Consider the following 144,179-nt stretch of genomic DNA (forward strand, 5'->3'; position numbering starts at 1 on the left):
GGCCCAAATGTTCAATCGTAAAAAAAAAGATAACGCCGGATAACCCTCTTGCCCAACGGTTGACCGCTGGCTTGTCGGAACTGATAGCCCGCCAACTACTGCCATATAAACTAGTGGAGTCGGAGGCCTTTCGAAAATTTGTGGCCATTGGAACACCACAATGGAAGGTCCCAGGAAGGAATTTTTTTTCACAGAAGGGCATCCCAGAGCTATATGGCCATGTTCAGCGGCAAGTGATTGTGTCTCTGGCACACAGTGTCGGTGCCAAGATACATCTGACCACAGACACGTGGTCTAGCAAAGGAAGGTATAAAACTTTCACTGCCCACTGGGTGAACCTTCTGATGGCCGTCAAGCATGTAACCCGTGGCACCCATGTAGATTTGGTTTTACCGCCACGGATTACATGCAGGCCTGCCTCTTCTTCTTCTTCTCCTCCTCCTCCTACTCCATCCTCCCTCTCCTCCTCGGCTGACTCCCCATTTTCTGAAGCTACTGTCTCTTCCGCTGCGCTGCCCAAGATCCCCAGAACCTATTCGACATGCCAGGTAAAACATTGCCATGCTGTGCTGCGTCTGTTGTTCCTGGAAGACAAGAGCCACACTGGTCCTGCACTCCTTTCTGCTTTGCGTTCACAGGTAGATCAGTGGCTAACACCGCTCAATTTGACAGTTGGTAAAGTGGTGTGCGACAACGGTGCCAATCTGCTGAGTGCGTTGAAACAGGGTAAAATTACACACGTGCCATGCATGGCACACGTCCTGAACTTGGTCGTGCAGCGATTCGTTGCCAAATACCCTGGGCTCCAGGACGTCTTGCGGCAGGCCAGGAAAATCTCGGGCCATTTCAGAAGATCTTACATGGCCATGGCTCGCCTTGCTGACATTCAGTGGCGACACAACCTGCCCGTCAGATGTCTTATTTGTGACTGCCCGACGCAATGGAACTTAACATTATATATGCTTGATAGGCTGCTCCAACAGAAACGTGCAGTTAACGACTACCTGTACGAACTCTGCGGCAGGACAGGTTCTAGGGAGCTTGTTTTTTTTGCACAGCGCCAGTGGCTGCTCATGCGCGACTCATGCAGACTTCTGTGGCCATTTGATTAGATCACCAAACTGGTCAGTCGCAGCCAGGGCGCCATTAGTGACATCGTACCTTATGCCTTCTTTCTGGAGTGTGCATTAGGTTGTGTCATTGATCAAGCCGCCGAGGAGCAGGAGCAGGAAGATGAGGAAGTCGCAATGCTGGATGAATTCCCAGGGGGGCTACTCCACCTGAGACAAGTCAACAACGGGAGTCTGAAGAGGAGTCAGAAGAGGATGGTGCCGGGGCGGAGGAGGAGGAGCAAGAATAGCATGCTTTAAACCTTTCTGGGATCCCTGGTGTTGTCCGTGGATGGGGGGATGAGAACGAGGATGACATTATCCTGGATGATGAGCAGGAACCAGGCCAGTACAGCGCTTCCAGTTTAGTGCGAATTGGGCCTTCATGCTCCGGTATTTTAAGATGGACCCCTGTATAAAAAGCATAAAGGGCAAGGACCAGTACTGAGTGGCAACGTACTTAGACCCCCGGTACAAACAAAACATGGCAGAAATGTTACCACCATCACAGAGGGCTATCAGAATGCAGCACTTCCAGGCCTTTCTTCGAGAAATGCTGCATTCTGCTTTTGCGTCCACTGGCAGAGGAATTTCCACTCACAGAGAAACAGTTTCGGGTACCAATCCAACAGCGCCTGCAATAAGAGGGCGGTTTGAAAATGTCTTAGTCACTAATGATATGAGATCATTCTTTCAGCTGACCCATCGACAGCTGTCCTCCGGATCCAGCATCAGGGAACGCCTAGACCGACAGGTGTCCAAATACATCGGGTTAACGGCCGATGTGGATTCACTGAGAAGTGATGAACCCCTGGACTACTGGGTGGGCAGGCTTGACCTCTGGCCAGAGCTTTCACAATTTGAAATGGAACTGTTGGCTTGCCCCTCAACCAGTGTCCTGTCCGAAAGGACGTTCAGCGCAGCAGGGGGGGTCGTGACCGATAAGCGTACTCGCCTAGGTCACAACAGTGTTGACTACCTCACATTTATAAAAATGAATGAAGCATGGATCTCGGAGGAATTCAAAACATGTGACCAGTAAACCATGTTTCATTCAAATTCTGGTGAACGGCTGTGGGCTAATTTTTTGGGCCTGTACTGGCCGACACTTTATTCTGTATCCGGTGAATGCCTAATGTACCACTAGCCACAGAATACAAAGTTGTTTGCTGTCCGGTGAACGCCTGTGGCCGCAGGCTAATTTTTGGGGCCTGTAATGGCCGACACTTACTTCTGTATCCGTTGAATTCCTAATGTACCACCAGCCACAGAATTCAAAGTTGTTTGCTGTCCAGGGAACGCCTGTGGCCGTGGGATAATTTTTGGGGCCTGTAATGGCCGATACTTACTTCTGTACCCGTTGAATGTCTAATGTACCACCAGCCACAGAATACAAAGTTGTTTGCTGTCCGGTGAGCGCCTGTGGCTGTGGGCTAATACAGGTTTAAGGCTGTTTGTTCATTTACTTGATGTAAGTGTGTTGTTTTTTTTTTATAAAATCCAATACGGTTTTACACTATGGGAGCTATCTATGTTTTTTTGGCATGATATCTGTTATTGGATACCATTGAGTCTGTGAGTGTGCTGATCTGGACCATCGTCATTGGATTTGGCTGGAGCAGACTGAGTTGCTTTATCTCAAGGCTGTCTTTGATCCTCTGTAATAGGGGGTCATTGAAATCTGGTAAGCAAGCATTTCCCTCGGTGGTGGATCTTATCAAACAACTTTAATTTTGAAGGAATCACAGCATATGGAGGAAGGGATTAGAGACTGTTTTCACACAGGTGTTTCAAGTCTTGTTTGTTTCACCATTTTTACACAGACTTTTGTATTGCTTTGTGTTTCTTTTGGACTCATTTTGTTCACCAAATACCAATTTGTTTCACGTTATGATACACTGCTCAGTTCACTGGATTATCATAGTTTTTTGTGTTTTTACACATTTATGTGCACCAAGTGGTAATAATTATTATTTTTGCCTATATTTTGTGCAGACATATTGCAGTTAGCGCAACCTATATTTTTATCACCTGAGCTATATTGCCTCTCAAATGCAATTAATACTTGTTACTACTAATACTATATGTACTCTCAAAGTACCTGAGCTATATTGCCTCTTATACGCAATTAATAATTGTTACTATAAATACTATATGTACTCTCAAAGTACCTGAGCTATATTGCCTCTCATACGCAATTAATACTTGTTACTATAAAAACTATAAGTACTCTCAAAGTACCTGAGATATATTGGAAAAAATGGGGAAAGAAACTGCGCTAAAACATACTATAGAAATTGAATCCCAATGTAAATAATGAACAAATGTATCTGTGAAAATAAGAAAGCTGCAAACCTGCTGATAAACAAAACAGTGAACAAAAGTGATAAAAATATAGGTTGCGCTAACTGCAAAAAAGTATGATAATCCAGTGAACTGAGCAGTATATCATAACGTGAAACAAATTGGTATTTGGTGAACAAAATGAGTCCAAAAGAAACACAAAGCAATACAAAAATCTGTGTAAAAATGGTGAAATAAACGAGACTTGAAACACCTGTGTGAAAACAGTCTCTAATCTCTTCCTCCATATGCTGTGATTCCTTCACAATGAAAGTTGTTTAATAAGATCCACCACCGAGGAAAATGCTTGCTTACCAGATTTCAATGACCCCCTATTACAGAGGATCAAAGACAGCCTTGAGATAAAGCAACTCAGTCTGCTCCAGCCAAATCCAATGACGATGGTCCAGATCAGCACACTCACAGACTCGATGACTTCAGAGCCAAACGAACGGTTAACACCGAGGGAGTTTTTGACTTTACCCCCCTGTCTGTGGAATCTGATGTAAGATTATGAGAATATGAGACTCAAAAATCTCACAACTTCAGAGATCCACACACACAGTGGGATATTGCATTCCTAGTACATTAAGGGTGCTATAGTACCCAGGAGTTTAAGGTGGGAGATCAGTCCTCAAAGAGGTGAACCAGACTTAGAGGGTCGGTTTAAATTCTTCAATGATTCTGGTGCTGACCTCCTGCGCTTCCTTGTCAAAAGGAAGAGTGCTAAACTAGAGAGACTTGATTTGGAGATCAAGGGTATCAAAGAACAACTGATCCCCTACAGGAATAGTGAAGAATACAAGGAACGTTCAACTAACCTACTAAAAACTCTAGATAAAGAGGAAAAGGATCAGAAGATAAAGAAGAAAAAGAAATTCATTAGAGATATGGAGGACTATCAGACCAGCTCTGTTTTTGTATGGCAGAAAAAACTAGAGAGATGGAGGGTACCACTGGAATGGATACTTCAACTCAAGGAGCGGTGGGAACCGCCCCGGGAGTAATTTTGAACCTTTCCCAAGCAAGGAACAATCACTATAGCTCACCTAAACCAGGGACTTCCTTTAATCACAACAAAAATAAGGGTAAACCTGGTAAAAATGGTCCAGTCTATGTGGGAACCCCTAAAAAAAGATCGCAGAAACCAAAAGGTTTAAGACAGGATGGCCACAATCAGCACCCTGGAGGAGTACCCCAAAGACCCAGAGAATATCCCCCAACCAGACAGGTTCCTCTCCCCTATTCTCTGGGGTACGATCGGGTTAATTCCATTTACCATAATGGATGGAATAGGAATCAGGGTTTTAATATCCCTACTCAGAATAGATTCCACCCTTTATCTGACTCTGGAGCCCCTGTAGGTTATGAATTTCAGGACGGTAGATTTGGTTATGGGAACCATGGGAGCAATTCCCAGAATTGGCAACCAGGTAATTACCAACATGGATCCAGCCAATTCAGGCCAGACCAATTTGCAAGTGACTGGGGTCACCAGAGTTGGGATTTTCCCAGGGACAGTCAGGGATTTCGGGGTCCTATAGAACGAAGAGAGGAACTAGAGGGGGGAGGCGGGCACAGTCGGCCAAAGAGAAAAGGGACATAGGGGTTGGGGTTTTTAATTTGAGTAAACAGATCTTGACTGACTCTGAGAAAAATAGCTTGACAAAGGTTTGAAGTTTGCTCCACCCAGGACCCTGAGAAAATTTCAAACTTGTATGGATGTCCATAAATATGTGAGGAAACTCAATATTAAACGGTACATGCTATCCAATACCATTTCTGATCGTTCCATCACGAATTCTGAGTTTCATCACTCTAATTTGTCCAATGCATCACTCTTCAACCTGTTTTATGTTGATGTTGAGATGTTGTTTTAAGGGACATTAAGAAAATCAAAATGCAGAAGGATTTAGAACTGGGTTTGGAGTCCCTCTGTACCAACAAATCACTGATCATCAGACCAGCTGATAAAGGGGGGGGGGGGGTAGTGATATTAGATCAATGCGATTATTTGGCTGAACTGCATAGGATTGTGGATGATACGGAAACATACACTCCACTTACCAGGGATCCGCGGACTAGTGCGCACGCGTGCCGTGTCCGAGGGCGGGGTCTGGCCACTTTGTCATGTATATAGGGTGTGACGTGATGCGGCGCCCGTGCCCCTGGAAGATGCAATCTCATTGCGAAACGGCGTAGGGCGGAACAGAACAACGCAGAAACGTCACTCCCCATTTCACCTACCAACAGGAACGGGTTTACCTGCAGGCGACCGGACGGCACTGCAGGTTTAAGGCTGTTTGTTCATTTACTTGATGTAAGTGTGTTTTTATTTCTTTTTTAATAAAATCCAATACGGTTTTACACTATGGGAACTATCTATGTTTTTTTGGCGTTTTCAGTTTTGCAGAAACACACTACAGTCCATTTAACATGGTTTCCTAAGGATGTAGGGCCAGATCCACAAAAACCTGGCGTAACTTAAAAAATCCCATTTAAGTTACACTGCCTTAAAGTTTCTACCTAAGTGCCCGATCCACAAAGCACTTATCTAGAAATTTCAGGCTGTGTAACTAAAATTCCGCCGGCGCAAGGCGTTCCTATTCAAATGGGGCGAGTCCCATTTAAATGAGGCGCGCTCCCGCGCCGGCCGTACTGCGCATGCGCAAATTTACGTTACGCCAAGTTTTGAGGATAGCGACGGCTTAAAAAAGTTGCGTCGGGAAAAAAAAAAAAATGACAGCGTCGCTCGGCATGCATTCCTGAGGGAGAACTCCATGCCAATTTTCAAAGAAAAAACCGGCATGGGTTCACCCCCCAGGAGCATACCAGGCCCTTAGGTCTGGTATGGGTTGTAAGGAGACCCCCCTACGCCGAAAAATTGACGTAGGGGTCCCCCTACAATCCATACCAGACCCGTATCCAAAGCACGCTACCCGGCCGGTCAGGAAGGGAGTGGGGACGAGCGAGCGCCCCCCCCTCCTGAGCCGTGCCAGGCCGCATGCCCTCAACATGGGGGGGTTGGGTGCTCTGGGGCAGGGGGGCGCACTGCGGGCCCCCCCACCTCAGAGCACCCTGTCCCCATGTTGATGAGGACAGGACCTCTTCCCGACAACCCTTGCCATTGGTTGTCGGGGTCTGCGGGCGGGGGCTTATCGGAATCTGGGAGTCCCCTCAAATAAGGGGGCCCCCAGATACCGGCCCCCCACCCTAAGTGAATGGATATGGGGTACATCGTACCCCTATCCATTCACCTGTAGGCAAAAAGTTAGTTAGTAAACACACAACACAAGGCTTTTTAAAATAATTTATTATTCTGCTCCGGATGCCCCCCCTGTCTTCTTTATTAGCTCTATTAGCAGGGGGGGCTTCTTCTTCCACTCTCCGGGGGTCTTCCGCTCTCCGGGGGTCTTCTCCGCTCTCCGGGGGGGGCTTCTCCGGACTCCGGGGGGCTTCTTCCATCTTCTCCCCTCTTCCGCTGTTGACTCGGCGAACCCCGGTTCTTCTGCAGATGTCCGGTGCCTTCTTCCTGGCTGCCTGCTATGTTTGTGTGTTAGCTCGATTTCAAACAGGCAGCCGGCGCGGTCTTCTGTGACGTCAGGGTCTTCTGTTCTTCTCCCCTCTTCCGATGTTGCCTCGTCGCCTGTTGTCGCTGTAATGATGGAAGCGCGCCTTGCATCCCATTTATATAGGCATCACCGTCCCATCATGCTCCGGCAGGTACCCACGTGGTGGGTGCACGTGGGTAGGCACCCACCACGTGGGTACCTGCCGGAGCATGATGGGACGGTGATGAAGAGGGGAGAAGATGGAAGAAGCCCCCCGGAGTCCGGAGAAGCCCCCCCCGGAGAGCGGAGAAGACCCCCGGAGAGCGGAAGACCCCCGGAGAGTGGAAGAAGAAGCCCCCCCTGCTAATAGAGCTAATAAAGAAGACAGGGGGGGCATCCGGAGCAGAATAATAAATTATTTTAAAAAGCCTTGTGTTGTGTGTTTACTAACTAACTTTTTGCCTACAGGTGAATGGATAGGGGTACGATGTACCCCATATCCATTCACTTAGGGTGGGGGGCCGGTATCTGGGGGCCCCCTTATTTGAGGGGACTCCCAGATTCCGATAAGCCCCCGCCCGCAGACCCCGACAACCAATGGCAAGGGTTGTCGGGAAGAGGTCCTGTCCTCATCAACATGGGGACAGGGTGCTCTGAGGTGGGGGGGCCCGCAGTGCGCCCCCCTGCCCCAGAGCACCCAACCCCCCCATGTTGAGGGCATGCGGCCTGGCACGGCTCAGGAGGGGGGGGCGCTCGCTCGTCCCCACTCCCATTCCTGACCGGCCGGGTAGCGTGCTTTGGATACGGGTCTGGTATGGATTGTAGGGGGACCCCCTACGTCGATTTTTCGGCGTAGGGGGGTCCCCTTACAACCCATACCAGACCTAAGGGCCTGGTATGCTCCTGGGGGGGAACCCATGCCGTTTTGTTTTTACAAATTGCCGTGGAGTTCTCCCTCGGGAATGCATACCAAATGCCGTCGCTGGAATGGGCTTTTACATGGTGTGACTAGTTTACACTTTGTAACATCAGCCCTAGTTTTACACTTGCAAAATAACACTTACGGCGAAAAAACGAAGCTGGAAAGCTTTGTGGATCGCCTTAAGTGCTAATTTGCATACTAGCAACGGCATTTCGACTCGAAATGCCCCCAGCGGCGGATGCGGTACTGCATCCTAAGATTCGGCAGTGTAATTCAATTACACATGCCTGATCTTCTGCCTAACTTTGGAAAAAGCCTTTTGAGGATCGTTTCCAAAGTTAGACACAGACTGAACAGCAGTTAAGTCTGCGTATCTCTTTTGAGGATCTGGCCCGTAGTTCACATCTGTGCATTTTATGGAAAGGGCCAGGGAATTTTTTCTGGTTTATAGTTCCATAGACTTCAATGGATCAAAAAACGCGTATTGAAAAAAGCAAAATGCACCTGCAAAATGCAAACTGCAACCTGCACAAGTGTGAATGCAATGTCTACCATTACACTAAACACCACAACTAATACGCGTTATTAACCACTTGGGATCCGCGCTATGGATGAAAGACGTCCACAGCACGGCTCTCAAGTGCCAGGTGGACGTCTTTGGACGTCCTGCTGTTGTCATTCCCCATCAGAGAGAGAGGAGGCCGATGCTGTGTCCCTTGTACATAGGGACACAGCATCGGTCACCTCCCCCAGTCAGTCCCCTCCCCCCACACAGATAGAACACACCCAGGATACACATTTAACCCCTTCCTCACCCCCTAGTGTTAACCCCTTCACTGCCAGTCACATTTATACAGTAATTAGTGCATTTTTATAGCACTGATCGCTGTATAAATGTGAATGGTCTCAAAATTGTGTCAAAAGTGTCCGATATGTCCGCCGCAATATTGCAGGCCTGACAAAAAATCGCAGATCGCCGCCATTACTAGTAAAAAAAAAAAAAAAAACATAAATCTATCCCCTATTTTGTAGGCGCTATAACTTTTGCGCAAACCAATCAATATACGCTTATTGCGATTTTTTTTTTAATTTGGATATTATTATAACAAAAAGTAAAAAATATTGTGGTTTTTTTTCAAAATTTTCTGTCTTTTTATGTTTATAGTGCAAAAAATAAAAATTGCAGAGATGATCAATGACCACCAAAAGAAAGCTCTGTTTGTGAGGAAAAAATGATAAAAATATAATTTGGGTACAGTGTTGTATGACCGAGCAGTTGTCATTCAAAATGCGTCAGCTCTGAAAGCTGAAAATTGGTCTGGGCATGAAGGGGGTTTAAGTGCCCAGTAATGAAGTGGTTAAAGATGACTGAAATAAAAGGCAGCTACCAAATTCCAATATGGCCACCAAAGCCTCCTGCTTCTACCCTGGCTTACTAGAATGGCTTTGTTTAGTCAAGGTTTATTGACAGCATAGCTGCCTCCCAACTGTCCCTTATTTGAAACAAAGTCCCTCTGTCCCTCATTTTGGTCTGATCTGTATAGTTGTATTAAAAATGCACAATTTCTCTCTCAAAAAGTGTTTTCCAGTGCTAAACCTTTCATCATAATTCTAAATTGCTTCATTTGTAAATTTCAAAATCCAGTATAATGGATTAGTAGTGGTAAAAAAATCACTTGCGGGTTTAACTAATATTTTAGTATATTTCCCCTTAAGGGGGCATGGTAGGATGTCTTATGCCTACATACTTTTGCCAATAGGTGTCCCTGATTCTCAAAATCTCAAAAAGTTTGGAGGTATGTTAATAGTGGAAGTTAAAGAGTTACTAAAGAGTAAACTGTGTTAAAGTTAAAGAGTTACAATAACAGTGTTCAGAAGAAGACTTTACCTTGAACTCGGACAAACATATATAATTTAAGCACACAGAGTGAATAACCTATGCAAGGCCAATCCAATAGTCTTTTTAAATAGTTCAAGGGTTCAATGTCCTTGGTTGTATGAAGAGTTCTCCAGGAAGTGGGCTTAAGGGAAAGTCTAAAATACTGAAGCACTTAGGGCAGAAGCTTTTTTCAGGAATAAAGTCAACTCTGTGAGGCTGATGCATGGGAAAAAACAGAAAAGCACCTCTAATGCCACGTACACACGATTGGAATTGCCGACAACAAATGTTCAATGTGAACCTTTGGTCGGAAATTCCAACCGTGTGTATGCTCCATCGGACATTTGCTGTTGGAATTTCTGACAACAAATGTTTGAGAGCTGGTTCTCTATTTTTCCAACGGCAAAAGTTCCTGTCGGATATTCCGATCATCTGTATGCAATTCCGACGCACAAAAATCCTACGCATGCTAGGAATCAATTTGACGCATGCTCGAAATCATTGAACTTCATTTTTCTTGGCTTGTCGTAGTGATGTACGTCACAGCGTTCTTGACGTTCGGAATATCAGACAACATTTGTGGGACCGTGTTTATGCAACACAAGTTTGAGCCAACATTCCGTCAGAAAAAAAAATCCACGTTTTTGTACGCGGCATAAGTGTAATTTTTAATGGGATATAAAGTTGGCACAATGGCAATTTAACACTCACATGATAGACATGCTAATAGGCTCGCCTGTGCAAAAAAGTTGCCGATAAAGGGGTAGATTCAGAAAGCAATTGCGTCTGCGTATCCATAGATACGCAGCGTAATTGCTTAGTTGCGCCGGCGTATCGACTTCTCCTGATTCAGAAAGCTCGATACGCCGACTGCAGCCTAAGATATGACTGGCATAAGGCTCTTATGCCTTCGTATCGTAGGCTGCATTCTTACGCTGGCCGCTAGGTGGCGTTCCCGTAGTGGTCAGCGTAGAGTATACAAATTGCATACTCACGCTGATTCACAACCGTACGCGCACCCGGGGTTCGCATTTTATGTCGTTTGTGTTCGTCGGTTTCTGCGTAAGGCTGCTCATGCTATTAGCAGGAGCAGCCAATGCTAAGTATACCCGTCGTTCCCGCATCGCGATTTTTGAAAATTACGTCGTTTGCGTAAGTGAATCGTGAATGGCACTGGACGCCATTTACGTTCACGTTGAAGCAAATGACGTCCTTGCGACGTCATTTACCGCAATGCACATCGGGAAAGTTTCCCGACGGAGCATGCGCAGTACGTTCGGCGCGAGAACCCGCCTAATTTAAATGATCCACGCCCCCTACGGGATCATTTAAATTACGCACGCTTACGCCGGCCAGTTTTACGGAGCGCCCGTGCAAATTACGGAGCTACTGCTTCGTGAATGAAGTGTAGCGCAAGTAATTTACGGAGGCGTAGCGTTAAAACGGTACGCTGCGCCTCCGTAAGAGTGCGCAGCCCTACCTGAATCTACCCCAAAGTTGATAACAAACACGTCCGTCCAGGTCTGCAGGGAGTCTTGAGAAAGGAGCGTGCAAGCTCAGTACGAGCCTCGCACATGCTCTGAAACGTGTTGTGTGCCCTGCTTCTCTGTGACATCACACACCATCTACAGCACTGTGCTCCATGCTGTCTTCCACCACCTACATCGAAAATGACACAGAGCTGGCTGACCCAGTCATACCGCAGTCCCTGCTCACCTGGATGGACGTGTTTGACACCAACTCCATCAGGAACATTTTACACAGACGAGCCTATTACCATGTCTATCATGTAAGTGTTAAATTGTCGTGCAAACTTTATAGCCTATTAAATAATACACTTAGGCCCCGTACACACGACCGAACATGTCTGCTGAAACTGGTCCGCGGACCAGTTTCAGCAGACATGTTCGGTCGTGTGTACGGCCGACCGGACAGGTTTCCAGCGGACATTTGTCCAGCCGACCGTTTACCAGCGGACAAATGTTTCTTAGCATGCTAAGAAACATGTTCGCTGGAAGCCTGTCCGTCGGACATGTTCGGTCGTCTGTACAGACTCACCGTACATGTCCGCTCGGCCGCCATCCCTCGCATGCGTCGAAGTGATTCGACGCATGCGTGGAAGCATTGACCTTCCAGGGCCGGGCACTTCGCTGCGTAATCGTCGCGGCAACGGCGCGGCCACGTCACCGCGTATCGTGTATGCGCGGATTTCTGTCTGATGGTGTGTACAACCATCAGACAGAAATCGCCGGGCGGACATGTCCGCTAAAACCGGTCCGGCGGACCGATTTCAGCGGACAGTCCGTCCATGTGTACGAGGCCTTTGAGGCACTTTTCTGTTTTTTTCCCGAAGCATTTACCTTATACTTAGTTGAGGAGTGAGATGGTGGAGCTGGAGGATGACACCAGTGAAGTGAGAGCTACACACAGGTTCGATGAGCAGAGATTGGATGGATACCTGAGCACCCACTTGCCAGGCTTCAGCTCCAGACCAGGGGAAGCCCTCATTGTCAGGCAGTACAGGTAAGGAAGAGGGGAGGTGTAAAGACCTGCTCCTTGTACCCGAGGACTGACCAGTCTGTCATAGAATGCGGAAAATTCTGCACATGTGTGAAAGTTCATTAAAAGAGAGGCTGGAGGTTACCAGAATGCATTTTTTTTTCCTGCACTAAAAAGTCCTTCAAGAACTCTTAATCAAACACACCCTGGATCTTCCAGCCATTCTTTATGTTCACTTTCAGTCCTCCAGCAATTCTTCATCCCCCTTATGCTGCCCTCCAGCAATTCTTCATCCCCCTCATGCTGCCCTCCAGCATACAGTATCTCACAAAAGTGAGTACACCACTCACATTTTTGTAAATATTTTATTATATCTTTTCATGTGACAACACTGAAGAAATTACACTTGTATAACAAGCTTGTATAACAGTGCAAATTTGCTGTCCACTCAAAATAATTCAACACACAGCTATTAATGTCTAAACTGCTGGCAACAAAAGTGAGTACACCCCTAAGTGAAAATGTCCAAATTAGGTCCAATTAGCCATTTTTCCTTTAGCCATGTGACTTGTTAGTGTTACAAGGTCTCAGGTGTGAATGGGGAGAAGGTGTGTTAAATTTACTGTTATCGCTCTCACCCTCTCATACTGGTCACTGGACCCACCTCATGGCAAAGAGCTCTGAGGGTCTGAAAAAAAGAATTGTTGCTCTACATAAAAATGGCCTAGGCTATAAGAAGATTGCCAAGACTCTGAAACTGAGCTGCAGCATGGCGGCCAAGACCATACAGCGGTTCCACTCAGAACAGGCCTCACCTTGGTCAACCAAAGAAGTTGAGTGCACATTCTCAGCGTCATATCCAGAGATTGAAATAGATGTATGAGTGCTGCTCATACATGGGGGGGGAGTCTGTCAGTACTCAGACCATACTCTGCACACTGCATCAAATTGGTCTGCATGGTTGTCATCCCAGAAGGAAGCCTCTTCTAAGGATGATGCACAAGAAAGCCCATAGTTTGCTGAAAACAAGCAGACTAAGGCCACTTTCACACTGAAGTGGTGGGTCCATTAGGCCTTGTACACACGGTCGGACCAAACTGATGAGACTGGTCCGTCGGACCGTTTTCATCGGTTCACCTCTGAAGTGGCCGTACGGCCTGATATGTGTACACACCATCAGTCCAAAATCTGATCGGGTCAGAACGCGGTGACGTCAAACACACAACGTGCTGAATAAAACGAAGTTCAATGCTTCCAAGCATGAGTCGACTTGATTCTGAGCATGCGCGGGGTTTTGAACCGATGCTTTTCTGTACTAACCATCGGTTTGGTCCGATGTGGCAGCGGTCCATCGGTTCGGTTTTGAAGCATGTTTAGAATTTTTGGACCGAAGGAAACCAGACCGCAACTTGTGGCAAAATATAAAATATTTCATGGACTGAACATGCCTATCAGCAAATAGCTTGGGGTGTCTTTTTTCCAAAAAGGGGTAATTTGGGGGGGTTTTGAACTGTCCTGGCATTTTATGCACAACATTTGGAAGCTTATGTCACACATCACCCACTTCTAACCACTTAAAGACAAAGCCGTTTCTGACACTTTTTGTTAAAATTACTTTGAACCCCCAAACATTATATATGTTTTTAACGCAAAAGCCCTACAGATTAAAATGGTATTTGCGCAGGGAAAAAACACACTTTTTTAAATTTGAATGCACTAAAACACACTATATTGCCCAAATGTTTGATGAAATAAAAAAATTATCGTAGGCTGTGTACATGGATACCAAACACGACATGCTTTAAAATTGCGCACAAAGGTGCAGTGGCAACAAACTACATACATTTTTAAAATTTTACAGGTTACCACTTTAGATTTACAGAGGAGGTCTACTGCTAAAATTACTGCCCTTTACTGTAATACCTCACATGCATGGTGCAATTGCTGCTTACATATGACGCCAGACCGGCGCGTGTGTTCGCCTTTGCGCTTGAAACAGGGGTGCTTTTTTTGTTATTATGATTTATTTTGCTTATTTATTTTATTTTTAAACTGTTCCTTTCATTTTTTTTATCATTTTTATTGTTATCTCGGGGTGAATGTAAATATCCCCTATGATAGCAATAGGTAGTGACAAGTACTCTTCTTTGAAAAAATTGGGGTCTATTAGACCCTAGATCTCTCCTCTGCCCTCAAAGCATTTGACCACACCAAGATCGGTGTGGTAAAATGCTTTCCCGTCCTTTCCCAATGGCGCTGTTTATATCCGGCGAAACCTAAGTCATGAAATGCCCGTAGCTTCCGGTTTCTTAGGCCATAGAGATGATTGGAGTCAGTCTGGTCTCTGATCAGCTCTATGGTCACCTGGCTGCATTCTCAGGTTCCCTGTTGGGACAGGAGAGCCAGAGAAAACCATGGAAGATGGTGGGAGGGGGGACGTTCCCTCCCACTGCTTTTAAAAGCAGTCTAGAGGCTAATTAGCCACTAGGATTGCTTTTACATGAAAGCTGACCGCTGGCTGAAAACAATGATACCAAGATGATACCTAAATCATTCTGGTATAACCACTCAAAGTCCAGAAAAATATAAGAAAGTTGCTGGTCCTTGTTCAGCCTGTGGGCTGAATGTAAAAAAGAGATTGATCGGTGGGTATGCCCACCATTAGAATACCACCCTTCATCCACCCACTTCTAATGATGGGCATACATGCACCATTTTTTTTTAACTGTGGTGGTGAAATCACCTCCTACAGCACTGGAGTCACGGCTTTATGTATCATGGGAGCAAACAATGTTGCTGTCAGAATAAATAAACACATGCTGCAGCTGAATGGCATACTTGCTAAGCAAATGATGGTTAACAATAAAACAAAGTAACATTACAGTATAACAGTAACACATACCATACTTGCAAAGCAAATACAACAAAACATAGTAAAAATAAATCATTGTTTAACACAATCTGTGCCTAAAAAATATATGCCGAAACATGGGGGCAATCTGACTCTAATGTTAGGAGCAAATTGCTCCTCCACCGCTGCCCCCATGTTTCCTCATATATGCTCTTTTTTTTTTAACTGTAGTGGTGAAAACGCCTCCTACAGCGCTGCAGTCACGGCTTTACATATCGTGAGAGCAAACGCTGTTTCTGTCAGAATAAATAAAACCTGTGCTGCAGCTGAATGGCGTACCTACTAAGCAAACAATGGTTAACAATAAAACAAAGTAACATTACACTATAACAGTAATACATACCATACCTGCAAAGCAAATACAATAAAACATAGTATTTTCAGCAAATTTCAATTTAGTTTTAATCTCAGTCTCAGGACTAAAATGGCATTTTAGTCTTCTGCAATTGTTTTAGTTTTAGTCGTATTTAGTCAACTGAATCTCTAGTACAATTTAGGTGACTAAAACTCATTTTAGTCATTTAAAATCTAATGGGTGTAATTAAATTGTAGTGCATTTGTTAACATTTCTCTACAATTTACAAACTCATTATATACTGCTGGAGTGAAAAATTCGGGGCATTGAGCACATAAGCACAGCTCTCCCCCTGTGTAACCCCCTAATGGAACCCCTGTGTAATCCCCCTAATTGAACCCCTGTGTAATCCCCCTAATGTAACCCCCCTCTCTGTACAATCCCCTTAATGTAACCCCCTTCTCTGTACAATCCTCCTAATGTAACCTCCCTCTGTACAATCCCCCTAATGTAACCCCCCTCTCTGTACAATACCCTAATGTAACCACCCCTCTCTGTACACTCCCCCTAATGTAACCCCCCTCTCTGTGTAACCCCCCTCTCTGTACAACCCCCCTAATGTAACCCCCCTCTCTGTACAACCCCCCCTAATGTAACCCCCCTCTGTACAATCCCCCTAATGTAACCCCCCTCTGTATAATCCCCCTAATGTAACCCTTCTCTGTACAATCCCCCATAATGCAACCCCCCCTCTCTGTACAATCCCCTTAACGTAACCCCCTCTGTACAATCCCCCTAATGTAACCTCCTCTCTGTAAAATCCCCCTAATGTAACCACCCCTCTCTGTACAATCCCCCTAATGTAACCCCCCTCTCTGTACAATACCCTAATGTAACCACCCCTCTCTGTACACTCCCCCTAATGTAATTCCCCTCTTTGCTATCCCCCTAATGTAACCCCCCTAATGTAACCCCCCTCTCTGTACAACCCCCCCTAATGTAACCCCCCTCTGTACAATCCCCTAATGTAACCCCCCTCTGTATAATCCCCCTAATGTAACCCTTCTCTGTACAATCCCCCATAATGCAACCCCCCCTCTCTGTACAATCCCCTTAACGTAACCCCCTCTGTACAATCCCCCTAATGTAACCTCCTCTCTGTAAAATCCCCCTAATGTAACCACCCCTCTCTGTACAATCCCCCTAATGTAACCCCCCTCTCTGTACAATTCCCCTAATGTAACCCCCCTCTCTGTACATTCTCCCTAATGTAACCCCCCTCTCTGTACAATCCCCCTAATGTAACCCCCCTCTCTGTACAATCCCCCTAAAGTAACCCCCCTCTCTGTACAATCCCCTAATTTAATTTAACGCATACTGAGTTTTAGTCGTATTTTAGTCTACTAAAATAGTATTCATTTAGTTGACTAAAATGTTTTAGTCAGCTAAATTAACACTGCTTCCCATGGCGTCCTCTGTCCTCTTCCCAGGTGAGAGTCCGCAGGTGATGCAGGGCCCACTTATTCCTTCTGTATTGTAATCATACTGTCCCCCTTTATATTGTAAAGTGCTGCCTCAACTGTTGCATCTATTTACTGTAAATACTATAGAGTAAGAATAAGAATAATAAGAATACTATAAATAATAAGAAAAATATCATAGGCAACCAGCTGTCACACACTCTGGCAGTAAAATACTCAAAAAAATCTGGTGAGGGGGTCAGTGATGCCGATGAGATTGTTTCTGATGGGGGCTCAGTAATGCCGGCGAGATTCTTTCTGGTCAGATTCCTCCATCCATGGTGCAGCTTTGTTCTGGTGGTGGTGACTCCAATGGTTGAGGTGATGTTTTCATTCTCAATCTTTCACTGACAAATGTAAAGTTGCTGAAGAGCTGTTGCTCCTATGGTGATATGGGAATACTTCGGTATTCCGCGGACATAATATCGGCCATATCGAGTTTCTGATGTAGTGGGGCCTTTGGGTGCTGCAAAGAAGAAATTAGGAAACATTAATCTCACTAGTTTAGACAGAAATTGATCATAAATGTTAAGCGTACATCATTTACCCGCTCACATTCCTGTGCCAGTGCATTTTAATCCCATTCACTTGAATGGGCTGAAATCTCACTGGACTGCAACAAAAGTAGTACATGCTCTGTTTTAAAAAAACACAATGCAATCGGATCAGAGTACCTCTGTACCACACAATCCGGTGCAGGCACGTTTTTTTTCTACCTACATTTGGGGTGTCATTAGCATTGTATTGACACCTCTGCAGTTCTCAAGTGCAACGCATTTTTTTTAAAGCGTGGCAGGAAACCCATGTTCTGGTGTGAACGAGCCCTAAACCTCCACCCCCCACCCCCAAATGAGCCCAAAAATCCTTTCTAAATAATATACTTACAGGTAAATAATTGATTAATCAGGGTGACCGTTCTAATTCCACCTCACCCCAGTTTATCTTGTTGAAAAATGGATGCTCTTTGATATCTCTCAGCTCCATTCGCCTGCGCTCTTTTTTCTGACTGAGCTATAAAGAGAGAAACAGAATGTTAAACATGAACAAGCAATAAGTGGACAATATAATACATTTTTAAAATTCCCATTTCTTTTTCCTTCGGTGTTCTATATTCCCAGTATAAAGGTCTGTTTATACTTACCCTTCCAATGAGGTCCTTAAAGGGGTTGTAAAGTTAAATTATTATTTTTTTAAATAACAAACATTTTATACTTACCTCCACTATGCAGCTCGTTTTACACAGAGTGTCCCCGAACCTGGACTTCTGGGGTCCATCGGCGCCTGTCTCGGCTCCTCCCCGCAAGAACTTAACACATTCATGCGAGCTCGGTGTTGAGTTCCCGCGGGTGCACTCCTGTGATACAGCTGGTGGCTATTGCCGCTCACTGTATCACTCGGCCACGCCCCCAGCGCGCTGCATCATTGGATGTGATTGACAGCACCGCGAGCCTATGGGTGCGCTGCTTTCAATCCATCCAGTGTAGCCAATCAATGTCCAGGCTCAGAAAAATGAGGAGGATGGCAGGGGCGAGCGCGGGACTTTCGAGGGGTCAGGTCAGGGCTCGGGGGGGGGGGGGGGGGTTTGGGCTGCGGTATTATCGGATGTTTTTTCACCTTAATGCATTAAGGTGAAAAAACATTTACCTTTACAACCCCTTTAAGGTCAAAATCCATCTCTGGGGGATACACAGGATCCTTTTTAGTCACTGCAAACGTCAGCATTCCTGGTTTTGTGAAAAGTGCACAGAATGGGTGAGCACCAGTCGCCATTTCGTATAGTGTAATCCCCAGTACAAAATAGTCGATCATGGCATCATGGAAGAATGATCAGAACGTTGTCATGCCAGGCAACGGACAGAGATGGTTCTATGCCAGGATAAGTGATGTAATAATCCTCCCAAGTGTCCTGATCTCTCCGGGTTATTTTTGGTTTTTCATTAAAGTTTTGAAGCCAACTGAGGTGCAGTTTTTGAAAATGGATCTTAAAGTGTATGTAAATCCTAAACTAGAAAAGGGCCTGTCAGCTTTTTTTTTTTTTATCTATCAGGAATATTTACCTTTACCTCCTGTCTTACGGACACAACAGGAAGTATAAGAATATCTCTCCAAAGGGAGTGCCTATCTTATCTTGGACAACTGTCACCAGAACAGGTTTAATTATTGGAAGACTTTCCGTCACCTCCTGTGTCATCAGGACAGATGGAGAGGAATAATCCCCCCAAGTGGGGGGAAACAGAGAGCAATAAAAACCTGAAAGGGGTTCTAATCCTTTCCCACTTAATACAATCCAAACTCAATCAATGGTCTCACTATGTTATAATAAGCAATGGCTGCAGTGAGAAACCTCCACCTTATTTGTATCTCTAACTTGGGTCATTATCTGGCAAAGTGGATAATGATGGAGCTGATGTTGGGTTCCAATTAATGGCTGGATGAAGGTCACCATGTACATGCAGCCACGGAGGAACTCTGAAAATTTCTTTAGGATTCAACACTGCCCACTTTTTATTAGTTATTTAGTCCCAGCCTGGAAAACCAATGACATGGAACACCCAGGAAATGAGAGGAGGATTTTTTCACTAAGTGAAAGTGGATGTGTTAGCAGTTCTTCAGCCTCAGGGCCTGTTGGCCCAAGGTTCCGTTTACTGAGAGTAGGCCCAGGAGTTTCTGGGGCCTACTGGTCCAGGGGTGGTCCTGTGCTGTCTTGCCTCCGGGAAGGAGCCGAACAATTTGGGACTCAATTGGAGGACACATCCTGGCCAATCTACCTCACAGTGCTGCCGGCTGGCTGAAAGATCCTGGTACTGTATAGCTGTGTCTTTGGAACTTTGCAAAGTGTGTGTGTGGTTACACAGTCTTGTGGCAGAGGACTGTGCAACGACTCGACTGCATTTGTCAAGTCTGTGGCAGAGACTTTTGAACAAGCTTTGCACCGGCTGCTAGGTCAGTGAGAGAGGCCTATCCGATGGTGGCTGAATCCAGTGTGGAAACGGTTTGTCCTCTGGATCCAAGAACGTACCCGTGACCCGCAAAGTAAGATACCTGAATTTCCCCTAACCCTCTATCCCTCTGTTTGTATGTAAACAGCAGGCGCCATGCTGGGCATTCGCTGTTCACTCAGCTGTGTGTTAGCAAAGCGATGGAATTTGTTTTGCTAACATTGAATATGCTAATGAGCTAGATACGCCGATTCACGAACGTACGTGCGCCCGGCGTAGCAAGATACGTCGTTTACGTAAGACATACGCTGGTGTAAAGGTACCCCTCATAAAGCAGGGGTAAGTCATGTTAGGTATGGATGTCGGAAACGTACGAACAGCGTCGTGTTTTACGTCGTTTGCGTAAGTCGTGAATGGGGCTGGACGTAAGTTACGTTCACGTCGACTAGGCATTGAGCGGGCGTAATTTAATTTGTATCGGGTCACGATACATTAACATAAAACACGCCCACACTAGCCTACTTTGAATTACGCAGGCTTACGCCGGCACAGTTACACTACGCCGCCGTAACTTTGGCCGCAAGTTCTGTGAGAATACGGGACCTGCCTCACAAAGTTACAGTGGCGTAGTGTATCTGAGATACGCTACGCCCGCCTATAGATAGGCGCTTTTTTGAGAATCTGGCCCTGTGTGTTTATTCATGTGATTAACTAAACATATTTATATATCTGAGTACGTAATTTATTATCCTCCATTGATCTGAACATCTGATAATTCATACAATTAATTACTAATAATTTCCCTATATACATATACATAAAGAACATAATACTACCAGTATATACTGTACATACCCTACAATAAGTTATAAAACTAATGTTTCATAAGTGTACTTTAAATTCATGTATATAAACACCAACTGTGCAAAAACTTAAGTCCATTCATGTGAAAAAATATTAAAAGGGTTGTAAAGGTACAATTTTTCCCCTAAATAGCTTTCTTTACCTTAGTGCAGTCCCCCTTCACTTACCTCATCCTTCCATTTTGCTTTTAAATATCCTTATTTCTTCTGAGAAATGCTCACTTCCTGTTCTTCTGTATGTACACAGTAATGCAAGGCTTTCTCCCTGGTGTGGAGTGTCGTGCTCGCCCCTTCCCTTGGACTACAGGAGAGTCAGGACGCTCTCTACATTGCAGATAGAGAAAGGAGCTGCGTGTTAGTGGGCATCCTGACTCTCCTGTAGTCCAAGGGAGGGGGCGAGCACGACACTCCACACCAGGGAGAAAGCCTTGCATTACTGTGTGGAGTTACAGACAGAAGAACAGGAAGTGAGGATTTCTCAGAAGAAATAAGGACATTTAAAAGCAAAATGGAGGGATGAGGTAAGTGAAGGAGGACTGCACTAAGGTAAAGGAAGCTATTTAGGAAACAAAAATTGTATCTTTACAACCCCTTTAAAGTTGATCAATTCTTCTTTCATGCCTCACACCTAAAGACAGCGGCTCCCCCATAATTTTGACCCCCCAGATCAGAATGTAATACAGCGCTTCAGCATCTATCCATGGGGCAACTGCCATACGAAGCATCACAGACCGTGCAAGCAGATCTCACAGATAAAAATCCATATAAGCACTTCAAGGAGAAACAGAACTCGCAATGGTGAAATATCATCAGGAGTTTTTATTTACATTTTTTTTATTTTTTTTAGCTGACTGACATAAAAGCAAACAGACCGTCCCATCCTTCCCATCCCTCAAAGTCTGTTGGTGTACATCCCACTACCCCCGTCCACTCCTCTTTTACAATTCTATTGTCTATAGTGTATACTAAAAAAAATGCCCTGTGCCAGTAAAGTGTTGGGTTTTGGCTTGAAGAAAGGGTGGCAACCCTACTTCCTGTCTGAGGGGTTACACATGCCAGTCATTCATATGTATTACCATTTTTTTTTTTTTTAGTGTATTTTGTGCGTGTACTCGAGAGAGTAGCCAGACTGCAGGAGTTGGAAGTAGGCAGGCCTCCCCCAGAGGCAATCTGCCACCTTTCTCCATGCCCCGGGTGGCAATGGTGGGGGTCCTCCCACACAGCCCGTCCTACCTGCTCCGCTTTGAAGCCCAACAGGGCAGAGGGACTCCCTACAAGGGAGTGAGATGATCTAGCCCGCTAAACCAGCCCCGTTAGTCCTTCGCCTCTCTTTTTAGAGACTGCGTGGTCAAAGTGCGTGCATGTTAACTCAATTTCGAGTGCGTGTAAGTGTGGTGGTTTTTGTGGGAGGGGGGTGACGCCCACCCCCCTCCCACAAAAACCACCACACTTACACGCACTCGAAATTGAGTTAACATGCACGCACAGGCTTACCTCGAATAGCACACCCACCGGGAGCCGGGCTGAGACCACCAAACTCAATTCACATGTAGCCGAGACCGGGATCCGAACCCCTGGCTGCAGAGGTGAAAGGCTTATCAGCATAGTGCCAATTGCGTTGAGCCACCGCAGCTCCTATATGTATTACCATTTAATGCAACTTCTACAATTACACTAAACACCACAACTAATACGTGTTATTAAAGATGACTGAAATAAAAGGCAGCTGCCAGCTTCCAATATGGCCGCCAAAGCCTCCTCCCTCTGCACTGGTGTACTAGACTGGCTTTGTTTAGTCAAGGTTTATTATCAGTATAGCTCCCAACTGTCCCTGATTTTGGAACAAAGTCCTTCTTTCCTCCTCATTTGTCCCTCATTTTGGTCTGATCGATATATTGTATATAAAATGCACTAATTATATCCAAAAAAGTGTTTTCCAGTGCTAAACCTTTTATCCGAATTCTAAATGGCTGCATTTGTAATTTTTCAAAGACAGTACAACGGAATAGTAGTGGTAAAAAAAGCACTTGTACGTTTAAAGCGAAGTTCCACCCAAAAATATAACTTCCGCTTTAAGTGATGGTGACGCCCCGACATGCCACACTTGGCATGTCATTTTTTGGAGGGGTGGGGGGGCGGGTACCCAGTTTTTACGGGCACCTATCTCCCACTTCCTCCTCTGGCTCCGCGGCGCCAGAAAGAAGTTCACCTCTCCCACCTCCCTCCCTACAATCTTCTGGGACACATCACAGGTCCCAGAAGATTGCCCGGCCATTCACAGCGTGAGTGGGAGAAGGGTGAGACTTTGTTCGCCCGCATCACTGGACCGTGGGACAGGTGAGTGTTCGATTATTAAAAGTTAGCAGCCACACTTTTTGTATATCTTCTTTAAGGAGGAGTGGCAGGAGGGGTGTCCTATGCCTACATACTTTCGTTACAGGTTTCTCTGTTTCCCATCTCAAAGAGTTGGGAGGTATGTGAATAGCCCTAGTAAAGTTCAGTCGAAGTTAAAAAATTACAAGAGAGTAAACTGTGTCGAAGTTAGAGTTACAATAACCGTGATCAGAAGAGGACATTACCTTGAACTTGGTTGAGGAGTGAGATGGCGAAGCTGGAGACTGACACCAGTGAAGTGAGGGCTACACACAGGTTTGATGAGCAGAGATTGGATGGATACCTGAGCACCCACCTGCCAGACTTCAGCTCCAGACCAGGGGAAGTCCTCACTGTCAGGCAGTACAGGTAAGGAAGAGGGGAGGTGTAAGGACCAGTTACTTGTACCCGAGGACTGACCAGTCTGTCATAGAATGGGGCAAATTCTGCACATAAGAGTGGCAGTTCATTAATAGAGAGGCTGGAGGTCACCAGAATACAGTATTCATCCCCACAATGAAGTCCTTCAAGAACTCTTAGGGCTGGTTCACACCACAAAAATGCACTCCAGATCTTTTCCGGATGCGTTTTTGCATGCACGTTTTTGATGCGTTTCCGGATTCATTCCAGATGCTTTTTTTCTTATTTTTTTCCTTTTTTTTTTTTTTTACTGTACTGGGTTCTGGTGTGTTTTTGATGTGTTCCCATGCATCCTGGTGTGTTTTTGATGTGTTCCCATGCATCCTGGTGTGTTTTTGGTTAATTTTACTGCTTTACAGTACAGTCCAGTGCAGGAAAAAGGCAGCATGTTCTACTTTTTTTTTAAATGGAACAGGAAAGCCCTGGAGCAGACTGCACTGGTGTGAACTATGCCATTGGAAACCATATAACCTACTTTTCATGCGTTTTTGATGCAGAAAAAAAAACGCACTGGACTGCATGTGGTGTGAACTGGCCTTGAATCATACACACCCTTTGTCTTCCAGACCTTCTTTATGTTCACATTCTGCCCTCCAGTAACTCTTCATCCCCCTCATTCTGTCCTCCAGTTACTCTTCATCCTCCACATTCTGTCCTCTAGCAACTCTTTATCCCCCTCATTCTGTCCTCCAGCAACTCTTCATCCCCCTCATTCTGTCCTCCAGCAACACTTCATCCCCACATTCTGTCCTCCAGCAATTTTTCATATCTCTTATTCTGCCCTCTGGCAATTCTTCTTCCCCCTTATTCTGTCCTGCAGCAACTCTTTACCCCCCCTCATTCTGTCCTCCAGCAACTCTTCATTCCCCTCATTCTGTCCTCCAGCAATTTTTCATCTCTCTTATTCTGCCCTCCAGCAATTGTTCATTCCCCTCATTCTGTCCTCCAGCAATTCTTCATCCCCCTCATTCTGTCCTCCAGCATATATTCACCCCCCTCCCCATCATTCTGTCCTCCAGCAATTATTCATCCCCCTCTTTTTGCTCTCCAGCAATTCTTTATCCCTCTCATTATGTCCTCCACTCCTCCAGCAATTCTTTATCCCCCTCTTTTTACTTTCCAGGAATTATTTATCCCTCTCATTCTGTCCTCCAGCATATCTTTAACCCCCTCATTCTGTCCTCCAGCAATTCTTCATCCCCCACATTCTGTCCTCCAGCAATTCTTCATCCCCCTCATTCTGTCCTCCAGCAATTCCTCACCCCCCTCATTCTGTCCTCCAGCAATTTTTCACCCCCCTCATTCTGTCCTCCAGCAATTTTTCACCCCCTCATTCTGCCCTCCAGCAATTCTTCATCCCTGCATTCTGCCCTCCAGCATATATTCACCCCCCTCATTCTACCCTCCAGCTATTCTTTATACCCCCTCATTCTGTCCTCCAGCAATTCTTCACCCCCCTCATTCTGTCCTCCAGCAATTCTTCATTTCCCTCATTCTGTCCTCCAGCAACTCTTCATCCCTCTCATTCTGTCCTCCAGCAACTCTTCATCCCTCTCATTCTGTCCTGAGGCAATTCTTCACCCCTCCTTCTGTTCTGAGGCAATTCTTCATCCCCCTCATTCTGTCCTCCAGCAATTCTTCATCCCCCTCATTCTGTCCTCTAGCAATTATTCACCCCCCCTCATTCTGTCCTCCAGAAATTCTTCATCCCTTCATTCTGCCCTCCAGCATATATTCACCTCCCCCCCCTAATTCTGCCCTCCAGCTATTCTTTATCCCCCTCATTCTGTCCTCCAGCATATCTTCAACTCCCTCATTCTGTCCTCCAGCAATTCTTTATCCCCCTCATTCTGTCCTCCAGCAACTTTTCATCCCCCTCATTCTGTCCTCCAGCATATAATATCCCCCCCCCCCCATTCTGCCCTCCAGCATATATTCACCCCTACCCCCCTCATTCTGCCCTCCAGCTATTCTTTATCCCCCTCATTATGTCCCCCTGCAATCCTTCATCCCCCTCATAGGTGTGCGCACAGGGTGTGCCATGTATGCCTGGGCACACACTAATCACCCTATGTGGCACAAAGTCTCCCTGTTTAGAACCCTGATATTTCACTAAAGCCCCCTAACAGGGATCCTAAAAATGTATAGAATGATAAAAATAAATACTACTGACACCGCCCACTGCCCTACTGATACCGTCATTATAAATACATATGCACACACATATGTGTTTGAGCTTTGAGGTGCACACCCTAATGCAGTAGGCTGTGCACACATATTATCCCCCTCATTCTGTCCTCCTGCAATCCCTCATCCCCCTCATCATGTCCTCCAGCAATCCTTCATCCACCTCATCATTCTGTCCTCCAGCAATCCTTTTTCTGTGTGTCCAGAAAGCCACTGTAGGCGAAGCACGTACTTTGGGGGGGAGGGCATTCCTTTAAAATAGGTGGGGTTTCACAAGAAGCAATATTAATTTATTTATATCAGGCATATACAGTATATAGCGCCTACAATTTTTGAAGGGCTTTATTTACTAGGGTTTGGTTCTATGAATATCCCAGGTCATAAATGATGTACAGTTCAGAATTCAGGGAGTCAATTCAATCTGCAATTCATTCTTCCTCCACTGAAACATGCACACCTCCACCCTTAACTGAAATCCAGGGATCCTCAGCGTCTCCACCACCATAGAATGGTCAGAATTACTCCTCCACTGAAGTATAGTGCATGCTTCAGTGCAGGGGAGGGAGGGCAGGGTGGAAATCTCCCCCCGGGCTGGTGACACTATGCACAGCCACCGGCCGCCACTACCAAATGCTGTTTTTGCAGAGCAGGAATATGCCTGCTGGAGCTCTGTTAACACAGGTCACGGCTGCTGCTCACCTCCCACTGTGCAGCTGTGCCTGTGTCAGCTCCGAGGTAGATGGCTACAGAGCTGAGCTATGTCTCATCTCACACATAGCTCAGCCTCAGCGCACACCAGCGCTGACATCCCCTTCTCTCTCTGCACAGACACAAGGAGAGATAGAGCTCATCCGCTCCTCCTCCTTCTGAGTCTGCCCTGCCCACACTCCCTGGGCATGTGTGGGCACTGGACAGGAAGTTTGAACCCAAAAAAGCATCAGACAGTCTGCCTGCGCCTCAGCCTCCATCCTGGTAAGCTCACCCTCTCTAGTCTCTCTTGCCTCCCAGTGTATAAAAAGGGGTGCTCTGTGGACTTTGTTAAAAGGGAGGGGGCCAGGCTTTGGTGAGCAGAGACCCTCTTCACACAATAGTCCACAGCATGCACCCTCATGTTGATGGGGACAAGGGTCTCTTCCCGACAACCCTGGCCGTTGGTTGTCGGGGTCTGCGGGCGAGGGGCTCATCGGAATCTGGGAGCCCCCTTTAATAAGGGGGCACCCAGATCCCGGCCTCCCACCCTACGTGAATGAGTATGGGGTACATCGTACCCCTACCCATTCACCGGGAGAAAAAGTGTCAATAAAATAAAAACACAACACAGGTTTTTAAAATAATTTATTAGCCAGCTCCGGGGGTCTTCTCCGCTCTCCGGGGGTCTTCTTCTGCCTTCGGGGTTCTTTTCCCGCTCCCAGTGTATAAAAAGGGGTGCTCTGTGGACTTTGTTAAAGGGGAGGGGGGCAGGCTTTGGTGAGCAGAGACCCTCTTCACACAATAGTCCACAGCATGTACTCTTAAATCAAGTTTCCCAGAACACCCCCTACATCAGATCTGATGTACAGTAGGGATTGAAAGTTTGGGCACCCCAGGTAAAAATTTGTATTAATGTGCATAACGAAGCCAAGGAAAGATGGACAAATCCCCAAAAGGCATCAAATTACAGATTAGACATTCTTATAAGTAGGGTTGTCCCGATACCACTTTTTTAGGACCGAGTACGAGTACCAATACTTTTTTTCAAGTAGTCGCCGAAACCGAATACCGATACTTTTTTTAAATGTGTCCCCAAATGCAGCCATGTCCCCCCCATATGTTGCCATGTCCCTCACATATGCAGCCATGTCCCTCACATATGCAGCCATGTCCCTCACATATGCAGCCATGTCCCTCACATATGCAGCCATGTCCCTCACAAATGCAGCCATGTCCCTCTAGCCATGTCCCTCACATATGCAGCAATGTCCCTCTAGCCATGTCCCTCACATATGCAGCAATGTCCCTCACATATGCAGCCATGTCCCTCTAGCCATGTCCCTCACATATGCAGCCATGTCCCTCTAGCCATGTCCCTCACATATGCAGCCATGTCCCTCACATATGCAGCCATGTCCCTCTAGCCATGTCCCTCTAGCCATGTCCCTCACATATGCAGCCATGTCCCTCTAGCCATGTCCCTCACATATGCAGCCATGTCCCTCTAGCCATGTTCCTCACATATGCAGCCATGTCCCTCTAGCCATGTCCCTCACATATGCAGCCATGTCCCTCACATATGAAGCCATGTCCCTCCAGCCATTTCCCCCATACCTTTGCCGCCGAAAGCCGCCGCCGCCGCATGGAGAAAATCACAGCATTCATTTGAATAGCTGTTTTGCCCGCGCGTATAGACACTCCCCCTTGCTCGGAATTGGACAGATCACGATCACCCATCCAATCCCAAGCAAGGGGGAGTGTCTATACGCGCGGGAACACTACAACTATTCAAATGAAAGCTGTGATGTTCCCGCATGCCGTTTAACCCATGCGGCGGCTTTCGATGCGGTGGCGGGGGTGGGGGGGGGCGAAAGTATTCTATTTAGGTATCGGGGGTATTTGCCCGAGTACGAGTACTCCCGCAAATACTCGGTATCGGTCCCGATACCGATACTGGTATCGGTATCTGGACAACCCTACTTATAAGGCCCCGTACACACGACCGGATCTGTCCGCTGATATTTGTCCGACGGACAGTTTCAGCGGACAGATCCGGTCGTGTGTACAGCCGACCGGATTCCCGGCCGAGCGGACTTTTTCCAGCGGACTAAAATTTCCTAGCATGCTAAGAAATCTGTCCGCTGGAAACCTGTTCGTCGGACGTGTTCGGTCGTCTGTACAGACTCACCGGACATGTCCGACCGACCGCCATCCCTCGCATGCGTCTTACTGATTCGACGCATGCGTGGAAGCTTTGAACTTCAAGGCCGCCCACGTCGCCGCGTCATCGTCGCGGCCACGTCCCCGCGTATTGTTTACGCGCGGATTTCTGTCTGATGGTGTGTATAACCATCAGACAGAAATCTCTGGGCGGACATGTCCGCTGAAAACGGTCCGGCGCACCATTTTCAGCGGACTGTCCGTCCGTGTGTACGAGGCCTTATATGTAAAAAAAGTTAGATTTTTTTTCCATCATTTACACTTTACAAACTACAGAAAACAAAAAAATGGCGTCTGCAAAATTTATGGCACCCTGCAGAGTTAATATCTTGTACTGCCCCCTTTGGCAAGTATCACAGCGTGTAAATGCTTTTTGTAGCCAGCCAAGAGTCTTTCAATTCTTGTTTGAGGTATCTTTGCCCATTCTTCCTTACAAAGCCTTCCAGTTCTTTGAGATTTCTGGGCTGTCTGTCACGCACTGCTTTTTTATGGTCTATCCATAGATTTTCAATTATGTTGAGGTAAGGAGATTGTGAAGGCCATGGCAAAACCTTCAGTTTACGCCTCTTGATGTAATCCCCCGTGGATTTTGAGGTGTGTTTAGGATCATTATCCATTTGTAGAAGCCATCCTCTCTTTAACTTTTTCACAGATGGCATCAAGTTACCATCCAAAATTTGCTGAAATGGTATTGAATCCATTTTTCCTTCTACTCGTGAAATGTTCCCTGTGCCACTGGCTGCAATACAACCCCAAAGCATGATTGATCCACCCCCATGCTTAACAGTTGGACAGAGGTTCTTTTCATTAAATTCTGTGCCCTTTCTTCTCCAAACGTACCTTTGCTCAATCCTGCCAAAAAGTTCTCTTTTAACCTCATCGGTCCACAGAACATGTTTCCAAAATGCATCATGGACTTTTTAAAAAACGGGCTGTAAAGCTAGTACAGACGCCAGAAAAAATGTGGCGTTTTTACCACGATTTTCCCCGCGTTTTGCATTGAATTCAATGCACGTTTTGCCACGCTAGTTTTCAACTGTGTTTTTCTGTTTCTATTCAAAATCAATTGTTCCCTATGGGAGCCCATTGATTTAAATAGAGGTCGCACCAGAAGTCGGATCAGGATGATCCGACTTGCGGGCGACTGGTGTGCAGAGAATCTTGAAGGGGGACCCCGCGCTAATTAAAAAAAGATTTGCGTGAGGTTCCCCCCCAGGATGATAACAGACCTTTCGGTCTGGTATGAATTTTAAGGGGAACACCTACGCCGAAAAAAACTGCGTTGGGGTTCCCCCAAAATCCATACCAGACCCTTATCCGAGCATGCCGCCCGGCCGGTCAGGAATGGGGGTGGGGACGAGCGAGCGCCCCCCCCTCCTGAGCCGTACCGGGCCGCATGCCCTCAAAATGGGCGTGTGGGTGCACTGCGCCCCCCACCCCAAAGCACCTTGTCCCCATGTTGATGGGGACAAGGGTCTCTTCCCGACAACCCTGGCCGTTGGTTGTCGGGGTCTGCAGGCGGGGGGCTCATCGGAATCTGGGAGCCCCCTTTAATAAGGGGGCACCCAGATCCCGGCCCCCTACCCTACGTGAATGAGTATGGGGTACATCGTACCCTTACCCATTCATCGGGAGGAAAAGTGTCAATAAAATAAAAACACAACACAGGTTTTTAAAATAATTTATTAGCCAGCTCCGGGGGTCTTCTCCGCTCTCCGGGGGTCTTCTTCTGCCTTCTGGGTTCTTCTCTAGCTCTCCGGTGCTGTCTTCGGGGCTGGCCGCTGCTATCTTCTTGCAGCTCTTTTACTAGCAGCGGCCAGCCTCTTCCTTCTTCTTCCGATGTTGCCTCGTCGCTCCCTCCCGCTGTAATGCCGGGTGTGCGGTGCGGGATGATTTATATAGGCCTCTTATGCCGTCACAGTCCCAGCATGTGACCACCCGGAGCATGCTGGGACTGTGACGTCATAAGAGGCCTATATAAATCATCACGCACCACACATTCGGCATTACAGCAAGAGGGAGCGACGAGGCAACATTGGAAGAAGAAGGAAGAAGGCAGAAGGCAGTAGGCGACGAGGAAGAGCGGGCTGGCCGCTGCTAGTAAAAGAGCTGCAAGTAGATAGCAGCGGCCAGCTCCGAAGACGGCACTGGAGAGCTGGAGAAGAACCCCGAAGGCAAAAGAAGACCCCCGGAGAGCGGAGAAGACCCCTGGAGCTGGCTAATAAATTATTTTAAAAACCTGTGTCGTGTTTTTATTTTATTGACACTTTTCCTTCCGGTGAATGGGTAGGGGTACGATGTACCCCATACTTATTCACGTAGGGTGGGGGGGCCAGGATCTGGGGGCCCCTTATTAAAGGGGGCTCCCAGATTCCGATGAGCCCCCCGCTCGCAGACCCCGACAACCAACGGCCAGGGTTGTTGGCAAGAGACCCTTGTCCCCATCAACATGGGGACAAGCACCCACCCCCCCATGTTGAGGGCATGCGGCCTGGTACGGCTCAGGAGGGGGGGGCGCTTGCTCGTCCCCACCCCCATTCCTAACCGGCCGTGCGGCATGCTCGGATAATGGTCTGGTATGGATTTTGGGGGAACCCCCACGTCATTTTTTTTTGGCGTAGGTGTTCCCCTTAAAATCCATACCAGACCGAAGGGTCTGTTATCATCCTGGGAGGGAACTTCACACAATTTTTTTTTAATTTGCGCAGAGTTCCCCTTTAAGATTCTCTGCACACCAGTCGCCCAGCAAGTCGGATCATCTTGATCCGACTTCTGGTGGGACCTCTATTCAAATCAATGGGCTCCCATAGTGAACCATTGATTTTGAATAGAGAAAGAAACGCAGGACGAGGCTTACAGCTCTAATGCTGGAGCTTTAAAACGCACTGGTCCTGGTTTTTTTTTTTCTTGGTCTTCCAGATCTTGCTTAAACTTCCACTGTTCCTGATGACTGCCATTTCTTAATTACATTCCAAACAGAGGATATTGACATCTGAAAACGCTTTGCTATCTTCTTATAGCCTTCTCCAGCTTTGTGAGCGTCAACTATTTTCAGTTTTAGTTTTCTAGACAACTGCTCAGAGGAACCCATGGTGCTGATTGTTGGGGCAAGGTCAGATGAGTCTGGGCATTTAAAATCTTTGAGATTGACATCACCTGGTCTTCCCAGACGATGATTGAGAACAATCCATGACACTGGCAGGTCTCAGCTTTGCAAAGGGGGCAGTGCATGCTAAAAATTCTGCAGGGTGCCCAAACTTTTGCAGACGCCATTTTTTTTGTTTTCTGTAATTTTGAAAGTGTAAATGATGGAAATAAAATCTAACTTTTTTTGACATATTATAAGAATGTCTAATCTGTAATTTGATGCATTTTGGAGATTTGTCCATCTTTAATTGGCTTTGTTATGCACATTAATACAAATTTTTACCTGGGGTGCCCAAACTTTCGATTCCCACTGTATATGGGGTCTGTCTGGACTCTGATGTAATGGAAGGCTCTGTGCGGACTCTGATGTAAGGGGAGGCTGTGTGCGGACTCTGATGTAAGGGGAGGCTCTGTGCGGACTCTGATGTAAGGGGGGCCTCTGTGCGGATTCTGATGTAAGGGGGGGCCTCTGTGTGGACTCTGATGTAAGGGGGGCCTCTGTGCAGACTCTGATGTAAGGGGAGCCTCTGCGCGGACTCTTGTGATCATGAAAAATCTTAGACTGTGTAGCATTACCCCCGAAAGAGCTGCTGGTTGTTTGGGTGGCACATTTACCTCATGGCTCCCCGGAATTCCTAGGGGTGAATGATGCGTATTGCATTAAGTAGAAGTAAAGGAATGTCCGCAACAGGTAGGGTTGCCACCTCATCCCTTTAAAACAGAACACATAGTAATTACACAGGTTATGGGGCTAATTTAATGTCGATAAGGCACCAAGTGAGTTTAATTAGCAGCGCCTTAATCAGTCAGAGAACCTGTGTAATTAATATGTGTTCTGTTTTAAAGGGATGAGGTGGCAACCCTAGCAACAGGTGCTCTTTGCTGTGCTCTTTATTACCCAGCCGGGTAAAAACAATAAACTTGTGGTGAGGAAAGTAAAGTTGAAGAAGAGGAGACACAGCAGATTCAGGCGTAATGATAGGGAAACAGTCCTGCTCCCAAGAGTAACACTTCTTTGCGCCACTCCTGCTTGAGTAGGTTTAGTGTACCCGGACAGGCCTCTCTCACTGACCTGGCAGCCGGAGTATCGCTCGGACAATTGTAGGAAAAGTCTCTGCCACACACCCTCCTTGGTGAACTTGAACTTGAGGAAAAGTCTCTGCCACAGACCCTCCTTGGTGAGCCTCAGAAAGATACCTCTGCCACAGGCCCTCTCTGGATTGTAATCACAGAAGTATATCCCTCCTTAGATGAGTTACGCCTGGATCTCCTTCAACTTGTCGCCCAGATAACGACTGACAGGTGATCAATCCCTCAGTGTCCGGCTACCTTGATCCCCGGTGGCTTTGTCAAGGCCCTTTTGGATCTCCAGCCTCTCAATGGCGCTCCTCAGACGGACTCCCCACCGAACAGCAGTACAGCTTGGGATCCTTAAAGGTGGGAACCCAGTCACTCACTGGATCCCCGTCGCTGTTAAGATGCTATGGGCCAACATGGCCCCAGGACCAGGAACACCGCGTGGCACACATGCCCCAGCCAGGTAGGCCATAACGCCGGGGCGCCGTGATGTGGTCACCCTAAAGGTGGGTGCCACACTCGAAGAAGAAGACCCAGAACTAATGGCGTCTGTCTCATAAATACCCCTCCCCAGCACAGCGAGGTCAAACCCTCCTGATTGGCTGCTGGGAAAGAGCACCCAAACCTTGACTCCACTGCTGCCACCTTCAGCACAGGGGTTGGAAGAACACCCCAGTGCAACAGAATAGCCCACAGCACAGCCCAACTGAGACAGAGACCCTGTTTTGCACTTAACAATCTGGATCAGAGTTCAACTACACTCTGATCTACCCTTAAATTTAGCTAGCACCGGTACCATAAAGTACACAGGCGCTACAACTGTTTTCCTCGATCCATCACTTTTCCACGCTCTATGGGCCACTTGACTTGACTTGCCCCCCAGGCCTAAGGCTGCCAGCCCTCCCCTGCTTCAGTGAATGAGGAATGAAGTGTGACCAGTGTATGGTGCTGGATATGCTGAGGTTCCTGGATTTTAGTTAAGGGTGGATGCATTTATCTGGGGTAAAGGGAGATCAGCATGCGTTTGTGTCTTAATTTTCTATCCATATTTATGCTTTGTTTACATATTCCTTTGTGAAATACACATGTAGCAGCACTCTAATTCACTTGTCCCCATACACCTTTTGTTCTGCTAAATACCTTCTGGTATTGTCAGCTTCCAGCTTCCTATTGCTGCTATTGTATAAATCCTTGCCTTTCCCTGTATTGGGCAGCTTGAGAAAGGGGGCAGAGCCCCATAAACGTGTTGAGGCCTGTGTAGAGGTTTGCCTTGTCCCCATCCTATTGGCTGGTGTTTGACAGCAACTCCGGTCCCGCCCACCCCTAATATCATGGCTCAGTTTTGACAGCTGGCGTTCACCCCATGCAAGCCCCTACTCTGCCGGCCAGTTACACACTGAGTAGTTCTTGCAAGCCTCACCATCTGCTGTGGAACTGTTTCATCTGGCTGTGGTGTTCTCACTCCTGAGTGAGTCCCTGAGTGCCTTGGTCAGTTACCGGGGGAGGATCTCTGTCCCCAGCATGTGTGCCCTGATGTGAAACACTGTGCCATTCTGTACCTGTGGCATTGAGTGATTCCCTGAGCTTTGCCTTATCAGCTGCTGGGGGAGGGGTAGGGTTCTCTTACCCGCATGTGTAACAGGTTGTGAAACACATTGTCTGTCATTTGCAGGCACCCGCTGTCACTGTCTGTGATTGGCCTTAATTTCTGGGATGTAGCCCAGAACAGAGTTTTTGAAACTCGGGAACTGTCCGGGCCAAATCAGGACAGTTGGCAAATATGTAATGTGTGTTAAAGGCCCCCCACGAGAACATTGTGGTGACAACTGTCTAAGATTTTGGAAATATTTCCTTTCACTTCCTGGTGGGACAGGATGTAAAGGCAAATCTCCCCAATGGGAAATTTCCCTATGGCAGAAATTACCTAAAAGTCTTAACCCTTCCTTACTCTATCCAAAACCTTAAAAAAATTAAAGGGTCACTAAAGGAATTTTTTTTTTTTTTAGCTAAATAGCTTCCTTTACCTTACTGCAGTCCTGGTTTCATGTCCTCATTGCTCGTTTTTGCTCTGATGTTGCTGTAATACTTCTCTGTTCTGAACACTTCCTGGTTGTCTGGCTCCTTATGAAAAAAGTCATGGGAGACTTTAGTTTCGTTTTCCTAGCCATGACTCTCTATGGCACTGTCCAGCACAGAGGCATGAAATAACATGCAAAGACTAAACTAGTTTCACTTTCGTTTTTGCATCTAGAGGCACATTTTATGATTGATTTTTATCTATTTTTAATCGTTTTTAAAAGGAATCAGTTAACTATTATGTCTCTATACCCTGTAAACAGTAATTTCAGTAAAAAAAATTTTTTCTTTTAGTGATCCTTTAAGTTTTGGGTGTACTTTAACCAGTTCCCGACCCCCGCATGTACATGTACGTCCACAATATGGCACGTACAGGCACATGGGCGTACACGTACGTCCTCGCCTATTAGCGGGTGGGGGGTCCGATCGGGACCCCCCCCGCTACATGCGGAGGTCGGGTCCGCTCGGGGAGCGATCCGGGACCACGGCGCGGCTATTTGTTTATAGCCGCTCCGTCGCGATCGCTCCCCGGAGCTGAAGAACGGGGTGAGCCGTGTGTAAACACGGCTTCCCCGTCCTTCACTATGGCGGCGCATCGATCGCGTCATTCCCTTTATAGGGAAGACACGATCGATGACGTCATTCCTACAGCCACACCCCCAAACAGTTGTAAACACATACTAGGTGCACCCTAACTCCTACAGCGCCACCTGTGGTTAACTCCCAAACTGCAACTGTCATTTTCACAATAAAGAATGCAATTTAAATGCATTTTTTGCTGTGAAAATGACAATGGTCCCAAAAATGTGTCAAAATTGTCCGAAGTGTCCGCCATAATGTCGCAGTCACGAAAAAAATTGCTGATCGCCGCCATTAGTAGTAAAAAAAAAAAAAATAATAAAAATGCAATAAAACTATCCCCTATTTTGTAAACACTATAAATTTTGCGCAAACCAATCGATAAACGCTTATTGCGATTTTTTTTACTAAAAATAGGTAGAAGAATACGTATCGGCCTAAACTGAGGAAAAAAAATGTTTTTATATATGTTTTTGGGGGATATTTATTACAGCAAAAAGTAAAAAATATTGCTTTTTTTTCAAAATTGTCGCTCTATTTTTGTTTATAGCGCAAAAACTAAAAACCGCAGATGTGATCAAATACCACCAAAAGAAAGCTCTATTTGTGGGGAAAAAAGGACGCCAATTTTGTTTGGGAGCCACGTCGCACGACCGCGCAATTGTCTGTTAAAGCGACGCAGTCCCGAACTGTAAAAACACCTTGGGTCTTTAGGCTGCATATTGGTCCGGGGCTTAAGTGGTTAAAAAAAGGCCACTTTTAAAGTCCATCTTTATATTTTGCTGCTGGTAATACTTGAATGCAAATGTACCTTGAGCTGTTCTGTTTTTTATTTCTGTTCTTTCTTTGAGAACTATTTGAGACTGGGTTCACACTATTGCCGCATGCGGCGTTCACCCTTTCTGGTCCGGTTTCAGCCCGAATTTTCGAGCTGAATTCGGACCTGAAACGGACTAAAGGATGCACGGAGCCACAGCAGAGATATGTGAACCAGCTCCCTAGAGAGCCGGTCACAATCTCCTACAATGCGAATTGTATGCAGTGAAACCCACATCCAATTCGCATAGATGTAAACCCAGTCTTAATCATTGTGACTTACAGTATTTGCAAACCGCACCTTATTGGTGTTTTCGGTGGCTGCATTCCTTTATTTTTATTGCTTTCATAAGCAATAAAAACTATTGCAATAAAAAAAAAAAATGATACTTCTCTTGCTTCTCTTGCTCTACTTTTCCAAGAGGCAGTCTTGACTATAAATCTCTGAGGCCCCGTACACACGACCGAGTTTCTCGGCAGAATTCAGCCAGAAACTCGGTCGGAGCTGGATTCTACAGAGAACTTCGGTCGTGTGTACACTTTTCAGCGAGGAAGCCGACGAGGAATTCGTCGGGCCGAAAAGAGAACATGTTCTCTATTTTCTCGTTAGTCAATGGGAAAAGTCGGCCCGCCGAGTTCCTCTGCGGCTTCCACACTGAACTCGACGAGGAACTCGATGTGTTTGGCACGTCGAGTTCCTCGGTCGTGTGTACGGGGCCTGAGTCTCACACATAATAACAGTGAATAGAGATGAGCTTGTGTGTGCTCTTCAGAACCATATAATGGCCCAGTCTCCTGTGGTGGTACAAGTGACATATTTCTGACAGGGTCAAGCACATAGGTTTGGAAGAGCATCCAAACACACCCAAGCTCATCTATAACAATGAATACCAGCAGTGGCTCACATCTTGTGACTTGTCACTGCCATATATTATGAATAATAATTGAAAAACTTTCCATTTATTTTATAGATCAGGCCAGTCCAGTGCTACATTTTCACTACAGAAGGGTCCAAATAAATGTGTTCTTCGAAAGAAATCTCATGACCCAGTTGTGCCAGGAGATAATCTGGTAAGGTAGAGTTTGTAGATGTTTGCACCTTTATTATAACCTGTTTTTTCAAACTCATAGTAGACTTGTCTTTATCTCCAATCAAACTAAGCATAGACTTAAAGTGGATCATCACACAAATAGGGAAGTTCCGCTCTTCTTCCTCCTCATCCTCCCTTCCTCCCTCCTCTGCCATATTTTAAATTATTTTTTTGGGAGAGGATACCTGGTTTTGACAGGTAACCACTCTCACTTCTGGTCAGATACCCGCGTCGGATCCACTGGAAGTTCTACCTCCCCATCACTGCTCCCCTCCACCTCCTCGTCGGCGTCTCTCTGGACACCGCAGCCGTTCTCCCTCTCCGTGTCATTATCTTCTTCTCCACCCAGGCGGCGCGGCTCCACACTGTCCTCTCCAGCTGCCGCCTGGGTGGTGTTTGTGCGTACTATACTAATGGAGGGCAGGGAGGGAGGTCTGTACTTCTGGAGGGGGATGTCTGATCAGTGTATGAAGGGGGGGGTTCTGTACTTCTGAGGGGATGTCTGCTCAGTGTATGAAGGGGGGGGGGGGGTTCTGAACTCTTGAGGGGATGTCTGATCTGTGTATGAAGGGGGGGGGGGGTTCTGTACTTCTGAGGGGATGTCTGATTTGTGTATGAAGGGGGGGGGTTTCTGTTCTTCTGAGGGGATGTCTGATCTGTGTATGAAGGGGGGTGTTCTGTACTTCTGAGGGGATGTCTGATCTGTGTATGAAGGGGGGGGTTCTGCAGGGGTGGACTGACAACTCATGGGGCCCCCGGGCAATAGAAGATTATGGGGCCCCCGGGCTTACAGATGGCCACCACGCCAGGAGGCATTGCATAGGCGGGGCAGCTAAAATCTCAGGATTTTCACATCAAAAGCATGTCGGTTTTAGACATATCAGGGACCGATGTAAAAAAAACACAGATTTTTACATACTGTCCCTGGTTTTATTGAGCCTGGCAACCCCGATGGGGCCCCCTAGTGGCATGGGGCCCTCGGGCAGTGCCCGAGAGTCCCAATGGTCAGTCTGCCCCTGGGGTTCTGTACTTCTGAGGGGATGTCTGATCTGTGTATGAAGGGGGGGGGGGGTTCTGTACTTCTGAGGGGATGTCTGATCTGTGTATGAAGGGGGGGGGGGGGTTCTGTACTTCTGAGGGGATGTCTGATCTGTGTATGAAGGGGGGTTGTGTACTTCTGAGGGGATGTCTGATCTGTGTATGAAGGGGGGGGGGATTCTGTACTTCTGAGGGGATGTCTGATCTGTGTATGAAGGGGGGGGGTCGGTACTTCTGGAGGGGATGTCTGATCTGTGTATGAACTAATGAAGGGCGAGGGGGGCATCTGAAGGATGAGATGAGTCCAAGCCGCGTTCACCACACAGGCCAGGCACACGCCCGCAGAGCCGCCGCCGCAACTTACAAGGCTTCAGAAACAGGTAAGGGGGACCAGTTTTAAAGTTTCCTGTTTAAAAAAAAAAATCCCTGCAATAGTATATTAAGCAACCTGTATAATGTATTATTGTTGGGATTTGTAGTCCTCTGTAACTGCTGGTTTTCTGCATTGCATTTTATATAATGTATTGCTGGGATTTGTTGTTCCTCTATAGTTGCTGGTATTCTCCATTGCGCTGTATAATGTATTATTGCTGGGATTTGTAGTTCCTCTATAACTGGTCAGTGGTAATCTGCATTGCGCAGTATAATCATTATACAGCGCAACGGAGAATACCACCAGCTATAGAGGACTACAAATCCCAGCAATAATACATTATACAGCGCAATGCAGAATAGCGCCATCTATGCTATCTTTCTCTGTAAAAGGTAAATAAGTTACATGATCACTTTAAGCATCATAACCTTTAAAGCTTAGTGGAGCACAGATATAATGTACGGTGTGTGCGTGCGCATGCGCCGGGGGGGGGGGGGCGGCAAAATGCACCTTTGCACTGGCCCTGATCGTGACTATATTGTCTGGCTCTGCCCCATGCCTCCACAGCTTAGCGCTCCAGTGAGTGCAAGAGGGTCAGAGCAGACAGCGGTCACTAACAGTCACCAGCTTTCTGCTCAAAGAGCTCTGAGACCCGAGCAATCTGTGGTTTTTAATTGCTCGGGTCTCAGTCTTAGATCATCGGACTGATGCTACATCCGCCTAGGTAAGTATGATTCTAAAATTAAAAAATTCTCATACTTCTCTTTTAAGGATTTTTTCGCACAATTGCTTACAGTTTAATATTAGAGGCAGGCATTTTCAAGCGCCTACAATTTACACAACACTTTAAATACTGTACTTTCACATTAGTCTATGCCATCAAAAGCTTACAGTATAAAGTGCCTATCTCACAGGCATGCATACACATATGGACTAATTTAGATAGGAGCCAATAGATTAATTCGTATGATCTTCAGCTGCATCTAGTGACCAAAATGCAGTGGGCCATATTCTCAGAAGAGTTACGACGGAGTATCTCTGTTTTTTGACCCGCGTATCTATGCGAGTGATTCCTAGAATCATTTTCGCATAGATACGCTGAAGATCCGACAGGTGTAAGTCACTTACACTGTCGGATCTTAAATGTAATTCGCCACCGGCCGCTAGGTGGCGTTTACGTTCAGGTGTAATTTGTTTATGCAAATGAGCCTGATACGCCGTTTCCCGAACGAATTTGCGTCACGTAGCCGTCGCTTACGTCGTTTGCGTAAGCGTAAACTTACCCCTGCTATATACGGCACTTGCTCCAGTAAGTTGAGGCGGCGTAGTGTAAATGGCTTACGCTACGGCCGCCGCAAATGTAGAAGAATATGGCCCAGTATGTTTTTTTGAACTACCTCAATGGGGAAAACGTATCACATTTTGGCCACTAGATAGAGTTGACAATCATAGGAATTACAGAAAATATGAGGGAAATTCGTCCACCTTGTATAAATGTTTATGACCGTGATCAAACAACTGTTTTATAAAACAAAAAAAAAAACCCAGAGCAAATGTGCAGTTAAAATGTTTTGCATGTGAGGTATATTTGCAATAAACATATGCATTTTAATGTTACAATGTTTGTTATTTAAGACTCTGCCAAGGTGCAATTTGTAAGGAAATCACACCTGTAAGAAACGGAAGTCAGTATGTGAAAATTGCATGAAACTCTCACAACTTTTATTCTTGCATGAGTCCTAATTAGTGATATTGCCAGTCACTTCCTACACGTTGCAGCTAGGAAGCATAGGAAAACCTCCATAGGGACACACAGACTGATAAAAGGATGACAGGGTTCAAAGCCTTCCCGTACTCCACTAAAAATGTTTGTTTTTACCGTCTTTTTTTTTTTAGAGAGAGGTTTTTTTTTCTATTGTGCTGGCATGTTGCCAACATTGTGACCGTGAGACAAAATCTCTCCAAGAGCGTCACAGAGTGCAGTAACAACTGCTAACCTTTCTACCTAAAACTGCAAATATATTTTAAACAATCCAGAAAAAAATTGCTGAAAATATTTGGTAGTTTTTAAACATTAGGAGATTGCTATATACAGTATTAGGGGGGGAAAAAATCTAGTTTCATATGCAGTTATGGTAGTTAGGTTCAGTCTCCTTACACTAATTGAAAATGCAGGGAGGATGATTTACTAAAGAAAAAGGTGTTCAGTTGGCAAAGTTTATGTTTATTGAAAAGTTGAAAAAGGTGAAGCAATGTTCATGCCAAATTACCAATTTAGCACAATGCTCAAGACACTCCTCCCAGTCTTCCCTATCCAAAGAAGGAATATCAATCTTCCAGAGATCCCATAAATGTTCCTTTTTGGGGAGTTCACTCACAGAAGGGCACCACAGATGGCAGAAAGCAGCTTACGGAAGTCACCTTGCGCCAAGAGATCTTTAGTCAGGTCAGTCTGGAGAAGAGGCCTGTGGACAAATAAATATGTGAAAGTTAAATCAATAATTACTGATCATTCAGAGTTTGCAGTGATAGCCAGGGCAGCCATCAGGAATTATGGGGCCCCTTACACAGCTTCAGCCATGGGCCCCCTGGAGCAGAAAACCAGGGGGGGGGGGGTGCTGCCGCCTGAAATTGAGAAGCGGGGGGGGGGGCTGCCACGAATTGAGAAGGGGGGGGGCCTTTACAAAAAAAGAAGAAATAAAGAAAAATATATATAAAAAAAAAGGGGTTGCCATCTGGGGACCTCTGGGCCCTTTAATAAAAAGAAATAAAAAATATATCTAAAATATATATATATTTTTTTTAAGAAAGGACAACCCTGGGGACCTCTGGGCCCTCTAATAATAAAAAAATAAAAAAATCTATCTATCTATCTATCTATCTATCTATATATATATATATATAAATATATATATATTTATAAAAAGAAATTACAAAAAAGGGGGTTGCCATCCGGGACCTCTGGACCCTTTAATAATAATAAAAAAAAAAAAAAAAAACATTTTTAAAAAAAAGGGGGGGAGGGTTGCCATGCAGGGCCCTGGGGACCTCTGGGCCCTTTAATAAAAAAAAAATATATATATATATATATAAAAAAAATACACATTTATAAAAAATAAATAAAAGAAATATATTAAAAAAAGATTTTTTTTTATAAAAAAAAGGGGGGTTGTCATCCGGGGGCCCTGGGGATCTCCGGGCCCCTGGGGACCTCCGGACCCCTAAAAAAAATTGGCCCTTTAAAAAAAGGGGGGGGTTGCCATCCGGGGGCCATGGGGGCCACCGAGCCCCTGGGGACCTCTGGACCTTTAAAAAAAATTTAAAAAAAATTGGCCCTTTAATAAAAAAAAATATATAAAAAAAAATATATATTTTTTTTATAAAAAATAAATAAAAAAGGGGGTGTTGCCGTACGGGGCCATGGGGGCTACCGGGCCCCTGGGGACCTCCGGACCTTTAAAAAAAATTAAAAAAATTGTCCCTTTAATGAAAAATAAAATAAAAATATATTGAAAAAAATATATATTTTTTATATAATATATATTTTTTATAAATTAAAAAAGGGGGGTTGCCATCTGGGGCCCTGGGGGGCTCTGGGCCCCTGGGGACCTCCGCACCCCTAAAAGGGGGTTGCCACCTGGGCCCCTTACAGGTGTACTGCCTGTACCCCCCTGATGGCGGCCCTGGTGATAGCTCACAGGTTCACTTTAAAGCAGAACTTTAAAGTGAACCTTTTAAAGTTGCTGAGCAGCCTCCATTGCGGCTCAGCAACTGCTGAAACTTCATGTTGAAAGTACTAGAAAACTGATCACGTTTTTTGTATTGCTTCACTGCCCAAATGTTGCAAACACTAAATAAATATATTAATTGTGCCTCCACAGTACCCCAAAAAACATACCCTTTGCCTGGATGTCCTGAAATATAGAAGTTTATCTCCTACTGTATGTGATGGTACCTAGGCACTCCTGTGTCTACAGCCTCTAACTGTATATCTGCCATGTAAGATCTAAGGCACAGCTGCCTCTGACTGCTAACCTCATGAGATTTGGTGATATTTCTACTGTGTTGCTCACAGTTCTCCTTTCTGGAGACTCTGACATGAGGAAACAAAGCTCTTCCGCTACCAAAGTGCCATTCTCTACACAGAGATACAGTGAAGATCAAGGGATTGTAGGTCAGTAATGGGGAAAAGATCAGCTGCAATGAAACCACACACAATACCAGTGACTAGTCCTTTGCCTGTTTTTTGAACACCACTTCCAGAGATCAGTTCCTCTAAGATAATGTCATGCTGCCTGTGTATGTTCTCACTGTCCCTCCCGCTGCTGTAAATGATTGTGCTAATGATTCTGCATAAAACCAAGACTGACATTTTGTTTTGTTTTTTTAGATTGAGCGCACATATGAAGTCCAAAAAGCGTTATTTGACGCTGGATTCCCGGTACCGAAGACTTTATTATACTGTAATGATGTGACAGTGATTGGAACGGAATTCTATGTGATGGCACATGTGGAGGTTAGCCAAGTCACACAATTATTAGACTATTAGCTAGATTCAGGTCGGCGTATCAGCCGACCTAACTCTGAATCTGCACCGACCTAGGTTTAAGTGTATTCTCAAACAGAGATACACTTAAACCTATCTAAGATACGATGGCTTGCGCTGTCCTATCTTAGGGTGCAATATTTAGGCTGGCTGCTAGGTGGCGCTTCCATTGCGGTCGGCGTAGAATATGTAAATCACTAGATACGCCTATTCACGACCGTACGCCCGGCCAACGCAGTACAGATACGCCGTTTACGCAACGCCTTATCAGGCCTAAAGTTATTCCAACAAATAGTTGGAATAGTAATGTTAAAGTATGGCCGCCGTTCCCGCGTTGAAATTCGAAAATTTTACGTCGCTTGCGTAAGGCCCCGTACACACGTCCGAGAAACTCGACGGGCAAAACACATTGTTTTGCTCGTCGAGTTCCTTGTGAAGCCGCCGAGGATCTCGGCGAGCCAAGTTTCCTCATTGACTAACGAGGAAATAGAGAACATGTTCTCTATTTGGCCCGATGAGATCCTCGTTGGTTTCCTCGGCCAAAAGTGTACACACGGCCGGGTTTCTCGGCAGAATACGGCTCCGATCGAGTTTCTGGCTGAATTCTGCCGAGAAACTCGGTCGTGTGTACGGGGCCTAAGTCGTCCGTGAATAGGGATTTACGTAGTTTACGTCCACGTACAAATCAATCGGCCCGTGCGGCGGCCTTAGCCGCAATGCACACTGGGAAATGTAGGCGCACGGCGCATGCGCAGTTCCAAAAAAAGTCAATCACGTCGGGTCAAGCCTAATTATAATTAAACACGCCCCCTCAGCCGAATTTGAATTAGGCGTGCTTGCGCCCGCCGCATTTACGCTACGCTGCCGTAAGTTAAGAGGCAAGTACTTTGAGAATACAGTACTTGCCTCTTAACTTACGGCAGCGTAGCGTAAATGCGGCGGGCGCAAGCACGCCTAATTCAAATTCGGCTGAGGGGGCGTGTTTAATTATAATTAGGCTTGACCCGACGTGATTGACTTTTTTTGGAACTGCGCATGGTTTCACAAATTGCTGCTATTATTAAGTGCATGTGTGCTATTAGTAAATTTTTTTGCAACCTCATAAAACTAGTGTTACTTTGCCTTTTACAGGGTCGTATTTTCCGAGATGTCTTTAATGTTGATGCCAGCCCTGCAGAGAGATCAGCGCTGTTTGTTGCTGCCATCGAAACTCTCTCCAGGCTCCATTCATATAATATACACAAGCTAAATCTTACAAGGATTGGCAAAGGAAAAGGATTCTGCCAGAGAGAGGTGAGGGGAGCCCTCATAAATAAATTCTATAGGGAACCTTCACACTGTTGCTTGCGCTCTTTTATGTGGTATAATACTGTGCATCTTTTCTAATTCATTTTAAATGGCAACCTAACACACATATACAGTGTGGAGAAAGACGCATGAAAAAAGATATGAATGTATTTGTGCCTTGAGGTGCACTGCATTATCCAAAAAAAACTAAAAAAAAATTTCTTGCACTTTAAGGGTCTATTTTTTTTTAAATGCATAGGTGTGAACAGGCGCACTGGTGGTTTTGGACCAATTTCAATATTTTTATTAAAGGATAAGGTAATCTTTAAAAAAAAGAATAAATGCAAATTTTTTTTCCCAGGTCTTTTTTTTGTAGGAGCTTGGAAATCATTGCACCAGTGATCAGCAGATTTCTGATGCCATCTAGGTGTCTTGCAGACTGTCAGTGTAGCTGTCTGCCTGTACATTGCACAGGCGAATCCATGAATTACCACAGCGCTCAACAATGAATCAACAAACAGTGAATGGTTTCCCATTCACAGAATACTTTAAATCACAGGTGTCAAACACAAGGCCCGCGGGCCAAATCCGGCCCTCCAGGCCATTTCATGTGGCCCTCGCACCTCTGCTGCAGCTGCAGGAGAGCTCCAGCCTTCCTCTGGTCCTCCTCCAGACCTTGGACTTTCTGCTTTCAAGCAATGCATCCAGCTTCTTCCCAGCAGCAGCATAAGGAAAGGGGGGTGCACTGTGATGTAAGGGAGAGTGGGGGGACCCAACTTCTGATGGTGGGGGGGGGCTCTTCACATCTAATGTAAGGGGGAGGGGATGCACTGGACATCTAATCTTACAGATACAACCGGCCCTTCTGAGGGGCAATCATAATGCTGATGGGGCCCACAATGAAATTGAGTTTGACACCCTTGCTTTAAATGAATAGTGTAGGCAAATTTCAAAGTTATTGCACAGATAAATTAGAAAGCCGCTGGCAAAAACAATACAGATACGATTGTAAAAAGATTGTAAACAGCACATGCAAACAGAAAATTGCCACGCTAAAATGACAAAGAAATAAAGTCCCATACATGCTACAATCCAATTAGAAGTGGTATAGTCCAATCATGAAACTAGTAGATCATCCAAGGAGAATGTGAGGGATCAAGTGTTCAACATATATGGAAAAAATACCTTGATGGGGAATATCATATAAAAAGGTGAATAAGATGGCTGCTTACCAAAGGAAATGGATTCTAAATTATAAGAGTCATGAGCGCAGTATGATAGAATTATCTTAAGGCAAGACGTAGGGTTGCCACCTCATCCCTTTAAAACAGAACACATATGAATTACACAGGTTCTGTGGCTGATTAAGGTGGTAATTGAATTCAAGTGGAGCCTTATCTAAATTAAATCAGCCACAGAACCTGTGTAATTCATATGTGTTCTGTTTTAAAGGGATGAGGTGGCAACCCTAGGCAAGAGTCATCAACCCTCTTTCCTTTGCAGGGAGACCTCTATGGCTTTTCTTTGGTGTCCAATGGGAACACTCACATAAGGAATAATCAATTCTTCACCGGCAATTCATACATGTAAGATAAATCAAAGAAACTCCCATAGTGTGAAACCATAACATTTATCAGAGATAATATACCAACCACTTATATAGAGGCAGTTAAAAACAAGCATATTTGCATGGACCATGCGCCCGATGATGTGATCTTTCATGAAACGCGTTTTGCGGAGTCTATGTTCGTGACATTACCACGCCTACCAATCCAACGAGGCTGTCGGCTTGAATGCCTGGGATGGATATACATTGCATATATGCTTATTTTTAACTGCCTCTATGTAAGTAGTTGGTATATTTTATCTTTAATAAATTGTATAATGTTTCACACTATAGGAGTTTCTTTGATTCATCTTAGGCCCCATACACACGAAAGAATCCATCCGCTGAAAAATCCCAGCGAATGGGTTTTAGCGGATAGATCCTATGGTGTGTACACTCCAACGGATCTGTTTCCGCGGATATTTATCCCCTGGGATGGATTTCCAGCAGATAAATATTTGATGACATGCTATCAAATCTATCCGCTGGAATCCATCCCAACGGATGGATCCGCTGGTCTGTATAGACTCACCGGATCCATCCGTCCGAAGGGATCCCCCGCATGCGTCGTAATGATTCGACGCATGCGTGGAATTCCTTATATGACAGCGTCGCGCACGTCGCCGCGTCATAATCGCGGCGACGGCACGACACTTCATCGCCAGAGGATTTCAGCGCGGATTTCCATGCGATGGTGAGTACACTCCATCGCATGGAAATCCGCGGAAATCCTCGAGAGGATTTATCCGTGGAAACGGTCCGCTGGACCGTATCCGCGGATAAATCCTCCCGTGTGTATGGGGCCTAACATGCATGATTTGCCAGTGAACCATCAATTATTATATTATACCATCGATGTGAGTGTTCCCATTGGACACCAAAGAAAAGCCATAGAGGTCTCCCATTTTGCTGCACAGGAAAGAGAGTTAATGACTCCTGTCTTAAGGATATTCTATCATACTGCGCTCATGACTCTTATAAAGTAGAGTCCATTTCCTCTGGTAAGCGGCCATCTCATATTATATGGTGGAGGGCGAGGCACACCTGGGGGTTTCACCTTTTTATACGATATTCACTATCATTGTGTTTTTTTTTCATATATGTTGAACACTTAATCCCTCACATTCACCTTGGAGTGATCTACTAGTTTTGTGATTGGACTACAATACCTGTCGCCGAGAATGTGTTTCCAGCACGACGGCATCGCGCTGATTCGCTGGAATAGAAGCGAGCCCGTCATAGAAGCGACGGGGATCCGACTTGGATTCCCGCCAATTCTAGCCGCGGCGTTTGGCATGAATCATGAGGGGGAACTCCACAATAAATGTTAAATAAAAAAACGGCATGGGTTCCCCCCCAAGGGCATACCAGGCCCTTAGGTCTGGTATGGATTGCAAGGAGAACTCCCTACGCCGAAAGAACGAAGTGGGGGTCCCCCCACAATACATACCAGACCCGTATCCAAGCACACTGCCCGGCTGGTCAGGAAAGGAGTGGGGACGAGCGAGTGCCCCCCCCTCCTGAGCCGTACCAGGCCGCATGCCCTCAACATGGGGTGGTTCGGTGCTCTGGGGCAGGGGGGCGCCCACCACCCCAAAGTACCCTGTCCCCATGTTGATAAGGACAGGGCCTGTTCCTGACAACCTTGGCCATTGGCCACCTTCACTCTCCATGGGGGGTCTTCTTTCGTCCTCTCCGCTCTCCGCTGTCGTCTCGGTGCTCCCCGGTCCGCTCTCCTGTGCCTTCTTCGGGGCTGGCCGCCGCTATCTTTTTTCTTATTATGCCCCAGAGGCGGCCCCCCCTGCCCCAGAGCACCCAACCCCCCTCATGTTGAGGGCATGCGGCCTGGTACGGCTCAGGAGGGGGGGGGGCGCTCGCTCGTCCCCACTCCCTTCCTGAACGGCCGGGCAGCATGCTTGGATACGGGTCTGGTATGGATTGTGGGGGGACCCCCATGCCGTTTTTTCGGCGTAGGGGGTTCTCCTTGCAATCCATACCAGACTTAAGGGCTTGGTATGCCCCTGGGGGGGAACCCATGCCGGTTTTCTATTTAAAATTTGGCATGGAGTTCCCCTTCATGATTCATACCAAACACCGCGTCTAGAATTGGCAGGAATCCAAGTCGGATCCCCGTCGCTTCTATGACAGCTTTTTCCCCATCACGGCGAGCTGGCTCCCGCGGCGAGGCTCGTAGCTGGTAAATTTCGCAGAGAAAGGGAGCGAGATTGACACAATCTCGCGGTCACCTACAGTATATCAATTCTTATTGGACTGTAACATGTATGGGACTTTATTTCTTTGTCATTTTCGCGCAGTAATTTTCTGTTTGTATATACTGTAAATTAATGACACGGCCGGGCTAGCGGAGCCCTGCACGACCACATTTTTGTTTAGATTGTGACACCGGGGGAGAAGGATAAGTAGGAATGGAAGCAGGTTCATCTTCAACATGTTACACCCTGAATATAGGTGTAACATGCTACAAAAGGTGAACTTATTCTTTAAGCTTACAGGTTTTTAAATGGATGTTTTATTCTGGTTTACATAAATATGCGTATTTAAAAAAAAAAAAGCACAGTACCTTTGACACTATCTTTCTCGAATTAAGGCTCTTTACTGAGATCAGTAAGGGAGTAGGAGTCATTCCTTTGACTCGTACATTAGTGCTTTGTAGTTTTTTTGTTTTTTTGTTTTTTCAGCAAAAAGTACCGTATTTATCGGGGTAAAGCGCGCACCGGCGTATAGCGCGCACCCTAAACCTAGAAGGGAATTTTAAGGAAAAAAATAAATGCTTAAAGTTTGAATGCCCCCTCGTCGGTGTCTTGCCCGGTGTCCATCTGCGGCCTTGTCCGGTCCGGCGTCCGTCTGCGGCCTATCTGCGGCCTTGGTGGTGTCCTCCCCGCTTCTCCCGCGCTGTCTCTGATTTCAGGATGAAATTGGCTGCCGGTAAGATGTAATTGGCTGTCCACCCAAATTCCAGCGAATGGATCGCCTGCTGACTAGGGACTATGAAGTAATGTCATTTTTACTGTGTTGATGAAGTACAGTGCCTTGCAAATGTATTCACCCCCCTTGGCTTTTTACCTATTATGTTACAGTACAGCCTTTAGTTCAATGTTTTTTTTAATCTGAATGATATGTGATGGATCAGAACACAATAGTCTAAGTTGGTGAGGTAAAATTAGAAAAATATATACAGTACATAAAACTATTTTTCAGAAATAAAAAAACTGATCATTGGCATGTTCTTATGTATTCACCCCCTTTGTTATGAAGCCCATAAAATGCTCTGATGCAACCATTTTCCTTTAGAAGTCACATAATTAGTGAAATGATGTCCACCTATGTGAAATATAAGTGTCACATGATCTGTCATTACATATACACACCTTTTTGAAAGGCCCCAGAAGCTGCAACACCTAAGCAAGAGGCATCACTAACCAAACACTGCCATGAAGACCAAGGAACTCTCCAAACAAGTAAGGGACAATGTTGTTGAGAAGTCAGGGTTAGGTTACAAAAAAATATCAAAATCTTTGATGATCCCTAGGACCACCATCAAATCTATGATAACCAAATGGAAAGAACAAGGCACAACAGCAATCCTGCCAAGAGACGGTGGCACACCAAAATGTACAGACCGGGCAAGGAGGGCATTAATCAGAGAGGCAGCACAAAGACCTAAGTGTCAGGGCTGGTCTCAGCCCTTCCTTCTCTGTGCTGGCAGGTCAGCTAATTGCCAGCTCCCATCTCTCCACAGTGATCCACCTGTTGATGATCCTGTTCGTCAGCACTGCCTACTTAAAGCCTTCCTGTTCATTTGCTCTTTGCCTTTGCCTGTGTTAACATCACAAGAGACTTTCTCCTGTGTTCCTGTTGAATACCTGCTTGATTGACATTCCCTCTGGCTATAGATCCTGCTTGCTGTACTACTACCTTTGCCGCTGGCTCTTGGACATTGGCTTGGCCGACTACCCGATCCGGTTACTGAACTCTGGCTATGTTTTGACTATGCTTACTCTGTTTACCTTTTTATTTTTTTTATTAAACAAGTGTAATTTAACTGTACTTCTGTCACGGTCTGAAAAAAAAAATGGCACGTTTTGAGTTTTTGCGAAAAAAAGGCAGGTGGGAGATTCCCAAAATGTATGGAGGAAGGTGCTCTAGTCTGATGAGACTGAAATTTAACTTTTTGGGCGTCAAAGAAAATGCTATGTCTGGCACAAACCCAACACATCACCCAAAGAACACCATCATGTTTTTCAGCAGTCAGGCGGGGGAAACTGGTCAGAGTTGAGGGAATGGTGGATGGTGCTAAATACAGGGATGTTCTTGATCAAAACCTGTACCACTCTGTGTGTGATTTGAGGCTAGGGTGGAAGTTTACATTTCAGCAGGACAATGACCCGAACACACTGCTAAAGCAACACCTGAGTGGTTTAAGGGGAAACATGTAAATGTGTTGGAATGGCCTAGTTAAAGCCCAGACCTCAATTCAATAGAAAATCTGTGGTCAGACTTAAAGATTGCTGTTCACAAGCGCAAACCATCCAGCTTGAAGGAGCTGGAGCAGTTTTGCAAGGAGGAATGGGCAAAAATCCCAGTGGTAAGATGTGGCAAGCTCATAGAGACTTATCCAAAGCTGTCATAGCTGTAAAAGGTGGCTCGACAAAGTATTGACTTTAGGGGGGTGAATAGTTATGCACATTGACTTTTTCTGTTATTTTGTCCTATTTGTTGTTTGCTTCACAATAATAATAATAATAATAATAATAATAATAAAAAAAACATCTTCAAGGTTGTAGGCATGTTCTATAAATTAAGTTATGCAAATCCTCAAACAATCTATGTTAATTCCAGGCAACAAAACACAGAAAAATGTGTAAAAGGGGATAAATACTTTTGCAAGGCACTGTAGTTCATAGCTTATGGGGAAAGATGGGCATTTTCACCTCGGGTATATGTCCCAGCATTGGGGGAAGTTAGGCTTTAACAGTGGTGCATATACAGTAGGTAGGTGCTTTTCTGGTTACTTTACTCGTATTGTATACCTGATTTCAAAGCGGAGCTCCACTTTAACATTCAGCAAATGCACTATTCCAAGAGCTGGATGTAATGCTATTGTATGTCACACTGGCTTACTTTCTGTAAATCCATTTCAGGTAACCACATGGAAGAAACAGTATGACCGGGTTGCACACACTGATATGCCAGCAATGAGCCAGTTAGCTGACTGGCTTATGAATAATTTGCCAAGCATTGACAACGAAGAATGCCTTGTCCATGGTGATTTTAAGATCGACAATATCATATTCCATCCCACTGAGGTAAATTCTTTTGTTAAAAAAAAAAAAAAAAGATATTCTAATCTTGAATCTGAGTATGTAAAAAAACATGCATAATACAGGATAAAACTTCTCAACCTCTCATCGCAGTGGCATGACAGTACACCCATCATTGCTTGTAGTAAATAGAGCCCTGTACCAGGGTATTACAAGGTAGTACATAAGGGGAAGAGATCACCGCTCCAGGTGGATGTGTGGAAATGGCTAAGCATATAGCAATTAGAAGAGGGAAGGTCTGGACAGCCGCACACCAATAAAAACGCCTTTATTGTGAAAAATGACAAAAGTACAAACCACATCATGATACAGGATAAAAACTGACGCGTTTCACATGCTCAACAGTGCTTAGATAATAAAAGGTGAGACAAGAAAAAATGCATATATTGAGAGTCCTAGGGCCGCATTCCCCAAAATGTTGTAGAGATAAAAATGGAGAATTTCCCCCCGGGGGCTTTTAAGTGACATACAGTGTAAAGTATATTAAATTCAAAGACATGGAAATATATAAAAAAAAATGTTTTTACTAGGTTCGTGTATCACGAGTAATGAAGATGCAGATAGTTGTAATATTAAATACATTCAGGTTACAGACAGTTGGAGACCTATAGACCTATTGTCTTGCAAATAAGTAATTTCTCTTCATACATTTGGGCCAAAATGTGTACTGCTACATATCTATAGTAAAAATAACCAAAAAAAGTGTATATTTTTTGGCCTCTGTGAAAGTTATAGGCCCAGATTCTCGTAGATCGGCGTAAAACTGGGCGGGCGTAACGTATCTGATTTACGTTACTCCGTCGCAAGTTTTTCAGGCAAGCGCTTTATTCACAAAAATAACACAGGAGCAGTGGAGGAAAATCCTTGAGATGGGCTCGAGGGTTTCAGTTTCACCACCCCAAAGAATCTCACATCTGATGCTGGTTAATAGAGCCTATTATACCCCCAAGCGACTGTTTAAGTTCGGTAGAAGGTTGGACGACAAATGCCCTAGATGTCAGGGGACGGGAGACCTAGTACACATGGTGTGGCGTTGCCCAAAATTGTTTCTCTACTGGGACGGAGTGATTACTACTAGAGATGTGTTCGGGGTACCAGTGGAGAGGGAAGCCACACTATGTGTATTGGGATACAGGAAAGAGCGAGAGGAGAAAAGAAGCATTACAGTAGCAATACTGAGATGCCTGTTTCAAGCTAGGAAGTTAATAGCTACAAGATGGCAGGCGATAAACCCACCGGCGGTAAGAGAATGGATAAGGACAGTAAATGAGTCACTATGCAAAGAGAGAGCAATCTATATAAAAAGAGGCAATTTGAAAGGTTTTGAGGAGATGTGGAAGCCGTGGTTGGAGAGAGAGGGCGGCCGGTTTGGGTGAAACATTTTTGCAAAACGAGATGGGCAATAGGCAGGACTCCGTAAGAAGAGCTACACCCAAAGGGCATAGGTGGGTAGAATCCTGGGGGATACGAAAAGGATACAGAACAACAAAATAGGACCAGCATTGGCGATGAAATAGCCAGAGAGTTATTGAGCTCCCTTTATAAAATATACGGATATACACGAGGGTATATACTCCACAGAAATAAAAACATTGAGGGGGGGTGGGAGGGAGAGGGGGGGAGGATGGGAGGGTGGGAAAATGAATAAAGAATATAAATACTTTTAATGCTTTAAGCTTAAAATGCAAAGATAATACCAAGATTTCATATGGACGTATGTTTTATATCAGTGAAATGTGAATAATTTTTTTGTATGAGGGAGAAAATTAATAAAGAATATATTAAAAAAAAAAAGTTGCGGCGGCGTAACGTAAATCACCCGGCGGAATTCAAATTCGGCGGGTAGGGGGCGTGTAGCATTTAAATGAAGCGCGTTCCCGCGCCGAACGAACTGCGCATGCGCCGTCCGTTAAATATCCCAGGGTGCATTGCTCCAAATGACGTTGCAAGGACGTCATTGGTTTCAACGTGAAGGTAAATGGCGTCCGCGGGAACGACGGCCATACTTAACATTGGTTGCGCCTCATATACCCAGGGGCAACTTTACGCAGGAACAAGCCTAACGTAAACGTCGTAACTTTACTGCGTCGGCCGCGAGTACGTTCGGGAATTCGCGTATCTAGCTAATTTGCATACTCGATGGGGAAAACGACGAAAGCGCCACCTAGCGGACAAAAAAAATTGCATTTAAGATCCGACGGCATAAGAGACTTATGCCTGTCGGATCTAATGGATATCTATGCGTAACTGATTCTAAGAATCGTCGCATAGATACGACGGCCCAGATTAGGACATACGACAGCGTACATGGCGCTGCGCCGTCGTAAGCCCTTTGAGAATCTGGGCCATAGAGTCTACAAGCTATGGTGCAAATCATTGAAAATGATCACATCTGATCACACCTGATGTACTGAAGGCCTATCTAATTTCTTGAGACCCTAACAAGCCAGGAAAGTACAAATACCCCCCAAATGACCACCTTTTGGAAAGCAGACATTACAAGGTATTTAGTAAGAGGCATGGTGAGTTTTTTGAAGTTGTAATTTTTTCCCACAATTCTTGGGAAATACATTTTTTTTTTCACAAAATTGTCATAATAACAAGTTATTTCTCTTACACAGCACATGCATACTTGCAATGACACCCCAAAATACATTCTGCTACTCCTCCTGAGTATAGTGATACCACATGTGTGAGACTTTTACACAACCTGACCACATATAGAGGTCTAACATCCAAGTAACACTGTCAGGCGTTCTACGAACATAAATTACACATCTCATTTCTCAAACAGGTACTGGTTTCTGGCAGGTACTCTGGTGGCAGGTGGTGAGGTGGCAGGTACTCTGGTGGCAGGTGGTGAGGTGGCAGGTACTCTGGTGGCAGGCGGTGAGGTGGCGGGTACTCTGGTGGTAGGCGGTGAGGTGGCGGGTACTCTGGTGGCAGGTGGTGAGTACTCTGGTGGCAGGTACTCTGGTGGAGGGCACTCTGGTGAGGTGGCGGGTACTCTGGTGAGAATGCGGGTACTCTGGTGGCGGGTACTCTGGTGGCGGGTACTCTGGTGGCGGGTACTCTGGTGAGGTGGCGGGTTCTCTGGTGAGGTGGCGGGTACTCTGGTGGTGGGTACTCTGGTTAGGTGGCGGGTACTCTGGTTAGGTGGCGGGTACTCTGGTTAGGCGGCTGGTACTCTGGTTAGGTGGCGGGTACTCTGGTTAGGTGGCGGGTACTCTGGTTAGGCGGCGGGTACTCTGGTGAGGCGGCGGGTACTCTTGTGGCAGGTACTCTGGTGGCAGGTACTCTTTATTTAGGGGGGGAGCAATCTGGATACAGTAGTACATACAGTATGTAGTACTACTACAAAGTTTCTTGTAGACAGATCTTAGGGTATTTATTTTACCTCTGATTCTCAATTAGTCCCAAAACGCATAGGGCCAGATTCACAGAAAAAGTATGCCGGAGTATCTGCTGATACTCCGGCGTACTTTCAAATTTGCCGCGTCGTATCTTTATTTGTAATTCACAAACAAAGATACGACGGCATTTGGCTAAGATCCGACAGGCGTACGGCTTCGTACGCCTTCGGATCTTAGGATGCAATACTTCGGCGACCGCTGGGTGGAGTTTGCGTTGTTTTCCGCATCGGGTATGCAAATTAGCTGTTTACGGCGATCCACGAAGGTACGCGCGTTCGTCGCATTCTCATACGTCGTCGCTAGTCGGTTTTTCCCGTCGTAAAGTTGCACTTTCTATTTAGGTGGTGTAATATTAGACAACCCATGTTAAAGTATGGCCGTCGTTCCCGCGTCTAATTTTAATTTTTTATTTTTTTTGAGTAAGACGTCCGGGAATACGAAAGGACGTAACGCACGTCGCCATTCAAAAAACACGTCGGGGCGCCATAATTTCGCACAAAGCACGACGGGAAATTTCCTAACGGAGCATGCGCAGAACGTTCGGCGCGGGAACGCGCCTAATTTAAGTGGTACACGCCCCATTTGAATTAGGCGGGCTTGCGCCGGACGGATTTACGTTACGCCGCCGCAAGTTTACAGGCAAGTGCTTTGTGAATTAAGCACTTACGCTTAAAACTTGCGGCGGTGTAACGTAAATGACATACGTTACGCCACAGCGCAAGTACGTGAATCTGGCCCATACTTTCCAAGGTGAGGGGAACACTCCAACAGTATATCCAGGACCTGCCTCCAATATCTATTAACACTCGGACAAGACCACATTACATGATCAAAATCAGCCCGTGGGAGGTGACATCTTGCACACTCCGCATTTGGTACTCGCCCCATCAGACTTAATTTATACGGTGTAAGGTAGACCTGGTGTATTATATAAAACTGTCTCAATCTATTATTACTTGCAGGTGAGACTATCAAATGTGATTTACACGCTTCCCTCCAGATCTCATCTGTCATAGATGTACATATTGTTTGTCACTTCCTCTTGATCTGGAGCAGATTCTCCCTTATCTTAGCATGCATCAAATATGTATACAGCTTGGACACAAATCCCTTTGGTCCCTGTGTTCTCAATATCGCTATAAGAGGAAACTCATCTTGATGATGGCTGCTTTCCCGCACCAAGAGAATGCCCATTTTTTTAAATCTTGTTGAATGGTTTCCAGGATCGGGAGGACATTTCTAGCGTATAGCTCGGATAAATTGACTGGAAGCTGGACACCAAGGTATGTAATGGCTTGTGATTCTCATCCAAAGGTAAAGTTATTTTGACAGTGCATTAAAGATGAATGAGGGAGAGATAGATGTAACAGGATGACCCGTGACCCCCAGAGACTTTGTGAGGATGGGAATATACCGGCGGCACTTGCATATCGCAACTTGCCAGGGAAAAGGACGTCTCCAACGGCTGATACCCTCTCACTAATTGGGTAGCCGTTTCAATTGGTGGCTAGCAGCGGGATAATTTCATCGCTTAAAGGACGGCTACAAGGACACGGGACAATGGAGACGCTGTATGAACGGCTGAAGCTCTCTTCCCTCAAGGACTTACTGGAGAGCCGGGGCAGATCGGCCTGCAATCGTAAGAGAAGGGACATTATTACAGAGCTTGTCCAAATGGATAGAGCTGAAAGGCCCAGCATAACAGACAGGACACCCGATGAAGAGTTTTTTGACCGGGCTGTTAGACGTGGACTGGCACAATATGGACCTAATCCTCCACCGGAGATCATAGAACGGGTTTTAGCGTCTGTGGATGCCACTTGGCTACAGCAAAGAGGTGCTGCAGCAGCAGAAGTCACAGCAGCACCAACTGAAGAGAGGGGAGAGGTACAGATGCCAGTCACCATGAAAGTGGAGTTCCAGGGAGCCGGGGCAATTGGCCCCTCTCCCCAGCAACAAGCTGTGGTGGTAAAGCATTTACTCCCAGCTGAATCGCTGGCGGCAGGGCAGGGTGCTACTGGCTGCTGCACACAACTGCAGCTTGAGCTGACATCGGGAGAAGGGCTGGCAACGGAGCAGAGTGCCACAAGCCTCTGCTCTCATCTAGCAGGAGAGGGAGTTCCTGTTGGAGTGGATGGGACTGTGGTCTCCACTCAAAGTGACCCAGCAGAAGAGTGCCACAAGCCTCTACTCTCATCTAGCAGGAGAGGGAGTTCCTGTTGGAGTGGATGGGACTGTGGTCTCCACTCAAAGTGACCCAGCAGAAGAGCTGGCAACAGAGCAGTGCGCCACAAGCCTCTTCTCTCAACTAGCAGGAGAGGGAGTTCCTGTGGGAGTGGATGGGACTGTGGTCTCCACTCAAAGCGACCCAGCAGAAGAGCTGGCAACAGAGCAGAGTGCCACAAGCCTCTGCTCTCTACTAACGGAAGAGGGAGTTCCTGGGGCAGTGGATGGGACTGTGGTCTCCGCTAAAAAACAACCCCAGAAAATGGTGCGTCACCAAGACAGGAGGATGTCGGCTTGGCTTTGCAAGCATCGGGGGATTTTCACCTACCAGTGGATGGGACTTCAGTCTCCACTGGAATACCTCAGGGATGGGGGCCAGTTTGCCCCGATCCCCAACAACATGATGGACTGAGCCCAGTCACCCTGTCTTCTCTCCAGCGGCTGAAAGGACTCCAGGGAGAAGGGCCAGTCCAGGCCTCTCCCCAGCGGCAGGCAGGTTCTCTGAGAGAGACAGAGGTTGGCGGGGTGAGTAATGCTCTGTTTGGAGCAATTTATTTGGGGTACGGTATGGATACCAGCATTGGAGGACTGGATCTACTGACTGACTTCGGAGTCAACCCATTCGGGGTCTCCTCCTGTGTCAGTCTCCCACTGAAAGGGGAGAGATGTAACAGGATGACCCATGACCCCCAGAGACTTTGTGAGGATGGGGATATACCGGCGGCACTTGCATATCGCAACTTGCCAGGGAAAAGGACGTCTCCAACGACTGATACCCTCTCACTAATTGGGTAGCTGTTACAGATATGTTCAGTGCTCGTGATTTTTAAAAATGTATTTGGAGGTTAGAAAGTGTTATAAATAAAGCGTAGTACTATCAAAGGGGAAATTTCTCACGCTCAAGGAAAATTAGTGATTGATTAAATAACTTAATAAGTTAAATAAATAAATAAAAATGAATAAATGTAAGTGAATAAATAAATAAATATAAATGAATAAATCCAGCAGCAACACTAAACATGTGATATACACGTAATTGTACAAATAAAGAAAAAGGTGAGTTGCGCTCAGAGTCACAACGTGATGTTGTGAATAAATTATGTATAAATAAGTGCAAGTGCATTTAAATAAATCTAAACAAATATAAATCCGTGAGGATACCCAAATAATGTGTGAAAAAACCTTTGGGGTAATCTGAATACCGTACTAGCATAGATCAAGCACTTTAAAGGGAAATAATGTCTCTATTAGTCCATTGGAAGTTGCGCTAATGCCAAAAAGCGCAGATATATAATCCCAATGTGAGAAGACAAATTGTCCAATTTCTGAACAAAGGCAATTGTAGAATAAAGGTAAATCCAGGAACCAATCCACCACCCATCTCAGGTTAGTAGAAAAGGAATCACACAATTCCACCGAAAGATAAGTAAGGGTGTACTCTTACCAGATTCCAATGGACTAATAGAGACATTATTTCCCTTTAAGTGCTTGATCTATGCTAGTACGGTATTCAGATTACCCCAAAGGTTTTTTCACATATTATTTGGGTATCCTCACGGATTTATATTTGTTTAGATTTATTTAAATGCACTTGCACTTATTTATACATAATTTATTCACAACATCACGTTGTGACTCTGAGCGCAACTCACCTTTTTCTTTATTTATAAATAAAGAAAAATATTCCAGTAGGTTGGGAAGTGAGGTGATGGGGTCGGTAAGGAACATCAGAATATCATCTGCATAGGTTGTTAATTTGTACTGAGGGCCTTTTATCTTGACTCCTTTAATGTCAGGATTAGCTCTCAGTCTGCGGAATAGAGGTTCTAGGGTTAGCACAAATATAAGAGGGGACAGGGGGCAGCCCTGTCTTGTCCTATTTGATATGGAGAAGGCATCTGACAGGTGGCCATTGACTCTAAGGCCTTGTACACACGGTCGGTCCAAACCGATGAAAACGGCCTTAAGTCCAGTTTCATCGGTCAAATCCGACCGTGTGTACGGCCCATCGGTCCGTTGTCCTCCGGTCCAAAATTTTAAAACATGCTTTAAAATCGAACCGATGGACCGCTGCCCGATCGGTCCAAACCGATGGTTAGTACAGAAAGCATCGGTTCAAAACCCGTGCATGCTCAGAATCAAGTAGACGCATGCTTGGAAGCATTGAACTTCCTTTTATTCAGCACGTCGTGTGTATGACGTCACCGCCTTCTGACCCGATCGGTTTTTGGAACGATGGTGTGTATGCACATTAGACCATCAGGCCACTTCAGCGGTGAACCGATGGAAAAGGTCCTGTCGGACCATTCTCATCGGTTTGGGACGACCGTGTGTACGCGGCCTAATTCTGGCTGTTGGATTTGAATATCGAGCAAGGATAAATTGCATACGATCGCATATGCCCATTGCTTTGAGGGCTTCTGTTATATAGTCCCATGCCACCCTGTCGAACACCTTCTCCGCATCCAGTGATAGGAAGAAGCCAGGTTTGTGGGAGGAGGATAACAATAATGTAGGCTGATGGCTTTCAGGGTGTTGTCCCAGGCCTCCCTACCCGGGATAAAGCTGACCTCCTCTAACGATACAAATTTGGGTAGTAGAGGTAGTAGGCGGTTTGCAAGTACTTTAGCTTAGATCTTTACGTCTAGATATGGGCCTATAATTTGATACTATGGAGGTGACTTTTCCAGGTTTTGGTATCACTGTAATGTGGGCTTGTAATATGTCTTCCTTTGGATGGAGGGGAAGAAGATATGGAGTTAAAGATTTTCAGGAAGTGGGGCATGAGAGTGTCAGCAAAGGTTTTATAATAGGCAACAGTTAGTCCATCTGGACCTGGGCTCTTCCCTGGTTTTAGTTGTTTCAAGGCTAGGTTGACTTTCTCCAGGGATATTGGGTTATTCATAGCTGAGGCTTCTGAGGATGATATGGGTTTGGAACTGTACTGTTTTAGGAAGTCTATGATCAATTCTCTTCTCTCATTATCTGCTCTAGTTGGATTAGTGGCTTTTAAATGATATAGTTTAGAGTAGAATTGTGCAAATTGTTCGGCTATTCCTTGGGAGGTGGTTATTTTGTTTCCTAGGGGATCTGTGAGAGAGTGAACTGTTGTTGCTGCCTTTTTAGTTTGGAGGGCTCTGGCCAGCAATTTCCCTAATTTGTTGCCAAATTCTTAGAATAGTCTCTGCGTTAGCACATATTTTTGTTTAATTGTTTTCCCTAGCTCCATTAGTAGTTCTTGTCACTTCTGAATCAGCTTGTTTAGTGTTTGTGTAGCTAGGGACTGTTTATGCAATTTTTCTAGTGTGTGAATACTTGATGAGAGCTCATTAATGCCTGCTTGGTGAACTTTTCTCCATTTGGAGCCTAATGAGATCAATTCTCCTCTTATAACACATTTGTGTGCAGCCCATTGTGTCAAGGGAACGGTCTCTGTGTAATCGCTCTTGTGAAAATATCGCAATAGATGTGTTTATGGTCTCCAATGTCTCAGGGTTGTTTATGAGGGAGTTGTCAAGAGGCCATGTTATTGATTTTGCGGATGTGGTTGGGAGTGATAGGGTCACGGAGATGGGATTATGATCTGATTGGTTCCATAGATGCACTGAAAAGAGATGGGAGATCTTCCTGTGTAATAAAGAAATGGTCAATCCTAGTGTATCTATTATGTTGTGCCGAAAAAGAGGTGAAATCTTTAGTGTTGGGATGTAGAGTGCGCCATGTATTGTGAAGTGTTAATTTACTAAGTTCCGTCTTGATCGCTTTGAGGGATCTGTATGGCACCAAGGAGGAGCCTGATGAAGTATCCTGAGTGGGGGTAAGAGCCAAGTTGAAGTCCCCCCCTAAGATCAGTATGCCACCCTGAAAAGACGTAAGGAGTTGTAGAGTGTTGTGGAAGAAAGGGACTTGAAGCTTATTGGGTGTGTATAGGTTAGCTAAAGTAATGAGCTTGTCAAAGAGTTTACCTTTAAGGAATATATAACGACCATGTTCGTCTTTCTGGATATCCTGCATTTCAAGAGTGCAGTTTCTGGATAATAGGATGGAAACTCCCTTGGGTTTTAAGTCCTTATTAGTGGCGTGAAACACAGTAGGATAGATACTGTTATGGGGGACAATATTCAAGCAAAAAATCACTGGCCTTCCAAAACATTTCAAATGATAATCAAATATATTTTCTAGAAAGATTTTTATAATGTATAGCCCAGCATAAGGAGGGTATTCTCATTATTGGAGGTGATTTAAATATAGCTCTTGGTGTTTCCAGGGGTGCCTCCCATCTCTCATATACAGCTTTGAGAAGAATGAAAAAACTTCTTCATTCTTACTAACTGATAGTCTCATGGCAGACTACACATTCTCAAGACCAAGATTATTTCTACTTCTCCATACATCACAATACATATTCTTGGATAGATTAGATTTTGAGAGACCAACAGGCTCTCTCCCTGCTAGAATCTTTTTCTATCATCTTTCTCCATTGTGGATCTCGCTCCTATAAACTGTATATTGATTATTGGCCCACAAATACTAAAACATTGGAATCGTCAAATTAATTAATAATCCAAGATTCTACTTGATGTTTTTTCATACTACTTTAGAGGGGTTGTAAACCCTTGTTTTTTTTAAAATAACAAACATGTTATACTTACCTCCACTGTGCAGTTCATTTTGCACAGAGTGGCCCCGATCTGCCTCTTCTTGGGTCTTCTGGTGGCACTGATGGTTCCTCCTTTTATCGAGTGCCCACGTTGGCGAAGACTCTCCTAAGGTGGACAACTGTGCGGGCACGCTCCAGAGTCCTGCTTCTGTGTCCACTCACACAGAATGCAGAACTCGGCCCTGCCCCCCGGCACCCGCATCATTGGATATGATTGACAGCAGCGGGAGCCAATGGCTTCACTGCTATCAATCTATCCAATCAGGACACGAGACACCAGCTAGAGCTGGTGTGCTCATTCCCGGCCGGAGAAAGATCTGGTTAAGGTAAGTAAAAAGGGAGCCTGGGGGGCGGCAGCACTACAGATCAGGAAGGAATTTTTTCCCCTGATGTAGCAAATTGGATCATGCTATGGGATTGTATGATATTATTATTATTATTATTTTATTTTTTTAGGGTTGAACTGGATGGACTTGTGTCTTTTTTCAACCTGAATAATTATGTAACTATGTAACAGAAGGTGTTTCACCTTTAATGCATAAAATGCATTAGGGTGAAAAACCATGAGGGTTTACAACCCCTTTTACTGAGGATGTTTCCCCTCTTACATGTTGGGAGGCCCACAGGTGTTTCACTTGTGGCACTTTAATTAAGTAAGGAACTCAAAAGAATAAATCTGTATCTAGCCAACCCTTCTCTAGTCTCTTAAATCTGGTCATAAACAACAAATGCAAGATAAACTGTTTTCATTTAGAAGGAAACTTAATTTTATTTATTTATAAAAATGCTTATTGAGAGCGCAGTCTTTACCCAAGGGCCTTGATGCACTCATAACCAACATATCCCATATACAGAAGAAGATCTCTCAGCCTAGTACACAATAAAACTATCATAAACCAAATAAAACAGAATTTAAAATAAAAATTAGACACGATACAAATGTCTGACCCTAAGTTGTGTCATAAGCAGGGCTCAACGCGTGGGAACGGAGTTCCTGCACTTTTTTCATAGCAGGAACGTAGTTCCCTTTGCAGGACTAGAGCAGCCGAGAGCAGCCGAGCCGCCCGAGCCAATCCTTCACTAAGTGGCGATGCCCAGCTCGAGTCACTGTCAGGGGCAGGCGAACCTTAGTAATCCTTTATGTTACTGGCTGCTTCCTGATTATGGATTCATCGGGTAGTGTGCGGGGATTCGGCAATGTCTCCTGGGAGCTTTTGTCATTGTTCCCAGGAGACATTGCTTAATGTTCCCGCGATAACTCGCGGCAGACCTCCGTAAAGTAATCCATAAAGGATTACTAAGGTACAGTGGATCGAAAAAACAAACAAACATGCAGTTTAGTAATTATGCATATGAGCGTATCATTTTTTTTTGGTGGGAGTGGATTTTGGGTGGGAGTTCCCACACTTTTTTCCCCAGGACTTGACCCCTGGTCATAAGCTTGTGAAAATAAAAAAGTTTTTAAACTTTAATAATAGATCATTCTCAAGTCTCATATATAGAGGTAAGTAATTCAAAAATGTGGCTCCTTGTACATTCAAAGTCCTCCCTCCACATTTTAGTTTTTTGAATTTAGGAATGATCTGCTAGGAGCGTAGTGGGCACATTTTTCCTGCAGGTACCCTGGACCTTTTCCATGGGTGGCTTTATGCACCACATAACCCACTTTAAACAAAACCCGTTCGGTGATGGGTAGCCAGTGCAGTGCTTTCAAAGACCCACACCCGTTAGTAGCCTCGCTGCGGCGTTTTGAATCAACTGGAGTTTGTGCAAGATGGTTTTTGGAAGCCACATATACAGAGCATTACAATAGTCCAGCCGACTGCCGATAAAAGCATTGACCATTGGGACTTTATCTGCTTCATCGATGAAATGGAATATGAAACGCAGAAGTTTCAGTTGGTAGTGACAAAAACTTACCACATGGTTTACCTGCGCCTTTAGTGTCAATTTAGAGTCTAGGATGATTCCCAAGTCCCGAACCTGGGTGGCCGGAGACGGAGATGGAATAAACAAAGTCAGCCAAGTGGGACGGCCAGTCTTTTTTTTCTTTTCTTCCTTTTTTTTTTTTGGAGGAATATTATCAATACTTTATTTTCAAGAAGATTCTTCGATTAGTCTGGAATTAATAGAAATTGATTCAGAAGATTGTTGAGCAATGTAAAACACCTCCATATGTTCTCATCTACTAGATTTAAAAAAAGTGAAAGGACTGGTAGAAATTATAACAATATTTCTAAGTAAATTAAATTATCTGCAGAGTATTGAACGGTTTTGTCTTAGAAACACAAATGCAAATTTAGTCATCTTTTATAAATATGGAATTGTCAATATCAATTGTAACTAGTGATTCTGTCATCCCCGAAAAACAATTGGAAAAACATAGTAAAAGAAGAATAGATTTGTCATCAGATCTGTATAGGATCATGGGGCCAGATCCACAAAAACCTGGCGTAACTTAAAAAATCCCATTTAAGTTACACTGCCTTAAAGTTTCTACCTAAGTGCCCGATCCACAAAGCACTTATCTAGAAATTTCAGGCTGTGTAACTAAAATTCCGCCAGCGCAAGGCGTTCCTATTCAAATGGGGCGAGTCCCATTTAAATGAGGCGCGCTCCCGCGCCGGCCGTACTGCGCATGCGCAAAGTTACGTTACGCCGAGTTTTGAGGATCGCGACGGCTTAAAAAAGTTGCGTCGGGAAAAAAAAAAAAAATGACAGCGTCGCTCGGCATGCATTCCTGAGGGAGAACTCCATGCCAATTTTCAAAGAAAAAAACGGCATGGGTTCACCCCCCAGGAGCATACCAGGCCCTTAGGTCTGGTATGGGTTGTAAGGAGACCCCCCTACGCCGAAAAATCGACGTAGGGGGTCCCCCTACAATCCATACCAGACCCGTATCCAAAGCACGCTACCCGGCCGGTCAGGAAGGGAGTGGGGACGAGCGAGCGCCCCCCCCCTCCTGAGCCGTGCCAGGCCGCATGCCCTCAACATGGGGGGGTTGGGTGCTCTGGGGCAGGGGGGCGCACTGCGGGCCCCCCCACCTGAGAGCACCCTGTCCCCATGTTGATGAGGACAGGACCTCTTCCCGACAACCCTTGCCATTGGTTGTCGGGGTCTGCGGGCGGGGGCTTATCGGAATCTGGGAGTCCCCTCAAATAAGGGGGCCCCCAGATACCGGCCCCCCACCCTAAGTGAATGGATATGGGGTACATCGTACCCCTATCCATTCACCTGTAGGCAAAAAGTTAAAGTTAGTAAACACACAACACAAGGCTTTTTAAAATAATTTATTATTCTGCTCCGGATGCCCCCCCTGTCTTCTTTATTAGCTCTATTAGCAGGGGGGGCTTCTTCTTCCACTCTCCGGGGGTCTTCTCCGCTCTCCGGGGGGGGTTTCTTCTTCCGCTCTCCGGGGGGGGGGCTTCTCCGGACTCCGGGGGTGTTCTTCCATCTTCTCCCCTCTTCCGCTGTTGACTCGGCGAACCCCGGTTCTTCTGCAGATGTCCGGTGCCTTCTTCTTCAGCGCTGGCTGCCTGCTATCTTTGTGTGTTAGCTCAATTTCTAACAGGCAGCCATCGCGGTCTTCTGTGACGTCAGGGTCTTCTCTTCCCTTCTTCCGATGTTGCCTCATCGCCTGTTGTTGCTGTAATGATGGAAGCGCGCCTTGCATCCCATTTATATAGGCATCACCGTCCCATCATGCTCCGGTAGGTACCCACGTGGTGGGTGCCTACCCACGTGCACCCACCACGTGGGTACCTGCCGGAGCATGATGGGACGGTGATGCCTATATAAATATATTTTAAAAAGCCTTGTGTTGTGTGTTTACTAACTTTAACTTTTTGCCTACAGGTGAATGGATAGGGGTACGATGTACCCCATATCCATTCACTTAGGGTGGGGGGCCGGTATCTGGGGGCCCCCTTATTTGAGGGGACTCCCAGATTCCGATAAGCCCCCGCCCGCAGACCCCGACAACCAATGGCAAGGGTTGTCGGGAAGAGGTCCTGTCCTCATCAACATGGGGACAGGGTGCTCAGAGGTGGGGGGGCCCGCAGTGCGCCCCCCTGCCCCAGAGCACCCAACCCCCCCATGTTGAGGGCATGCGGCCTGGCACGGCTCAGGAGGGGGGGGGGGGCGCTCGCTCGTCCCCACTCCCTTCCTGACCGGCCGGGTAGCGTGCTTTGGATACGGGTCTGGTATGGATTGTAGGGGGGCCCCCTACGTCGATTTTTCGGCGTAGGGGGGTCCCCTTACAACCCATACCAGACCTAAGGGCCTGGTATGCTCCTGGGGGGGAACCCATGCCGGTTTTGTTTTTACAAATTGCCATGGAGTTCTCCCTCGGGAATGCATACCAAATGCCGTCGCTGGAATGGGCTTTTACATGGTGTGACTAGTTTACACTTTGTAACATCAGCCCTAGTTTTACACTTGCAAAATAACACTTACGGCGAAAAAACGAAGCTGGAAAGCTTTGTGGATCGCCTTAAGTGCTAATTTGCATACTAGAAACGGCATTTTGACTCGAAATGCCCCCAGCGGCGGATGCGGTACTGCATCCTAAGATTCGGCAGTGTAATTCAATTACACATGCCTGATCTTCTGCCTAACTTTGGAAAAAGCCTTTTGAGGATTGTTTCCAAAGTTAGACACAGACTGAACAGCAGTTAAGTCTGCGTATCTCTTTTGAGGATCTGGCCCCTGGAACTGACCTCTATCAGATTAAGCAGTTATGGATATCCCCCATAATACAACTAGAATAATAAATAAATAAATATATATATATATATATATATATATATATATATATATATATAAGACTGGTATAAATCATGACACTGACAGATAAATACAGTGGCCCGGATTCAGATACATTGGTGTATCTTTTGGCGGGCGTAACGTATCTCAGATACGTTACGCCGCAAAATAGGGCGCAAGTTCCGTATTCAGAAAGAACTTGCACCCTAAGTTACGGCGGCGTAACGTCTGTGGTCCGGCGTAAGCCCACCTAATTCAAATAGGGGTGATGTGGGCGTGTTTTATTCAAATGAATGGTGACCCCGCGTATTTTACGTTTTTTTACGAACGGCGCATGTGAAAGAATCCCAGTGTGCATGCTCGAAATTACGCCGCAAATCGTCATTGCTTTAGACGTGAACGTAACTTACGTACAGCCCTATTCGCGAACGACTTACGCAAACTACGTAAAATTTTCAAAACACGACGCGTGAACGACGTCCATACTTAACATAGGATACCCCTCATATAGCAGGGGTAACTTTACGCCGGAAAAAGACGAACGTAAACGACGTAAAAAAAATGCGCCGGGCGGACGTACATTTCTGAATTGGCGTATTTACCTAATTAGCATAAATATGCAGCCTAAGATACGACGGTGTAAGACACTTACGCCGGTCGGATCTTAGAGAAATCTATGCGTAACTGAATCTATGAATCAGTCACATAGATACGACAACACAACTCGGAGATACGCCGTCGTATCTCCTTTCTGAATCCGGGCCTGTATGTACAGTAAAATACATTATCAGATCTGCATAAGATTATCATGTAACTAACTGAAAACATAGATACAAATATTACATGCCAGAAAAATATGCACCGTGAACCAACAAAGAAAATATTGCGCTTCTGATGAGTCACATCCGTTTCCATTCAGAAAAATATCTAAAAGCTTCCAAACAAGTCAAACAGCGCAACAAATGACTAGACCCTACCCCAGATCCACCTGGGCTTCCTCATTCTTGGGCATTAATGATCCTTACAGATCGTGCAAAGGTGGAGTTGCTTAGATGTAGGCGTGCAGTCTATAAATATGGTAATAAACCAGGAAAACTGCATGGGCCTTCAGAGATGTTTGGACCAGAAACTATATCCCACAAATTAGAAGTAAGGCTACTTTCACACTAAGGCGCTGGGTGCGCTGGCGGTTTTACCGTTGTGTTTGGCGCGATTTTCGGCCGCTAGCGTTGCGGTTTTAACCCCCGCTAGCGGCCAAAAAAGGGTTAAAAAGGCCTGCAAAAACTCTGCTTTGCTGCGTTTTGCAGGCGGGTTGGAGGCACAACCCCATTGTTTTCAACGGGCAGGGGAGCTATAGGAGCAGTATTTTTACTTTTTTAGCATCCTGCCAGCGCAACGTTCCAGTGTGAAAGCCCCCAGGCTTTCACACTGAATAGAAAGGAGTGGCTCAGGTGCTATTTTTAGCGCAATAGCGACTGCAAAGCGCCTCAGTGTGAAAGCAGCCTAAGTGGGAATGTGGTTAAAGACTCTGCATCTATAGCTGCAGCTTTTTGGTCTTATTATGTTCATCTGTATAATGTTTACACTTTGAGGCCTCCCTCTAAATTAGACTGCAATTTAATTTTTATTTGCGTGTTATTTGCCATGAGGTGCCATGTTGAACTTCTAGTGACCAGTATGAGAGCGTGAGAGCGATAACATCAAATTTAACACACCTGCTCCCTACCGGTATTCACATCTGAGACTTTGTAACACTAATAAGTCACATGTCACCGGGGAGGGAAAATGGCTAATTGGGCCTAATTTGGACATTTTCAGTTAGGTAAGTACTCACTTTTGTTGCCAGTGGTTTAGCCATTAGTAGCTGAGTTATTTTGAGGGGACACCAAATGTACACTGTTATACAAGCTGTACACTCACTACTTTACATTGTAGCAAAGTGTAATTTCTTCAGTGTTGTCATATGAAAAGATATAATAAAATATTTACAAAAATGTGAGGGGTGTACCCACTTTTGTGAGATACTGTAGCTCCACAAATAGACATTTACAAAGACTTTGGAGCTGGCATGGGGATTATAGGATGGCACCTTGTCCGAGCCTCCTATGGAATTATTATTTCCTGATTTATTCCCTGCAGCAGATATATGTGTAAATAAATAAACAGAATTTTTTATATATAGGAATGAAAAAATAAATAAAAAAAGGTTACACATATATTTAGCTGTGTTAAACAATACTTAGTACAGACTACAAACATCACATGTGTGAAGGCCGGGGTAGTTTACACTTGCCTTGAAAATTGGCTTCGGACATGCTTTGTTAAAGCTCTCTGAACACCAAAGCTCCTGTCACTAAATAAAATCATTAGCTTACAATCCTGTTTACACCTTGCTTTTGCTTTGCTTCAGCTTCGCTTCAAAAATAAAGCCTCCATTGAAGGCTTAAAGCACCTGCAGCATTTGGGAGGTTTTAATTCAGCTTTAGCTTCACTTTGTTTTTGAGAAATTGCAGGTATGAGATATATACACACACACACACACAGGGCATCTGCCAAGCTTCAACAAAGCTTCAAAAGAGCATTACCAAAGCATCACTAAAGCTTTACCGAAGCTTCACTGAAGCATCATCGAGGCATCAAAAACACATCATAAAAGCATGTTAAAGTGGTAGGCGCTTTAATGTGCGTTGAAGCCGCCACAAGTGTTAATGAGACCTAATGGTTTTCTAGGTTGTTTCTTGGTTTTTCAAAGTGAACTTTACTGTCTTTTAGGCTCGTGTGATCGCTGTTCTGGACTGGGAACTGTCCACAATTGGAAATCCTATATCAGACTTGGCTTACTTTCTTATTGGTTATTTTTGGCCTCAAGAAGAACCCATTTATGGTGGTGACAAATCCTTCGGTGATATTGAAGGTAGGAATTAAAGGCAACCCGAACTGACAGAAATATTGGGGTTACCATTGCTGACCACCCTTAAAAATGGGAGTTGCTTGGCTGCCTGTGGTTCCAATACTTAAAAAGACCAAAAAGAAGCACAGATCAATGCATATTTCACCAGCACACCATGGACCTTTATAATAATGTCCAAATGTTTATTGAAGTGATCATTTCGCAGCAGTAATGTGACATCACGCCCACGAATGTAATACCTTTTTTTCCGCGCAGAGCAGTGCGAGGCACTCCACTGCTGTACAGTGCGAGGCCCGTAAGTGAACTTTGAGATGTCAGTGTGACATCTCAATAAAGTTCCTTTAAAAAAACAAAGAAACAGTGCAATGCACCAGGATCAGTGCATCCTTGCTGCACTGATCTCAGCCAGACCACACTGCACACAAGTTGCTGCATTACAATGCAGTGTCTGTTGTGAACATACCCTATGACACAAGACATGACAAGACATATTTCAATTTTTAAATATGATTGTATTTTATTTTATAAATGTGAGGGGAGTCCTGATAAAATTTAAGGGATAATGCCTGGGTTTACGTGTAGGGATCGTGTGATTAATGAGAATAGAATGTGAAGGTGGCACCCTCTTGGATTGGAATCTGTAGCCTTCCTAAACACCAGAGCGCCAGTGCACTGCTACTTCTGGGCCACTGAACGACATCCCTTGTGATGAAATGCTTCGGCAAGAGCTTAGTGGTGATATCATTTTGCCTGCTCAGGAGAGCAGTGTAATTACAATGTGCCAGAATCTTATCTGTATTTTGTAAGGACACATATATATATATTTTAACTACTTTCCTCCCACGCTACAGCCAAATGACGGCTACAGCATGGGCTTCCAGTTCTGGGAGGCCATCCATGGACAGCCTCCCAGTACCCCGTCTCTTGCGTGCCCCCCTTGAGGCACATTCTGTGACCACTGTGTCCTTCAGACACAGCTGATCACAGATCTTGATAAACGGACTTGCCGGTTATCGTCAGTCCTTTCCTCCCATGCTGTGTCTATATGAGGAAAGGAGAGCCTTTAACCGGCAAGCCTGTCAGTACATTGTACACACGGATAATCAGTGCCCTTTTATCAGTGCAGCCCATCAGTGCCTATCACTTTAGGCCATCAGTGCCGCCTCATCAGTGCACATCAATGAAGAAGAAAAATTACCTAGTTGCTAAATTTAATAACAGAACCTAGGAAAAACTATTTTTTTCCAAAATGTTGTATTTTTTCATTTGTTTATTTGTTTAAAAAAAAACTAAATACAAAAAAGTGCAGCGCTAAAAAACATTAATGTGAAAAAAATGTTATATAAACATAAACAATTGAAGAAACACTTGTGTAGTGAATGGTAAATGGGAAGTTAGCTCATGAGAGCCAAAGTATATGTGTCTAGCGATCAAGCTAGTGGAAAACACTGGATAAATGCAAAAAAGCAATCAAAGTTCAATGATCTGTGGGGAGAGTTCATGAAACTGCTTCCAGCTGGAAAGGTGAATGCACTTCACAGATGATGTAAATTCAAACAAACAGTGGTAATGGCTTGTCTGTAGCAATCTCCACGTTGGTATAGGAAATAAAAAGGGTACTCTTACCAGCTGTGGTGGACTTGCGTGCTAATACTAGCGCCAAGTCAGGTAAAGCGTGGTGGTCACAGCGGACCCTGGGTTTTGTGCAGATGGATGGCTCTGTTGGATGGTTCAGATGGTCGCTCCACTCAGGATATTGGAACCGATCTGGTCAGACGCTCTCTCCAAGGCAGAAACCCCAATGGGTGAGGCCAAATGATGGAAAAGGCCACACTCGTGGAACACAGCATATGTGAGGAATAAATGAAAAAATGCTCCAATGGTGCAGGTCAAACAAGTAAAAACCGTGAAGGCTTTATTTTGTTAAAAAATGTAACAGTAAAATCACGTGAAATTGGGATCATAAAAAGCAGTATGGGGTACTCAGCATGTTACCCGACGCGTTTCGGCATGTGGCCCCTGTTGATGGCTTTGAGCCGAAACGCGTCGGGTAACATGCTGAGTACCCCATACTGCTTTTTATGATCCCAATTTCACGTGATTTTACTGTTACATTTTTTAACAAAATAAAGCCTTCACGGTTTTTACTTGTTTGACCTGCACCATTGGAGCATTTTTTCATTTATTCCTCACATATGCTGTGTTCCACGAGTGTGGCCTTTTCCATCATTTGGCCTCACCCATTGGGGTTTCTGCCTTGGAGAGAGCGTCTGACCAGATCGGTTCCAATATCCTGAGTGGAGCGACCATCTGAACCATCCAACAGAGCCATCCATCTGCACAAAACCCAGGGTCCGCTGTGACCACCACGCTTTACCTGACTTGGCGCTAGTATTAGCACGCAAGTCCACCACAGCTGGTAAGAGTACCCTTTTTATTTCCTATACCAACGTGGATATTGCTACAGACAAGCCATTACCACTGTTTGTTTGAATTTACATCATCTGTGAAGTGCATTCACCTTTCCAGCTGGAAGCAGTTTCATGAACTCTCCCCACAGATCATTGAACTTTGATTGCTTTTTTGCATTTATCCAGTGTTTTCCACTAGCTTGATCGCTAGACACATATACTTTGGCTCTCATGAGCTAACTTCCCATTTACCATTCACTACACAAGTGTTTCTTCAATTGTTTATGTTTATATAACATTTTTTTCACATTAATGTTTTTTAGCGCTGCACTTTTTTGTATTTATTTGTCTGGACTTTGTTTGTTTGTGTGCTGGCTGCTTTTTGGGTCATACCTCTTATCACTAATTTTTCTAGTTAGCGCAATTTTTCCCCCACATATCCGTTAAAAAAAAACTGTTGTGATTAAATACTACCAAAAGAAAGCGCTATCTGTCTCGTAAAAATATAAAAAATTTGATTGTGTACAGTGTTGCATAACCGTGCAATTGTCATACAAAGTGTGACAGCGCTAAAAGCTGAACATTTTTCATCTGCATGTGTTCTTTATTTGTTAGGAGTACCACCCTATGAGGATCTGATGAGCATTTATAGCCAGCGTCGAGATGTGGATTCGCCAGTGCATGACTGGAAATTTTTTCTTGCATTTAGCTTCTTTAAGATTGCTGGACTAGCACAGGTAACAGAGTGGAACACTTTATCTCATATGTGTTTAAGCACTTCCCACCCAGTCTGTTGTCAAATGAAGACTAGGTGGGGCATTCGTCGTTCCGGGTAAACAACATATAACGTCCTTCTGGAATACCCCTCACACTGAGCCGTGAGGACACGATCTGTCACCGGCTGTGGCTGTGAGTGATCACTGTACTATCTTGCTGCCTGGTACCATGTGATCTCTGTGACCAATCACTTCAGATCACATGAAAATTGTAAACATTGGATGACTTCCTTTCATGCCATTATTGTGTACAGTTTAGTTTGTCACAGTGATCACGTTACAGACAGGGCCAATCACAGCCCACCTGTGATTAGCTGTGGGTATTCACAACAATACACACTGAATGAATTGATTTCATTCCGTAAAAATGGTTGCTTAAACTAGAGAAATTCATTGGTATAAGCAATAATAATGTGTAAAAAAAACAACTTTCCTGATCACTTCTCCAGAGTAGTACAGTGTTACTATGGTAACACTTTATTGCTCTGGTCACAGTGTGATTTAAAAAAAAAAACAGTTTGGCACAACTTTTTGGAAAAATTAAGAAATTGAAAATCATTATTGTTTTTTTTACAATCTTATTTTTTTCTTTACATACTGTCACCAGTGTCCCTGATCACCCCCACGCCCATTATATGATGACCCTATACTGCAATGGTGACAGTATGTACAAAAAAATAATAATAATAATAGTATCTCACAAAAGTGAGTACACCCCTTACATTTTTGTAAATATTTTATTATATCTTTTCATGTGACAACACTGAAGAATTGACACTTTGTTACAATGTAAAGTAGTGAGTGTACAGCTTGTATAACAGTGTACATTTTCTGTCACCTCAAAGTATCTTAACACACAGCCATTAATGTCTTAACTGCTGGGTACAAAAATTAATATGTCCAAATTGAGCTCAAAGTGTCAATATTTTGTGTGGTCACCATTTTTTTGAAATGTCACAAAATGACGCTGCAGTAGGTGACCTGACGTGTCATGCATTGCACTCCTAAAAAATTTAGACATGCTGCATTTTTATGCAGTGTACCCCAACTCAGTGTTTTTTTGGGAACGGAGCACATAAAAAACAAATGCTTTCTATGTACCCTCGCATTGAGCCTGCTTTTGTTCTATGCAGATCAATGGACATAATGGGAACGAGTCACTCATAAGCATGCAATTGTTCCTTAATTGCCGTGGTGAGCAGATTCCAAATCAGTTTGTTAGAATTATGCCATGTAGGCATTACCAGTGTTAAAAAAAAAGTTAAAGGATTAATGTATATTGACAAGTTAAAAGTCTTAATATATTGTCATTTTGCCAGGTAAAGTTCATTTTCTTGTTGGAATCAGTATATACAGAGTTATAGTGAGCTGAAAATATATGTAACGCTTGACTTTTCCTCATAAAAGTTGGCCTGACTTCTCCCCTCTCCCCTTCTTATGCCTAGTACACGCGAGAGGATTTATCCGCGGAAACGGTCCGGAAACTGGCGGACTAACCATCAGATCAAAATCCGTGCGGAATTCCCTCCGCGGTGACGTGTCGCGCCATCGCCGCGATGATGACGCGGCGACGTGCGCGACGCTGAAATATAAGGACTTCCGCGCATGCGTCGAATCATTACGACGCATGCAAGGGAGGGAATCGGACGGATTGAACCGCTGAGTCTGTACAATCGGATAGATTTCTTAGCATGCTAAGAAATTTTGACCCGCTGGAAATCCATCGCCCGGAAAAATATCCGCGGATAAATATCCGCTGGATCGTACACACCAGCGGATCTATCCGCTGAAACCGGTCCGCGGATACATTTCAGCGGATAGATCCTCTCGTGTGTACGGGGCCTTAGCCTCCTTATTGCTCTACAAGAGACTTCATTGTCTGATAGGGAGGTGGGAGGTTCTGGGTCAGGCTGGATTTTTACATAACAAGTCAAGATTTTGCATATTACTTCACCTTCCACTGTGTATAGCTTTCTCAGGTTTACTTAATTCTAAAAACTTCTTCACAAAGACTGATATTTATGTATATAGCTCTTAGAAGTTGTAAAGGCATAAAGGCTTGTGTTTTTTCACCTTAATGCATCCTATGCATTAAGGTGAAAAAACACCTTGCAGTGTCCAGCCCGCCAGCCCCCCCCTGTTTTACTTATCTGAGCCCTGAATTTCCGTGGGCGCGATCCCGCGTCGCTCTCTCCATTTGGTCTCGGCTCTATATTGGATAGATTGATAGCAGCGCAGCCATTGGCTCCTGCTGCTGTCAATCAAATCCAATGACACGGGCACCAGGGGGTGGGGTCGAGTCGTATGCTCGCCGTTCATAGACACAGAAGCGTGCCCGCAAAGTAACCCCCTCAGGAGAGGGCTTCCCAGAGGGGGTTATCTAATGCGGGGAGGAGACGCGAGAGCCGCCATGGAACCCCAGAAGAGGACGATCGGTACCACTCTGTGCAAAACAAACTGCACAGTGGAGGCAAGTATGAAAAAAAAAACGCGAAGCTTTAATATCACTTTAACATAACTGTTTTGTTATGTAGGGGATTCATGCAAGGTTTCTTCTTGGGAGTTCCAGTGGGGAGAATGCCAGCATATTTTCTGATATGGTTAAACCTCTGGCTGAAAAGGGACTCAGATTAGCTAAAAGGTAAGATTCCTTCTTGCATTGCAACATACCAAATTCGTATTTAAAGTGAACCTTCTGTGATTTTTTCAACTTTCCATCTATTAAATCTTCTGCCCTTGTTGTTTTAATTTTGGATAGTAAAAAGTTTTTATTTTTTTGCCAATAAATACCTTATACAGCCCACTTCCTGTTTCTTGTCTGGTCACTAGCCTAGGCTTATGACATCATGCACAGCTCTCTCTCTCACTTTTGTGAGAGTTTGCCAGGAAGGGAGGGGGAATGTGTCATAAGAAGGCCAATGAAAGCTGCAGAGCTGGAGGTGTGCCTGCCCCTGTGTGTCTGTGTAAATCCGGGAAGTGAACAGGTAGCAGCTTCAGCTGCCCACAGTTAAAATGGCTGCAGCCAGACTCAGTGGAGGGAGATTTCTACAGCATAATTGGCAAGTACAGAATCACAGTATATATATAAAATAATATGCAAAGTGGTTGGAGGGAAGCTTCAGAATGGCAAAGATGTTTTTATTACAAATTATGTGCACTTTTCAAAGGCAAATGATTAAATTAAAATAAACATCCTAGTACTTACCTGCTCTGTGTAATGGTATTGCACAGAGTGGCCCTGAACCTCCTCTTATGGGGTCCCTTCTGTGTCTGCCACCATAACAAACAGCTTGCTATGGAGGCAGACGTGTGGGCTTAGTCCATAGACACACACAACACATCGTAGCCCCCCCGATCCCTCCTCATAGCATTTGATTGACAGCAGCAGCTGCCAATGGCTCCCGCTGCTGCCTAAGTTCCTGTGAGTAGAGTCAAAAACATCCTGTAGGGGAGTAGAGTGTGAATCAATACGCACCCTAAGGAAGTACCATCCTTGGGAGACAATTATAGAACTCTAAGTAAGGTTTGTGATAACACGTGGACCTCTCCATGGGGAGGATCCAGCCAGTGGTAGAGGGTGGGATTATTGTGCTTGTGGACAAATCGCTGTCCCTGGGCCACATCTTTGTCATGAATATTGTGTTTTCAATGGCATGGAAGCATGTCATAGAAGCGACGCGTAAAGGAGTTGCGCCACATCCGATTGCACTATGTGCATTCCGGAAGCCGGAATGCGGGCTGTCCGAAAACAACCCCGGGGGAAACCAATGAAAGTGTCCCCTGTCCCATAATAAGCTGGGGAGACACAGGCCATGCAGATGCCACCTATCAATGAAAAAATAGATTAGAATAGCAGTGCACACACCTGTATACATGTGTATATTTAATTGATCGGATAAATGAAAGGGGATTGGAATGACATTACACGTATACACATATATACAGTACATATAGAGACAAATAACGGAGTAAATTATTGAATGTTACCATACATTGAATAGATGAAAGAATATAATTTTTTTTAGATGCCCCCTGTGGTGAACTATATTACTACAGTATATATTTACAACATCCAGATATATGGTATAGTCCTTGCTCCTATGTGGGTGTTTCCTTTTTGGGGTTTTGGAGATGTTCCCCAAGTGCTCCCCAGGCTACTTGCCTCCACCCTATGATTTAATACTATATAGGTAATTTTGCAATATATACCTTTTAGAAAATATTGACTTGTACCATGAAATATAATTTGCCCCGCTCTGTGGAATGTCGCAATGAATGTAGAAATTTTATGTACATTTTTCTGATAAGAAAAGATGATGCTGTGTGTAAAGAAATTAATTTGGGATTTTGCTACATGAAACATTGATTGTCATATCTTGTACATGTTGTTACAGTCTTTGACAGGATCTGAGGCCCTGACGAAGCGGGTCAACCCTCGAAACGCGTTGGCTAAAGTATATACAAAACCAGATCTTGAACCTAGGATTACATCACCCTGGACAAGCAGTTTGTTAACTTGTTTTATGGAAGGGTTAAATAGTTGTTTACTATAACGATGAATAATATTTTAGACTGTAGAGTGCTACCTAAGGGTCTGTTTTGAAGATGTTTGTTCTAAGCACATTTGTTTTTTCTAAGCATATTTGAAAAATATGTTATAGTAAAAGTGAAACTTGAATGAGGAACTAAGAAATTAAAGAATAGCTTAGTAGTGAGACAGCTAAAGGAAGCTGTCTGATGGAAAATTTGAGCTTAAGACTATTCTTTAAGTTATGAATAATGAATATGTTCTAATATGTGTATCTCTATGATTGGTTAAATTAATAAGGAGGTCTTCTCCCTTATTAAAAAGGAAATATGTCATCCAAACATGTACCCCTTATTGGTGGAAAACAAATTAATAACACCCATCTCACCCTGTGTACTTAAGCTCTTGTACAAGCCAAAATAAACAAGTCTCTGCTCTTCATTCCAGTGTGTGTCTGTGTCTGATTTAAGCAGAACTTCCAGGGCCCTGAGCCAAGGCAAGGTAAGAGGGAGACCGATGGTAGAATTAAACCACTACAGTTCAGTGGTGTCAGTTAAAGTGGGATAGGTTAGGTAGAGGCCACTTTTTTGGTTGCCCTCCTATTACGGACTCAATGTAGGTTAAGGGATATAAAGAGGACTGGATGGCAGCTGCCAAAGTGCATATGTCCTCTTCAGTTGCTCAGGAGGAGGACCGGACACTGCAGGCTGCCCAGATGCATACTGTGGGTTCCGGTTGCTTCAGAAGGGCTGGCCAACAAGCTGCCCCTAGATGCATATTGTCCGTGCTGGTTGCTTTAGACACTCCGTCCAATAGGCAAAAGTGTCAGGATATCCAGAGCTGTGGAGCTCGTGGAGAAATTAAAGCCTAGCAAGGTAAATGTAACGGGATCCCAGAGGTCTCCCTTTAACCCACTTGATGAATATATTTGTATATAGAGTATAAGCGCTTCTAAATAGTAATTGTTAAGTAGATGTATTAATGTGTCTCTTGATGACCATCTTAAGGGTGAAGACATGGAATGATAATAGGGAGGGTAGTGCTGCGCTAATGGGTGGTGGATGGGTGGGTGTATGGACAAGTGGGGGAAGGGAATGGAAGATGGTATAACTGAAAGTAGGAACAGTGTAACCAAAATAACATAAACAAAAAACTGATCAGTGAACAATACTGGTGCAAATCATATAACTCCACACATTTCTCTTAATGTGATAACATGAAATAAGGTAATGGATAGTGCAAAAAACAGTATTTTGTGTATAACACAACACCCGAATAACTGTGATGGGTAACAGTATTAAACTGGTGATAAAAAGTCCATAGACAAGGCTTGAGCTGTGTCAGCCAAAATATATATGAATAATAATTAAGCAGTCCAAAAAGTAAGAAAAAAGTGCTGGTGTAGGTCCGCAGTGTGAGGTGGAAGAAGGATGGGTATCCAGTGATCCTTTTAAGGTGAATAAGGGTGTCCCCTTACCTTACTGCTGTAAGGTAACAGCATATAGATCCAACCACATTAGGTGGTTAACCAGATGGGCTTTTATCCAGAAACGATAGATCCTCCTTGGAAATCTCGTCCCGGATTGATGAGTATCACACCCCAAAGAAAATAAAGCATCGATAGTGTGATATCGTTTAAGATTTTAATTCTCGTAAAAAGTATAAACAAGGGTACTCACATTGTTACAAATACAATAAGGCATGTAAAAAAGGAGAGCAGTCTATCGCCAACGTCACCTCCAATACCTCTCAGTGGGCTCATGCGCATTCGTCACTATCATGTGACTTCCTCAGGAGTAATGAGAGGCATAGGGGAGATACCTTATATAGGGTGACTTGTTTGGTGGGCTGTCAATAAAATCAGCTGTTTGTCATACAGGAAATGTGGCCGCAGCCATTTTCCCGTAGCCTGCTGGTATCCAACAAAAATAGAGATACTAATATCCCACCCAGCATATATTTGGCTAAATGGCAAAAAAAGAATGAGTGATGGGCATGCCATTTCATTTGTATATTTGATTTTTGAAAAACTTGGAGCAAGGAACAAAAAAAAAAAGCAAAAAATTACCAAAGAAATCCCATTATATCCCCATGACATTGTGTGCTGACATTATAAACGCGTTCCGCCGGAAGTCCGGCAGCCGCCATTTTGTTGAAGCTCAGGAGGCGTCCCCAGCGTTTCGCAGGGCGCTGGGCGTCCGTCTCTCCCATTGAGCCATCTTTTCTAATGTCTAGTTAGGAGCCAGCACGGGGCCCCCGGTCTCGGCCAGCATTACGGGCCCGGTAGCCGACATGTAACGACGGCGTCCGTCCAAACGAGCGCCGGAAGTGGAGCCGCGGCTGTTTTGCAGCCACCGGAAGTGGAGCCGCGGCCATTTTTCCGGAGCCAATGGGTATTACAATGATAATGGGCAACATCCTCAAGGAGGGAGATTAAAAACATTTAAAAACGAGGAGAAGAATATTTAATACCTCGTAATGTACCTAAGAGAGTTAGAATTCAATTAATACCACATATAAGGGATATTGGGAGCCAAAATAAAATTGTTTGTTAAAAAATATAAAAAAATTTTAAGAAAATATGTCGACATATAAATATTTTAATTTTTGCATTGAATAAGTATGCCACATAAGGTTAAAAACGTAGATGACGTGTGCGAATAGATCCATATATAAATATTAAAACAATCTGCGTCATCAATATTGGATAGCAAGGAAGTGAGAAGGGAACAGAGGAAATAAGTGCAGCGAAATATTAAAATAAATTAAAAAATATACTCTTAACGGTCACTTAAAAAACAATTAAGATCAAAGTCTATGTTAAGACCTCGAGGGTCAAAAGTATCCAAAGTAAATATCCAGCGAGATTCTTTTTTTTTTTTTTTTTTCACTTCAGACTCAACCTCATAGAGTGAGCGTTATATGCTCATGTTCTGCGTGCCAGCCCATTGCATCTCTATATTGGTTTTGCATCATTAGTATCGCTTTTCTTGTATGGTGTTTTTTTATTTTTTTATTTTTTTTTTTATTTATATAATATATATATTGTGACGGTATCGGTATGATATCCCCGTCAACGTTCCCTTCTTCCCATAACGACAATCACCCCAATATTCCACGAGGAGGGATATCCCTGGAATCGCCCAGAAAGCCACACATGAGACAAGCTTACTGCTGGAACAAGACACTTTATTGACACAAAAACTCAGCTTATATGTGGTTACAGCCTGTTAGGAACGCCCCCCTCACACAGTGGGGTTTCCCATACAGATTATAGGAGACAAGTCGGAGCCGACCATGCAGACATGTTTCTTTAGATAAAGACATCAGCGGAGTTAATTACTAGGTGTAACAGCCTGACCACAATGAAGCAATCAGAATAATTAACATGAGCCCCTTATCTAATCATTGTAAACAGTAAGGCCGGTCTCCTTCCCACACACAATAAATCAATTACCATTTGAACTAGGGAGCTGGCTGAGGAAGGGTCATTAACATGTCAATAGCTTGTGACACATGAACCAAGCAGGGAGATTTACACTGACATCCTTCACAATGGCCCCCCTTTTTCTCCCTGCTCCGGCAAACCCGGTTGGACCTTCCCTGGTCCAGTAGGGTTGACGGGTTCAGAGCTTTTAGTCCGAGGTTAACTCCGTTTGGCGTGACTGACCTCCATTGGTAACTGCTTCCGACTCAGGTATGCTACCGGGTCGTCAGATCACACGCCGGTCAGTCCCCAAGTCTTTGTGCGATCTGCAAAGTCACAGAAGTCAGTGTGAAGACAGCGAAGGGGTCTGTGCGCCGCCGTCTAGGTGTCCCGCTATGGGAGGGGGCAGGTTATGGCTCTGAAGTGACAATCACAGGAGATTCATAAAAAGAAAAAGTTATATTTGTTGAAATGCTGTAGCACTGGTGCTCAGAGTCCGGGGGGGGGGGGGGGGGGAGAGGGGACTCAGAGCCCCATAAGGTCAGCCACCCCCTGCTCCCTCCGCAGCCGCCGGTTCTCCTCTTTGAGCTTCTCCAGCTCCATCTCCAGTTCATGGAGCCTGGGGGGGTCAGCCCGCTGTGACCTCAGGTGGTTGTTCTCCTCCTCCATGCGGCTTATGCACTCCTCCAGCTCTATGTACTCACGGATCAGATCCTGCTTGCTCATGTCCTGCAGGCTCTCCACGTGGTCCTTCATCATCAGGAACTGGGTGGTGGTGTAAGGGGCCACCGGTGGGCCCTTGGCGAACATCTCGGCCCGCATCTGGGGCGCCCGCTGCGATTCCATCTCCTCCAGTCGCTTCTTCTCCTCCCAGGTCCGCTGGTTATATGACTTCCAGGACCTCTTCTTCTTGGAGGGTAGCTGGCGGTGCCTCTTTCTGCCCAGCTCCCTCCAAGGCCCCTCCGGCTCATGGCGGTCGCCCATAACCAGCTGACAATGGTGTTCCCTGTTGTCCGTAATAACAGATTGTACCATGAGGGCTTCGTAAGGGGTGCCCAATGGTTCTTCCGGACCCAGCTCCTGGAGATCCCAAGCCGAGTCTACACAATGGGCTGCTGCTGGTGGGCGGTACCCAGGTTGAGACCAATTTGACCTGGTGTTGTCGTTCATGGGGCAATTCTGCTTGAAGTGACCCAACTGTTTGCACCGGAAGCAGCGTTGTTCGTTGTCCTCCTGGCGTGGGTAGCGAGGGCTAGATGTCATCGGTCTGTTAGGCGGTTGGTATCTAGCGGCTGGTGGATGTGAGGGCGCCGTTGGTTGTGGAGGTTGTACCCGTGGTGTGACCTGGTTTGTCTTGCGAGTATCCGCATATTCATCCGCCAACTTCGCGGCCTCTGGTAGAGTCATGGGCCTGCGATCTCTCACCCAATCTTTGACATCCGTCTGGATGTGATTGTAAAATTGCTCCAGGAGCATTAGTTGCAAAATGTCCTCTGCGGTGGTGGCCTGGCTGCTGTTAACCCAGTTAGAGGCCGACAGGGACAGCTGGCATGCCCATTCTGCGTAAGAGTCTTTCGTGGTTTTGCGTGAGTCCCTGAACTTCTGTCGGTGGGACTCTGGGGTTACTGCATAACGAGCCAGGAGCGCTTCTTTAACCCGGGCGTAGCTATGGATATCCTGATCTGGCACGGTCCGGAAAGCATCAGAAGCTTTGCCTGACAGTTTGCCTGACAATATTGCAACCCACTCTCTTCTAGCAATTCGGTGCAGGTTACATTGTCGCTCAAAGTCTGCCAGGTAGTTATCAATTTCACAGTCCTTTTCATCAAAAGCTTTAAAAGCGCTAAACGGAATCTTCCTTGCGTCTGCTGTGCTGTACTCACTGTTCGTAGAAGGTGCGGCTGCTTGTTGGACTGCTGCCAGTTTTAACTGTAGCTCTGCGTCCCTTATTTGTTTATCCTTCTGTAGTTCTGCGTCCCTTATTTCTTTATCCTTCTGTAGTTCTGCGTCCCTTATTTGTTTAGCCTCCTCCGCTAACAGGTCCATCACTTTCAGAACCACATCCGGCGTTGGGTTCGGGCCGAACCACGCTAGCTTCTCTCTCATTAGCTTGTTGGCTGGCGATTCCTCCTCCTGAATCACTGGTGTCTCCATCTCTTGTACTGCTGGCGTTGCTGCAATCCCGTCCTCCTGGTCTAGCTCCATTAATTCTGCTATGATGACCCGCTTGGTTTTGTTGCTAGCGATCCTTCCACGAACTTCCAGTAGTTCTTCCAGTGTCTGCTTGGAATCCGGGTGTGAAGGGGAATAGAAGGGAAAAATCCCGCTGCTACCAACCAATTGTGACGGTATCGGTATGATATCCCCGTCAACGTTCCCTTCTTCCCATAACGACAATCACCCCAATATTCCACGAGGAGGGATATCCCTGGAATCGCCCAGAAAGCCACACATGAGACAAGCTTACTGCTGGAACAAGACACTTTATTGACACAAAAACTCAGCTTATATGTGGTTACAGCCTGTTAGGAACGCCCCCCTCACACAGTGGGGTTTCCCATACAGATTATAGGAGACAAGTCGGAGCCGACCATGCAGACATGTTTCTTTAGATAAAGACATCAGCGGAGTTAATTACTAGGTGTAACAGCCTGACCACAATGAAGCAATCAGAATAATTAACATGAGCCCCTTATCTAATCATTGTAAACAGTAAGGCCGGTCTCCTTCCCACACACAATAAATCAATTACCATTTGAACTAGGGAGCTGGCTGAGGAAGGGTCATTAACATGTCAATAGCTTGTGACACATGAACCAAGCAGGGAGATTTACACTGACATCCTTCACATATATATATATTTTTATTTGAGGGATATTGTTGATTATATCTCCTTTTACTAGAGAGAGCATATAGTTTACATTTACATAATCCCCCCCTTATCCTTCCCCTCCCTCCCCCTATCTCACCCAAAACAATCACTTATACTTCTACTTCCCTTAACTTTTCTGCGTAACTCCATGATTTCTTAAAAGTCCTCCAGTTATCCCATTTCGTGTTTTGTAAGATGTTGTTACCCTCTGAGGCCTCGTACACACGACAGAGAAACTCGACGTGCTTGGCACGTCGAGTTCCTCGTCTCGTTTTGGGATGAAGCCGCCGAAGAGCTCGGCGGGCCGCCTTCTCCTATAGAACAACGCGGCCAACGAGAAAATAGAGAACAAGTTCTCTATTTTCTCGTCGAGCTCCTCGGCGGCTCCATCGAGCCAAAACTGTACAGACGACAGAGATTCTCGGCAGAATCCGGGTTTTGACCGAGTTTCTCGGCGAATTCTGCCGAGAATCTCTGTCGTGTGTACGAGGCCTAAGCCCTCTTTCAGTTCTTCCATTTTATAAGTTTCTTCAACCGCATCTACCCACTCCCAAATTAGGGGGCACTCCACCTCTTGCCACTTCCTTGGGATAAGTCTCTTGGCGGCATTGAGTAAATGTGGTACAAGTGTTTTCCTGTAACTTTTTATGCCTTCTTCTTCCCCCCCATGAAATAGGACGACCCATGGGTCCATCTTGATCTTTTTCTTTGTAATCTCTTCCACACAATCCAGTATTTTTTCCCAAAACCTCTTTACTTTGGGGCATCCCCACCAGAGATGTGCCATATTTCCTGGTAAACCACAGCCCCTCCAACAATCTCCTGTCTGTCCTTCCTTAAATTTTTTGAGCTTATCAGGTGTCATGTACCATCCGGATATGCATTTAAAGCACATCTCCGCTGTACGGCTATCTACCGCCGAGGAGTGTGTCAAAGCCAGCATTTTGTCTATTGTGACCCTATCCCGCTGTGTCCCAAGTTCCCTTTCCCATTTTTTAATGTATGGAGGTACACTTTGCTCGTCCATTTCCAGTAGAATCTTATATAACTTTGAAGTGGTTCCTTTAGATTTTTCTGTGGAGCACATTTTTTCTAATTCTGTTAATTGATCTCCCGTTCTCAACGGGCGTGGAAGGTCCTGAATAAAGTGTTTGAGCTGCTGGTACATCCATTCATTAATCTCCATTAAGTTCTTTTTTGATTTTATCTCCTGCAGTGTTTTTATGTGCCCATCATTCATTATATCCCTTAGTTGTGCGGTATCCTTTTTGATCCAATTACCCCCTACCTGTATTTTACCTGGTGCAAAGTAATCATTATTTTTAAGTGCTATAAGAGGTGAATTATATTCCTTCTCAGTTTTATTATAAACAGTGTCCCATATTTTAAGTGCATTTTTTGTTATTTCGTGTGCATTTTTGTCTAGTGTCCTAAATTGAGGAGGATTCCAAATAATCTTGTCCAACCTCACCTGTGATAATTCATTTTCTAAACTTACCCACCTTTTTTCTTTATTGGCTCTGGCCCACTCCACCACTCTTGTTAATACCACTGCATCATAATATCGTTTGATGTCCGGGACAGCTAATCCCCCCTTTTTTTTTGGTTGTTTTAGGGTCTGGAGTGATATCCTATGTTTCTTATTTCTCCATATATAATTCATAATTAATTTTTTAATTACTGAGAAAAATGTCTTAGGGAGGGCTATGGGGATCATCTGAAATTTATATAGAATTTTAGGTATAATGACCATTTTGCAATAATTAATTCGTCCTATCCATGATATTGCTCTATTTTCCACCCTTTTTGTTTCTATTTTAATTTCATTTAGTAAGGGTATAAAGTTTATCTTATACATTTTTTTAATGGAATTTGCTAACAATATCCCTAGACATTTGAGTTCTTTGACCCATGTGAAGTGGTACTTTGCTTTCAGGAATTGCTCTTCCAGTTTACTTGTATTTATACTCATAATCTCCGTTTTGGTAATGTTTATTTTGAAATTCGAGATTTCCCCGTAATCTCTACATAAATTTAATAAGTTTGTAATTGATGTTTTAGGTTTCTCCAAGTAGAAGAGGACATCATCTGCAAAAGCAGAGAGTTTATGTTCCTCCTCTCCAATTTTAACCCCTTTTATTTCTTGGCAGTTACGGATCCTGGCGAGAAGAGGTTCCAATGAAAGCACAAACAGTAATGGCGACAAAGGGCAACCCTGCCTTGTGCCATTTTCCATTGAGAAAGTTTGAGATAGACTACCGTTAATCTTTATTTTGGCCGTGGGGGACTTATAGAGGGCTGCAATCCAATCCATCATTCTAATTCCAAACCCCATGCCCTTTAGAGTGAGCAACATGAGTCCCCAGTCTACCCTGTCGAACGCTTTTTCTGCGTCTATCGACAGGAGTAGACCTGGGGACCCCATTGCCTTCATTCTTTGGAGTATCAAGAGTGTTCTTACTCCATTGTCTCTCCCCTCTCTACCTTGAACAAACCCTGTTTGGTCCGGGTGTATCAATTTTGTCATTTTCTGTCTAACTCTTCCGGCCAGTATCTTTGCAAACAATTTTATATCTGTGTTTAACAGAGATATCGGCCGGTACCCTGAACAGCTTCCCGTGTTTTTACCTTCCTTTGGGATAACAGTGATAGTTGCCTCTGATGCTTCTTTACTTAATTTATACTCTCTTCCAAGGCCATTAAAATATTGGCATAATTTTGGGAGGAGAATCTCCTTATACTTTTTGTAATACATCACTGTGAAGCCGTCCGGGCCCGGGCTTTTCCCTACGGCTGAGTTTATTAATGCTAGTTTAATTTCATTTTCTGTAATGGGCCTATCCATTCCTTCTGCCTCCATTTGACCAATTTTTGATATTCCTGCTTCTTTTAAGAATGTTGTGATCTTGTTTTCTTTCTCACCCTTTTGCCAGTTCTTTTGTTCTACTGAGTATAATTTTTCATAGTATAATCTGAAGGTTTCTGCAATATCTTTTGTTGTATGTAGGGTCTCACCTTTTCCGTTTTTAATTTTGTCTATATAATTCCTTGATTTCTTTTTTTGTACCATCCGAGCTAGGTGTTTGCTTGTTTTATTACCCCACCTATATCTTTCCCTGGCTATCAAGTTGAGTTCCCTTTTTGTTTCCTTATCTAAGAGTTCTTTAAGTTCGTTTCGCTTGCTTACTAGATTCAGATATAAATCTCGTTGCTTTCCCATTTTCTTGTGTTTTTGTTCGAGGTTCAAGATCTCTCCTATAAGTTTTTCTCTTTTGCTACTCTCTTCTTTCTTTCTCCTTACTCCTTCGGAGATCAAGACCCCTCTTATCACCGCCTTATGGGCGTCCCATAGTGTTGCTACCGAGATTCCATCTGTCTCATTTGTCTTAAAATACTCTTCCAATTCTTTTTTAACCCTTGAAAAACTTTCCTCTTCAATTATTAGTTCCTCATTGAGTCTCCAGTTTTGATAAGGCCTTTGATTTCCTGAGATATTTATGGATATGCTAATGGGGGCATGATCCGAGATCGTCATGGTCTCTATTCTTGTCTCGACCACCCTCTCCAGCATTCTATGATCCACCAGAATGTGGTCAATCCGAGAATAGCTCCCGTGCACCGGAGAATAAAACGTATAATCTCGTTGGCTTGGATTAAAAATCCTCCATGCGTCCACTAATTGATTTCTATATAAACTTTCTTTTACTTTTCTTAGTTGTATGTCTTGGGTTTCTAATGTCTGGTGAGTCTTATCTACTTTCGGATCCATACAAAAATTAAAGTCTCCTCCTAATATTAACTTTCCCTTTCTAAAGTCTTTTAATTTCCCTAATATTCCCAGCAAATATTTAATCGGAGAGGTATTCGGGGCATATATATTTACTAGGGTATATTCCAACCCCTCCAGTTTTCCTCTTAAAAAGAGGAATCTCCCTTCCGGGTCTGTCATTCTGTCTGTTAGTACAAACTGCGTCCCCTTTGCTATTCCAATTGCTATCCCTCTGGCTCTTTTGGAAATAGTATCTCCATAGTACCATCTGGGGAAGTCGGGGGAGTATATCTTTGTGTTTGATCCTAGAGTAAGATGGGTTTCTTGTAAAAAGGCAATGTCTGTCCTATACCTTTTCAATTCCTTTAGTATCTTATGTCTCTTGGTTGGGCTATTGAGGCCTTTCACATTATATGATAGACATTTAATCACTGGCATCCTTGTTTTCCTTTCTTTGGGTTACGCTCTCTCCTGATTGTTTTGGTGAGATAGGGTTTCTTCCCTCCCTCCCACCCATCCCTCCCATCCCCCCCTCCCTCCCGTCCCCTCCCTCCAACCCATCCCACCCGTCCCCCCCTCCCTCCCTTCCCCTCCCTCCAACCCATCCCTCCCATCCCCCCCTCCCTCCCCCCCTCTTTGGCCTATTAAAGACCTCTGAACCATCTTCCATATCTTGGTTCAGATCGCTCCAGGTGGGGCCCGAGACCGCCTCCCCCCCCTCCCGGTTTTCCTCCCGGGAGAGGGGGGGGCGGGGCCGGACCCAAGCCAGAGATCAGAGAGAAGGCGAAACAAGCCATATAAAAAGGGAGAAAAAAAAAAAAAAAGAGAAAAGAAAAAGAAAGCAAGCCAGCCGGGGGCATCGAGAGGAGCTCAAAGAAGACCATAGTGTAACCAGAGAAAGCAAAGCAACAGGGGGGGAGAAGGGGAGTTTCCATTTCCTCCCCTCTCCCTCCCACCTCCGCTTCCCTCCTACCCCCAACCTGGAAGGTCGGGGACCTGAATATCCAATTTCCTACAGTGTGCTGACATTATAAACGCGTTCCGCCGGAAGTCCGGCAGCCGCCATTTTGTTGAAGCTCAGGAGGCGTCCCCAGCGTTTCGCAGGGCGCTGGGCGTCCGTCTCTCCCATTGAGCCATCTTTTCTAATGTCTAGTTAGGAGCCAGCACGGGGCCCCCGGTCTCGGCCAGCATTACGAGCCCGGTAGCCGACATGTAACGACGGCGTCCGTCCAAACGAGCGCCGCCGGAAGTGGAGCCGCGGCTGTTTTGCAGCCACCGGAAGTGGAGCCGCGGCCATTTTTCCGGAGCCAATGGGTATTACAATGATAATGGGCAACATCCTCAAGGAGGGAGATTAAAAACATTTAAAAACGAGGAGAAGAATATTTAATACCTCGTAATGTACCTAAGAGAGTTAGAATTCAATTAATACCACATATAAGGGATATTGGGAGCCAAAATAAAATTGTTTGTTAAAAAATATAAAAAAATTTTAAGAAAATATGTCGACATATAAATATATTAATTTTTGCATTGAATAAGTATGCCACATAAGGTTAAAAACGTAGATGACGTGTGCGAATAGATCCATATATAAATATTAAAACAATCTGCGTCATCAATATTGGATAGCAAGGAAGTGAGAAGGGAACAGAGGAAATAAGTGCAGCGAAATATTAAAATAAATTAAAAAATATACTCTTAACGGTCACTTAAAAAACAATTAAGATCAAAGTCTATGTTAAGACCTCGAGGGGCAAAAGTATCCAAAGTAAATATCCAGCGAGATTCTAACTGGCTCAATGTTCTAACTTTATGGCTGCCTCGCCAGTGTCTCACATAGGGCTCTATGCCCCAAAATCTGAGATGTGTCGGATCTTTATTATGGTGAGTGAGAAAATGTCTGGATACGCTATGTTTATCAAAACCCTTAAGGATGTTTTGAACATGTTCTTTTATACGCACACGTAGTGCTCTTTTGGTCCGACCTATATATTGTAGTCCGCAGCTACATTCCAGTGCGTATACGACTCCCTCTGTGTTACAGCAAATAAATTCTTTTATTTCATATACATCTCCTGTACTCGTTGCAGTAAAATCTTTCCTCTTCTGGTTCGGTTTATGTGTTCTCGAGCATGCGTAGCATCTCTTGCATGGAAAGAAACCTTTACCAGTGAAAAAGGAGAGGAAGTTATTTTTATTTTTAGGCGGATCAGGCACATTTTTTACAATTTTGTCCCTAATAGTAGGTGCCCTTTTGTATACAAATTTTGGAATCGATGGAAGGATACTCCCTAGTTCTTTGTCAGCCAGTAATATATTCCAATGGCGTCTGATGACTTTTTCAATGTGTTTATGTTGTATACTGTAATCAAAGATGATGGGCATCAGGTCTTTGTGTGTTTTTTGTTTAGGCTTATCACTCATAAGGGTCCGTCTATCCATTGTTGCCACTTCTGCAATTTTCTGGTTAATAAAGGAATTGTCATATCCTTTTTGTTTGAACCTTTCTCCCATGTCTTTTGCTTGGGCAAGGAAAATATCTTGGTCTGTACAATTTCGTCTTAGGCGCATTAGTTGTCCTTTTGGAATGTTAAAAAGCCAATTTCTATGATGGCAACTTTCAAGCGGCAAGTAGCTATTACGATCCACATTTTTAAAATGAGTTTTAGATCGGAGTTTATTGTTTTCTTGTTCCACCTCTAGGTCTAAAAAAATGATCTTTTTGTTGCTGATTTCCCAAGAGAGTTTAATATTTCTGTCATTGGTATTCAAATCTTGTAGAAAATCTGCTAATGTTTCTTTCTCGCCCTTCCACAGTATAAAGATATCGTCAATATATCTTTTATATATGTACAGATCATCAGGTGGTTCGGAAAAGATTTTCCCTTCTTCCCATTGGGCCATAAAAAGCCCAGCTACACTAGGGGCAAATTTTGCCCCCATGGCTACGCCGGTTTTCTGGAAAAAATAGTTGCCGCCATACCAGAAATAGCTATTTTTTAGGCAAAAGTCCAAACTTTTTACCAGATATTTGCGTTGAATGCAGGGCAACTGGGAGTATTTCCTGAGGCCCCATTTGACTGCTTCACATGCTTGATGGTGTAGTATGATCGTATATAACGACGATACGTCTGCCGTTGCTAGCCAAAAGGGTCCATCATCTCTTGGTATATCATCCAGGCATTGTAACATCTGTTTTGTGTCTCTGAGATACGCTTTTGTACTCTGAACTACTGGCTGTAAGTAGAAGTCAATGTATTGCCCCATTCTTGCAGTTAAAGAGTCGATTCCATTTACTATCGGTCTGGGCGGTGGATTTATGCTGTCTTTATGTATCTTGGGGAGTGAGTATACATTAGGTGTACGACATGATGTAGGAATCAAATATTGTGCTTCTTTCTTATCCAGAATTCCTCTTTTTAGTCCTAGATGTACAATCTGTTCCAAAGCTTTTCTGCATTTAAACATAGGATTACTCAAAAGGCGGTTGTAGGTATTGGCATCTCCTAGCATTTGTTCCATGCTCATTTTATACTGTTCCTTGGAAAGTACCACAATACCACCGCCTTTGTCGGCTGGTCGGACTACTAGATCCTTTCTTTTCATCAATTTGCGTATTCCACTCCTAATATGTTTAGGTTCCTCTTGTTTTTTCACTTTCAGGTCCATTAGTTCTCCTGTGACCAATCTTTTAAAGACTGGAATGGTCTCTGAGTATTTTTGGGTGTGCAACTTTAAGCCGTACTTAAAAAGTTTTCATGACAATATTTTAGTGCCAGTTTTCCTGCACGTAGAAGAGTTGCACTGTTAAAGATGCATAGGTTTGCTTGTTTGTTCGCAGTTTTTTGCTTTAAAGGATGTATAAAGAGGAAGGGTTTTTTTACACTGAAAACTAGCCTTACATTGTATTGTTAGGTAAAATAAATTTGTAGTGAGAAACAGTAGCCGCCAAGAGAAAAGAGATTCCGAGATTATAGAAAAAATAAAGTAATTTGGTCATTAAACAGAAGCCTCAACCCATGACTGTGAGTTCTAAATGTAGCGCCCTGCTCCTGTTCACCAGGCGCTCTCAGGTAAATTTAGTGGGTTATCTGAACTGTATATAGTTCAGATTTAATGTTATGCTCCAGCGTTGGCTGTGTTGTGTGCAGTTCCACACTGTCGTCGGTAGGTGTCGTTGTCACCACAGGCCGGTGTTGGAAGTACGACAAGGTGTATTGGGTGTCCCTTCCCCAGAAACAGCCCAGTGGGAGTGTTTTACTGCTGGGAATTCTGGGAGAGGATATTTAAGGGGCAGACAAAATCTTTTTATCTTTCTGATCACATGGCCCTGCCTGGCCTAAGGTATGTGACAACTCTTCTTTTGCCTCGGGTCCTGCTGGCCCGAGGCTATGTTACTGCAGGTAGGCCCAGAAGTCTGTCTGGGGCCTACTGGTTCAGAGGTGGTCCTGTGCTGTCTTGCCTGCGGGAAGAAGCCGAGCAATTGGAAGTTCCAGAGGAGGACCTTTCCTGTAGAGGACCAGGCGGAAGGCTGGTATCTCAAGAAGGGCCCGGTGACTCAATTGGAGGATGCATCCTAACCAATCTACCTCACAGTACTTCCGGATGGCTTAAAGGACTTTGGTACTGTGCAGCTGTGTTTCACTTGTCATATACTGATCTCCATACAGTATCCTGTGGCAGAGGACTATCATCGAGTCTGTGGCAGAGACTTTTGTCCGTGCATCATTCTGGCTGCTAGGCCGGTGGGAGAGGCCTATCCGGGTGAGAAAGATCTGTTGAGTGTACTTGTCTCCGGGATCGCAAGTTCCTCAGTGATCTGCACAAGGTATCTGAAGTTCCCCTAACCCTCCATCCCTCTACTTCGGCAAGTTTGTTTAATAAAAAAAGCATTGGAAAGACTAAGAGGGAACCAAAACAACTCAGCAGCTCCAACGGGGTAGTGCTACATAAACAAGGGTTGATAATATTTATTTATGTTTTTAATGATTTAAGAGTCAAAAGAGAAAATAAAAAAGTACAGTTTATAAAGGGGTTGAGAATTCAGGAAGTATTAAAACACAGAATACTTTTATATACTAAACCCTATCCATTTACAAATGTACCCTATGCAAGTACACCCATTATTACATTTATATGGCTGTGAGTTAAACCACAAAATTGAAAGCCAGAGTGCTTGTACACTGGGGCGCTGCGCTGGCCTCAGGTTTTTAACCGTATGGCAAACATCAAACTATCAGAAAGAATACACCACACGTTATATGACACCATGCATATATACCAAAAAAAAAAATGGTCTTTATGGGAAACCTCACTACTGGTTTAATGTCCACTACTGTTATTCTAATTAAGCACACCCACAGATCTTTTCCCACAAATGTTATATAGATTCATAAATCTAATATATGTCAGAAAAAGAAGGGGGGGATTTAAAGTATCCTCACATGTAGTGAGCATGTGGATACATAAAGGTAATGCGTGTGCCACGTCCTGGATATATTTGAACAAAGGAGCGACCTGGGGGCAAGTCATGGACTTTGAGGGCACTATAGACTGGTAAAGATAGTAGTCACAAAAGGGGGGTTTAGTTATTAAAAATTATTTTTATTACAAAGAATATATAGCAAAACAACTATAAAATCTCCATAGATTAGAATTCACACAATGACAAAATTTTACAGCGTTGCAATGGTCGTTATGAACCACCAGGAATTTGATAATTGCACAAGATCACATGCAAAATAACATAATAGATAAGAAAATTGAAATATTTAGAAGCAAAGACTTCCAACCACTTTAAAGTTGTATAACTCCTGGAGAGTCTAGATGATGGCAGTAATATCGCTGTGGCCTGACATGTTTCGTGCTAAAACTTGGCGCTTCTTCAAAGGGACTTTTGTTTAGAGTGTGCTACAATGATGGAGAGAGATTATAAGTCACAGATAACAACTTTTTAACATACATATATAATGTGGTAGGACATAATAAATTGGCTGTGAGTGCCGGCAATCAAGTGTAGTGCGCCGTACAGAGGATAAACCCAGGAAGGGGAAACCCAAGAGCTCCACACCAAGGAGGGGAGGGGAAAAGGGGGGGAGGGGGAGACTTTACCAGTCTATAGTGCTCTCAAAGTCCATGACTTGCCCCCAGGTCGCTCCTTTGTTCAAATCTAATATATGTATTTTCTCATTTGATATGTCTTGGATATAATGTATAATGTAAATGACTCTCTCAATTGTTCATCTTCTATCACTGTTAAAAGCCTATACTATGATGAAAAAATTCATCAATGGGAAGATTTTGAGTGAAAGCGCAGCACTGTCATTTTAATTTATACTGCATTAATTTGTGCCTTTATACCTGTCTGGAGTTAAGCTTTAATCATCTTTGCTGTATAGCAACACAGTGCCAAGCTGAAGCAGTGAGGCAGATTTACATGATACACTTTCCATAAATCTGTCATATATTTGCAAAACAATTCCCATTTCGCCCACGTACCCATGTTCCCTATGGTCAGCGAAATGAGATATGCTCCGATGAAGGTTCTGAGCAACCATAAAAATGTGTGATTAAGTCACAAAGTTTTAAAATAACCATAACACTGGACATAATAACCTATTACAAAGACAAAATAGACAACTAAGTAATTTTCATCTGCCTTTTTTTTTTAGAGAAACCAGGAAGCGCTGATTTCCCAAATTTGGATGGGGTGGGAACATCTTTCAACTGCTTGAAACTGTTTGGGTTTTTGTCAGGGCCCCAGTCTCGCCTTATCATGGTTAAAGTCTTGCAGCTTAGCAAGAACTATGGGCCAGATTCACGTAGAATCGCGGTGGCGTAACATATCGTAGATACGTTACACCGCCGCAAGTTTTCATCGCAAGTGCCTGATTCACAAAGCACTTGCGATGAAAACTACGCCGGCGGCCTCCGGCGTAAGCCCGCGTAATTTAAATGGGCGTGTGCCATTTAAATGCTCCGTTTCGGAATTCCCGCCGTGCTTTTTTTCGAACGGCGACGCGCGTAGCGTAATTCCGTATTCCCGGACGGCTTACGCAAACGACGTTAATTTTTAAATTTCGACGTGGGAACGACGGCCATACTTTATACAGCAATACGATTGCTGTGTAAAGTTAAGGCACCAAAAACGACGACTAACTTTGCGACGGGAAACTAGACTAGCGGCGACGTAGCGAACGCGAAAATCCGTCGTGGATCGCCGTAACTCCTAATTTGCATACCCGACGCTGGTTTACGACGCGAACTCCCCCCAGCGGCGGCCGCGGTACTGCATCCTAAGATCCGACAGTGTAAAACAATTACACCTGTCGGATCTTAGGGATATCTATGCGTAACTGATTCTATGAATCAGTCGCATAGATACTCTGAGAGATACGACTGAGTATCTGAGATACTCTGTCGTATCTCCTTTGTGAATCTGGCCCTATGTTTTTGTCATTGTTAGATCTCCTAGCCCAAATTAAAACAAGCAGACGACAAACACTGATTAAATCCTCAGAGTTGACATTCCCAGATTGCCACAATGGTGGAATGTTACACAGGATTTTGAGTGATTACATCATTATATTGGACATCACTAATCTTTGAGCCTTGTAGGTAATGATGAATACTGGTATCAACAAGATGCATTGACATAATTATCAATGACCTCCTTGAGACCTCCTTCACCAATATTTGACTTCGGTGTAAATGACTATAGGGTTAATTCAAAAAACAAGAATGAGAATCTTTATTTTTCACATGGGACTCATTTTCAATCCTTACTGGACTCAGAAAACATTTTTTTTTTTTTTTAAATAAAAAAATAATCCTTATTCCGGTGTGATCTTTGTAAATTTACCCTTATGACTAACTGTACTAAACATTATTAAGTTAGCAATAACCAGTAAGGACATTTTGACCACTCCTCTCTCGCTACCCTCCTTAAACTGCAAAGGCAGACAGATGGAGGTATAGCATACCCAACGCTGTATCCTGGCCTAGGGCAGCACTTTGCAGGGGGGCAGCACAGAAAGAGTCCTTGCCGGCTTGCGCTACACTGTTAGTGTAACGCAAGCTGCTTCTAATTTTGACTGTCCTATCATCCTGGACCACCAACCTTCCTCACTGTGATATATGTTTTCTGCTGTACCAATGGCATGGTTATATCTTCTTAGTCCTGCCCATAAAATTATCTGAAATTTGTTCTTAAAGTAGAACAATAGGCAACACTTTTTTTTTTCATTTTGGATAGAGTAAGGGAGGGTTGTAGCCCCTGTCAGTTTATTTTTTACCATCCCTGTCCCATTGCAGAGATTTCCCTTCACTTCCTGCCCCATAGCCAAACAGAAGGTGAGAGGAAATCTATGCAAATTAAGGAAATATAATGCCCCCCCCCCTCCGGCCCTAAGAACTAGTGTCCCCACTCGAACATTTAAGGGCAGGTCTTAAACAGAAAGGGGTGTGGCCATGACAGCAAGGGGTGGGTCATATTTAAATTAGGGGGTGCATGAGTTTAGTCAGGCCTAGGGCAGCACAAAACCTAAATACACTAAGTTTTAAAATAGCGCATGCTCCGTTTCGGAATTCCCGCCGTGCTTTTTTTCGAACGGCGACGCGCGTAGCGTAATTCCGTATTCCCGGACGGCTTACGCAAACGACGTTAATTTTTAAATTTCGACGTGGGAACTACGGCCATACTTTATACAGCAATACGATTGCTGTGTAAAGTTAAGGCACCAAAAACGACGACTAACTTTGCGACGGGAAACTAGACTAGCGGCGACGTAGCGAACGCGAAAATCCGTCGTGGATCGCCGTAACTCCTAATTTGCATACCCGACGCTGGTTTACGACACGAACTCCCCCCAGCGGCGGCCGCGGTACTGCATCCTAAGATCCGACAGTGTAAAACAATTACACCTGTCGGATCTTATGGATATCTATGCGTAACTGATTCTATGAATCAGTCGCATAGATACTCTGAGAGATACGACTGAGTATCTGAGATACTCTGTCGTATCTCCTTTGTGAATCTGGCCCTATGTTTTTGTCATTGTTAGATCTCCTAGCCCAAATTAAAACAAGCAGACGACAAACACTGATTAAATCCTCAGAGTTGACATTCCCAGATTGCCACAATGGTGGAATGTTACACAGGATTTTGAGTGATTACATCATTATATTGGACATCACTAATCTTTGAGCCTTGTAGGTAATGATGAATACTGGTATCAACAAGATGCATTGACATAGTTATCAATGACCTCCTTGAGACTTCACCAATATTTGACTTTGGTGTAAATGACTATAGGGCTAATTCAAAAAACAAGAACGAGAATCTTTATTTTTCACATGGGACTCATTTTCAATCCTTACTGGACTCAGAAAACATTTTTTTTTTTTTTAAATAAAAAAACAATCCTTATTCCGGTGTGATCTTTGTAAATTTACCCTTATGACTAACTGTACTAAACATTATTAAGTTAGCAATAACCAGTAAGGACATTTTGACCACTCCTCTCTCGCTACCCTCCTTAAACTGCAAAGGCAGACAGATGGAGGTATAGCATACCCAACGCTGTATCCTGGCCTAGGGCAGCACTTTGCAGGGGGGCAGCACAGAAAGAGTCCTCGCCGGCTTGCGCTACACTGTTAGTGTAACGCAAGCTGCTTCTAATTTTGACTGTCCTATCATCCTGGACCACCAACCTTCCTCACTGTGATATATGTTTTCTGCTGTACCAATGGCATGGTTATATCTTCTTAGTCCTGCCCATAAAATTATCTGAAATTTGTTCTTAAAGTAGAACAATAGGCAACACTTTTTTTTTCATTTTGGATAGAGTAAGGGAGGGTTATAGCCCCTGTCAGTTTATTTTTTACCATCCCTGTCCCATTGCAGAGATTTCCCTTCACTTCCTGCCCCATAGCCAAACAGAAGGTGAGAGGAAATCTATGCAAATTAAGGAAATATAATGCCCCCCCCCCCCTCCGGCCCTAAGAACTAGTGTCCCCACTCGAACATTTAAGGGCAGGTCTTAAACAGAAAGGGGTGTGGTCATGACAGCAAGGGGTGGGTCATATTTAAATTAGGGGGTGCATGAGTTTAGTCAGGCCTAGGGCAGCACAAAACCTAAATACACTACTGAGTATACCGCTGTGGAACCTGAGCCAATCTAGTGAATGGGTTCATGCCTCAACCCCCCGCAACCGCATATAATGCACACAGTTGCAGATTTGGGGGGGGGGTACAGCATTTACAGGGTTAAAACAGACGGTGAGGGTGGGACATATTGTAGGCAACTTATGCATGATGAATCTTTTTTCAGAGGGGTGGCAATGTCTGCCGCACTTCTAATCTCAGTAGGATGTCACTAGTTGCTCTAAAAAGTGCATTTGTAAGATGAAGTGAGCACAGACGTTTTTTTTCCAATTGCAGCTAGTGCAAGGATTAAAATAATAAATTACATTTTTTACAAAACTCATCAGTTTGAAAAGTCCTTTGGTCATGGTGGAGCCAGTTGGAGAAGTCTAGGATACAACAAGAAAAATATTTACTAATGATTTAATGATAATTTCCAAGCTACTGTAGGTGGACTACTTATTCTATTGTTATAAAGTATCCAGAACAGAACAGTTAGATGAACACAACCTGGTATTGCCAAAATAAGTAGCTGTGGGCAATAGCATGTCTGGATAATGAGAAATCATAGAATACAATCATCATTTGGACCACAGAGAAAAGTCATAACAGGGTTAAACTTTTTGGTCTATGTTTTGCTCAGTTTGCATATGCTCAAAACCATATTAGCCCAGTCATGAGCAGACACAAATGCCAGAAGGCCATTGATTTAATGTGGATCATAAGCTTTTTGACAAACTACATCCAAATGAAAGAAATGGACACAAATAAGCAGACTGGAAGCTGGGAGCTGATGGCCTTCCGTCCGAGGTATACAAAAGATATGTGGTCACATTACTACCCATGCTCGTGAAGGTCTATAATGAGGCACTTAAGGAAGACACACTCCCTGATTCTATGAATGAGGCGATTATAATAGTTCTTTTGAAACCCGGTAAGGAGGCTACGTCACCAGACTCTCATAGACCCATCTCCTTGCTTACGACCGATGTCAAACTTTTGGCAAGGGTGCTGGCGACGAGACTGTCACAAGTAATCCAAAAACTGTTTCACAAAGACCCGTCTGGATTCATACCCACTAGATCCACAGCCCACAACATTAGGCGACTTTTTTTTGAATATACAGCACCCGATCGCCTGTGGGGAAATCCATCGGTTAAAAATCAACGCATGCTCAGAATCAAGTCGACGCATGAACTTCATTTTTCACAGCACGTCGTTGTGTTTTACGTCACTGCATTCTGACACAATCGTTTTTTTAACTGATGGTGTGTAGGCAGCTTCATCGGATACCTGATGAAAAAATCCATCAGACCGTTTTCAGCGGATGAACCGATCGTGTCTACGTGGCATAACTGTTGGGGGTTGTTGAAGCTGACCCTCTTCTGCCAAAGTCAGAGGCAATGGAGTGAAGTGGTGAAAGTGACAGTCACTAGAAGTGCTCTCTATGCAGCTTGCACATTGTCAGTCACATGTGGTCTCCCACCAGCAGCTGTAGATTTTGTACTTCTCTTCTTTCCAGGTCAGTGTTGGAAGAACACAGCCTGAGTCTGCAGGAGAGCGGTAAGATGAGAAAGTGTAAGTGATCCCCTTCCAAACTGCTCTTTGATATCAACCCCTGCTGAGCCTCTAAACACAACAGGGATTTTTTTACAGGGCTGATATCTCCAAAGTACACCCGATGTGTGGAGGCATTTGGAACATGTTATACTGAAACATTCTTATTTAGAGTACGTTAGTATAAAAATGATAAAAAAAAAGGGCCAGATTCACGTAGAGCGGCGCTAATTAAGTTACTCCAAACATATATCATTTAAGTTAGGGCGCCTTAATTTTGTGACGTAAGTGCCGTATCCACAGCGCTTTTGCGTAAATACAGAGGCATAAGGCGGGGTTATTGCAAGTGGGAAGGAAGTGGGCGTGCTCCATTGAAATGAGATGTGACCCCATGTAAATGAAGGGCCGGCCGTACTGCGCATGCGTGCACGAATCTGCACCTCACTGGGCATGTGCAGAACTCGGCTCGGCGCAATCAGTGAGATAGGAAAAAGTCCAAGCATACTTAGTTTGAGAATCGCCCTGTGCTTAAATAGCCCCAGACAAACACACTTCCCTTGCAAAAGTACATCCCTGTGTTTCCCTGTGTTTCCCTTCCTAAAGCTAGTTAGTGTCTTTTGCTCTGTTGTTTGTGGCTGTTTGTTGGTGAGTGTAGTGTTATATAAAAGATTTATTGTAGTTGGAGGTTGTAGTAGGTGTGTGTATTTTCGGAGTGTTTTTTGTGTCTGTTTCTTCTGTGTTTTTTGTTTGAATTTGTATTAGCTGTCTGCTTGTGATTTGTTTTTTGGCTGTCTGATTTTTGTGTGTGTCTGTTCTGTGTCTTTTTGGCTGTCTGTTCTGTGTCTTTTTGGCTGTCTGTTCTGTGTCTTTTTGGCTGTTTGTTGTGTGTTTCTGTGTTTGTTTGTTCTGTTTGAATTTTGTGTCTGTTGCTGAGTGCTGTGTTGTGAGATGGCACCGAAGAGAAGAAAATTAAACTTCTCGTGCGAGAGAAGCACTTGCTGGCCAGGGCGATCACCCAATTTGGGAGATTTTTGCATGGCCCTGACAGCCGGGACGTCCCCCCGGCCAGGAAGAGGGCAATAATCAGAGAGATTACTGATCGGATCAATGCAGAGGGGGGGGGAGACAAGGACCCCCAGTGGGATTCAGAAGAAGATCAACGATCTTAGGAGCCTGGTCCGGGAGAAGATGGCCAAGCAAGCAGCCCATGCCAGGGGCACTGGAGGAGGCCCACCTTGCACCGTAAGGTGGACTGAGGAGGAACTTGCGGTGGCCCGGTGCTTCCACAGCCAGCAAGTGGTGGGCCTGCCTGGCTTTCAATCTGATGATCCTGTGAGGACAGGTACGTTTTTTTTTATTTCCATCTGGTGAGTAGCATGTGTGGGTGGGGGAAGGGAATATGTGCCAAGTGTGTGGATCCTCCAACCTGTGTATGTTTTGTGTCCTCCACAGATGGCCAGGAGATTGCTGGTCCATCAGGCCAGGAGGTTGCTGGGCCATCAGGCCAGGCTGCACCACCCCCAGGACAACAGGCTGCTGAGGAGCCCCAAGAAAGTCCGGAGTCCCCAGGGCAGGGGAGTGGCCACAACTCGCCTCATGAGGAGGTTCAGGGGGAGGAGGATGAGGGGGGAGGTTGAGGATGATACGAGGGAGCTTGCCCGAGAAGTGATGCTGTGTTGGGATGAGGATTCCCTTGTGGCTGACAGCAGTCAGGCCACCATCAGGGGTAGTCCCCTCTCACTCCTGCAGGCAGGAAGGCCACCCAGAAGACCAGGGGGTGGCCGAGTTCCTGCCTGCAAATCTGCAGAGGGACCAGGCCCTTCAGACCCGCCATCTGGGTCAGGTCACCCGGACTTTGGCCCATCAAGGAGTCTGTCAGTGACGTGGGCACTAACACTGTTGCATTCATCAACTGTTTCAGTGAGCTGCAGGCCGCCACAACAGGCGTGGCCCTTGAGGTGACTGCCCTGACCCAGGCTCTCCAGGCCAATACGGCAGCCCTCACTCTGGGCCTGACCAGGATCGCCGTGGCCTTGGAGGGCAGGGCAGCAGGTGGGCAGCCACCCGGGGAGGATCCTCCTTCCCCTGCCCCCCCCCATGAGGATCCTCCTTCCCCTGCCCCCCCATGAGGATCCTCCTTCCCCTGCCTCCCCCCCATGAGGCTCCCCTGAGGGGCCGTGGCCGTGGCCGGCCCAGGCGTAGCTCACGCCGCTGCCATTGAGTTTTTGGGTGTACTTTTTTTTTTATGTAATTTTTTTGTGATTTGGATTTTTTTTTGTGTGTGAATGATGTATGAATGTGGGGGTGACATTCCTGGTGAAAAAGGGTGTCACCCTCAGTTTTGGTGGATTAGGGATCCCCAGGACCAGGGAGAAGTGATCCCAGGTCCATGTGAATGGTGTATGAATGCACAGTGACATAATTGGAGCCATGGTGTGGCGTTACTGCTCCCTAATACCATGTGGTTTTCTTGGGTCTAATCCAATTAGATGTGCATGTGATGTGTCTGTGCTAGGGACCACAGTGGGTGTGCATTCATGCATTCTCATTGTGCCCTGTTTAATGTGTGTGTTTACTGTGCAAAGATGCCTTCTGCGAGGCGTCTCCCGAGTTGGTTGGGGGGGGGGACTGTCTGGTTCGGGGGTCAGGTCATCACGTATGTCAATCTCTAGGCCCCTTCTCACTGCGAAGTTGTGCAGCATGCAACATGCCCCGATGATCTGGCACACAAAGTTTGGGGAATACAACAGGGTACCCCCAGACTTATCCAGGCATCGGAAACGGGACTTCAGGAGGCCAAATGTGCGTTCCACCACTCCACGGGTACGTATGTGTGCAGCATTGTAGTTTTCCTCTCCTGGGGTTTGGGGGTTCCGGTATGGAGTCATAAGATGGGGTCCCAGTGCATATGCAGAGTCACCTGGAAGGGAAAAGACAGGAGGATGTTAGTCATGCATGTGCCCCTCGTGATGTCTGCATCATGGGGGGGGGGCAGTCATACCTGACACCCATGTCACTCACCAACCAGCCAGCTGTCCCCATACACGTTCTGTTCAAATTCTCTGGAGATGTTGCTGTGACGGTATATGTAGCTATCATGGCTGGATCCTGGGTGTTTGGCACAGACGTGCCATATGAGGTATTGGGCATCCACTATCACCTGTACATTGATTGAATGCCAATGCTTCCTATTGCGGTACATGTGCTCTGTCTCATGGGGGGGGGGGCTGTAGTGCCACATGTGTGCAATCAATGGCCCCGGTGGTGCGTGGGAATCCTGCAATTTTGTAAAAATCTGTAATTGTGTTCGCTGGTTTGATGATTTGATTGGCCATGCGTCTCAGGATTGCGGGGACAACCTGGTGCACACATCTGCTAATGGAGGATTGTGACATCCCAGCCACACCTCCACTTGTGCGCTGAAAAGAGCCAGTGGCCAGGAAATGGAGTGTTGCCAGTACCTTGATCAGTGGCTGCACTGCATGTGAGCGTTGTGTTGGGCTGGTGAGATCATCCTGCAGGATTGTGGTTATTTCCATGATGGCTTCACGGTTGAATCTGAAGTTGCGATACACCTCAGAATCACACATGGCAAACACATCTAGGCGTCTGCGGTAGATCCTCTCCTGTGCCCTCCTCCTCCTCCTCCGTTCCCTCCTCCTTCTTTACGCCTCTAACGCCACTAGTATAGTTATGAGCATGGATGCCCCTGGCATGTTGGCAGACAGATTGTAGTCCGGCAAGTGTGTGTGCTCAGCTCTTCCTTAATGGTGTTGCTTTAGCTGACCTTTATACGGCTGGAGCAAAGTTAAGGCACCTTTTATAAAGTGTAAATTTACTCCTGGAAACTAACAGATGCGCACAGGGCGTAGCCTACGCCGCACACACTTAATTTTGCGGATCGCCTTATCTCCCTCATTTGCATCTTTGCCTAGCAAAACAATGGTGTGTCTAGCGTATTTTGCGCTCGAAGAAGCGCCGGTGTAATTTTTTTAGGTAGGACGGAAAAAACTAGTTTTCAGGCGTATCTCGTTTTGAGGATCAAGCGCAAAAATACGCGCGATGTAAATTTCAATTACGCCGCGCATCTCGAGATACGTCGGCGTAAGTCCTTTGTGAATCTGGCCCAAAGTACCTGTGTTCTCTGAGTTCTAGCTAGTGCTCAGGAACTCATATTAAATACGCGAGGCTGCATGTATTTTTTCAAAAATTACAATTCAACGTCATAACTTTTATTTCATTGTAATTCTAATTCTATTTGTATTTCCCAACTCTTTGGAATTCATTTACAGTTATTTTACAATTAGAAATTACATGACCACTAGTAACAGTGGTATTGCTGAGCAGACTAGATATTAAACTGAACTCTAAATGTAAAAGACACAAGTAAGATCTGTCATGTTTTTTTTTTTTATGATATTTAAAGAAGACCTTAATTCTAAAGTGTAGAGCTGGCTCAGTGTTGTTCACTGCTCAGCTATTGCATCTGTCAGTGGGAGGGTGAGGAGCTGAGCTTTTAGGTTCCCCTTTAGGTCTGCCTCCCTTTTGATTGACAGCGGACATCAGCGGGCAGATTCCAATAGTGGCTGATGGAATGTGCCTACTGCTGTCCAACATCAATGATTAATAATAATAAAGCCTCACTTTGGTAACTCTGTCCTGTCTCTGTATACCAACTTAAGCCCTGTACACACGATCGGTCCATCCGATGAAAACGGTCTGATGGACCGTTTTCATCGGTTAACCGATGAAGCTGACTGATGGTCAGTCGTGCCTACACACCATCAGTTAAAAAAACGATTGTGTCAGAACGCGGTGACGTAAAACACAATGACGTGCTGAAAAAAAAACAAGTTCAATGCTTCCTAGCATGCGTGGACTTGATACTGAGCATGCATGGATTTTTAACCGATGGACGTGCCTACAAACGATTGTTTTTTTTTCTATCGGTTAAGTATCCATCGGTTAAATTTAAAACAAGATTGCTTTTTTTAACCTATGGATAAATAACCGATGGGACCCACACACGATCAGTTTGGTCCGATTAAAGCGGTCAATCAGACCGTTCTCATCGGTTTGACCGTTCGTGTGTATGCGGCAATAGAGTTGGCTTTATCTCCACTTTTCTTATCTATGAACTGACCGTTATTCTTCTTGAATTTGCTAAGGTAGATAAACACTGTGAAAGTGCCGCACATAAGAAATAATGGAATCTGTCACACATGTCAAACATTGTTTGAAGTCTTTCATGAATTAAGAGCAGAACTTTTTAACCAGTTTCCAACCACCGCACGCCGATATACATCGACAAAATGGCAGGGCAGGCAAATGGGTATACAGGTACGTCCCCTTTAATTTGCTGCGCAGTTGGCGCACCCGCTGCCTTCTCAGTGACCGTGCCCGCGGGCTCCACAAACTCGATGTTTCTGGCGGTCCACAAACGTGAGATCGAGAGGCAAAACGGGGAGATGTAAACAAAGCATTTCCCTGTTCTGCCTGGTGACATGACAGGGATCTACTGCTCCCTGTTATCGGGAGCAGTGATCGATGTCATGTCAGTGTTAGCCCATACCCCCGACAGTTAGAATCACTCCCTAGGACACACTTAACCCCTTCATCGCCCCCTTGTGTTTAACCCTTTCCTGCCAGTATAATTTACGCAGTAATCAGTGCATTTTTATAGTGCTGATCGCTGTATAAATGACAATGGTCGTAAATAGTGTCAAAAGTGTCCAATGTGTACACCATAATGTCGCAGCCATGATAAAAATCTCAGATCGCCACCATTGCTAGTACAAAAATTAAATGCCATAAATCTATCTCTTATTTTGTATACGCTATTGGCCAAATTCATGTAGAGGCGCGTATCTTTATGCCGGCGTAGCGCGTCCCATTTGCACTATGCCGATGTAACATAGTGAGGCAAGTACTGTATTCACAAAACACTTGCCTCCTAAGTTACGTCGGCGTAGCGCAAATGGCCTGGCGTAATACCGCCTAATTCAAAATAGGCAGGTAGGGGGCGTGTTTTATGGTAATGAATCGTGACCCCATGTAAATGAGGGCCGTTGGTACAGCACATTTGCGCGCGCATGCTCAGAATCACGTCGCAAATACTCATTGCTTTCGACATGAACGTAACCTACGCCCAGCCCCATTCACGTACGCTTACGCAAACGACATAAAATACGACGGCTGTTCCGACGTCCATACCTTGCATGAGCTGCTCCATCTTTTTGGTGGTTTATCTTTACGCCAGAAAAACGGCTTACGTAAACAGCGTATCGGGCGCAAGTACGTTCGTGAATAGGCGTATCTTGCTCATTCACATATTCTAGGTGTAAATCAACGTACACGCCCCTAGCGGCCAGCATAAATATGCAGCTAAGATACAATGGCGTAGGAGACTTACGCCGGTCGTATCTTTGCAACAGAGAAGCGTATCTCAGTTTGGGAAAACGCTTATAGATACGACGGCGCCGCATTCGGACTTACAACGACGTATCTACTGATACGCCGTCGTAAGTGTTTATGAATCTGGCTAATTAACTTTTGTGCAAAAATATGTAGAAGAATACATATCGGCCTAAACTGAGGAAATTTTTTTTTTTTGCGGATATTTATTATAGCAAAATGTCAAAATATTGCTTTTTTTTTCAAAATTGACAATCTTTCTTTGTTTATAGCCCAAAAAATCAAAACCGAAGAGGTGATGAAATACCATCAAAAGAAAGCTCTATTTGTGGAGAAAAAAAGGACATAAATTTTGTTTGGGTGCAACGTTGCATGACCGCGCAATTGTCAGTTAATGCAACGCAGTGTCGTATCGCAAAACAGTGCTCTGGTCAGGCAGGGGGTAAATTCTTCCGGGGCCGAAGTGGTTAAAGGGACCAAACAGCCAGTAAAGCGTGGCAAATGCTTTATTGATTTTGTAAACTGATCCTCATGTGATACTGAAACAACTTACTGCCATTTATGCTTCTAAAGTATGGAGGGTAAATTACTTGTTATATAGCAAAATACCTAAACACTGTGGGGCAGATCCACGTAGCGTGGCGCATTCCTCCGTCCGGCGCAGCGTATCTCTGATACGCTACGCCGCCGTAACTTACAGTTTTTTTTTTGTATCCTGAAAGAATTTCCGCCATAAGTTACGGCGGCGTAGCGTAACTTAGGCGGCGTAAGGGCGCGCAATTCAAATGGATGTGATGGGCCGTGTTTTATGTAAATACGTCTTGACCCGACGTAAATGACGTTTTTTTTCAACTGCGCATGCGCCGTCCGTGGGGGTGTCCCAGTGCGCATGCTCGAAATTAAACCGGAACAAGCCAATGCTTACGAAGGTGACATCATTCTACGCAAAGCCCTATTTGCGAACGGCTTACGCAAACGACGTAACATTTTCAAAATTCGACGCGGGAACGACGGCCATACTAAACATAGGATACGCCTCATATAGCAGGGGTAACTATACGCCGAAAAAAGCCTTACGGAAACGACGTAAAAAAATGCGCCGTATCTAGCTAATTTGCATACTCGACGCGGAATGCGACGGAAACGCCACCTAGCGGCCAGCGTAAATATGCACCTACGATCCAACGGCATAACCTGTCGGATCGAGCCCAGATTCAGTCGTATCTTGTTTTGTGGCTACAAAACACAGATACGACGGGGCATTTTAAAAATTACGCGGCGTATCCATAGATACGCCGGCGTAATTCGTTTGTGGATCTGGCCCTGTATATCCGTTTGTATTACCAATATACGATTTAGAAGCGTTATATTTTCATCCTTTAATCCCTATGTGAAAATATTTATCTAATTCAAAGCATGCATTTAAACAGAGGTATAAAAAGCCTCTAGGTAGAAGTCATTTTCTTTAATAGGTCTGCAATTTAAGGTTTATGTCTCTCCATCTGCTAGTAGCTGGAGTATGCACTGCTTCAAAGATGTAATGTTTTGATGGGGTGGTTACAGATAATAAACTCCCAATGTACCAGACAAATCAGATTCAGCTTCTGTGCATCAGGTAATGTCTGCCAGATGAATGTATGAGGTTGTACAAAGCCGCAGACATCAATCACAGAAGTGCTTTGTACTTTTGAAGGATGGCACACAGCTCTCCTCTGTATATTCCTAAAGGTTTATGGCACAATAACATGTTCCAGGCTTGTCATTTTTACAGCCATTCTTCTATTTACAGACATTTATTTCATTAAAAAGACATTTGTGTATAGCGTAGTAATTCATCGTTCAGTGTGATCTATGCTGCATGATGTATTGCAATCTCAATTTTCTGTTGGGTTCAAATTCTTTGAAAATAATGTTGCCAAAGAATCCCAGTATTCACCATTATTAGGCCTTAGGTCTTTTCATTTAATTATTTGTTATGCTGTCAATCTGTATTTTGCTTTCCTCTCTCTGAAGGCTAGTTGACTGTTTTGGAACTGATACGCCTCCATAATGGCATACAGTATCTCACAAAAGTGAGTACACCCCTCACATTTTTGTAAATATTTTATTATATCTTTTTATGTGACAACACTGAAGAAAAAACACTTTGCTACAACGTAAAGTATTGTACAGCTTGTAAATTTTCTGTCCCCTCAAAATAACTCAACACACAGCCATTAATTTCTAAACCGCTGGCAACTAAAGTGAGTACACCCCTAAGTGAAAATGTCCAAATTGGACCCAAAGTGTCAATATTTTGTGTGGCCACCATTATTTTCCAACACTGCCTTAACCCTCTTGGGCATGGAGTTCCCCAGAGCTTCACAGGTTGCCACTGTAGTCCTCTTCTACTCCTCCATGAAGACATAACAGAGCTGGTGGATGTTGGAGGCTTTGTGCTCCTCTACCTTCCTTTTAAGGATGCCCCACAGATGCTCAATAGGGGTTTAGGTCTGGAGACTTGCTTGGCCAGTCCATCACCTTTACCCTCAGCTTCTTTATCAAGGCAGTGGTCATAGGCGTGCACACAGGGTGTGCCAGGTGTTCCCAGGCACACCCTAGTCACCCTGTGCAGAACAGATTACAACTACTGACTTGGCTCCCCCTCCTTCCCCCCACAGCACTCCAGGCTTCCCTCCTCTCCCACCAGTTGTTGCTGTGGATGTTTTAGGATGAGTAGGGGAAGGGGCCAGTAAATATGCCATTTATTGGCCCCTTCCATTTCTGAATGAACATCGTGAGTGATCGGTAGAGTGTGTTTGAGCTTTGGGGTGCACACCCTAATGCCAAAGGCTGCGCACACCTATGGCAGTGGTCAACTTGGAGGTGTGTTTGGGGTCGTTATGTTGCAATACTGCCCTGCAGCTCAGTTTTCGAAGGCAGGGGATCATGCTCTGCTTCAGTATGTCAGAGTACATGTTGCCATTTATGGTTCCCTCAATGAACTGTAGCTCCCCAGTGCCGACAGCACTCATGAAGCCCCAGAGCATTACACTCCCACCACCATGCTTGACTGTAGGCAAGACACGTTGTCTTTGTACTCCTCACCTGGTTGCCACCACGCACACTTGACACCATCTGGACCAAATACGTTTATCTGGGTCTCATCAGACCACAGGACATGGTTACAATAATCCATGTCTTTAGTAGGGATGAGCCGAACATCCCCCAGTTCGGTTCGCACCAGAACATGCGAAAAGGCAAAAAATTTGTTTGAACACGCGAACACCGTTAAAGTCTCAGGGACACGAACATGAAAAATCAAAAGTGCAAATTTTAAAGGCTAATATGCAAGTTATTGTCCTAAAAAGGACATGCCCCTGTTGATGGCTTTGAGCCGAAACGCGTCGGATAACATGCCTAGTACCCCATACTGCCTTTTATAACTATTCACGTGATTTTATTGTTATATTTTTTACAAATAAAGCCTTCACGTTTTTTTTGACCTGCACCATTGGAGCATTTTTTCCTTTCCACACATGCTGCGTTGATCCATGAGTGTGGCCTTTTCATCATCGGCCTTATCCATTTGGGTTCCTGTTCCTGAGAGAGGTATCTGAAAAGATCGGTTCCATCATTCAAGTTGGAGAGACCATCCCACAGATCCATCCGCACAGAGCCCAGGGTCCGCTGTGACCACCATGCCGTATCCGACTTGATGTTAGTACTAACATGCAAGTCCACCTTAGCTGGTAAGAGTATCCACCCTCTTTATATGATTTTCTGAAGATTGCTACAGACAAGCCATGACTGCCACTTTCTTTATCTAAACCAGCATTACTTTTGAAGTGTTTTATCCCTCCACTGGGAAGCATACCTATGAACTGTTTCCATTTGTTCATTGAACTTTTCACTGTTCACTGCACCTGGTCAGTGTTTCCATTCACCTGTTTGGTTACACACACATGGACTCATTACAAGCATTGCCCCCATGCTGAGTGAATTCCCATTCACATTCCTCACAGTCCTCTGTAGTTCTCACTTCCAATGATATGTGATTTTGGCAACACAGATACTGTAGATAGGCTGTTGAAATCTAATCTTTGATTCTTTGATAAGGGCACACTATTATACATCCCACTTTTTTTTTTTTTTTAAATAAAGCCAACATTTTGTTTGATTCAGGCCTCATGTATTCGGATGTTTGTAGGCATAAAATATGCCTATATTAAAAAGCATGGCATTTCAAAGTGATAAGGGAGCTGCAGGTAGGGTGTACATGATAGAAGTAATAGAAGTTTAAGGCTGTAGGCTTCCTGTAGTTGTATAAAAGGTAAGCCCGGAGAAAAAAGGAAAAATAGCAGAGGGCTTGGCATGACAGTGTTAACAGGGTACAGGTGACAGGTGGAAAGGTCTAACCCGATTGGGGAGAGCCTGGGGAAAGAGGGGTCAGAGGAGTAAAAGGAGCTGGCCCCTCCCCCTCAGCATCAGAGCAGCGTGGAGGAACAAGCTTGGAAACTCTGCAGCAGACCAGGTGCACCGTTTGGGCCCATTCGGGATAACCTGCAATGCGGCCAAACGGTGCTCGCAGATGGGGGGTCCCACAGGCAGGGGGCTCAGGGATCACTGGGGCTGCTTTTGGGGCAGGACCTTCGGCTGGTGGGACCCCTCTTAGGCAGCCTGGTAAGTCCATTTCAAATGCTGGCCATTAGTTTAGCCGACTCATACATGATAGGTAGTGTACAGGTTTTTAAGGGGCCTCTAGAGGCGCACCTTACACCGGGGACAGCTGTGGAAGGTGGGTCTGGGGTATGGTTCTCCCGGCTACCGTGGACAAGTGGCAAGCCAGCTGGGGTAAAGAGAGTGTAGAGCACAATGGGCGGATGAGGCGGTACGGACTGACCCAGCGGAATTTTCCCCGGATTAGTTACGGTTGTTTTTCGCTATTATGGCGGGAGTGAGTGGGGGAAAGAACCCCCCAGACATTGTTCGGCGCTGTGGTTAACGTAAGCAGTAGATGGGGCTCACAAGGGAGTCTACAGGGACACAGCCTGGAGGAGTGATGTTGAGCATTTCCGGCTGGGGAGGGCGCTGCCAGGGTATGTAAACTTATGAGCACAACTGTATGTACACGCTGGAGAGATTCACCCTCCTATTGGTCTTGGTGAACATTTACTTCTGTATAGAAAGTGATGAGAACTCCGCAAATCTAAAGTTGTCACAGGAACAAGGGATGAGATGTTCCTGAGCCATCTGTCACTCAGTCCCCAACTGTCCAACTATTGGTTGCTCTCTGGATCAAAAGCCTCCACTGATTTGGTTTTAGGCTGGGTTCACACTGCAGCAGTGCGGCGTGGCTCACAGCAGGGATCCGGTTCTCTGTTTCAGGTCCAATTTCAGTCCGAATTTTTGCCTGAATTGACTGTCTCGGCTCCTCCCTGCTTCTGATAACCCCCTCTGGGAAGCGCTCTCCCAAGGGGGTTACCTTGCGGGAGGGCTCCCAAGTCCTTTATTTGGTGTCCATAGCCCCCGGCTACAGGACTCGGCCCCGCCTCCGGCCCTCACGTCATTGGAGTTGATTGACAGCCAGCGTGAGCCAATGGCTGCACTGCTATAAATCTATCCAATGAAGAGCCGAGAAGACCGAGCAAAGGAAGAGCCTGTTCACGACGTGGGAATTTCCAGGGCTCAGGTAAGTAAAACGGGGGTGGGGTGGCAGCAATCATCCTATGCATTAAGGTGAAAAAGCATGAACCTTTACAACCCCTTTAAGCAACTAGGCTGCTGAAGTACTGTATCTGTTAACATTCCATAGTATAGCTTCAAACTAAGCTTTAACACACCTGTGCTACCGTCTACACTTTTATGCATCAAAGTGAACCCACACCGATATAAGACAATCAACATTCTCTTTTTTTTCACATGAAATCTAAGGGCCAGATCCACAAAGAACTTACGGCGGCGTATCTATTGATAAGATACGCCTGAATGTGAGCTAGATCCGACTGACGTACGTCGATTCTCAAACGTACGTCCACCCGGCACATTTTTTTACGTTGTTTACGTAAGGCTTTTTTCGGCGTAACGTTACCCCTGCCTCTATGAGGTGTACGCAATGTTAGGTATGGACGTCGGGACGGTGTAAAATTTTCAGTTTTTTACATTGTTTGTGAATAGGGCTTTGCGTAAATTACGTTCACGTCGAAAGCATTGACTATTTGCAACGTGATTTCGAGCATGCGCACTGGGATACCCCCACAGACGGCGCATGCGCCGTTCAAAAAAAACGTAATTTACGTGGGGTCAAGATGAATTAACATAAAACACGCCCACATCTTACTCATTTGAATTTCGCCCCCCGACACATTTACACTACGCCGCCGTAACTTACGGCGCAAATTCTTTCTGGATAAGGAACCTCCGCTCTAAGTTACGGCGGCGTAGTGTATCTGAGATACGGTACGCCTGCCTAAAGATAGGCAGTTCTTTGTGGATCTGGCCCATAATGTTTACTGTAATCTCAAATGATGAAAACAATGCAGTTAACTCTGAGTTATGTGACATGCACCCAGTGTTTTTTAATTGTAATCTTTCTTTCAGCATAAGCGAGTTACTGCAAAAGTTACTCCTACGGTCTTTCACAAACACATCTGATAGAGCTTTCACAGTATTAATTAGAAACAAGTATGTAATGTACGGATGTTATTATTAACCCCACTCTGTTTCCTTTATCTGATAATTAACTTTAACATGGGAAACTTAAAAAAGGAAAAACAACTAAGAGTAGAAACTAGAAAAAAAAGAAGATGGGGGAGAAAAAGATGAATGCAACCAGAAAAACACACCCCATTGTGTGCTGAGAGGTTGCCCCCCTAGGGGCAAATTATGCACTTACAAGCCTTTTTAGGCAGCACTCCACACCACGATTCCTCCAGGGCATTAATCTGTTCATACTGGAAGCCTGCAGACACTGTAGTCTAAACCACTCACCCACAGAATGCTGAACACGACCCCCTCTTTACCAGCTTGTCGCGTATCACCTTGATGCAATATCTCTTACTCACTTCAAAGGCAAGACTTTACTCTTATGGCCCACATGCCAAGTCTACAGGCTAGCCTTGCGCTGCAGCAGGCTCCACCAAGAAGACGACCAAGCCACGTGGTGAGGAACATGAAGTAGATCTGTTCCCTAATCAGAAGGGCTGCCAAAAACCACCACAATCACGTGCTTCCTAGCCTAGCTGGACGCTATTTCTTTGTATCACACATGTGTCCCAACCCAGAAAGATGAATGTGTGCTCTGGATCTGTACAGTGCATCTTAACCTGGAGATTATATGGTTTTAACTCCCGGTATTATGTTCTTGTGAAACACCATAGTTACACCATGACTCCACACTTATATATCTTCTCTTCTGTAAAGACACTTCTCTGTTGAAATTAACGTCATCTTTTCAAAATAGTGAAGTATGCAGCTTACATTCAAAGAAGATTGATACAAAACTGTCTACATACACATGTGAATAAGCTAGGCAGATTGGCTGTGCTGGCTGTGTTGTCTGATCATTACACTGTCTCCAGCAGAACAAGTATTGGTGTGTAGGAAACTGGTGCTGCCCATACCTCTGTAATGATACCCCCGTAGGGGCTGCTGAAATGTTGGATTGTCTGTCACCCTGCCCAGCCTGGCAGAGGCGGCTATCTAATTAGGCAAATTAGGCGGTCGCCTAAGGCCTCGCGGGCGCCCAATTTGCCTGTGATCAATACTAATGTTGGCGCCATCGGATCTCTCTATTACCCCTCTCTCTTACCTCCCCCTATCTCCCCCCTCTTGCATTGGCAGAATATGTCTGATGGGTGAGGAGGGTACCCTGGAAGTGGTGCTGATCACCTGTGTGCTAGATCCATGCATTTTCTGCAGCCATTTTTCTTGCTTGAATTATTTTTCCCATTATGGCCATGAGTGGGGGCCTCATGTCTAAGTTTTGCCTAAGGCCTCACAAAGCCTAGAGCCACCTCTGCAGCCTGACATTCACCACTTAGAGACATAGAACAGTCCATATGCTTTGTTTTTTTGTTTTATTGAGGGGATTGAACTTGGATGGGGTAAGGGAAATATAGGATGCCCAGTAGAATTTGTATCACTTGCTTGGGACCGACCACTATATACAGCCCAGTATATACACTCCATTTCACCTCCATGCACATCACTTCCTCTCTAATCTTCAGGTCTTTCTCCTCCAATACATTGCTTCCTCTTTAATCTTTGGGTCTTTCGCCACCAGGACATTGCTTCCTCTCTAATCTTTAGGCACAGCAAGTACATTGTGGTTAGGCCTGACACTGGCTCAGCCAGGCCTTTAGCAATTGCCCTTTGTAGGCAGGGAACGTGGGCCCCTATAGTGTAGAAAAATAGAGAGTCCCTGGTGCTAACTGTCCCACACGCGGCTACTGAGTCCAGTAAGCCACCTTCAAGCCCTGCCAGACCCCTTGGCTTCAGCTGCCTCTCTCCACTGCCCCTTTTTCCACAGTTCTGGTTCTGCACCCATCTCAGACTGCAAGCTCCCAGTCCTCTCAGCTGTGCCTCCCCAGTTCTCCCAACTGTGCCTCACTCACCAGCCCTCCTGGCTGAAACCAGTTGTCCTCCCTGGAGTCTCTTAGTAGTGCTCTTTCCCTTGGTCCTCTCCTTGCTCTTTTATGTGCCTCCGGTCCAGGACCTCTTCATGCGTTCCTGGAGGTGGTCCCGACTGCACCCAAGCCTAGGCCCAGTGGAAGACCCCCAGACTGGGGAGCTCCTTCAAAGGCCCCAACAGCCTCCACACTTACTCTCTCCAGCTCTTCCACCCCACAAATCTTCCCCAGCTGGGCTCACCCTGGGCATTTAAGGAGGCCTGCCACTTGCCAATTCAAGTTGGGGATTGGTCAAGGCTCCTTAGAATACCCCAGGCAGCTCCACTTCTCCTCTCCTCCTCTCTTTCCAGAATCTTTTGGAAAGAATAGGGAGGTCTTGGTGATGCTGCCTGTGAGTCACCAGCTGCTACCCTCAGCCACTCCCAGCCCAGAATGAAAACAAAACAAACAGGCCTGATCACTAGCCAGGCCTGCCTAAATTTACCTAATCCTAACCTACCTACCTAGAGGATGCTACACCTGACCAGCGTATTATCCATCTAGAGTAACTAGAGTCCATAGCAACAAATACATGACATGTGATTTCCCTGAAGAATGGGTCCTTTGAAGGGGTGGCACCCCAAAGTTCTTCCATCTTTTTGCTCTGCATTTTTTTAAACTAAACCTTATTGGAAGAAAGCTCTGTTATCCATGTTAGGCTTTTAACTGCATTTAATAGTTGAAGATCAACTGATTGCTTATATTTCCTAATAGAATATTTACGCAAAAGAAAAATCAATACCCAAAATGTGCGGAGCGTGCCACCAAATGGGACTATTGGATGTTCTCCATACTCAAGCTCTCCAATGTTTTGCATCACTCTTGGTGTATACTTTGCAAGTCTTTGTGACGTTCTGTAACTATATATAATAAAAAAATGTACATATTTTATATATCTATCTCTTTATATTATTATTATTTTAGAGAGTTTCGGAAGGACATATATAATGTTTTGTTTGTAAGTTTGTTTGATTCTAATTTTACTTTTTAAGCCATTGTTAATAACCAGTCTCTACTTCCTTTTCCGTGATACCTGAAGTGGAACTGCACTGCACTGAGCGCCACAAATCCGTATAATTCATTTTGAATATTCAAAGCAATTTGTCCATTTATGCCTCAATGCTTTATTTTGCTGAGAAATTACTTTGAAAAGCAACCCCTTGCCAATTCTGGCAGTGGCCATCTTGAGTAAGTAAATATGTAGCAATTACCGGTACTTCCTGCAATCCATCTGTCCTTAGCTTAGGCATGGAACCCTCTCTGCTCTCCTGAAGACTCCTGGGATATATGACTTTATTCGCCTAGGCATAGAAACCAGGAAGTAACTGAAGAAATGCAAAAAAAAAGGAAAAACAGTATATTTTTCTATCTATTTTCAAATGCTAGCAGCATAGAAATAGTCCATGTTGGTTAAGAGAGTGAAGTTCCGCTTTAATGGAATGTTCAGGGCACTTGGGTAATTAAAGCCAAACAGAGTGACTATGACCTGAGGAGATTATTAGAAGTCTACTGGACCCTCTGCAAATTGCATCTGGGTATTATATAGAGTGACTATTATTGAAGGGGATTATAGGGATTCAACTGGACCCTCTACAGCAGTGGTTCACCCCACCAGGCCGTGGCCCGATGCAAGGCTGCAGCATCCTTTCTCCAGGTCCCCTAACCTACCATAGTACCTCCTAGTTTCCATAGTCCTCTAAACCTCAACCTCCAATGGGAAGCCCACTGACAGTTGAGGACTTATCAGTTGTTAATGATGCAGCAGCCAGCTTCCCGGCCCCCTTCTTAACAACCAGCTATACATAGTGTGTTAAAGAGAAGAAAAAAAAACGCAAAGTGCAAAACGCAGGTTAAAACACACCAAAAATGCAATACTTGTGTTTTTGGTGCAGGTCCATTCCTTACATTCAAAATGCAATCTGCTGCAGGGGGGGTTGTCCCTGACCCTTTCCTAAAACTCACTAGCTGAAAAACGCATAGATGTGAACATGGGAAACCATGTTAAATGAACTGTAGTCTGGATGAAGGAGCTATGGGGACATCTTTGGACGGCAGCTGTGTACGTCTGTGGAGAGGGTAATGTTAGACTAGCAGATTAAAGCTTCAATTTAAGTACAATTTTCATGAACTGTATGATGTACTAACCCTATCATTTGGAGATACACAAAAGATTGGACTATGGTATTTTATTTGTCTGTCGTTTTTCAATACATGTATGATTTGAACGGATTAATAATATTAGATGTGTATTATTGAGAAAGAATTGGTATCTATTGCATTCACATGAGGAGTTTATTCATTTATTTGCAAAGTTGAACAATAATAATATTGCTTATTTGGCACTACATATATATTGTTTTTTTGCACATATTGATTAAGAGCCGGTTCACACTACCGTGACCTGGGGGGCAACTTGTGTCGTCCCAAGTGGCGTGACATGACAAATTACATGGAAGTGAATGAGCGCCGTCTTAATACACACTACTAAAGTTGCTCCTACTTCCGAAAAGGTTCTTGTACTACTTCAAGGCGACTTCTAGGTGACTTGTACCCATTGATTTCAAGTCAGATCCCCTGTCTTAACTGAAGCAACTTTCCAGGAAGTGAAAATAGTTTTCTAAGGCAAACCTCTCCCTCCCACAGAGCAGATTGTTATGTGATTGGCCACTGGCAAAGTCACCTGTCCTGGAGGTGACTTGAAGTCAGGGCCGGTGCTAGCGCAAGGCAACATGGGCGCTTGCCTTACGGCGCCAGGGAACAGGGCGGAAAATTGACCGGGACAGTCGCCCGCCTGATCGTAGAGTGTGTCTGTGTGGGCTGAGGCGCTGACCTGTGCAGTGAGTCACTCTGTCAGACAGTCTCAGTGTGTGACAGACAGTCTCACTGTCTGTCTCGTCCTTGGCTACGTGGCGGCACCTACGTCCTACGCCAGTGAGTGATGCAAGTGGCCCCGCCCCTGGTTCCCCTGCCCGCTCAGCTTAGCTGCATGATGTGAAGGAGCGAGGGCTGCAGGAGGCGGAGCAACTGACGGACCAAATCTGCACCAGCAGGCAGTGGAGCCTGCGGCGTCATCCTAGAGGCGACGGCGACCTGTTGAGGGACTTGGGACGGGAGCCGCCTGGTGCACAGATTGGTCAGAAACAGGTAAGGGTGGACCGACCTGTTTTAGAGTTTCCTGTAAAAAAAAAAAAAAAAAAATGGCACACTACACTGCTGGGATTTGTAGTCCTCTGTAACTGCTGGAAATCTGCATTGCGTTTTATATAATGTATTTCTGGGATTTGTTGTTCCTCTATAGCTGCTGGTATTCTCCATTGCGCTGTATAATGTATTATTGCTGGGATTTGTAGTTCCTCTATAACTGGTGTGTGCGTGCCGGGGGGGGGGGGGGGGCGTTGCGCAAAATGCACCTTCGCCTGAGTTGGCAAAAATCCTTGCACCGGCCCTGCTTGAAGTCACGCTGTAAGTCGCTCCAAGTAGCGCTAAAGTCACGCTCAAGTCGTCTCCAAGTTTCTTTGTAAAGTCGTGCTGGAAGCCATGTTGCCCCAGTGTGAACTGGCACTAATTGTTTTTGAACATTATTCACAGCGATTGTTTTGCAAATATTCAAGCAGCGCAGCACCATTTATTATTTAACTTATGCACTTTATTTAGCTTGGGGTAAGCTACCAGGTGCCAGCAGCAGCTTGCTCTCATCGATTAGCGTAGCTTTGATCAGTAGTGATCGCGCCGGAGTATACCATATATATTGATTACACTTTAAAATAAACCTCTATGGGCCTGTCCACACTTTAAACTACCCCTAAATGGCATGGAATCCTCTGTACCATTGTTTTACATGCCATAATTCTTATCTATGTCAGTGTGGTTCATTTTTCTATATTGAGATTTAAAATATGTACTTTTCCGCAAGCCGGTAAAACAGCACACAATCTAGATTAGGTTTTTGTTTTAGGGTATATAACTTTGGTTAAGTACCCTTTAAGGCCTTGGTGTCCAACCTGAAGCACAGGGGCCACATGTGGCTCTTTGGCAATTTTGTGCTGATCCCAGGGCCCCTGCAGAAGTTATGCCTTGTACACATGATCGGAATTTCCGGTGGAAAAAGTCAGATGGAATTTTTTCATTGGATATTCCGACCGTGTGTGTGCCCCAACAGTGTTTTTCCATCGGAAATTCAGACGGACTTAGAAAGAGAACATGTCTATCGGAAATTCCGTTTGTCTTTATGGAACGACAGAGAAAAAAACACGCATGCTCAGAATCAAGTCAGCGCATGCTCGGAAGCATTGAACTTAATTTTTCTCGGCTCATCGTAGTGTTGTACGTCACCGCCTTTTGGACGGACGGAATTTGGTGTGACCGTGTGTATGCAAGACAGCTTGGACGGAATTCAATCAAAAAAATCCATCGGAGTTTATCCCAATGGAAATTTCGATTGTGTGTACGGGGGGGGCATAAGTCTCGGTTTCCCTTACCAAGGTGCTTACTTAAATCAGCGAAGGAAAAAAAATCTTTAGACAGGCTTTTAGCAACTGAATTACATTTAATTCTTTCAGATTACTTGTGCCATTTTTTCTGTGCTGTCTTTCTCTTTTTTAAATTGAATTAATTCCTCTGATCCTTTATAATGGATCTTGTGTAGAGTAATATTAAATGCAGCACAACACATTTTTAAGAGGCTGTATGAAGCATAAGTATGAAAGTATTGATTTGTAAATGGATTGTACTAGCAGGGATCTCTAGCAGTCTCATGTAACATGTCTTCCATCTATGACTGTACAAAAAAGTACCAACTACCGCAATCTATACAGTAACTGGCCTTTGCAGCAAAGGTGCACATGGAAGGGCAATGCACATTACAAACAAAGGATTTCCCAGCACACTTACCGCCAGCCTGCAAAACACCTAATTTGGGTCTGTCTAACAGTTTACGTTAAAAACAGAGGGGTGGATTCAGGTAGGGGCGCGCACTCTTACGGAGGCGCAGCGTACCGTTTTAACGCTACGCCTCCGTAAATTACCTGCGCTACGCTTCATTCACGAAGCAGTAGCTCCGTAATTTGCGTGGGCACTCCGTAAAAATGGCCGGCGTAAGCGCGCGTAATTTAAATGATCCCGTAGGGGGCGTGGATCATTTAAATTAGGCGCGTTCCCGCGCCGAACGTAGTGCGCATGCTCCGTCGGGAAACTTTCCTGACGTGCATTGCGGCAAATGACGTCGCAAGGACGTCATTTGCTTTAACGTGAACGTAAATGGCGTCCAGCGCCATTCACGATTCACTTACGCAAACGACCGAATTTTCAAACATCGCGACGCGGGAACGACGGGTATACTTAGCATTGGCTGCCCCTGCTAATAGCAGGAGCAGCCTTACGCGGAACCCGACGAACGCAAACGACGTAAAATGCGTACGCCGGGCGCGCGTAGGGTTGTGAATCGGCGTGAGTATGCAATTTGCATACTCTACGCTGACCACTACGGGAACGCCACCTAGCGGCCATCGTAAGAATGCAGCCTACGATACAACGGCATAAGAGCTTTATGCCAGTCATATCTTAGGCTGCAGTCGGCGTAACAAGCTTTCTGAATACAGAAAAGTCATTACGCTGGCGCAACTAAGCAATTGTGCTGCGTATCTATGGATACGCAGACACAATTGCTTACTGAATCTCCCCCATAGGGTTTTGTTTGCACACATTTGCAAATATACGCGTAATCCAGTGTGTCCACACCAAGGGACCTCTATATATACTGCAGTCCTAACTCTTAGTTGTTAGAAAAAGGAACAGAGAGAGTTGGTACCAAAATAGGCACAGTCTCTCTAAATAAGGAACAGCTGGGAGGTATGCTAATAGTGCCAGAGGACACATTTTGATAAACCATAAATTTAATGACTGTTGTGGCCACATGGTGGTGCTAGCTCACAAAGAAAGATGAAAGCTCCCTGCTGTAGCACAGCTATGCTGTAACCTTTTATCAAAACAACACCTTTTTAGTGATTTGCATGAAAAGATATTTCAGAACAGTTCAATTTTAAACGGCTAAATCAAAATATGAGAAACGAACATTTATTATTAATAAGGTGTCCAATTAACTTTATTCTACAAAGGCCTGTTACCATAGCAAGCGGAAGTATCCATCCACCTAAAATCTTTCATTTTTACTTAGGAATAGGACAACTCTATATCTGAGGACTGTTGACCAGCTGCAGATATTACATTCCCTGGTGGATTTAATATTTTATATTAACAGGAATACAACTGTTGCCACAGGAGGGAGAGTTGAAGAATGTAAGGGGTGAGGAGACAAAGTTCTTGGGTCACATAAGTCACTGACTCTGTAAAGGGTCATGCAAATGAGCAGGTAGCAAATCTAACCGACACTTTAATTTAAAGCAAGACAAGCGAAATGTATTGGCTGGTGTGTTAAACCTGGGATTCTGGTATCTTTCAATGTATGTAGGTGAAACTCTGGTTAAAGATAGTATATACGCGCCCCTTTACCTTCTTAACCACTTAAGACCCGGACCAAAATGCAGGTAAAAGACCAGGCCCCTTTTTGCGATTCGGCACTGCGTCGCTTTAACTGACAATTGCGCGGTCGTGCGACGTGGCTCCCAAACAAAATTGGCGTCCTTTTTTCCCCACAAATAGAGCTTTCTTTTGGTGGTATTTGATCACCTCTGCGGTTTTTATTTTTTGCGCTATAATCATAAATTGAGCGACAATTTGGAAAAAAATGCAATATTTTTTACTTTTTGCTATAATAAATATCCCCCAACCCTCGGTTGGTTTGCGCAAAATTTATAGCGTTTACAAAATAGGGGATAGTTTTATTGCATTTTTATGATTTTTTTTTTTTTACTACTAATGGCGGCGATCAGCGATTTTTTTCGTGACTGCGACATTATGCCGGACACTTCGGACAATTTTGACACATTTTTGGGACCATTGTCATTTTCACAGCAAAAAATGCATTTAAAATGCATTGTTTATTGTGAAAATGACAATTGCAGTTTGGGAGTTAACCACAGGGGGCGCTGATGGGGTTATGTGTGACCTGAAGTGTGTTTACAACTGTATGGGGGGTGTGGCTGTAGGTGTGACATCATCGATCGTGTCATCCCTTTTATAGGGGGACACAATCGATGATGCCGCCACAGTGAAGAATGGGGAAGCCGTGTTTACACACGGCTCTCCCCGTTCTTCAGCTCCAGGGACCGATCGCGGGACTCCAGCGGCGATCGGGTCCGCGAGTCCTGCGGTCCCGGAGCTTGGGACCGGGTCACGTGCGCGTGCCCGCGACCCACGGCTGGGTACTAGTACAGGAGGCAGTCCTTAAGTGGTTAAACCGCCACTGCGCACAGGAAAAATAAATGCAAATATATATACTCAAAATATATATATATATATATATATATATATATATATATATATATATATATATATATATATATATACACGGTATGCCTAAAGCTGGTACTTGAAAGGTATGATATATATGCAAAAATGTTAATGAAAAATTTGTAGCGCTGTGTTCATAAATCATATAAACATATCTAAAACATGTAAATATAAACTAAATCACCACATGAAAAAGTGTCAAAAAATTATTAAACATGAGAATAAAAAGAAAATGTAGAAAATATATACTGCAAATTATATATTATTTCTATACAAGTGTTCATAAGTGGTCATCCAAAACCCACACCTAAAGTGTGGAAAGAATCAAAAAAATCAAGTCCATAAATTGTAGTGTTTTTCCAAGTGCTTCAAACTTAAACAAACATGGAATCTTCTCAAAAAAACTTGATATAATGCTTCCACCACACCACTTGTGTTTCTGTGACTCCGCCCCCTTAAGGATTTGCACTCACCACAAGAATGTTTATATGATGTTTATATGATTTATGAACACAACGCTACACATTTTTCATTATTTTTTTTGCATATAATGTATGTAGGTGCAGTCTATTTTCTTTAACTGCTCATCTGCAATGGCATTGCAAAGGGAGAGGAAGTTGAGAGGAAAACAATTCCTCTATGGTTTTCTGGTCACTGGGGGAGCTATCTGAGTGGACGCTCCCTACGTTGTAGATAGAGAAAGGAGCTGTGTGTTAGTGGGCGTCCTGACTCTCCTGTAGTCCAAGGGAGGGGGCGAGCACGACACTCCACACCAGGGAGGAAGCCTCGCATTACTGTGTGGAGTTACAGACAGAAGAACAGGAAGTGAGGATTTCTCAGAAGAAATAAGGACATTTAAAAGCAAAATTGAAGGATGAGGTAAGTGAAGGAGGACGGCACTAAGGTAAAGGAAGCTATTTAGGAAAAAAAAAGTGTACCTTTACAACCCCTTTAACCCATATGCAATGCACACTTACAGCCAATAATGCTGCCATGTGAGTGCAGCAAAAGGAGCTTAATGCAGGCATCAATTTGGAGCTTCCATAACTTCAGGGGTTAATAATCCTGCTTGTTGCTCAGATGCACCAAGGGCAATAAACAAAGAAAGAACCATATAATGTCAGACTATTTATTACCAGCAGCAGCAAGAGTATATACATATATTGCAGATACACCAGATAAAAACCAATAAAACTATCCACTGACACTTACATCAAATGCCTTCACTCAAATTCCGATGTGGCGGTGTGACGTCACGCAGTAAGCTCCGTCCAACGCGTTTCACATGATCGTGCGTCCTCATGGGCCCCTGAGGACGCACAATCGTGTGAAACGCATTGTCACACAATCGCTGCATATATATGTTTTTTGATTGAGCAGCTACAAATACTGTAACTGCTAACTTACCAGCACTTACCAGCCTGAGTATTTCTTCACCTGGGCCAGTTCTTTGCCAGTCTTTGGGTCCCTGGCACCACCTTGTTGACTTTTGGAAACTGGCTGCGACTTCCTGTGGCCGGCTCCTCACTTTGTATGCGCTAGCGTGCTACATCTCAATAGTCCTGCAGTCTCTTGGGACCTGTGGCATGACCCAGGAGGTTGGCAGCAGGGGAGGCAAACTTCCCCTAGAAGTGGGAGCTGGTACCTGTGAAAACTAAACCTGGGATTCTGGTAGGAAAGGAGAGGAGAGGAAAGGAAAAAGGATTAGTGGAGCTTCCTTTTTCAAGTAAAGTTCTGCTTTATTGTTCTAGTGAATGCTTTGTAAATTGGCGCCAAAAACTCTATAAACAAAATTCTAAATATCAGATCTATGACAGAAGTGATTATTTGTTTTCTACATAAAGGAGCAGTAAAGGAAAACATATTTTTTGCTGAAATGACTGTTTACAGGGTATAGAGACATGGGGCCAGATTTATGTACAATTACGTTACGCCGCGGCGGCGTAACGTATCCCATTTACGTTACATCACCGCAGGTTTACAGCGTAAGTGCCTGATTCACAAAGCTCTTACCTGTAAACTTGCGGCGGTTTAACGTAATTCCGCTCGGCGCAAGCCCGCCTAATTCAAATTTAAATTAGGCGCGTTCCCGCGCCGAACGTACTGCGCATGCTCCGTCCGTCAAATTACCCGACGTGCATTGCGCTAAATGACGTCGCAAGGACGTCATTGGTTTCGACGTTAACGTAAATGGCGTCCAGCGCCATTCACGGACGACTTACGCAAACGACGTGAATTTTAAAATTTCGACGCGGGAAGGACGGCCTTCCTTACATGGGTTACACCACCTAGAGGGCAGCCTTAGTTTTATGCGCCAAATCTCGACGGAAACAACGTAAAATTAGAATGACGGGTAAAGCGTACGTTCGTGAATCGCCGTAACTATCCATTTGCATATTCTACGCCGACCGCAATGGAATCGCCACCTAGCGGCCGGCCTAGAATTGCATCCTAACATCCAACGGTGTAAGTCAATTACACCTGTCGGATCCTAGGGCTATCTATGCGTAACCTGATTCTATGAATCAGGCGCATAGATACGACAATTGTATCTCAGAGATACGACGGTGTATCAGGAGATACGCCGTCGTATCTCTTTTGTGAATCTGGCCCTTAATTTTTAAATGACAGTTGCCATTGGTACACAGTGCTTTAGCAAATTAAATGCCATTCAGTTAGGGTTTACATCAATTATATTGTAGATTTTTATATGTTATATTTTTATGCACCGAAGGCTTTCTCATCTGTATCTAAATATAACCTATGCTGTGCCTTCGACAGGTAGAACTATGATATATAGTGATTAGTGGCATCCATTAAATAGTAGCTATAATGGAGTAAAGCAGAGCAGGATTTACTATTCTCTTTCTGCTTTCCTCATTACATTATATATGCTAACCTTATACAGTTTGTCACAAAAATCAATCCTGTAGATTCTCGTGGGCTTGCATTGCAGACATTGCTTGATTTATCTGGCTTACTTTCTGCTGCAACCAAAAAGTTTATAATGGAATCTAACAGCAGGAAAGGTGTCTGCAATTGGAGTATACAATTTTACATTCAACAAACTGCAGTAGCATTGACTTCACCTGTTAACATGTATTTATTTTCGGCTGTTTTAGTGCCAAGGTTACATATTGTGAGTGCTAGGGTTATATAACACTTGTTTCTAGATGACACAACACAGAGGGCCAGATCCACAGTGAGAGTACGCCGGTGTATCTACTGATACGCCGGCGTACTTTCAAATTTCCCGCGTCGTATCTTTAGTTTGAATCCTCAAACCAAGATACGACGGCATCTGGGTTTGATCCGACAGGCGTACGGCTTCGTACGCCTTTGGATCATAGATGCAATACTTCGGCGTCTGCTGGGTGGAGTTTGCGTCGTTTTCCGCGTCGGGTATGCAAATTAGCTATTTCCGGCGATCCACGAACGTACGCGCGTCCGTCGCATTATCTTACATCGTCTCTAGTCGGCTTTTTCCGGCGTATACTTAAAGCTGGTATTTTGCGGCGTATAGTTAGACTTGCCATGTTAAGTATGGCCGTCGTTCCCGCGTCGAAATTAGAATTTTTTATTTTTTTTGCGTAAGTCGTCCGTGAATAGGGATGGACGTAATTCACGCCTAAGTTAAAAAAATGACATTGTTGCGACGTCATTTAGCGCACTGCATGGCGGGAAATTTAGGGACGGCGCATGCGCAGTTCATTCGGCGCGGGGACGCGCTTCATTTAAATGAAACACACCCCCTACTCGCCGATTTAAATTCCGCCGCCAGAAATACACTACGCTGCTGTAACTTACGTCGCAAAATCTTTGAGGATTTGAAAGAATGCAAGGTAAGGTACGGCGGCGTAGCGTATCTCTGATACGCTGCGCGGGTGCAGATCTATGTGGATCTGCACCAGAATTCATACTTTTCTACACTTACAGATTGACATTTGTTACAGTATTTCTGATGCTAAAAATGCAATCAGCTACGCACCTCATAAGAAAAGTTCTGCTTTCAGGTTTCTTTCACACAGACAAGCAAGTGGGTGGTAACCCAGGCAGTTGACCCATGTTTTTACTGCTGTCTGACTGCCCACCTACATAAAAGACATGGTGCCTCTTGAGTGGGTAAACATTGTGGTGGCCGTCATGCTTTGCATTCCAGTCCTGCAATTTTACCGCTACATGGCAAGTTTGACAGGCAGCACCGCCAGTCAATCTCTCCCATGTACACTATGGGGTAGATTCAGGTAGATTGGCTTAATTTTCTGCGGGAGTAGCGTATCTCAGATACGCTAAGCCGCCGTAACTTAGTGAGGCAGGTTCTGTATTCACCAAGAACCTGTGCCCTAAGTTACTGCGGCGTAGCGTAAATCTGCCGGCGTAAGCGCGCCTAATTCAAATTGTGAAGAGGTGGGCGTGTTTTACGTAAATAAAACATGACCCCACGTAAATTAAGTTTTTGACTAACAGCGCATGTGCCGTCCGTGAAAGTAACCCAGTGCGCATGCTCCAAATTAACCCGCAAAAAGCCAATGCTTTCGACGTGAACGTAAATTACGCAGAGCCCCATTCACGGACGAGTTACGCAAACAACGTAGAATTTTCAAAATTCGACGCGGGAACGACGTCCATACTTAACATAGGATACGCCTCATATAGCAGGGGTAACTTTACGCCGGAAAAAGCCTAACGTAAACTACGTAAAAAAATGCGCTGAGTGTACGTACGTTACTGAATCGGCGTATCTACCTAATTTGCATACTCCTTGCGTAAATCGACGGAAGCGCCACCTAGCGGCCAGCGTAAATATGCAACTAAGATACGACGGCGTAAGAGACTTACGCCAGTCGGATCTTACCCAAATTCCGGCGTATCTTGTTTTCTGAATACAGAAAAAAGATACCCTGGAGCAACCTAGAAGTTACACGGCGTATCGATAGATACGCCAGCGTAACTTCTTTATGAATCTACCCCTATATTGCCAAAAGTATTGTGACACCTGCCTTTACACACACGTGAGCTTTAATGGCATCCGATCTTTGCCCGTAGGGTTCAATATTGAGTTGGCCCACCCTTTGCAGCTTCAACTCTTCTGGGAAAGCTTTCCGCAAGGTTTAGGAGCGTGTCTATGGGAATGTTTGACCATTCTTCCAGAAATGCATTTGTTAGGTTAGGCGCTGAGGTCGGTGGGGCAGATAGGGGAAGCCGTCTCCGCCGGGAGAAATAGTGATTTTTGCTAGCAGCTATAGCTAGCTACACTGTAGTGAAAATTGCATTGAATTCCGGCAGGCTGGTTTAACCAAATTTATTAGATCAATCAACCTACCTATCCTGCTGAATCGGTGGTGATTCGAACCGTGTATAGCCGGCTCAGGCATAGTTGCCGTAATGGGTGTGGAGCCAAGTTGTATTTATGTTGGATATACTCTTGCATAGGATTATGGCTGCAGGAACTTCCTTACTTTAAAAATAAACGTGATTGCTATAAATCCTGAAATAAATATTTGTGTGGACCAATACAATCTTTATTTGTTCTGCGGTCTGCTTGAAGCCTCGTACACACGACTAAGGAACTCGACGGGCGAAACACATCGTTTTCCTCATCGAGTTCCTTGTTAGGCTGTCGAGGAACTCGACAAGGCAAGTTTCTCCATTCCCATCGAGGAAATAGAGAACTTGCTCTCGTTTCGGCTCGTCGAATTTCTCGACAGTTTCCTCGATGAAAATGTACACATGACCGGTTTCCTCTGCAAAAAATATCTCCCAGCAAGTTTCTTGCTGGTTTTTGCTGAGAAACTTGGTCGTGTGTATGAGGCCTGATACTAATCTCACTGTATATCTTGTAAGGGGGTGTTGTGTCCTGTTGTCTGGGAGGCAGAGTAGTTATAGAGTACTTTAATAACAAGTTCAGGCATTCATCAACAGTAGCAGGAAGTGAAACCAACTTGTAGAGTACAGAAAGAATAATACATGTAAGAACTGTAAATAGTGACCTACAGACTAGACGTATGAACACCACATATTCCTCTCATTAGTACAAAAGTATTTTTCCTCAATGTTGAAAAATACAGTCAACTAAAAACGTAAAGAATTATATCACAAAACAGTACTTTGCATTTTAATAACATCACATTATCATTGGTCCACACAGACCTTATTTTGTGAATATGTAAGGGTAGGTAAAAGGAGCACCCAATATCCAATGAGAAGCAAAGTGAAAGTTGAAATTGTAATAGTTTTATAGAGTAGCAACAAATGATCAAATGATCTGTTTCGGGGGGAACAGAGACTCCCCCTTCTTCAGGGCTGTTGCTATATGCTAAGATCAAACAGCAACTTTTTAGATTTTGGTGTCACAGACACACCAATTTGGGATACATCCCCACTCACCATTAGCATACAGCAACAGCCCTGAAGAAGGGGGAGTCTCTATTCCCCTGAAACGCATTGGCTTGATTATTTGTTTTGTGATTTTCGATAAAACAATTACAAATTCAACTTTCAATTGGCTTTTCATTGTAAATCGGGCGCTCCTTTTACCTACACTTACAAGTATATGCTGAAACAGTCTCAAAACTGTACCCAGAGGTAGCATCCCAAGCCTCCAAAAAAGGACTCACCACCACTCTTCTGTCAAGTTGGGCCAAAATCATTGGGAGAGACCTCTTCCAACCCGCCCCCACTATTACTCACTCCCAGACCCTCAACTGAGTGAGTCAGTCCAGTGTGATCTACAACCCTAAACAGTGAATATCCTCCCCCACGTGATCTCTCTGTCAAAATTGATGGCACAACCATAAGCCCATCCCCACATGCCAAGGTCCTAGAAGTAGTCCTGGACTCTGAATTCTCCTTCAAGCCCCACGTCCAATCCCTGTCCAAATCTTGCTGCCTCAACCTCTCCAAAATGCGCCCTTTTCTAACCAATGACACAACAAAACTCCTAATTCACTCCCTAGTCATCTCTCGCCTCGATTACTGCAACTCCCTCCTCATTGGTTTAACTCGGCATACTCTAACCCTCCTTCCGTCCATCATGAATGCTGCTGCCAGACTCGTCCACCTTACCAACCGCTCTGTCTCTGCTACTCCCCTCTGTCAATCCCTCCACTGGCTTCCGCTCGCCCAAAGAATTTGATTCAAAATACTAACAACTACCTACAAAGCCATCCACAACTCTGCCCCCAGCTACATCACTGACCTAGTCTCTAAATACCAACCTAATCGTTCTCTTCGTTCTTCTCAAGACCTCCTGCTCTCTAGCTCTCTCATCACCTCCTCCCATGCTCGTCTCCAGGACTTTTCCAGAGCCTCTCCAAGCCTTTGGAACCCCCTTACCCCAATCTGGCCATCTATCTCCTTCTCTATTAGCTTTTAGAGGATCCCTGAAAACCTTCCTCTTCAGAGAAGCCTATCCTACCCACACCTAGCAACTGTATTTTCATTTTGTCCATCTGATCATCCCCCACAGCTAACTACCCTTTGTTCCACTTGACCCTCCCTTCTAGATTGGAAGCTCTAACAAGATGGGCCCTCTGATCCCTTCTGTATTGAATTGTATTGTAACTGTACTGTCTTCCCTGATGTTGTAAAGTGCTGTGCAAACTGTTGGCGCTATATAAATCCTTCATCTTATGAGATTTCTGGAAAGTCCGGCCTATGGCATTCTATTTGCATTAATCAGATGGTGCTGGTTAATTGTCTCCAAGACCCCATTCACACCTGAGCGCTTTGTAGCTTGAAGCCTGAAGCTACAAAACGCTGGAGGGGAAAAAATCAATTATTCTCTATGGAGATGGTTCACGCCTGAAGCTCAAACAAGTTCTGGGACCTTTTTTTTTTGGCAGATTTGGGCTTTTTTTCTGCTTTTTACATTGGTGACCTTTTGACCTGTACAAAATCTTGTCAAAAACGAGTTAAAATTGCGCGACTTTCTGCCTGAAAGCACTATGCTCAGGTGTGAATGGGGCCTAAGTGGATTGGAATATTTGTTGCTGTTTCAGTAAGCCATGTTTCTTAACTCTAGGCAGCTGTTCTAGGCAGAAAGTGTACTTATCTTGCACCATGTTTCTGATCAGTATATGCCTTGCTTTTATCATGTCGATTTTTAATCAAGAACTTTTTGGAGGTACAAACATATATTATTCCATTCAAGTACACAAATGTGCTACAGAATTACCCAGAGTACCTTGAATGGAGAAACACATCCTGTTGGTTTTTATCAGTCTGTGTTCTGAAACAGAGGAGCGCAGACAGAGGAGTGCAGATTTAATGTATCGGGTAAGTATAACAATAGTCGGTTGTGAAAGGCCCCTGTCTGCACCGCCTGCTTCTGTGCCTACGGGGTCTCCACACTTTTTTTTGGTAGGGGCTTACCCCGTTGTACCCATCCCTACTTTTTGTGAGTTTACTGTATGTTTCTTATATTTATTCTGACCCCTCCCACTTCCTCTACCACCACGGGTTGGAATATTTTTAGGTATGTTTGCAGGTATATGTTATTGTGGTGCCATTTTAAAGTTTATATTTGATATGCAATAATGTGTTCATTTAAATTAGCCTAGTGAGTTGATGATAGATGTTTCTTGTATAACACATTTATAATTTTTTTTAGAGGTGGTTGAGTTGAATCAGGTTTTTATTAAGTTTTTTTTTACTTGCTCCTTTGGTTTGTCTTCCCGGGTGAAAACTGTAGTGAGAAATATACAGTAATTATAGTTATTTATCAGATAAATTCAATTTTTGTCCATTTACTGTAATTATCCCTTAATACTGTAGAAAACAGGCAGTCTATAGTTTCCTCTGTGAAAGGACCTACACTATTAATAACAAGAACCTCCAAGCAGAATTAGGAAATGGGACTGACTGGAGTAGTGGAGTGGTGGCAGCAGATTTGTCATGACTCTGACAAGTAACGCAAAAAGGAATGTCAGTACTTGGGCATCTATGCCTGCCCACCAATATAGTTAATGTAGTCTTTGCTTTGTTCTTACAATTTTTTGGTGACTCTATTGTTTAAAGGGGTTGTAAACCTTCCGTTTTTTTCACCTTAATACATCCTATGCATTGAGGTGAAAAAACATCTGATCATTACAGCCCCCCAGCCCCTGTTTTACTTACCTGAGGCCCAAATCTCCATGGGCACGATCCCACATTGGTTTCCCCTAGCTCTTGTGGCCTCATCATTGGATGATTGATAGCAGCGAAGCCATTACCTCCCGCTCCTGTCAATCATATCAATGACGCAGCGCATCAGGGGGCGGGGTCGAGTGATACACTTGGCGGCTATGGCCACCACTGTATCACGCGGGAGCGCGCCCGCAAGCTAATCCCCTTGGGAGAGCGCTTCCCAGAAGAGGGTTAGCTCTTGCGGGGAGGAGCCGAGACAGCCACCGAGGGACCCCAGAAGATGAGGATCGGAGGCCACTCTGTGCAAAACAAACTGCACAGTGGAGGTAAGTATTGTATGTTATTCATTAAAAAGGGCACACCAGCCTAGTGCATTACTCTTAAAAATATTCTTTAACCACTTCAGCTCCGGAAGGTTTTACCCCCTTCCTGACCAGGCCATTTTTTGCGATACGGCACTGCGTTGCTTTAACTGACAATTGCGTGGCGCTGTACCCAAACAAAATTGATGTCCTTTTTTTCTTTCTTTTAGTGGTATTTGATCACCTCTGCAGTGTTTATTTGTTGCGCTATAAACAAAAAAAGACCATCAATTTTGAATAAAAAAACAATATATGCTATAAAACACATTCAAAATAAAATAAAAAAATGTAAAAATCGAATTTCTTCGTCAATTTAGGCCAATATGTATTCTACTACATGTTTTTGGTAAACAAAAAAATAATAAACGTATATTGATTGGTTTGTGCAAAAGTTATAGCGTCTACAAACTATTAGATAGATTTATGGACTTTTTATATTATTTACTGTTTTTATTAGTAATGGCGGCAATCAGCGATTGCAACATTACGGCGGACAAATCTGAGTCTAAGTGACACTTTTTTTGGGACCAGTGACACCAATACAGTGTTAAGTGCTAAAAAAAATGCACTGTCATTTTAGAAATTACACTGGCAGGGAAGGGGTTAATATCAGGGGTGGGCAAATAGTTAGGTGTGCTCCTAGAGACTATTTACTAACTGTGAGAAAAACAAAGATCCGTGCTCCTGCTTAGCAGAACCACAAGATCTCCATTTTCTCCCTCACAAAACGGCAGTCTGCCTTGTTTACATAGGCAGACCGACAGTATGCCTCTCCTGTTGGCTGACATAAATGCAGAGCCGCCCACTTGCTGTGTGGGGATAGATGCCCGCACCCTGAGGACGCTGGCACGCAGCACTATTACCTCCACTGAACCTGACATGACAAAAAGGAGCTCAAGGGGCAGCTGCTTTAGGCAGCACAATAATGACTGGCCCCAAGGCAGCACACTCGGATGGCTCCCTTCATAGCCCCGGCTGCCCCCCCCATGCTATGCCACTGAAAAGAGCACACAGACAGAAATTTAAATCTGACATGGATCCATGTCTTCTCCAGTCTACTTTAAAAGATTTTTTTTATACAAAAATACAAAAAATAAATCTTATATATATTTTTTTCTTATTTTTTTTCCTTTTTTTTTTTTTATGCGTGTTGAACGTCACCGCACTTTGCTCGAGCATTTTTTTTTTCACGATCGTGTGTAGACAAGGCAGGCATGACAAGAATCACGTCAATTTTTTTTTCGTTTTTTTCTAGAACATTAAAAATGGTCATGTGTACGTGGCATAATTCATCCCAAAGGTGTTCTATTGGGTTAAGGTTAGAAGTCTGTGCAAGCCAATCAAGTTCCTCCACGTCTTTATGGACCTTGCTTTGTGCACTGGTGCGCAGTCATGTTGTAACAGGAAGGGGACATCCCCAAACTGTTCCCACAAAGATGAAAGCATGAAATTGTCCAAAATGTCTTGGTATGCTGACATCTTAAGAGTTCCCTTCACTGGAACTAAGGGGCCAAGCCCAACCCCTAAAAAAACAACCCCACACCATATTCCCCCCTCCACCAAATGATTTGGACCAGTGCACAAGGTCATGGATAAGTGAAGAAGGGCTGTGGAGGGGGCAGAAGCAGCAGTCTCAGGCTCTCCATAGCTCTGTTGAGAGGCTGAGCCAGATGCCAATTAACCGCTTGACGACCGCCCGCCGCAGTTTTACCGCAGCAGGTTGGCTCGGCTGCGCAAAATCACATACTATAACGTGATGTCGCTCTGTGGCCACTAGGGGCACGCGGCACCCTCGATCGCTCATGACAGAGTGAGAACTGGGAGCTGTGTGTGTAAACACACAGCTCCCGGTTCTTTCAGGGGGAGAAATGACTGATCGTATGTACATAGAAAGTATGAACAGAGATCTGTCATTTCTGCTAGTCAGTTAGAACATACTTTAGGGAACATAATTAACCCCTTGATTGCCCCCCTAGTGTTAACCCCTTCCCTGCCAGTGACATTTTCACAGTAATCAATGAATTTTTATAGCACTGATCGCTGTAAAAATGCCAATGGTCCCAAAAATGTGTCAAAAGTGTCTGATGTGTCCGCCATAATGTCGCAGTACCGATAAAAATCGCATATCGCCGCCATTACTAGTAAAAAAAAAATATTAATAAAAATGCCATAAAACTATCCCCTATTTTGTAGACGCTATAACTTTTGCGCAAACCAATCATTAAACACTTATTGCGATTTTTTTTTTTACCCAAAATATGTAGAAGAATACGTATCAGCCTAAGCTGAGGACATTTTTTTGTTTTTTTATATATACGGTGTATATATATATATATATATATATATATATATATATATTGGGGATATTTATTATAGCAAAATTGTCGCTCTATTTTTGTTTATAGCGCAAAAAATAAAAAACACAGAGGTGGTTAAATACCCCCAAAAGAAAGCTCTATTTGTGGGAAAAAAAGGACGTCAATTTTGTTTGGGAGTCAAGACGCACGACCGCGCAATTGTCAGTTAAAGCGACGCAGTGCCGAATCGCAAAAAGTGGCCTGGTCTTTGGCCAGCCAAATGGTCCGGGGCTGAAGTGGTTAAGGTGCTTCTGGGTGGATCCCGACCATATTCTGTTGACTGAAAATGGGTCACAGGAGTGCAGATCAAACTGCACTCCTGTGAACCAAAGGAGAAGTACAGCCAAATGAGCTTTGGTTGTATCTCTCCTTTAAAAACGACTAATTCCTGTGCAGAACACTACTGTACATTTATGAGTAGCGCTACCCCCTCAGGAGCCACTGGTTGTTTTTTTGGGGATCGGCGTATTAAGTTACCTCTAATCGTTGTCTAGGAGTGATGGTAGTGAGTAGAGCAGTAAACGAATGTCCAATCAGCGAGTAAGGTTTTCTGAATGCTTTATTTCTCGGCCCAACACGACCAACCTCAACATGAGGCAGACAGAAAAGGTTGATGAAGTAAGAGAACCTTGCAGTATCAGGCCTTGATTAGAGGAAAGCAATCCTGCTCTCAGTAGTAGTAGATACAGTTCGTCCCCACTCCAGCCAGAGTGGGTGAAGTGCCCCCGGACAGACTCCTGCCACGAGCCTGGCAGCCGAAGCGTCACTTTAAGGTTGCTGGGAGAACAAGTCACTGCCACTGACTTGGCTCTGATTTTAAATAAGACACCAGATGAGGCCTCTGCCACAGGCTCAATGCTGACAATGGTGAACAGCAGAGCAAATCCTCCCAGTCTTTCTCTTTGGGGGTCACCGACTGACAGTGCTAAGGTTATCTGTCAGTGTCCGGTCACCCAGATCCCCGATGGTTCGTTCAAGTCTCTCAGACAACCTGCCTCCGGGTTCTCCTTGAGCCGATCCCCCACCACACAGCACGTAGCTTAGGATCTCTTCAGTAGAGCTGGGGACCCAGTAAGTCACTGGGGCCCCTGGTAGCATCAGTCGCTCCAGGCCAAGAGGGCCCAGAGTCAGGAGCTCCGCGTTGCGCGCGACCCCAGGCCAGGTAGGCCATAGTGGTTGGGCCCGCGATGTGCGCACACCCTAAAGGTGGGTGCCGCACCTGGAACCAGCAACCTGTGAAGAACCAAGAACAACGGCCTCCGCCACAGAAATACTCCTCCCCAGCATGCCCAGCGAGGGAAAACTCCTCTAATTGGCTGCTGAGGAAAAGCGGCTCCGCCTGGACCTCTCTGGTGCCACCTGCCGCCCAGGGATGGTACCGCATCCCTAGAGCACAGTCTGACCCACAGAACAATCCAGATTTGGCGACAGCCAAATTTAACATAATCCAGAATGAGAGCAAATTATCTCTCTCATTCCCCCACTAACTTTAGCGTAGCGCCTTTACTGAAAGTAAGGGGGCGCTACATACTTGACATACAAAATACTATGGGGCAGATCCACAGAGCAAGTACGCCGGCGTATCTACTGATACGCCGGCGTACTTTCAAATTTCTAGCGTTGTATCTTTAGTTTGAATCCTCAAACCAAGATACGACGGCATCTGGGTAAGATCCGACAGTCGTACGGCTTTGTACGCCTTCGGATCTTAGATGCAATACTTCGGCGCCCGCTGGGTGGAGTATGCGTTGTTTTCAGCGTCGGGTATGCAAATTACCGATTTACGACGATCCACGAACGTACGCGCGGCCGTCGCATTTTCTAACGTCGTCTGTAGTCGGCTTTTTCCGGCGTATAGTTAAAGCTGGTATTTTGCGGCGTATAGATAGACTTGCCATGTTAAGTATGGCCGTCGTTCCGCGTCAAAATTAGAATTTTTTTTTTGCATAAGTCGTCCGTGAATAGGGATGGACGTAACTCACGTCTAAGTTAAAAAAATGACGTTGTTGTGACGTCATTTCGCGCAAAGCACGGCGGGAAATTTCTGGACGACGCATGCGCAGTTCATTCGGCGCGGGGACGCGCTTCATTTAAATGAAACCAGCCCCCTGATCACCGATTTGAATTCCGCCGCCAGAAATACACTACGCCGCCGTAACTTACGGCGCGAAATCGTTGAGGATTCGAAATTCCGGCCAGGTAAGGTACGGCGGCGTAGCGTATCTCTAATACGCTGTGCGGATCCAATTCTCTCTGGATCTGGCCCTATGAATTGATCTTTATTTATAAGCTACATGTAATTTCTGAAAGCTAGTGCAAGGAATATGTCCTTGTAATGGAAAAAAAAAAACACAACATTGCCTTGAGGGCACAGCAAGAGATTTTCTTAGAACAGTAGAGCCCAACGTAATAAAGGTCATCAGATTTGCTTGTTATGGGTTTTGTTGTAGATGGATATAATTATGTGGTTTTAACAGCCTATTATATTGCTAAATGTAAAAATAACTGAATTTGGTGATTGGATATATATATTTTCCACAAAATAGGAGATTTTATTATAGGTAGTCACAAGTTCTGAATTATATTGTCAAAAATGTACGAGCTTAAGGCAGGATTATTTTTGCTGATCTATAAAATGTTTAAGCACACAGATGTCATGAGGAATCATTTCTTCTGCTGTAACTGTGCCCGTGGTTTAGTGAGTGTGATGATAATATAAACAAGACACCCCAAAAACTGTGTGAAGACACAGGGCGGTCATGTTGTTTGGATTTCATGTCAATCGTTCATTTTGCCCTATCGAAAGAGGGGCCAGTGTGACCAGAGAATGAAACCTGGACAGTGTGACAAGAGGGGCCAGTGTGACCGGAGAATGAAACCTAGGCAGTGTGACAGGAGGGAGGCAGTATGACAAGAGGGGACAGTGTGTCCGGAGAAGGATACCTGGGCAGTGTGACAGGAGAGGGTTACCTGGGCATTGTGACAGGAGGGAGGCAATATGACAAGAGGGGACAATGTGGCCGGAGAAGGATACCTGGGCAGTGTGACAGGAGGGAGGCAGTATGACAAGAGGGGACAGTGTGAGCGAAGAGGAAAACCTGGGCAGTGTGACAGGAGGGGGGCATTGTTACAAGAGGTGGACAGTATGACAAGAGGGGACAGTGTGACAGTAGCTTGTGCAATCAAATGTCTTATGCAGGGCTAATTGTACGCTATGTACTGTATGTCATATGATATAAGGGGAAATTTCTAAATAATGAAAATATATCCATTTTATGTACAGGACCTAGCACACAGTTCACATAGTTTAAAATAAAGTATATGTTTGTGTGTATGCTTTAAATACATCTTTACTGATAGGAGCTTTTATTATATAAATTTAGGCATAGATGCAATGGGGGAGGGGATTTACTAAAACTGGAGCATAAATGTGGTGCATAGATTTAATTTCCAAAGCTAAATTGAACAAGCTGAAGTTAGAACCCGATTGGTTACTGTGTACAACTGCACCAGATTCTGCGTGCACCAGTTTTAGTCAATCCCCCCTAATCCAACCCCTCCCCCCCAATGTCTCCTTGTTCCTCATGCCCTGTGATATTCCTACATTAGTAGTATATAATTCACATATTGTTTACTTAATATTCAATAAGATAGTGTTGGTTTCTTGTGTTAAAAATGAATCTGTGGCAGAGACAAAATTAGTACAAATATGCATGACAAAACGGACGGCTTATGACAGAACCAGAACACTCCCACATGTCAATGCAGATAATGATTTACTCCTAGTCATAGGCCCAGATTCACAAAGCACTTACGCCGACGTATCTCCAGATACGCCACGTAAGTGTAAGTATGCGCCGTCGTATCTATGCGCCGTGCCCATAAACTGAGATACGCCTGAAAATAGGCTTCATCCGACCGACGTAACTTTCCTACGCCGTCGTATTGTGGGCGCATATTTACGCTGGGCACATTTGCCGCTCCAATTGATTTTCTATGCACATATGCAAATGAGGGAGATACGCCGATTCACGAACGTAGTTGCGCCCATCGCATAATATAATCGGTTTGCGTAAGTCGTACGTCCGTCGTAAAGTTATTCCCCATATAGGAGGCGCAACTCATGCAAAGGTATGGACCAGGGAACACAAGCCGTCGTATCTTTTGTCGTTTACGTTGTACGTGAATATGACTAGGCGTAGGTTACATTCACGTCGTAGGCAGTGATTCGACGTATCTTAGGCAGTTGTTTCGACGTGATTCTGAGCATGCGCACTGGGATGCGGCCACGGGACGGTGCATGCGCCGTTCATTTTAAGTACTTCTATGACGCTTGGCCCATCATTTGCATGGGGTCACGCCTCATTAGCATGGCTCACGCCCACTTCCACCTACGCTGGCTTACGCCGAGGAAACCCAGCGTATCTTTAACAGCGAGTGGGAGCAAGTGCTTTGTGAATCCAGTGCTTGCCTCTGTGCGCTGCGCCGGCGTAGCGTAAAAGAGATACGCTACGGCAGCATAAATATGCGCCGATGTATGTGAATCCGGGCCATAGTGTGTAGTGTGTAGACTGAAGCAGACAGAATCTAGAACAGCTGAGAATGGCAACCAATCAGCTTTTAGGTTCAGTGTTTTCAGTTAAGCGATGAAAATTAAATCTGGAAGCTGATTGGTTGCCATGCACAGCTGCTTCAGATTCTGTTTTTTCCAGTCCAGTAAATGATCATCTTTGTGTATTAGGAGTTTTATCTGTTCTATTGTAGATTGTGTTTTATTACTGTGACGGACCGCCTGGCACCCAGCCTGGGTGCTTCCACCAAGATACAGTTTCCTCAATTCTGGAACTAGGAACCAGGTATTATAGCTGAACGTTGCACCAAAGAACTAGATGACACTAGCTTAGGTGCAAGCTGGAACTGTTTATGTATTAGGAGTTGAATTTGTCCTTTTGTAGATTGTGTTTTATTACTGTGATGGGCTGCCTGGCAGCCCGCACACAGAATTTATACTACACAAAATCATTTAAGCTTGATCACATTATTCTAAACAATGGAAACATTAAACAGCAATATAATCATCAGTACATAAAACAGTACCTAATGAAAGCGGAGCTCCACCCAAAAATGGAAGCTCAGCTTGTTGCTTTCTGCCACCCTCTCTTCTGTCACATTTAGTACCTTTCGGGGGGAGTGGGTACCTGTCCTTAACAGGTACCCATCCCCACTTCCGAAATCCCCCCCCCCTGCTCCTTCCTCTGCCACCATGCCATTCACAAAGCGATTTGTGGGGCTGGAGCGTCACTTAAACAGCTAACATAAACATCCCACAATGGTTCGATAACAAGGTAAAGTGAATACAATGCTAGTCACATCACCAAGAGGAATAGCAGACAGATAGAAACAATAGGTGAGTCAAATGACAATGATAATTCACACCTAGGAGGCACACAATGGGGAACAATGGGGAACTTATGAGAGACAATTTTGTAAACAGATTATAGCAGGAGGCCTCAGCATCAGGTTGTTTTGAGCTGATTATGTTAACATCTGCTCTGAGTCTAGGGGGGAGGGAGGGTGGGGTTGAAGCAGTCAATGCTGGTTTGGACATAGAGGCCACAAATCTGTATCCGAGTCCTAGGTTCCCAGAGTCTGCATTCAGGGAGACATGGACCTGAATCTAAAGCAAACCACTCCAAAGGTCCCCCAGGCATGCACCTCCCAAGGAATAGAGCTCCTCAAAAGCCAGGACCCATAGTCAGGAGGCTACCCTGCAGTCCCCTCCAAAAGCCCCTGTCCTGGTTGGGCCTGTCACAATTACATATGTGCATGACCACACCTGTGAACTGCATTTGAGCACCAGTTGAGCACATCACTTTATGGTGTATTGACATTGCCTCTCTACATGGGAATTACATGACTTTCCCATGCACATACTATATAATCTGTAAAAATACTGATAATTTTAAAAAGATAGATGGCTTACGTTTTTATTGTTTATACTGTATATTTAATAAATAATGAGGTCTTAATTTACCTTAAAATATTGATTGTAACGCACTGGATACATTTCCTGAATTTTCTGAATATAATATAAAGACTTCAGTGCTGCTTTTCAAAAGAGAATTGTGTATGGATGACAAAAACAAATAATCACAAATGATCATTTTAGTTTGATACTACTTTCAGAAATGCTACAACATGAATTACTATTATTCAAGTGCGGAAACCATTCTCAGAAGGAGAAATCACTCCAGCTGCAGGAAGGCAATAAAGCCACTACATCACTAATGATGATTTTAATAGCTAGTTAATATTACATCATTCATCATACTGACAAAAGATTTGACCATGTGTGGCTAGCATATTATATACATAAAACAGGACTTTTTGCTACACTATGCAATATAAAAAGTGGGCTCTAGGAAGTAAAATACATTGGCTCTAGTGAACCTAGGAAAATTAAAATCAGAGATATTCAGCAAAGCCAAAAAGCACTAAAGCTTGATCTAAAGTGTTGTATAATGACATCACAGTATTGTATAGTGTAACAGAGTTATCCTACTAAAACTGAGCTGGGACAGCCTACTAGATAATCGGGGTTGAGTTACTAAATAGGAGAGTTGGAAGCTTTGATGCATGAAGAAAGCTGTGAATAAATTGGTATCACTGAATCTTGGCTTCATTCTACACATGACTGGGCTAATAATCCTACTGGCTATGCTGTCTTTCAGTAAGACAGCTTAAAATTAAAAGGTGTGGGTGTTTGTCTCTATGTGAGAAGTGATCTCAAAGCAAGTGTGAAAGAGGACTTTACTAATGGAGAATGTGATTAAGATGGAGCAGCAAATGGGTGGGCATACATCAAAGTTAATTATTCTCATTTGTTACAGACCACTCAGTAATAATGAAGTCATGGAGACTCCTTGCACTGAAAGAAAGGGCTGCAAGGGCTGGGACAGTGATGATAATGGTGAATTTTAAAAACCCTTAAATTGTGTAGAGTAATGGCACTAACAGTAAAAGAGAGGAAATGTATAAACCTATTACAAGACAGATTTATGGTACAGTTCATAGAAGACACAACTAGAGATTTTGCTCTACTGGGCCTGTTAATCTCAAACCATGCTGAGCTTATTACTAATGTCCATATAAAAGAAGATCTGGGTAGCAGTGACCATACGTGATTTCATTTAGCCCAGGTTCACACTGACAGCAGAAATGAAATGCATTAACCTAGGTGACTGAGTGAGTGAGTGACTTGTATAGCGCTACAAATGTGAACTGAATCGCCTCAAGACGATTTGTCCAATTTCGTCCAGGTCCTTCAGAAGAGGTGTGTCTAAAGTTTTTTGCTGAAGGCCCGATGGTTTTCTTCCATGCGGATGTTCGTGGGTAAATATGTGTAACGCCACTGGCGTTATCCTGTGTAAAACGAGCGCAGCCTTACCTGATTTCTACAGCTGCGCTCGTCTCCCTGCATTCGCCGCGTCACTTCCGGTGCGCCGCGGCTTGCGTTCCACCCTGGAACGCGGAAGCGCGCCGCACCGTGCGCTGTCCATTCCCGCGCTCAGCGGGCTATTTAAACCCACAGCAATGACGGCAGGGTGTTCCACTATTTTGTTGGACCCCTGCCGTCACCCGGGACCGCTCTAAAGACCCCTGAAGGAGTATTCATTGAGGCCGTGATTTCTCATCCTGGTCTGCAACCAGGAACCTCTCCACACATCACCCCAGGTTTTTTCCAGACTTCAGGTTACCCTCTGCAGCTTCCAGCATTACAGACATCATTTCACACCACCCCAGCCTGCAGCTATTTCTCATGGAAGACATCAGTACCGCAAGTATCTGAATCAATGATTTAACCACTTCCATACTGGGCACTTACGCCCCTTCCTGCCCAAGCCAATTTTCAGCTTTCAGCACTGTCGCACTTTGAATGACAATTGCGCGGTCGTGCTACACTGTACCCAAACAATTTTTTTATCATTTTGTTCCCACAAATAGAGCTTTCTTTTGGTGGTATTTGATCACCTCTGCGGTTTTTATTTTTTGCGCTATAAACAAAAGAAGAGTGACAATTTAAAAAAAAAACACTATTTTTTACTTTTTTATTTAATAAATATCACAATTTTAAAAAAAAAAAACGTTTTTTTTCCTCAGTTTAGGCCGATATGTATTCTTCTACATATTTTTGGTAAAAAAAAATCGCAATGATCATATATTGATTGGTTTGCGCAAAAGTTATAGCGTTTACAAAATAGCTGATAGATTTATGGCATTTTTATTTTATTAATTTTTTTACTAGTATTGGCGGCGATTTGCGATTTTTTTACTGTCACCGTGTCATTGCGGCGAACACATCGGACACTTTTGACACGTTTTTGGCGCCATTCACATTTATACAGCGATTAATGCGATAAATATGCACTAATTACTGTATAAATGTGACTGGCATTCAAGGGGTTAACACTAGGGGGTGAGGGAGGGGTTAATATGTATCCCTAAATTGTGTTCTAACTGTGGGGGAAGGGGGGTGACTGGGGGAGGTGACCGATGCTGTGTCCCTATGTACAAGGGACACAGATCGGTCTCCTCTCTCCCCTGACAGGACGTGGAGCTCTGTGTTTACACACAGAGCTCCACGTCTTGTCCCTGTAGCCGCCGATTCCGAGTGCCTGGCGGACATCGCGACCGCCAGGCACGCGCATCGGCATCTCGGGGACACGCCGGGCGCGCGCGCGGCCGCCGGCGCGCTCGCGCGCCCCCCAGTGGCCGCAAGAATACAGGACGCCAAATGACGTCCTGTTGAATTTTCAGAGTAACCGTGGAGCCGTCATTTGACGATGGCCCGGTACTCTAGTGGTTAAAGTGATAGCAGGCTGTACTATCTTCATTTCCTAAGGAACTCTGTTCATGTATATTATCCATCCTGCTATTTTGAGACCTGCCAAGATTCATCTATATGAACTGTCATATGCTTACAATTTAACTAATTACTGCTGTCTTTATACCAGAGACTTTTTGTTATATATACTAATATCAACATTATTATTTATGTGCACCCGCACATGCCTATATTACTAATATTAGCTTATGAATCAATAAGCTCTTTGATTGTGTTGGTACTCTGAGGTTGTGATGATTTAAACCATTAACTCTTACCATATATTAGAGTGACTAACTGGTTGACACCTGAGAAACCTCCGCAGCTGAGATCCAATTAATCAAACCTCATATATTAAGACAGGAACGTCACATAATAGTGGAACCTCTTATAAAAATGGATCCAGCGGAGCTTGCAAATCATTTAGTGGGTTTATCACAGCGTGTGGACACTCTCACCACTAATATGAATGACCTCCGGTTAGAAAATGAGCTCCTCCGAAATCAAAATTTTGCTCAACCTAGGGAGCGACCTGAGCCTAAGGTCTGCCCCCCGGAAATTTTTTCAGGTGACAGAAAAAATTTCCGTCAATTTATTACTTCATGTCGTCTCATGTTTGAGTTACGCCCCCCGACTTACTACTCTGACAGAGTCAGAATTTTGACCTTGATATCATATCTTAAAGGAGAACCTAGAGTCTGGGCTGATGCCTATGTAAAAGAACACGGCGACCTTTTAGGTGCTTTTAACACCTTCATAGATGAAATGTCTAACCTATATGAGGACCCAAACAAACAATTAACAGCAGAAAATACCATCAGGAACCTTAAACAAGGGAAAAGACCTGTAGAAGACTACATCTCAGAATTCAAGTGCTGGTGCCGTGAGACCTTGTGGACTGATATTGCCCTCAGAAATCAATTTCGTCTTGGTCTATCTGAGTCTATGAAGGATGAGCTTGCCCGTGTTGAAATTCCTGCATCTTTAGAGGATCTCATGCATCTCTCTCTCTCTATTGATCGGCGTCTCAGAGAAAGAAAGGCTGAACGTGCCAATTCCTACCAACCTACACCTTTTAGGAGATCCAGATCCCCTCCAAGAGATGTACCTATGGAAGTTGGCACAATCAAAGGCCCATTATCCCCAGCTGAGAAACAGAGAAGAAGAGCCCAGAATCTCTGTCTTTACTGTTCCGCTCCTGACCACATGGTGTCTACTTGCCCAATCCTAAAGAACAGGTCTGAAGGTAATAACTTTAATATTGGTAAATTCAATGTAGCTAGTACTACATCTGGCTCTACCACTAACCACTATATCTTTCTCACCCTTACCTTACAGTGGGACCAAGATAGGACAACCATTGATGCCATGGTCGACACTGGTGCCTGTGGCAACTTTATTGATTTAGGTTTTGTTAATTTAAATAAAATCCCTTATGTGTTAAAGCAAACTCCTTTGTCTGTCACTTTTATTGACGGTTCTACTTCTTCTTCTGGCCCAGTTCAATCTCAAACTGCACCCCTGTTGGTTACTTGTGGTAATGCTCATACCGAGACCCTCGTATTTGATATCATTCCTTCACCTTTATTTCCAATAGTTTTAGGTTTACCCTGGTTACACCTCCATCAACCAACTTTTCAATGGTCCAATACTTCACTTACTTTAGACTCTGCATATTGTAAAGAAACTTGCTACCCGGTCTATAACATACTCCTAACTAGTATTAACTGTGAGGGTCTTCCAACTTATCTACATGATTTTTCTGATGTTTTCAGCAAAACCAATGCAGAGATACTTCCACCTCATAGAATATATGACTGT

At 44.6% G+C, this 144,179-nt stretch overlaps 1 protein-coding gene across 2 annotated transcripts; it reads left to right on the top strand.

Annotated features, from left to right (window-relative positions):
- Positions 1–12,181: 12,181 nt before the first annotated feature.
- On the top strand, positions 12,182–77,829 carry LOC120940336 (acyl-CoA dehydrogenase family member 11-like). 2 transcript variants are annotated; one of them, XM_040353115.1, is made up of 9 exons: positions 12,182–12,327; positions 37,388–37,487; positions 43,309–43,434; positions 44,596–44,757; positions 51,520–51,684; positions 69,535–69,676; positions 72,700–72,821; positions 75,395–75,501; positions 77,255–77,829. In XM_040353115.1, the coding sequence occupies exons 1-9, from the start codon at positions 12,188–12,190 to the stop codon at positions 77,259–77,261; spliced, it is 1,071 nt and encodes a 356-aa protein (XP_040209049.1). In that variant the 5' UTR covers positions 12,182–12,187; the 3' UTR covers positions 77,262–77,829. The 2 variants fall into 2 exon arrangements, with proteins under 2 accessions (XP_040209049.1, XP_040209050.1); XM_040353116.1 differs by lacking the exon at positions 12,182–12,327 and adding an exon at positions 23,270–23,573.
- The last annotated feature ends 66,350 nt before the right edge of the window (positions 77,830–144,179 follow it).

Source organism: Rana temporaria, chromosome 5 (genome assembly GCF_905171775.1).
Source record: "Rana temporaria chromosome 5, aRanTem1.1, whole genome shotgun sequence".
Taxonomy (NCBI): domain Eukaryota; kingdom Metazoa; phylum Chordata; class Amphibia; order Anura; family Ranidae; genus Rana; species Rana temporaria.

Coding starts and splice junctions, on each gene's coding strand:
- LOC120940336 (XM_040353115.1), top strand. CDS start 12,188: ATGGTGGAGCTGGAGGATGACACCAGTGAAGTGAGAGCTACACACAGG. Junction 43,435..44,595: donor ATGTGATGGCACATGTGGAG/GTTAGCCAAGTC, acceptor TGCCTTTTACAG/GGTCGTATTTTCCGAGATGT. Junction 69,677..72,699: donor ATCCTTCGGTGATATTGAAG/GTAGGAATTAAA, acceptor TTTATTTGTTAG/GAGTACCACCCTATGAGGAT.